Raw genomic sequence first — 105,433 nt, forward strand, 5'->3', positions numbered from 1 at the left:
CCCCAGAAAAGGCACATCTGGAAGATGCGCCTATTCTGGCACTTGGCCACTCTCTTCCCACTCCCTGTAGCCGTGGGATATGGGGTAATGAAGGGTTAATGCCACCTTGCTATTGGAAGGTGACATTAAGCCAGATTAATGATGGAGAGGCGTCAATTATGACACCTATCCATTATTAATCCAATTGTAGGAAAGGGTTAAAAAACACACACACATGATTGAAAAGTATTTTAATGAAATAAACACAGCGGTTGTTGTAATAATTTATTGTTCTCTCAAATCCATTTACAGTCCCTCGCTTGGCAACATAATAAACGCACAAGATACATACCTTCTGATGTACTGTCAGGTCCAACGATGTAATCCATCTGAAGGGGTTAACTAATATTACAGGCAGGAGCCCTGCTATAATGCAGCTGTGCTCCGTGCTTGTAATTCCCCTGCGAATGAATGAAATGTAGGTCATTGACCTACATTTCATTCATTCGCGGTGAGGCGCCCTCTGGTGGATGTTCTCATGAACTGCAGCCTGGGAACTTTTTCCCACGCTCCAGGTCATATGAGGACATCCACCAGGGGGCGCATCACCGCGAATGAATGAAATGTAGGTCAATGACCTACATTTCATTCATTCGCAGGGGAATTACAAGCACGAGCACAGCTGCATTATAGCAGGGCTCCTGCCTGTAATATTAGTTAACCCCTTCAGATGGATTACATCGTTGGACCTGACAGTACATCAGAAGGTATGTATCTTGTGCGTTTGTTATGTTGCCAAGCGAGGGACTGCAAATGGATTTGAGAGAACAATAAATTATTACAACAACCGCTGTGTTTATTTCATTAAAATACTTTTCAATCATGTGTGTGTGTGTTTTTTAACCCTTTCCTACAATTGGATTAATAATGGATAGGTGTCATAATTGATGCCTCTCCATTATTAATCTGGCTTAATGTCACCTTCCAATAGCAAGGTGGCATTAACCCTTCATTACCCCATATCCCACCGCTACAGGGAGTGGGAAGAGAGTGGCCAAGTGCCAGAATAGGCGCATCTTCCAGATGTGCCTTTTCTGGGGTGGCTGGGGGCAGATGTTTTTAGCCACGGGGGGGCCAATAACCATGGACCCTCTCCTGGCTATTAATATCTGCCCTCAGTCACTGGCTTTACCGCTCTGGCGGAGAAAATTGCGCGGGAGCCCACGCCAATTTTTTCCGCCATTTAACCCTTTATTTTAGCAGCTACAGCGCTGAAATTTTGCACATACACACTACTAACATTAGTAGTGTGGAATATGCAAAAAAAGGGGGATATGAGATGGTTTACTGTATGTAAACCATGTCTCATATCCTGTCGGGTTTGTGCAGGAGAAATGAAAAGCCGGCAATTGAATTACCGACTTTTCACTAACACCGCTGCGTATTTCTCGCAAGTCACACTGCTGGTCCGTGTGGAATCCGTATTTTTCTCGCCCCCATAGACTTTCATTGGCGATTTTTTTGCGCAGTACGCTGACAAACGCAGCATGCTGCGATTTTGTACGGCCGTAGAAAGCCGTATAATACTGAACCGTAATATACGGCTAATAGGAGCAGCCCCATTGAGAATAATTGTGCCGTATGTTATGCGAGTTTTACTGACGTAGTTTCTGCGCTCTTACGTCCGTAAAACTCGCCAGTGTGACGCCGGCCTAAGCCAAACCTCCGACTCCTCAATTTCCATGACTCCGACTCCACCAAAATGGACTCTGACTCCACAGCGCTGCATGATGGACACTACTTTAATCGGTGTAATGGGTCAGTTGGGTTTGCATTAAGATGTCTGTCATATTTTTTTTTTTTTTTCTCTCCCCAAAAAGTGCAGCATGCTTCATGATGACATCCGGGTCACCAGAGATAGCAAAGTTGCGTGATCATGCTCTGAGCATAATAAGAAACTGTCAGTGCTGTGCTGGCCATTTACATAGCATAGGGATACTACTGCATCCCCATGCTATACAAGCGATCAGCCTGTAAAAAATGATAGTCCCATAGTGGAACAAAGTATAAAAGTTAAATAAAAAAAAAGTTTGTCTTTTTTAAAATAATTTTTAAAAATCCAACTATATTGTACTTATAAATATTTTTATGAAAAAAATGATTACCGTACTTTTATTTAATCTATGAAACTGTCCCACTAGTTAACCTCTTTAGTGAACACTATAAAAAAAAAAAAAAAAAAATGAACAAAGGAAAAAAAAAATGCTTTGTCATCATACCGCTGAACAAAACGTGGAGTAAAACTTGATCAAAAAGACGAATAGAAATAAACCTAGTACCTCAGAAAAAGGCATCTTGTCCCATACAAAATAAGCCATGATACAGCTCCATCAGCGGAAAAATTAAAAAGGTTATAGTTTCTCAGAATAAAGTGATGCAAAAATAATCTTTTTTTTTCTATAAAATTGTTTTTGTGTAAAAACGCCAAAACACAACAAAATATAACACTGGTATCGCTGTAATCGTACTGACCCAAATAATAAGGAAGTTTTATCCATTTTTACCTGGTTTTTGTTCATTCTGCCTCCCAAAATTGGAATAGAAAGTGATTACAAAACATCATGTGTCTGCAAATGGTTCTAATAGAACGTCAACTCGTCCCGCAAAACACAAGCCCTCACATGATTCTGTGGGCTGACATATTGGAAAAATTATAGCTCTCAAAATATGATGCAAAAACTAGTCGGCAGCCAAACAAAACATTTAGTGTGTGACGGCAGCCAAACATAAAAACCCAATATAAATCTGGTGTCGCTGTAATCGCACCGACCCCAAGAATAAAGTCGCCTAATCACTTATACTGCAGGAGGAATGGTGTAAAAATAAATAAAAAAACAATTCTTCACATGTTGCTTTGTTCATTCTGCCTCCCAAAAATCACAGTAAAGCTTGGCACACATTTATACTGCTCTCTGTGCTGAGTGCTTACACCAGGGTTTCTGTGTAAATCTCTGAAATGTGTGATTCAGACGGAAACCCCAGCGGAAAATTCCCTGTAATGAGGCAGATGGAGGCACTGTGGATGCTGAATGACCTGTGATCCGGCGCTGTCCGTCTTTTTAGGCATGCATAAAAGTGCAGTTTGACACAGTTTTGTGCTCCTCTGAAAAGAAAGACATCACTGAACAGAGACCAGATGGAGTCCAGAGTAACTCTGCTGCCTCATTATAGTGAATGGATCCCTCGGAGGTTTCATATGAATTGTCATTCAGAGATTTAGCTGGAAACCCCAAAGTAAGTGGTCAGCGTAGAGCGCCAGATAAATGTGATCCCAAACGTTATGTAAAATGTTACCAATAAAAGCTTTTTTTTTGTGGATTGAGTTGAAGCAAGTCCCCATTCAGGTCTGTCATCTGTTAATGGAAATATAGGGGGCTTGCACCTTACTGGTAGCACAAAGTCTCTGGAAAAGCAAAATGGCTCCTCACCCCTCAAAAGAATTTCAGCAAATTCTGCCTTCCAAATGCCTCCCTCATTTCTGAACCCCACAGTGTACCTAAACCACATTTAGCGTCCACATGTTTAGCATTTCTGAAGCGATGAGAGCCCACCTAACTTAGGGAGCATGCCTCCAGAAGCATGAGCTGGGCAAAACGTACTAGTGATTGCAACGTACTGGTCACTACAACGGCAGTTTGCAATTTTCAATCTGCAATATTCATTGCTGCTTGTTTCTGGAAAGCACCCATGGAATCAAAATTGTCACTACACCTGTAGATTAATTCCCAAAGGGATATAATTTTCAAAATGGGGTGACTTGAGGGGAGATTTTGCTCCTCTAGCAATTAGGGACTCTGTATATGGAGTCCGCAAACTCGTCTAGGAACATATGTTCTCCAAGAGGCAAATAGCGCTCCGTTCCTCCCGAGTCTCCATACGGCTAAGCAGTACTGTACAGGCACATATGGGGTATAGCCACATTCAGCAGAAATTGTGGGACAAATTATGGTGCCATATTTATCCACTTCTTGTGTGAAAATGTAAAATCTGGGGCCAAAACGAAATTTTGGTGTTTAAAAAATTCAATTATTTTTTCTTCACTGCGCAATGGTATAAAATTCTGTGACACAATATGGTGTCAATATGATCATTGTACCCCTAGATGAATTTATAGAGGGGTGTAGTTTGTAAAATAGGGTCACTTATGGGGGGATCTGCTGTTCTGGCAACTCGGGCTGATACTGCACGGGTCCCGGTGGCGCCATCTTACTAGAGGAAAAAAAAAGCCTCCAAGATGGCGGCGTCTACGCGGTATCATATGTGAGCGATTGCCAATAGATGCTACTGCGCAGGCGGCGCCATTTTGGAGGAGGCAACATTTTTTTTTCTACAGCAAGATGGCATCGCCTGCGCAGTAGCAGCTATTGTATCGCCGATAGCTTCTACTGTGCAGGCGTGGCCGGTGCCATTTTGAGACTTTTTATTAATTCATTTATAGCATGAAATAAAAGAATGAACTGCACATTACACATGCGATCATACTGCAGCGGTGGGGGCGGGATTGTGTGTGGTAATGTGGTCGGGGGGCGGGATTGTGTGTGGTAATGTGGTCGGGGGGCGGGATTGTGTGTGGTAATGTGGTCGGGGGGCGGGATTGTGTGTGGTAATGTGGTCGGGGGGCGGGATTGTGTGTGGTAATGTGGTCGGGGGGTGGGATTGTGTGTGGTAATGTGGTCGGGGGGCGGGATTGTGTGTGGTAATGTGGGGGGCGGAGCTACTGTGCAGGGGGCGGGATTAGCGAGTAATCATGATGATATATATATATATATATATACCAGGACTCCTACAGGACTTAATGTGAGGCAGGACTTGATACTGCAGTATACATAAGACAAGTGTGACATAAGTGCTCTATGTGTTATATGCTCGCTGTTTTTGGTTGTCTCTCATTTGCTTCCTCACAGGTGCTCTAATTACTTCACCAAGGCCATTGGTTCATGACTTTCTGAGGCAGCCAGCTTTTATATATTAGGATGGTTCTAACAATTGTGTTATAACCATGAGTAAGGCGATCTAGCCGAAATGTGTTGGTTTCAGCACCATCCAAAGGCCCAGTTTTCTGTTTTTATATGCTTCAATAAGGCTACGTTCACATTTGCGGTGTGCGCCGCCGCAGCGTCGCCGCATGCGTCATGCGCCCCTATATTTAACATGGGGGCGCATGGACATGCGTCACACTTGCGTTTTGCGCCGCATGCGTCCCTGCGGCGCCCGCAGCAAGTTGCATTTTTGCTGCGTCAAAAATCAATGAAAAAAAGGACGCATGCGGCGCAAAACGCAGCGTTGTGCATGCGTTTTGCTGCGTTTTTGTTTGCGTTGTGCGTTGCGGCGCCGACGCAGCGGCGCACAACGCAAATGTGAACGTAGCCTAACATTTTTTTTTTATGGTACTTCACCTGCCACCTCGCTGGACATTTTTTTTCCCCTGCTTAGGATAGCTTTGTAATCCCATGGATAGGAAGGCAGAAAGTACCGAAGAAGTTCTTGGAATCTGGGAACCCCTTCACGCCAAAGCCTGTTTTCACCTTCCTGACCAGATTTTTAAATTCTGACCAGTGTCGCTTCGTGTGGTAATAGCTCTAGAAAGCTTCAATTTACCCAGGCAAAGTACCAGTGAGATTGTGTATTTATTTTTTTGTAAATAAAGATTTATTAAATAGGAAGAAACTCCCCTCCCGTGCTTGCGCCGTTCCAACGGTGTCGACACGTCACGCCGGCGCCGAATCAGACAGTGTCACTGTCTCTGCCTTCGGGCAAATCGAACATGAAGAGGAAGTCCGGGCTGAAGCTGATCTTGGATTTCCTCTTCCTGCTCAAATTGACAGAGCCGTAATGCCAGCACTGATTGGGTGCCGGTGTCACAACACTACTGGAACTGTGCCAGCAGGGGAGGCGAGTATAGGCTTTAGGCCGGGGTCACACTTGCGAGTGCAATGCGAGAAACTCGCATCAATACCCGACACTACCGCCGGTACTTGGGACCGGAGCATTCAGCTGCATAGGAATACATACAGCCGCACACTCCGGTCCCGAGTGCTGGGTATTGAGGCAAGAGACTCGCGTGAGTTTCTCATATTGCACTCGCAAGTGTGACCCCTTATTATTTTATCAGGGCCAAGCCAGGGGTATGACAAGTTGTCCAACAAGGAAATCCAATTTTTTATTTTTTTTTTGCTAGTCTGTGGTGTATTGCAATGTGAAACACCCTTATTTTTTTGGGGGGGGGTACTTTTCGTTCCTCTGAAATGTCACTTGTTAGCCTGCATCCAGTTTGCATGCTTTGTTCTTGGTTAGGCTTTTTTTGCAACCAAACCTGTGATGCTTTTGACTATCCAGTGGTAACACCGCTTTTGAAGTTATAATTGGTGATGCGTGCAATACTTGAGTAAATATTTCAATCCACACAAAGAAATCGCACCATAGATGTTCATAAATTAAGTTGTGTGTAATTGTGTCATTAAGTTTTGAACACGTGAAGAAAGAGGTGCAAAAATCCACAGAAAGTCATAATGCCAGCTGAAATCTATCAGTAATTAAAAGGTAATCCTGCCTCTTAGCTATGTTCACATGTTGTGTTTTTGCAGTGTTTTTTTAAACAAAGTTTAAGCTGCATACAAAAAGCAGGTTTTGCTGCGTTTTTGTCAGGGTACAAATATGTGTCTTTTGTGCAATGTGAAAGTTTAGTACGTAAAAAAACAAAAAATTCAACTTGATCAGATTTTGTCACCAAAAACACAGCAAAACTTGATACCTGTGGGTTTTTTTTGCAGCGTTTTCGCATTACCTGTTGCAATGGGTGAAAACCGATGAAAAGTGACATTTTGCAAAAAAAAAAAAAAAATCTGATTACTTGAGGTTTCTGACATCTCAGATTTTGCTGGTACTGTGAAACGTAGCTGAAAATTTGCATAACAATGCAACATGTGAACATAGCCTTAGTGTAAAGTAATATAAGCTGGTTCAATTTCTGGCTTATTCAAAGGTATCTTATAACCTAGGTGCCACACAAGCAATGTTTCATGATGGGTAACAAGTGAGCTGTCTCAAGACCTTCGCAACCTTGTTGCAAAACTTGATGGCATTGGTTACAGAAGACTTTCTAAACTATTGAAGGTTGAGCACCATAGGGCTATAATTGGAAGTGGAAAGTACATTATGTCACCATAAACCAGCCAGTGGAAGTCTGCAAGTTACTGGTGACTTTTTAATCACATCTGACTGCCTTACTGAAGCAGTGAACTTATATTCTCCCTGCAGCTGCTCTTCCAGCTGTCAGTGCTTGCTACACAATAAGCATGCTGTGATATAACCTTGTAGTCTCCTGCAGTCACTTACGCTGCCAGACACTGCTGAAAAGTAACGTACTGGTAGATTATCGCTATATCTGCAGGTAAATAGTGTTTTTTTGTAGCAGACAGGTTCCTTTTAAAACAAGGGACTTTGTCAACTCAAAATAAACCTGTTTAAAAAATACAGGCGCTGGTTGCATCATGGTGGGGCCAAGCATTTAACCCCTTCACCCCCAAGGGTGGTTTGCACGTTAATGACCGGGCCAATTTTTACAATTCTGACCACTGTCCCTTTATGAGGCTATAACTCTGGAACGCTTTGACGGATCTTGGCGATTCTGACATTGTTTTCTCGTGACATATTGTACTTCATGTTAGTGGTAAAATTTATTCGATATAACTTGCGTTTATTTGTGAAAAAAATGGAAATTTGGCGAAAATTTTGAAAATTTTGCAATTTTCCAACTTTGAATTTTTATGCCCTTAAATCACAGACATATGTCACGCAAAATACTTAATAAGTAACATTTCCCACATGTCTACTTTACATCAGTACAATTTTGGAACCAAAATTTTTTTTTGTGACGGAGTTATAAGGGTTAAAAGTTGACCAGCAATTTCTCATTTTTACAACACCATTTTTTTTTAGGGACCACATCTCATTTGAAGTCATTTTGAGGGGTCTATATGATAGAAAATACCCAAGTGTGACACCATTCTAAAAACTGCACCCCTCAAGGTGCTCAAAACCACATTCAAGAAGTTTATTAACCCTTCAGGTGTTTCACAGGAATTTTTGGAATGTTTAAATAAAAATGAACATTTAACTTTTTTTCACACAAAATTTATTTCAGCTCCAATTTGTTTTATTTTACCAAGGGTAACAGGAGAAAATGGACCCCCAAAGTTGTTGTACAATTTGTCCTGAGTACGCTGATACCCCATATGTGGGGGTAAACCACTGTTTGGGCGTATGGCAGAGCTCGGAAGGAAAGGAGCGCCATTTGACTTTTCAATGCAAAATTGACTGGAATTGAGATGGGACGCCATGTTGCGTTTGGAGAGCCCCTGATGTGCCTAAACACTGAAACCCCCTACAAGTGACATCATTTTGGAAAGTAGACCCCCTAAGGAACTTATCTTGATGTGTGGTGAGCACTTTGACCCACCAAGTGCTTCACAGAAGTTTATAATGCAGAGCCGTAAAAATAAAAAATCATATTGTTTCACAAAAATGATCTTTTCGCCCCCAATTTTTTATTTTCCCAAGGGTAAGAGAAGAAATTGGACCCCAAAAAATGTTGTGCAATTTGTCCTGAGTACGATGATACCCCATATGTGGGTGTAAACCATTGTTTGGGCGCATGGCAGAGCTTGGAAGGGAAGGAGCGCCATTTGACTTTTCAATGCAAAATTGACTGGAATTGAGATGGGACGCCATGTTGCGTTTGGAGAGCCCCTGATGTGCCTAAACATTGAAACTCCCTACAAGTGACACCATTTTGGAAAGTAGACCCCCTAAGGAACTTATCTAGATGTGTGGTGAGCACTTTGACCCACCAAGTGCTTCACAGAAGTTTATAATGCAGAGCCGTAAAAATAAAAAATCATATTTTTTCACAAAAATGATCTTTTCGCCCCCAATTTTTTATTTTCCCAAGGGTAAGAGAAGAAATTGGACCCCAAAAAATGTTGGCCAATTTGTCCTGAGTACGATGATACCCCATATGTGGGTGTAAACCATTGTTTGGGCGCATGGCAGAGCTTGGAAGGGAAGGAGCGCCATTTGACTTTTCAATGCAAAATTGACTGGAATTGAGATGGGATGCCATGTTGCGTTTGGAGAGCCCCTGATGTGCCTAAACATTGAAACTCCCTACAAGTGACACCATTTTGGAAAGTAGACCCCCTAAGGAACTTATCTAGATGTGTGGTGAGCACTTTGACCCACCAAGTGCTTCACAGAAGTTTATAATGCAGAGCCGTAAAAATAAAAAATCATATTTTTTCACAAAAATGATCTTTTCGCCCCCAATTTTTTATTTTCCCAAGGGTAAGAGAAGAAATTGGACCCCAAAAAATGTTGTGCAATTTGTCCTGAGTACGATGATACCCCATATGTGGGTGTAAACCATTGTTTGGGCGCATGGCAGAGCTTGGAAGGGAAGGAGCGCCATTTGACTTTTCAATGCAAAATTGACTGGAATTGAGATGGGACGCCATGTTGCGTTTGGAGAGCCCCTGATGTGCCTAAACATTGAAACTCCCTACAAGTGACACCATTTTGGAAAGTAGACCCCCTAAGGAACTTATCTAGATGTGTGGTGAGCACTTTGACCCACCAAGTGCTTCACAGAAGTTTATAATGCAGAGCCGTAAAAATAAAAAATCATATTTTTTCACAAAAATGATCTTTTCGCCCCCAATTTTTTATTTTCCCAAGGGTAAGAGAAGAAATTGGACCCCAAAAAATGTTGGCCAATTTGTCCTGAGTACGCTGATACCCCATATGTGGGTGTAAACCATTGTTTGGGCGCATGGCAGAGCTTGGAAGGGAAGGAGCGCCATTTGACTTTTCAATGCAAAATTGACTGGAATTGAGATGGGACGCCATGTTGCGTTTGGAGAGCCCCTGATGTGCCTAAACATTGAAACTCCCTACAAGTGACACCATTTTGGAAAGTAGACCCCCTAAGGATCTTATCTAGATGTGTTTTGAGAGCTTTGAACCCCCAAGTGTTTCACTACAGATTATAACGCAGAGCCGTGAAAATAATTTTTATTTTTTTTCTCAAAAATGATTTTTTTAGCACCCAGCTTTGTATTTTTACAAGGGTAACAGAATAAATTGGACCCCAAAATTTGTTTTCCAATTTGTCCTGAGTACGCTGATACCCCATATGTGGGGGGGAACCACTGTTTGGGCGCATGACAGAGCTCGGAAGGGAAGGAGCGCCATTTGGAATGCAGACTTAAATGGATTGGTCAGCAGCCGTCACGTTGCATTTGCAGAGCCCCTGATGTACCCAAACAGTACAAACCCCCCACAAGTGACCCCATATTGGAAACTAGACCTCCCAAGGAACTTATCTAGATGTGTTTTGAGAACTTTGAACCCCCAAGTGTTTCACTAAAGTTTATAGCGCAAAGCCGTGAAAATAAAAATTCTTTTTTTTTTTCACAAAAATGATTTTTTAGCCCCCAGTTTTGTATTTTTACAAGGGTAACAGGATAAATTAGACCCCAAAAGTTGTTGTCCAATTTGTCCTGAGTACGCTGATACCCCATATGTGGGGGGGAACCACTGTTTGGGTGCATGACAGAGCTCGGAAGGGAAGGAGCGCCATTTGGAATGCAGCCTTAAATAGATTGGTCTGCAGGCGTCACGTTGCATTTGCAGAGCCCCTGATGTACCCAAACAGTACAAACCCCCCACAAGTGACCCCATATTGGAAACTAGACCTCCCAAGGAACTTATCTAGATGTGTTGTGAGAACTTTGAACCCCCAAGTGTTTCACTACAGTTTATAACGCAGAGCCGTGAAAATAAAACATCTTTTTTTTCCCACAAAAATGATTTTTAGCCCCCCAAATTTTTATTTTCCTAAGGATAACAAGAGAACTTGGACCCCAGAAGTTGTTGTTCAATTTGTCCCGAGTACGCTGATAACACATATGTTGGGGTAAACCCCTTTTTGGGCGCACGGGAGAGCTCGGAAGGGAAGGAGCACTGTTTTACTTTTTCAACGCAGAATTGGCTGGAATTGAGATTGGACGCCATGTCGCGCTTGGAGAGCCCCTGATGTGCCTGGACAGTGGAAACTCCCCAATTCTACCTGAAACCCTAACCCAAACACACCCCTAACCCTAATCCCAACGGTAACCCTAACCACACCCCTAGCCCTGACACACCCATAATTCTAATCCCAACCCTAATCCAAACGTAAATGTAATCCTAACCCTAACTTTACCTCCAACCCTAGCCCTAACCCTAACCCTACCCCTCACCCTAACCCTAAACGTGACTGAAATACGTGTCACTAAAATACGTGTCACTAAAATACGTGGCACTGAAATACGTGGCACTGAAATACGTGGCACTGAAATACGTGGCACTGAAATACGTGGCACTGAAATACGTGGCACTGAAATACGTGATACGTGGCACTTAAATACGTGGCACTGAAACACGTGGCACTGAAATACGTGATACGTGGCACTGAAATACGTGGCACTGAAATACGTGGCACTGAAATACGTGGCACTGAAATACGTGGCACTGAAATACGTGGCACTGAAACACGTGGCACTGAAACACGTGGCACTGAAACACGTGGCACTGAAACACGTGGCACTGAAATACGTGGCACTAAAATACGTGGCACTGAAATACGTGGCACTGAAATATGTGGCACTGAAATACGTGGCACTGAAATACGTGGCACTGAAACACGTGGCACTGAAATACGTGATACGTGGCACTGAAATATGTGGCACTGAAATACGTGGCACTTAAATACGTGGCACTGAAATATGTGATACGTGGCACTGAAATACGTGGCACTGAAATACGTGGCACTGAAATACGTGGCACTGAAATACGTGGCACTGAAATACGTGGCACTGAAATATGTGATACGTGGCACTTAAATACGTGGCACTGAAACACGTGGCACTGAAACACGTGGCACTGAAATACGTGGCACTGAAATACGTGGCACTGAAATACGTGGCACTGAAATACGTGGCACTGAAATACGTGGCACTGAAATACGTGGTACTAAAATATGTGGCACTGAAATACGTGATACGTGGCACTGAAATACGTGGCACTGAAACACGTGGCACTGAAATACGTGGCACAGAAATACGTGGCACTGAAATACGTGGCACTGAAATACGTGGCACTGAAATACGTGGCACTATGACTGTCAGAAAATGTTCATTAAACGGTTAGGGGTGAGGTTAGGGGTAGAGTTAGGGTTAGGGTTTGGATCCCTTTATCACCTTGATGGTGGTGGGTGGCTTTTCAGTGTGTTTTCTGTTTTTTTTCGATAAAAATGCATGCGTTTTTAACGCAAACAAACGCATGTGCTTAAAAACGCAAGAAAATACTGCAGGTTGTATTTCTGAAAATGAACGCATGCAGAAAAAAACCGCATGCGTTTGAAAACGCGACCAAACGCGTACAAAAAAACCGCATGCGTTTTCAATGTCAAATATAGGGAAAAAACGCATGCGGTTTTTTGTGCAAAAAACGCTGCAGACAAAAACGCAAGTGTGAAACCAGCGACGCTTTTTATAGCAAAAAAGTTTTTGCGTCTCCACATTTTGAGACCTATAATTTTTCCACATTTTGCTCCACAGAGTCATGTGAGGTCTTGTTTTTTGCGGGACGAGTTGACGTTTTTATTGGTAACATTTTCGGACACGTGACCATTTTTGATCGCTTTTTATTCCGATTTTTGTGAGGCAGAATGACCAAAAACCTGCTATTCATGAATTTCTTTTGGGAGAGGCGTTTATACCGTTCCGCGTTTGGTAAAATTGATAAAGCAGTTTTATTCGTCGGGTCAGTACGATTACAGCGATATCTCATTTATATCATTTTTTTATGTTTTGGCGCTTTTATACGATAAAAACTAAAATATAGAAAAAATAATTATTTTGGTATCGCTTTATTCTCAGGACTATAACTTTTTTATTTTTTTGCTGATGATGCTGTATGGCGGCTTTTTTTTTGCGGGACAAGATGACGTTTTCAGCGGTACCATGGATATTTATATCAGTCTTTTTGATCGTGTGTTATTCCACTTTTTGTTCGGCGGTATGGTAATAAAGCGTTGTTTTTTGCCTCGTTTTTTTTTTTTTTTTCTTACGGTGTTTACTGAAGGGGTTAACTAGTGGGGCAGTTTTATAGGTTGGGTCGTTACGGACGCGGCGATACTAAATATGTGTACTTTTATTGTTTTGTTTTTTTTATTTAGATAAAGAAATGTATTTATGGGAATAATATATTTTTTTTTATTATTTATTTAGGAATTTATTTTTTATTTTTTTTTACACATGTGGAAAAATTTTTTTTTTACTTTTTTACTTTGTCCCAGGGGGGGACATCACAGATCATTGATCTGGCAGTGTGCACAGCACTCTGCCAGATCGACGATCTGCTGTGCAGGGCTGCAGGCTTTCCAAGTGTCTGCTCTGAGCAGACACTCGGTAAGCCACCTCCCTCCCTGCAGGACCCGGATGCCGCGGCCATCTTGGATCCGGGACCTGCGGCGAGGAGGGAGGTAGGAGACCCTCAGAGCAACGCGATCACATCGCGTTGCTCCGGGGGTCTCAGGGAAGCCCGCAGGGAGCCCCCTCCCTGCGCGATGCTTCCCTATACCGCCGGTACACTGCGATCATGTTTGATCGCGGTGTGCCGGGGGTTAATGTGCCGGGGGCGGTCCGTGACCGCTCCTGGCACATAGTGCCGGATGTCAGCTGCGATATGCAGCTGACACCCGGCCGCGATCGGCCGCGCTCCCCCCGTGAGCGCCGCTGATCGATGATGACGTACTATCCCGTCGGCGGTCATACGGGCCCACCCCACCTCGACGGGATAGTACGTCAAATGTCGGGAAGGGGTTAAAGGGACTCTGTCACCTGAATTTGGAGGGAACAATTTTCAGCCATAGAGGCGGGGTTTTCGGCTGTTTGATTCACCCTTTCCTTACCCGCTGGCTGCATGCTGGCTGCAATATTGGATTGAAGTTCATTCTCTGTCCTCCGTAGTACACGCCTGCGCAAGGCAAGATTGGTACACCACATTAGAAGTGACGCAGCTGAAAGTACCTGGTATCTTGTAGTCCTGATGTGAATTGGGGATCTTTATCTTGTCCGTGGTCATTATAAATGGACAGGTTTTACATTTTTTCTGGTTGCAAGGAAAGGTTCCTGCAGCTGTTGGAGAGGACAGGGAGCTCTTGACAATGATGCTTCTTAGATTTGGGGGCTGCCTAAAACACAGTAGTGGGGGGTCTGGAAACATGGATTGTAAGCGGGCATCTTTTTGCAGTAAAGGTTGTAATTTCCGTGCAGCTCCCCTTAGCACCTCCAGATTTGGATTGTAGGTAACTACTAGAGGCACCCGGTTATTTTCTTCTTTAGCTTTGTTATGTAGCAGGTGATTCCTTGATATTCTGGTGGCTCTTGTGATCTGATTTTCAATTGTTCTTGGATGGTAGCCCTGATTCAAAAAGGTCTTTCTGAGGCGACCAAGGTGTTCATCTCTATCCATTGGGTTGGAACATATACGATTGTATCTGATGGCTTGGCTGTAGACGAGTTTTTTATGTGTTTTGGATGGAAACTGTCCCATTTAAGGTATGTTGGACGGTCGATTGGCTTCTGATACAGGGATGTCTCTATTTTATTGTTCTGCAGCTTAATGATGGTGTCCAAAAAGTTAATTTCAGTGCAGGAGTAGTTGAGTGTCAAGTTGATGGTGGGATGAAATTGATTAAACTGTTCATGGAACGTCTTTAGCTGTGGTTCAGACTCCGTCCAGATGATTAAAATGTCATCAATGTAGCGGTAGTACGCCAGAGGCCTGATGGGACATGAGGACAAAAAGTCGCTTTCAAGCTTGGCCATGAAAAGATTTGCATACTGTGGGGCCATTTTACTTCCCATTGCTGTGCCAGTCTTCTGTAGATATATCTTCTTGTCAAACTCAAAGTAATTGTGGGTGAGGATGAATTTTATAAGTTTCACCACAGAATTTGCATCAGTCCCTGTGTTTTCCAGGAAGAATTTGCAGGCATTTAATCCATCCTGGTGTGGGATATTGGAGTACAAAGATTCCACATCCATGGTGGCCAGGATGGTTCCTTCTGGTAGAGGACCTATTGCTGATAGTTTATTCAATAGGTCAGTTGTGTCCTGAATGAAGCTGGGTGTATCTTTTACCAGGGGTTTAAGAATACCCTCTACCCATCCAGATACCTGCTCAGTAAGGGTACCCACACATGAAATAATTGGTCTTCCTGGGTTTCCAGATTTGTGGATTTTGGGAAGCATGTAGAATGTCCCTGTTCTTGGACTTTCTGGTATCAGGTCATTGGCTCTTATGGATACGTCGGGCAGACAAGATACCAACTTGTTTAGTTCCTTGTAATAGTCCTGTGTAGGATCCGACTCCAATTTTTTGTAGTAGCGTGTGTCCATAAGTTGTCTGTTTGCTTCCCTCATATAGTCTGATGTGTTCATCATGACTATTGCACCACCCTTGTCAGCAGGTTTGATGATGATTTCTTTGTTGGTTTTCAGAGACTGTATGGCCTTTCTCTCCTGGGCACTGATGTTGGATACTAGTCTCCTGTTAGTATCTATGATGGTGGATTTTATCAAATGTCTGAAGGAGTCTATATAGTTATCCAAATGAGGGTTGCATCCCGGTGGAGGTGTCCAGTCTGACCTCTTCTTTGTTGTTAGGATCCCTTTTCCTTCAGTCCAGGTGGGTTCTGAATCTTCTGTATCATTGAAATATTCCCTCAGACGCAGTCTCCTGAAAAAATGTTCCATATCACTGCAGAGTTCAGTTTTATCCAGGGCCTTAGTAGGACAAAATGAGAGTCCTCTGGAAAGCACGGCCAGCTCCACTTTGTTGGGTTTATAATCTGAGAGATTAATGACACAGTTATTTGTGCCTGGAATGGTTGTCCAAGTTGTCAGGTTTAGGCTTTGTTTTGTATCTGTTTGCATAGAGTCCTGAATTGAGGCACAATCTGTGCAGTTTCTTTTCCTTGTTATGAATTAGATGGGTCCGTAGTTTGTTGTAATATTGTTGTAATTTTTGCTCTGTGTCTTCTGTAAGTGTTTTCCTCAGGGTTTCAAATTGCCCTTGGACTTTACTCTTTATGCTGTAGCAGACATGCAAAAGATGATTCCTTAAAGGGCCACTGTCACCCCCTCCAGCCGTTATAAACTAAAAGAGCCACCTTGTGCAGCAGTAATGGTGCAGTCTAACAAGGTGGCTCTTTTAGTTTTTGATTCATTTATTACCTCAATAAAGCGTTTTAAAAATTGGCCACACATACCAGATATTGTACCAGGAGGCGGTCCGAAGCGTCCTGTATGAATCCCCCAACTGCCGTCACTCTTCTCTTCAGGGCCGATGGTACCCGCCCCCTTCGCGTTGTTGCTTCTTAAATCCGGCGCCTGCGCTGTGCGTGCCTGCCTGGGGCCTGCGCAGTGTTCTTTGTCAGTCACATCTCAGATGCCGGGTGCCTGACTGCGCCTGTGCGGGCAGTGCGGCCGCCCTGTTACTGAATCCCCGCCCCGCACTGTTATTCATTATGCACAGTGCGGGGCTGGCATTCCTGGGCATGCGCACTGCGCTGTGCAGACGCTCCCCCATCTCGGACGCTCTCCCATCTCTGACGCTCCCCCGCCTTCCCAGAAACCCCAGCCCCGCACTGTGCATAATGAATAACACAGTGCGGGGCGGGGATTCAGTAACAGGGCGCAGTCAGGCACCCGGCATCTGAGATGTGACTGACAAAGAACACTGCGCAGGCCCCAGGCAGGCACGCACAGCGCAGGCGCCGGATTTAAGAAGCAACAACGCGAAGGGGGCGGGTACCATCGGCCCTGAAGAGAAGAGTGACGGCAGTTGGGGGATTCATACAGGACGCTTCAGACCGCCTCCTGGTACAATATCTGGTATGTGTGGCCAATTTTTAAAACGCTTTATTGAGGTAATAAATAAATCAAAAACTAAAAGAGCCACCTTGTTAGACTGCAGCATTACCGCTGCACAAGGTGGCTCTTTTAGTTTATAACGGCTGGAGGGGGTGACAGTGGCCCTTTAATCTCTCAGAAGTCCTGTGACACAGGTTCTGTGCATAATGGGTGTTGTAGGTATGAAGAATTGGGTTTGTAAGCCAGAGTCCTTTGGGAATTAGATTCTCCTTTTTCTCTTCGCCACGACAGCACCCACTGAGAGAGGGGATCCGCCCCTAGGAACAGGAAACCCTACGGAGAGATAAAAGGGGCGGTCCCCCTCGCTCCCACAGTTTGGTTTCCTGTTCCTATGGGAATCCACGGAGAAGAGGATGCCTAGCCTGGATGCCGCTTGCGCAGTTTACCTGAGAGGACGGCAAGGGCTCCAGAGCTGGATGCAGCGTCGGGGGTTCCTTTTTCAGCTTCCCCCCTCTGCTGGCAGGCGCCGTGAGGCCAGAACTATGGGAGTTACTGGCTCATGGAGGTCCACCCGGAGAACGTCTGCGGGACCAAGCGCGACATATGAGGACCGCTGGGTAAGCTCTGGCAGCGTGGAGGTCCATTGTTTCCCCGGGAGGATTGCGGTATCCTCCGGGGTGAGGGAGGAGACAGACGGCACCTGCGCTGATTCCGGTGGCAGCGCAGGCGCATAATGCAGGGCCGCGACCCGGAAGTGGTTAGCACTTCCGGGTTCAACCGGAAGAAGATGGCGGCCCCCATATGAAAAGGACGCCGGCGCATTGCCCCGGCGTCCACAATGGATTCATCGCAGATCCCTGCGATGCTTTCTGTAGAAGACACCGCCGCATCTACCCCACGTACACGTGGCAGCAGCAGTCGCTCTAAGCAGAGCGGATCCTCAAGGAAAAAGTCGGACCAGGCTGGTCCTCCGCCCCGGTCTCCCCCTCGTCAATCGGTACTGTTAAAGCTTCACTGGGGTAAGTGTGCATCTACCCGCATAGGCTGACTATTGTTCCCTTTTCCTTCTACACACCTTAGGGAAAGAAAACTGAAAAAACGAAACACAAACAGTGTGCGTTATGTCTCCAGCCCCTCCCGGATAGTTACAAAAAGAGGCTTTGTAAGTTATGTATTGATTCCACCTTGCGGGAGGAAACCTCAGTTAAATCAGAGGACATCAGACTTTTAATCAGACAAGAGTTACAAGCCTTACATAGTTTAGATAAAGAACCGCGTGCCAAGGGTAAAAGAGGATACGAATCCCCTATATCTGATCCATCCTCTGACGTGGAGAAAGCAGACTCTGATATTTCCCACGAATATGTATCCTCTGATGAAGACCAGGATACATGCTTTCCCACCGACAGTATTGACAATCTTGTCAGGTCCGTGTGTAATACGATGGGCATCGAGGATTCTAAAGTCCCCAGAACACAGCAGGATATTATGTTTGCCGGCTTATCGGAAAAGAAAAGGCCTTCTTTTCCGGTGATAGCAGCAATAAAAACTTTAGTTAAAAAAGAGTGGGAAAGCCAGGGCCAAAGAGGATTACCTCCGTCCTCAAAAAGACGGTATCCCTTCAATGATGAAGAGTTTTCGACATGGACAAAAGCACCAAAAGTGGACGCTGCGGTAGCATCCACATCCAAAAAATCCTTGCTACCTGTGGAGGATTCAGGCTCATTACAAGACCCGTTAGACCGTAAAGCCGACTCACTATTAAAAAGAGCCTGGGAGTCGTGTACGGGAGCCTTCAGGCCATCTATCTCCGCTACTTGCACCGCCAGGTCCATGTTGGTCTGGCTGAGTGACTTGGAGGAAGGACTTAAAAATGGTCTTTCTAGAGACAAACTGTTGTCCTCTATACCCTTAATTAGAGGGGCTACAGCTTTCCTGGCGGATTCATCTGCCGACTCTATACGCCTGGCGGCCAAATCGGCAGGTCTCACAAATGCGGCACGTAGAGCCCTATGGCTTAAGGGCTGGAAAGGCGATCCCCAAACGAAGTCCAAATTATGTGGCCTCCCATGTCAGGGTGAGTACCTGTTTGGTACCAAACTGGACGAAATCTTAACTAAGGCGGGAGAAAGAAAGAAGGGCTTCCCTAATAATAATAATTACCTTCCATTCTATAGGAAAGCATTCCGGAAGCCCATATTTAATAAAAGAAAAGATTTTAAAAACCAAGATCGCTGGACCCCTAGAGACACCAAACAGAGGGGTGCATTCTTTGGGAAGCGCCCTTTTAAAACTGAAGACAAGCCCCGTTAGGGCAGATCTACCTGTGGGGGGTAGATTATCCTCCTTCTCAAACTAATGGAGAAGAATAACATCGAACGTTTGGGCAAATAGTCTCGTCACCTCTGGCTTAAAGTTAAAATTTGCCCGAGTCCCTTCGGACTCATTTCTATTGACTTCTTTAAAGTCACAGTCTCAACAGGAGGCATTACAGCAAGAAGTAATGAATCTTCTATCCAAAGGAGTTTTGGTGGAGGTTCCATTTCTTCAGCAGGGGAAAGGGTTCTATTCCCCGCTATTTCTAATTACAAAACCTGATGGATCATTCAGAACCATCATAAATCTCAAAAAACTGAACACCTTCTTAGAAAATCAAACCTTTAAAATGGAATCTATTCGATCCACCGTAAAACTCCTGTTTCCCCATTGCTTTATGGCGGTTCTGGACTTGAAAGATGCGTATTACCATCTGCCAATCTTTAAAGAACATCAACAGTTTCTCCGCGTAGCGGTTGTGTTGAATGGATGTATCCGGCACTTTCAGTATACGGCAATGCCCTTTGGACTATCAATTGCTCCAAGGGTGTTCACTAAACTAATGTCAGAGGTCATGTCATATCTAAGATTAAAAGACACCCTCATAATCCCATACCTAGACGACCTTCTAGTAGTGGGAAAATCCCCCTCACAATGTCAGCAAAGATTATGTCATATGATTTCATCCTTGCAGGACTTAGGATGGTTAATAAATTGGGAAAAATCTAGGCTGATCCCGACTACTTGGCAGGTATTTTTGGGAATTATATTAGATTCTGTAAGTCAAAAATGTTTTCTCCCGGAAACTAAACAAATAACAGTTAGGAATAAAGTTCAGTCTATACTAGATAAACCTATAATTTCCCTCCGGGAAGGCATGTCCTTACTTGGCTCCTTCACGTCATGTATCCCAGCGGTTCTATGGGCCCAGTTCCACTCGAGGTGCTTACAGTATACAATTTTACATGAGGAGATAAAATTACAAGGGCGATTAGACGGTAAAATTTCCCTTTCTAATGACGTAATCCAATCCCTAACCTGGTGGCTACAATCAGATCATCTAGTTAGCGGGGTTCCCTGGGAGGTTAAACCCTCAAACATAATATTTACGGATGCCAGCCCTCATGGTTGGGGGGCACACTTGGGGGACCAGGTTGTCCAAGGGCTGTGGTCGGTTACGGAATTAGACGACTCATCTAATAAAAAGGAACTAAAAGCCATCTATCATGCCCTATGTGAATTCCTCCCACAGTTGCACGGAACACATACCAGGGTACTCTCAGACAACATGACATCAGTGGCTTACGTCAACCATCAAGGCGGAACGAGATCAGGCACTCTCATGTCTATAACAGAAAATATCTTGACTATGGCCGAAAATCATCTTCTGTCCTTATCAGCACTTCATGTCCGAGGGATAGACAACACAAAAGCAGACTTTCTCAGTCGTCATACCCTCCATCAGGGGGAGTGGGTGTTAAATCGTCGGATATTCAAAATGATAACTATAAAATGGGGTATGCCCGACATAGATCTCTTCGCTACAAGAGACAACAGGCAAGTAAAAACATTCGCCTCAATGTTCCGAACCGACAACCCCGATATTCTCGACGCCCTCCAGATTCCGTGGACGTTTCAGAAAGCATATGCCTTTCCCCCGATGGTTCTTCTTCCAACGGTAATCAGGAAGATAAGAGAGGACAGAGCGAATATAATCTTAATTGCCCCGTTCTGGCCAAAGAGACCATGGTTTTCCCTGCTCAGAGCCATGTCCATCTCGGATCCATGGATTCTCCCACAGAATCAAGATCTGCTTTTCCAGGGGCCCTTCAACCACCCTCATGTGAAGGGTCTACGGTTGACAGCCTGGGATTTGAGAGGCAGCTATTAAAGCTAAGGGGCTTCTCTGATAAAGTAATTGATACCCTATTGCTGAGTAGGAAAAGATCCACTACATCAATCTATGTAAAAGTATGGAAGAAATTTTTAAGCCTCTATCCCTCAGCCCTGTCAAAGGAAATTCCAGTCTCTATTATTCTTGAATTTCTTCAAAGAGGACGTGATTTAGGCCTTTCAGTTAATACCTTAAGAGTGCAAATTTCTGCGTTAGGGGCTTTGTATAGTCACAACGTTGCAGGAGATAGGTGGATATCCAGATTCATTTCAGCCTGCCAGAGGGCAGAACCAGTCCATATTCCCCACTCACCTCCTTGGGATGTTAATCTGGTCCTTGAAGCCTTAACAGATCACCCATTTGAGCCTCTACATTCTGCTCACATTAAACATGTCTCCCTCAAGACTGCTCTTCTTGTAGCCTTAGTGTCGGCAAGAAGGGTAAGTGACATACAGGCACTATCAGTAGATCCTCCATTTATGTCAATATTGCCAGATAGGATTGTCCTGAAAACAGACCCTTCCTACTTACCTAAAATGTGTACTAAATTCCATAGATCTCAAGAAATTCTTCTTCCTACCTTCTATAATAATCCTACAAATCAGGAAGAAGAAAAGTACCATACTTTAGATGTGAGAAGGGCTGTGATAACCTATCTAGACAGGACTAGTCCCTGGAGGAAGAGCAGGGCTCTCTTTGTTTCCTTCCAGGGTCAAAGGAAAGGAGCTGGTGTTACAAAAGGCACATTATCCCGATGGATTCGGGAGGCGATATACCTGGCCTATTCGTCTAAAGGGGAAGATCCACCTAAGACTGTAAAGGCACACTCCACCCGGGCGATAGCATCATCCTGGGCAGAGCGAGGGGAGGTTCCAATAGAACTCATATGTAAGGCCGCAACCTGGTCGTCTCCTACTACCTTCTATAGTCACTATAGACTAGATTTATCTGCCTCCACTGACTTGTGTTTCGGTAGATCAGTTCTTAACACGATAATCCCCCCCCAAATAACTATCTCTGAAAGTCTCTCAGTGGGTGCTGTCGTGGCGAAGAGAAAACACCGGATTACGTACCGGTAATGCTCTTTTATAGAGCCACGACAGCACCCCTTCACTTCCCTCCTTTATATATTAGTTTGCATATGAGCACTATTAAGGGTGATTTGGTTCTTGTAAATATACGTAATTTAGTTAAGATGAAATGTTAATATAGAATGACATACTAAAACTGGTGGGCGGTTCCTCGCAATCTCTGTAACCCAAACTGTGGGAGCGAGGGGGACCGCCCCTTTTATCTCTCCGTAGGGTTTCCTGTTCCTAGGGGCGGATCCCCTCTCTCAGTGGGTGCTGTCGTGGCTCTATAAAAGAGCATTACCGGTACGTAATCCGGTGTTTTGCATGTAGATAGGAAAAAAATTTCGCTGTCCATTTGTGCACGTTTCTTCAGTCTATCGGTAAGTAACTCTGCTTTTGTCAGTCCCCCATGACGGCACCACGGAGAGAATTACAGAGATTTCTAACTTAGGGAAGGACCACAGCCTGAAGAACCCTTCTGTTTGTTTTAAGTTTCTTTTTATTAGTTTTACACAAATAACAGATAGGTACATGGTAACATGCGGATTTGAGATACATCAGTATGACATTTAACCCAACCTCGGGAAGGCTAGTTCAATAATAACATGTAACATTAGTGATGAACATGTAGATAAACATGTGGATAAACATAAGATTACAGTAAGATGCAATCATTAAGAAAGTACAGACTTGAAGTCTTGTGACTTCCCGAAGGCTAGATCAGAAACCAAAAACAACTCCACATTAAAGCGACATTTAACCAATACACACATACTGTAAATAGAAAGAAAGAAAGAAGAGGAGAAAGGGGGTAGGGGATAGATTCACTAGAAGGGGAGGGTTCGGCTTATCGTAAAATAGGTGCAAGGGATTTAGAGAGGGGACATCGACACGTTCCCTTCTGGATTAGGAAGAGATCCAAACCTCTAAAGAGATTTCTAATTGTTAATGAGAGCCAAATACTCATCACTAGATCTGAAAGATTTCCAGGGGGCCCATGTTGTGTAGAATTTCTCTTGTGAGAAAAAAGTGAAAGCAGAAATTTCTTCTATATAGTATAACTGGTCCACTTTGTTGACCCAATCCGAAATGCTCGGGCAGTTTTTAGTCAACCAGTGGACTGGGACAAGAAGCTTAGCTGCTGATAGAAGGAAAGCCAACAGGGATTTATTTTTATATTTCGAGTTGTCCCCCTTCCAGTTTAAAAAAAATGAGTGTCAGGGAGGGTGGATGTAGTAATTTGCATATTTTAGTTATATGTTTTAATACTTCTTTCCAAAAAGTTTGTAGTATTTCACAAGACCACCACATATGCAAAAAAGTACCAACGTCTTTAGTACATCTCCAACAGGTTGGTGAGGAATTAGGATACCAAAGATGAGATAGAGTTGGGGTAGTGTACCATCTAGTGACTATTTTATACGAATTTTCCTGTACTCTTATACAACTAGATGGGCTATGCAAATTTTTGTAAATTTGATCTACCTCCCAGTCCTGAAATTCAATATCAAGGTCTTTTTCCCAGTTATGTATGTAAGCTCGTTTAAGTGGGGTCTGAAGAACCCTTCTTCCGAAGGTTAAGGGTATGTGTCCACGTTCAGGATTGCTTCAGGATTTGGTCAGGATTTTATGCAGGTAAAATCCTGACCAAATCTGCACCTGAGGTCACTGGCAGGTCACCTGCGTTGTCCTTGAGTTTTTTCTGCAATGTAAATACATGCTGCGTTCTTAAAAGACGCGCCGCATGTGAGTTTTCTCGGGTGTGCCGCATGCGTCTTTTACTGCATAGTGGAGACAGGATTTCATGAAATCCCCTCCACTATGCTGTAACATCTTGACACTGCGTTTTTTATGCATGCTGCTCAACGCTGCGTCAAAAACGCAGTGTTTCCTGAAAGTGGACACATACCCTAAGACAGACGAAGAGTCTAGGTCTAGGCAATAGTGCCTGAAAAAGGTAGAAGGTGATGACCAGGTGGCTGCCTTACAGATTTGTTCTATTGATACCTCCGACCTTTCAGCCCAGGAGGTCGCCATAGCCCTTGTGGAATGACCTTTCAGCCCCTCTGGAATGATATTTCCACTGGATGAGTAGGCCAAGGCTATCGCATTTGTTATCCATCTCGCTTTAGTACCCTTCCTTCCTACACCTCTGGGTGGACTCTAGGTACTGAACCAGACATCTCCTTACATCTAATGTGTGAAATTTTTCTTCTTCCCAATTAGGATTTGAGCAAAAGAAAGGAAGGAATATCTCTTGGGACCTATGGAATCGAGATGCTACCTTTGGTAGGTAGGCTTGGTCAGGTTTTAGGATAACCCTATCATCCAGAATTTTTGTGAAGGGAGGACCTGCAGACAAGGCTTGGAGATCACTTACCATCCAGGCTGACATTAGGGCTATCAGGAGGGCAGTTTTAAGGGATACGATTTTAAGAGGGATTGACTCTCTAGGCTCAAATGGAGGATCTGTTAAGAGCTGATAGAACTAGATTTAAATCCCAAGGTGGTAGTTTTTGAATAGCTAGTGGTTTAGACCTGGCGGCGGCCCTGATAAATCATGCTACCCAAGGGTTGCTCGCTATATTTTCATAATAAAATGCTCCTAGGGCTGCTGCCTGTACCTTTTAAGGTACTTACTGCCAGGCCAAGTTCTAGTCCCTTCTGTAGAAACTCCATGATCTCAGTAATTGAGACCCCATCCTGTACTCTTACTCCTGAAGTGGACAGGAATTTTCTCCAGGTTTTGCCATAGATTTTTGTGGTGACTGTTTTCCTACTCTTCATTAGCATAGAGACTAATTTATCTGAAAACCCTCTTTCCTTCAACAGCGCCCCTTCAAATTCCATGCTGTTAAAGGGAACCTGTCACCCCCAAAACCGAAGAAGAGCTAAGCCCACCGGCATCAGGGGCTTACCTACAGCATTCTCTTTCCCCTCGGCAACAATCCATTTTGCTGCTCAATGCACTTCCAAAAAGCTTTGGTATCATGTCCTAGGGTCACATAGATGTACTATTGTACATGGATGGGGGTGTTATTGTTGTTTTTATTCAAGTTTGTGCTTTGGTGATAATAAAGTGGTTTTTGATATTTTCTGTACCTCGGGTGTGCACTTTCTACATACGCATTAGTCTTTCCTCCAGTTATAGCTCCCACTTTCGTCATCTGAGGAAGAGGGAGAAGAGTCTGGTATCTCTGAATCCCTACCCCGAGCTAGAGGAATCGGACTGGGAATATATGGTACTACAGTTTCCTTCCTCTTGACCTTATCCTTTTCTCTGAGGGACCTAAACGCACTCTCGACCTCCGACTTGATTGCGGATCTCCGCTCAGAGGCGAATTCTGGGATTTCCTCGCAAAGAACTTGTCCTATACAGGAGTTGCAAAGTTTCTTATTCCAGGACTCTGGCAAGAGTTTTTCACACATGGTGCAGGACCTGTGCTTTGTTTTTCCCGAAGTTTTCCTTCCCTAATAAAAAGGAAGAGAGGGGACCCCAATTACAGCAGTGAACTTTCACAAAGATCACTCATCAATCGGCTGAAGCCGCAGGTACCAGTTCCGGAGGAGGGGTAGGATCCTGCAAAGGGCATTTCGGAGACGGCGATTGGTTCACCACACTGGAATTTTTGTTGCGTTGTGTGGAATGGCTACAGGATCGACCACTCCGATTGTCTGTAGAAGAGCGCTTCCTCTGCATATCAGTTTTCTGTCACTGGTGGTGGCGCTGGTGCAGTTGTTGCTGGAGCTGCTGGTCACTGTCCTCCATGGTTATACACCGGGGACTGCATGAAGCAAGGAGCTCCACTACTCACCACCCTTTTAAACTTGCTGCAGACTTATTTCTGGCCCCTCCCCCTCCTGCAGCCACATCGCTGGGGGAGTGTTTTCCCTGCGCATCTGGAAGTGCCGCTTGTAGTTCTGGAGCGGCAACCATCTTGGTCCTTCAGGGCGCACACACCGCACAAGCGCCCGCCCCGAAACCGGAAGTCCTTTGTAATTTCTGTCATGGCGGCCATCTTGGTACACATCAGGGCACACGCTGTCCACGTGCACCTGCCAGGCCCCGGAAGCCCCTGCATCCTCTCCGGAGCAGCAGCCACGCTTCCCCCCCGCTCACCCTGCAGGACCCTCGGTCCCAGTGGTGGCAGCCTCGGGTACCGCACCAGCCGTGGCCTCCCCGCTGCCAGAACCCAGATTGGCCGGCCCCGGGAATCGTTATTCAGATGGCGTCTTCTTCTAGGTACCGACACTGAAGGGATCCCTGTCAGGGTCAGGAAACCAACTGATGTGGGGGAGAGGTACCGCCCTTTTCTTCTGTAGGTTCCCTGTCCCCGAAGGGCAGATCCCCTCTCTTTGCGGTGCTGTCATGGGGAACTGAGAAATAGAGGACACCCGAATTTGGAAACTACACCCCTCACGAACTTTATCCAGGGGTATAGTGAGCACTTTGAACCCCCAGGTACTACACAGAATTGTACAGTAGGTATTCCTATTGAGAAAAATACCCCCCCCCCCCTCAAATTTTTCACTTTTGCAATAGGAAACATGAAAAGTGTTACCCACTTTGTTCTGAGGATGGTTGATCCACCACATGTAGTTCTGTTCGTACAGCGACAATAGCTATAAATTTGGCAATAATGGATTGCAGACACTACGTCCCATTTGCAGAAACTCCCCCCCCCCCCCCCCCCCCGGAGAACCAAAATGGCAGAAACCCCCCCACAAGTGATCCCAGTTTGGAATCTAGACCCATCAAGGAATTCATCTAGAGCTGTGTTGAACCTATAGGTTCTTCACAAAACTTTTTAAAGTTTAGATGTGAAATACTCAAGCTACTTACCAGGTAGCGGTGTTTTTCAGGAGTCCATGACAGCACTAACGAGAGAGGGGATCCGCCCTTCAGGGACAGGAAACCTACAGAGATAAAAGGGCGGCACCTCTCTCCCGCATCAGTTGGATTACAGAGCATGAGAGGACCTCCATTGATTAGTAACACATAAATATCTTAACACATTTCACCTTGTGACTAACAATTTTCAGAAAATTAACCTACATGAGAATATACTTATCGTGATGAAACCCATACCAGTAGAAAGGGAGGGAATATAGGAGTGCTGTCATGGACTCCTGAAAAACACCGCTACCTGGTAAGTAGCTTGAGTATTTATTCAGTCGTCATGACAGCACTAACGAGAGAATTACAGAGAAAAGAGTATTAGGGTGGGATTACTGCTTCCAGCACCCTTCTACCAAATGTGAGATCGTTGGAGCTACCAAGATCTAATCTATAATGATTCAAGAAAGTAGACGGAGATGACCATGTGGCCGCCTTACATATGTCCTCAATTGACACCTCCGATCTCTCTGCCCAGGAAGATGCCATGGCACGAGTGGAATGAGCCTTCACGCCTTCCGGGACTTCTAGGCCACCTGCTGAATAAGCCAGAGAAATTGCCTCCCTAATCCATCTACTTAAGGTGTTTTTGGATACTCTAAACCCTTTCTTGACTCCCTGATAGGATATAAACAGGGAATTATCTTTTTTCCAGGGATCTGTTAAAGAAATATATTTAAGAAGGCATCTTTTGACATCCAATGTATGGAGTTTGAGTTCCTTTGGGTTTTTAGGATTAGGACAAAAGGTGGGGAGATTTATCTCCTGGAGTCTGTGGAACTTAGACGCTACTTTTGGGAGATAGAGGGGATCAGTTCTTAATACTACTCTATCTTCTCTAATCTGCATATATGGAGTCAGTCTAGAGAGGGCCTGTAAATCACTAACTCTTCTAGCCGACGTAAGAGCAATCAAAAGAGCTGTTTTTAAGGACAGGATCTTTATAGATGCAGATTCTAAAGGTTCAAAGGGGGGTTCCGTTAACGCTGAGAGGACTAAGTTTAAGTCCCACGGGGCTAGTTTTTTCTTAAAGGGAACCTGTCACCACGTTTTTGGAAGATGGGATAAAAATAGCGTTAAATAGTGGCAGAGGTGGGCGTTACATTAGTGTGTGTGTTATGCGTTTATTACCCACCTAAGTTGCCGAAATAACTTTGCAAAGTCTCCGTTTTCGCCTGTCAATCAGGCTGGTCAGGTCGCATGGGCGTTGTCTTCCCCCAGATTTGGCGTAGTTTTCCGTTGGTGGCGTAGTGGTGTGCGCATGCCCAAAGTCCGGAATCCTCTTCCAGGGGATTTAAAATAGCGCGGTGTTCGTTATTGCATTGGTGATCGGTGGGCGCGGCCATCTTCCTTTGGCCGCGCGTGCGCAGAAGCGGCGCTCTGCTGGCCGCGGCTTCAGGAAAATGGCCGCCGCGATATCCATCTGCGCACGCGCGGCATCCCGCGGCCATTTTCCTGAAGCCGCGGCCAGCAGAGCGCCGCTTCTGCGCACGCGCGGCCAAAGGAAGATGGCCGCGCCCACCGATCACCAATGCAATAACGAACACCGCGCTATTTTAAATCCCCTGGAAGAGGATTCCGGACTTTGGGCATGCGCACACCACTACGCCACCAACGGAAAACTACGCCAAATCTGGGTGAAGACACCACGCCCATGTGACCTGACCAGCCTGATTGACAGGCGAAAACGGAGACTTTGCAAAGTTATTTCGGCAACTTAGGTGGGTAATAAACGCATAACACACACACTAATGTAACGCCCACCTCTGCCCCTATTTAACGCTATTTTTATCCCATCTTCCAAAAACGTGGTGACAGGTTCCCTTTAACGATGGGTCTTGATCTAGCCGCCGCTTTAATAAAACGAGCAATCCAATAATTTTTAGCTAACCCACAATTATACAGCGCCCCCAAGGCTGAAACCTGGACTCTAAGGGTGCTTGTAGCTAGCCCCATCTCGAGACCTTTCTGCAGGAACTCCAAGATCTTTGGAATATTAGCTTTCTGACTGATAACCGCTCCTGAGACCGAAAGGAATTTTCTCCAGATTCTTACATAAATATTTGTTGTGGAGTTTTTTCTGCTTTTTAATAGGGTATTAATAAGTCCCTCTGAAAAACCCTTTTTCCTTAGTAATGACCCTTCAAATCCCACGCCGTCAGATGTAAACTGGCCACTCGTGGATGGAAGATCGGACCCTGTGAGAGGAGGTCTGGGAGTTCTGGGAGAATCCACGGTTGAGAAATGGACATTTTCCTCAGCCAAGGAAACCACGGCCTCTTGGGCCAGAACGGCGCTATCAAAATTACATGGGCTTTGTCCTCCCGAATCTTCCTGAGGACTATCGGGATCAAGTTCAACAGGGGAAAGGCGTAGGCTATTTCGAAGTGCCAAGGAATCAGGAGAGCATCCACCGCCACCGGATTGTCTCTGGGGTTTAGGGAACAAAATCGACGACATTTTTTGTTTTCTTTGTTGGCGAAGAGGTCTATCTGTGGGTATCCCCAACGATGGGTGATCTGATCGAAGATGACCTGATTGAGCACCCAATCTCCTTGCCCGAGCTTTCTGCGACTTAGAAAGTCGGCTACAACGTTGTGTTTCCCTTTTATGTGCAGTGATGTGAGTGACCGCAGATGATTCTCGGCTATCTGTAAGATACGACCCGATACCTCCATTAAGGACCTGGATCGGGTTCCCCCTTGGTGGTTAATGTAAGCTACTGTTACCTGATTGTCTGAGAATAGTCTGACGTGATGGTCCTGTAAGGATATAAGGAAATGTCTCAGAGCTCGTTCTACGGCTAACAACTCTTTGAGGTTAGATGACAAGTTCTGTTCGGAGGGTGACCAAACCCCCTGGACCCACATCTCGCCCATATGTGCCCCCCAACCCGTGGGACTAGCATCTGTGGTTAATACTCGCGATATGTGGTTTATCCAGGGAACCCCCTTACGCAGGTTTGGAGCGTGTAACCACCAACGTAAGGACTGAATAGTGGAATCCGACAAGGAAAGAGAACTATCCAAGTGACCCTCTAACAGACGAGTGTTGTACAGAACCTCCCACTGTAGGACCCTGGTGTGGTACTGGGCCCAACGTACTGCCGGGATACACGACGTGAGTGAGCCTAACAGTGACATTGCTCCCCTCAATGTTATTACCGGATTAGCAATCACTAAGAATCTGTCGTTGGATTTTTTCCAACTTAACGTCCGGTAGACGGCATTCTTGTAACCTCGAGTCCAATATGAGACCCAGGAATTCTTGAACCTCTAGAGGCTCCAACCGCGATTTTTTGAAATTGATTATCCACCCCAACCTTTGCAAGGCTGCAATTACTTTGTGTAGTTGGGACGTGCAGTGTGATTCAGAGTTTCCTATTATTAATAGGTCATCGAGATATGGAACTATGAGAATATCCTGCTCATGGAGATGCGCCATAACCTCCACCATTATTTTAGTGAACACCCGAGGGGCCACCGCGACACCAAAGGGGAGTGCCTTGTATTGGAAGTGTCTTATCGATTCCCCTAAGAGGACTGCAACTCTTAAATAACACTGGTGGTCTACGTGTATGGGGACGTGATAATATGCGTCTTTCAGATCTAAGACGACCATAAAACACCCGCCAAACAATAACTTTATTGCAGACTTGACCGACTCCATTTTAAATGACGGGATCCACAAAAACCTATTTAGGCCCTTAAGGTTTATAATTGTGCGAAAGGTATTATCTGGTTTCTTAATCAAGAAGAGGGGAGAATAGAATCCTTTACCCCTTTGTACTTCAGGAACCTCCACCAAAACGCCTTTCTGTTGGAGTTCCTGGACCTCAGTCTCTAATGCCAGCTGTTCTGTGGAGGAAGAACGCATTGGTGTTACTAGAAACCTGTCGACAGGAGTGAATTGAAAGTCAAACTTTAGTCCAGACTCAACAATGTTCAGGACCCACGGGCTATTGGAAATAATACGCCATGACGGATAGAAGGCTAGAAGCCTGCCTCCTACCCGGTCCGCCAGTCATTGTGGCTTCCTGTTGTCTCTAAAGGAATTAAACATGTAGCCTCTACCTTTCTTTTTATTGGCGTCATATCTGGATCTTTCTCTATTTGGTCTTGTTCGATCAAACCACCTCCTATTAGTGCCTCTTCTGTAAGTGGGCCTACCCAGGTAGGGAAACCGTTTCTTACTGTCTCCCGCTTTCTCTAATAATTCGTCCAGGACCGGACCGAATAAGTGCTCTCCCACGCACGGAATGTTGCATAATTTGGATCTGGCCTGCATGTCTCCTTGCCAACATTTCAGCCAGATTGCTCTACGGGCTGAATTAGAGAGCGCGGCCGACCTAGCCGCCAATTTAACTGAGTCCGCTGAAGCATCAGCAAGGTAAGCCGCAGCCCCCTGAATCATAGAGAGGGAGGATAATATTTCATCTCTCGGGGTTTTATTCTTCAGCTGACCCTCCAGGCTATCCAACCACACCATCATAGAGCGTGCCGTGCAGGTGGCAGCAATTGATGGTCTGAGAGCCCCTGCTGAAGTTTCCCAGGCTCCCTTGAGAAACACATCTGCTCTCCTGTCCAGTGGGTCCTTTAAAGTCCCCAGATCCTCAAACGGTAGAGAGGATTTTTTAGAAGCCTTGGCTACAGCAGCATCAAGCTTCGGGGCTTTATCCCACGTGGCCGATGCGGACTCTTCGAACGGATACTTCCGTTTAAAGGATGGAGGAAGAGAACCTTTTCTTTCCGGTTTTTTCCATTCTCTGGAAATTAGGGCGCTAACTTTCTCCACCACCGGAAAGCATCGGCGGGATTTACGGTCCAGACCTCTGAACATGACATCCTGCATGGATTTCTCTGGCGGCGTCTGCTCAATTCCAATTGTATTATTTACCGCTTTAACGAGGCGGTCTATGCGGTCAAAAGAAAAACAAGAATGTTCGTATTCAGAGCCCGAGGAGGATCCTGATGAGAGAGAGGCTTCCGACTTCAGATCTCCTAAGTCACTCTCGTGTGAACTTGGGGATCCAGGGTCTGTTATTTTAGACCCCCTATTATGAGATTGAGATCTTGTAGAGCTTCTAATCTCTTGTCTAACAATCTGTCTTAGACTAGAAGCGAAATCTGGTGTCTCTTCCGCTATTAGACGCTGGATACACGGACCACATAGTCTTTTAACGTACTCGTCAGGGAGAGGAATACCACATTCTGCACATTCCTTGTGTTTGGATTTAGAGGACCGCTTTTTTCCCTGATGTAAAAAAGGGAATAAGGAGGGACACCAATCACTAAGTGAACTTTCACGATGATCACTTACCCCTACAGTGTCCAAGTGGTACCGAAGATTGCGGGGGGACCCTCTCCACCGAAGCAATATCCATCCGGCTTGAGGACTTTCCGGCTTTAGCAGATTGATCAGCTCTACCTCCAGGACGACTACTGCCACTAGAACGTCGCTGGGTGTTCGCTGCAAGGGGCTTCTCCAGGGTTTGAGACTGTTGCTCAGAAGGCAACGGATCCTGCTCCTGAGACTCCATTGTAACAATGGATATGAAGCATGGAGCACCCATCACTGAATCCTTAAGTAGCCGGCCCCCTAAAGGTACCTCCCCCTAATGGGGGACAGCCGGCCAATCCCGGTGAACTGCCTGGTACAACAGAGCATGTGGGAGGCCCCTCCCCCCCCGGGACCCCCGCCAATGACACTCACATTGTCAGCCAGGAGGCCACGCCGTAACCACTAAACGAAAAAACGCCCCCCCCCCCCGCACTCTATCCAGGGAACCCGATGGGTGCCGCCATGTTTTTTACCGGTGCTACGCACTGCGCATGCGCCGGGTGTCATTACATGCTGCCGTACAAAGCCCCGCCCCCGCGTCACTTCTGGTGCGCCGCTTCCGGGACGCCGAACGCGGCGCTCGTGCCGCATAGAACGCTGGCGCCCGTGCCGCATAGAATGCTGGCGCCCGTGCCGCATAGAATGCTGGCGCCATCTACACCGCCGCAGCCACGCACTAGAGGGGAAGCGCTAGCGCTGCCGAATATCGGAGCCTGCAGCAAGGGCACCGCTTTATCCCGTGTCGCCGATGCGACATGCCGGCCAGGGGGACCACCACCAGAGGGAGCATCTAATCGGCGATCGTGGATCAGGAGGGCCTCCCACACAATACTTACCCGTACCAGGCGATGGGACACCACTCGAGACAGCGCTCCCCCTGAAGGCTGCTCCTGCCGTGCTGCTGCCTGCCCCCACAGCCCTCTGTGGTGCGGCACATCCAGCATCGCGAACTACACCGGGGAAGGGGCCATCCCGCCTCCAGGATCGGTGAGTCGGACCTGGGTCACTTTTTTCTTCACCTTCTTCCAAAGGCCTCTGCAAGGTCCCCTGTCAGGGACAGGAAACCAACTGATGCGGGAGAGAGGTGCCGCCCTTTTATCTCTGTAGGTTTCCTGTCCCTGAAGGGCGGATCCCCTCTCTCGTTAGTGCTGTCATGACGACTGAATAAAACAAGTGTTACATTTCTGCTAAAATGTTCCGTTTACGCCAAATTTGTAATTTTTGCAGTGGGAGAACATGTACCCTGTAAATTGGTAACGATATTTCTCCCACACAATATACTTTTCCCCATATATGGTCAAAACTGCTGTTTTGGCACATGACAGGGATCAGAAAGGCAAGAGCACCATCTGATTTTTTTTTTTTTTTTGAGCGCAAGTTTGTCTGGAATAGATTACAGATACTATGCTACGTTTGCAGAGCAATACATACAAGGCTTTTTTTTCCTGGAGAAGTGCAAATATGCAAGTTTAGTGCCCCATGTATTGTGCTTCTGGCAACATACACCCTGTAAATTGTTATTTGGGCTCTCCCCACTACAGTAATGCCAAACGTGGCTGCTTACTGCAGTTTAGGCACAGTGGGGCATTGGATTTACGAGTGCAGATTGCACTGGATTGCATTTGGGGTGTGGGAGACATGTTGCTTTTCCAGAGTCTTTGTTCTACCAGTAGCCCCTGTATTTCCATTGACAGATGTGAGTGGGGAATGTTTTGTGCAGGATAAATTTGTTTTTATTGGTTACAGTTGGGGTACATATTTTTTGATTGCTTCCTGAATATGGCCGTGATCACAGTGTTCTATGCTGAGCACTTATGTAAGTCAGGGTTTCCATGTAAATACGATTCAGACACCATCCCTCCCAATGGAACCACCCATCATAATGGCGCAGATGGAATCACAGTAGCATATGGCATCCACTGGGATATGGTAGCGAGACTTGGCTCCAGCTCCAATCCTATCGCAGCGCAGGTGCCTATGAGACAATGTAATTTCTCCATCTCCATTGCCTGTATGCCAATATATTGGGCCGCACTGGTATGACATCCGAGTCCTATGTTTCACATTTGTCTGGGAACTTCAACAAAATGTTCATTATGCAAATCCACTTTAAAGGTTGTTACCTGATGAATTTTTGGTAAGTGTATTTTTTGGTGTGTCAAGAAGTTAAAAATCTCTATAAATTCCATCCACTTTGCTGGAACTAAAAGCAACTTTTCAATATAAACAGTGTAAAGTGACCTGTGGCGAGTTTGAAATCCAGAATATGTCAATTTCTCTTGCAGGTACACCAAATAGTGTGTTGACTTCTTACAAATGACATTAGATGTGGAAAAGGCTCCCTCCCCCCCCCCACAAAAACTATGTTCCCATGACCATGGTGAGCAAGGGTGTGTAGACAGGGAGACCTCAGGCCTAGTTATGAGCACACGTGCCCACCACTTGATCAAGCAGGGGGTGCATGTTATACTCGATAAAGTAAGACCTGATAACGCAATGTGGCCGGCCAGTCACAGTAGTGCCTGTAGCCAACATGGCTACAGCATTACTGTGTATGGCCGATAATCACCACACGTTCATTGGCGGTCTAACATCCCAAGCAAGCAGGGTAGGGATTCTAGAATGGCGCTTCAGCGCCCATGAACCTCAATCGAAAATTGAGCATGCTTGCTTATCACTGCTCATGTCACCTGTCCCACTCACCTTAATGATCAGGACTAACCCTTTACTACACATGTTCCAGGGACTAACTGCAGTGAACAGGAGAGGTTAAGATAAGAGCTCATTCATACTTCTGCAAGCTGTATACGGAGTCAATTTTTCACCATGGACTGGTGTGCAGACGTTTGCTGCATACTACAATGAATGATCTCAACATACAGCAGATTTCCCATGCAATACAGTAGTATATTCTGCAGCAAACTCTGGTCAGCGAGTGAAAGGCTCAATGACAAGTGTAAAGATTGCAGAAAGCTGACATTTCTGCATAAAGATCCCATTTTATGAAGTCAGGACCTGTAGCAGGCCACATTACAGATCTGTCATGTGTTACTGCAGTGTAACGTGAGCACAAAATAGGCAAAAAGTTAGTTTTATTTAAAAAAAGCAGGCAGAAAACATTAGAAAAATTTAGGCTCTAGCACTACAAATTAGTCATCTGTTTAGAAACAAGTAAGGATATAAACTTCTGTAACAAATTAAATATTTAAATACATTAAGAAAAAAAAATACAAAAAAAAGGCTGTGATATTCACATCTGTAACTGTGTATGGTGCAAAAATAAGACCAAAACCTAAATGAGGATAAGCGTGGTATGATGTGTTAAAGCACCCCAAAAATATAAATAAAATACAACACTCCATTGTTTTAGTCCTTTCGGGAGGGAAAAAAAAAAAAAAAAAAAATTATATGCAGTGCGGAAAGAAGTTATACCATATAAATAGGGAATTCATTGAGTCCATTACTTCTGGTGAACACTGGAAGCAGATCACATTAAGTACTCCTGCTTTTCTTCCTCCGGGTCATTGTTCGTTTGTAAGGGCTTTTCTGCCTCCTCTTCCTCGGCTGGCTCGTTGGTCTGGTAGCTGCCCTTGTGTTTGTACAGGTAGAATGCAACCAGCGCCAGCACGATCAGCAGTGTCAGGACCACCGCGCAAATTACTCCTAGAAGGAAAACCGAGAGCAGCAGTGAATTTAGAGGGCCCCGCTTGTTAAAGGCTAGGTGTTCATTACTACAGAGTGGGGAAGAAAAAGCAAATACCATAGTTCTTATTTCATTTTTAACTGTCAGGCTACTTAGGACTTGTGTAAATTTAGTGCTTTAGAAATAGGACAGCAAGCTTCCAAGTTCCACTTGTATTAGGTGAGGGCCATAGTAATACATGCACATTTTTGATCCTATATAATTTAGGGTTCCTTAAGGGGGAATCTGTTAGATTTTAGCCACGTTATCCAAGAGCAGTATGATGTAGTGATAGATTGCCATTGTCAGGGTCTCGTACTATTCTGTAAACTGTCATTTTGACCATTACTTTTCTGCTGCAGATCTAGCAGTGTTTTGAATGCTGTGCCCTGTGTAACTCCAACACCGATTGGCAGCTGTCTGCACTGCATAGGCAGAAAGCCATCCGTGTTATACAAAGGGGAGGACTATATGGCACAAAAGACCTAGTGATACAAATCCGTTTTATCAGCAGATTTGAATACAGCCCATTAAGTGACACCTTTCTGGAGTCAGCCTCTACATCATGCTGCCCTCAGATTAAATAGCAAAAACTAAGGCTATGTGCACATGTTGCGGATTTGGTTGAGGATCTGCAGCGGATTTGGCCCTGCGGATCCGCAGCAGTTTTCCACGAGGTGTACAGTACCATGTAAACCTATGGAAAACCAAATCCGCAGTGCACATGCTGCGGAAAATACCACACAGAAACGGTTTAATTTTCTGCAGCATGTCAATTCTTTGAGCGGATTCCACAGTGTTTTACACCTATTCCATTATAGGAATCTGCAGGTGTAAAACCGCAGGTAAAACGCAGGGTGTTTTACCTGTGGATTCTGCAGAATCCACAACGTGTGCACATACCCTTAAAGGGAAAAACAAAAAAACAAACTTGCTGACAGTCTCTTTAAAGGCTGTGCACAGCTACATCGTAATGACTGAGTAAAGATATTGCCATGGGTTGAATAACCACTAGGGATGAGCGAATAGCTTCGGAAAACTCCTTGTCTGAATAGCTGCCTCGGGAACCCGGATGCCTGGAGCACTTCTGATAATCAGCTGTTCGGCTCCGCAGCTGCATGTGACAGTCAACACATGCATGGACAGCCTGTGTGTTGGGTTCTCCATGCAAGTGTTATGACTGACACACCTGTGACACATGGGAGACGCCGAAGGGCTGATCGGGAGCACTCCAGGTATCTGGGTTCCCAATGCAACTATTCGGATAAGGAGTTATCCAAAGCTATTCGCTCATCCCTAGTAACCACCCTTTTGGAGATTGAGTAAGCGACTCATCTCAGCGTGCTGGCATATAGCTAGGTTCTCTAAAGGCTGAGTCACACATAACGATATCGTTGCAACGTCACGCTTTTGGTGACGTAGCAACGATCCCGCTAACGATCTTGTTATGTGTGATAGCGACCAACGATCAGGCCCCTGCTGGGAGATCGTTGGGGAATGATCAGGAACATTTTTTGGTCGCTGATCACCCGCTGTCATCGCTGATCGGCGTGTGTGACGCCGATCCAGCGATGTGTTCACTTGTAACCAGGGTAAATATCGGGTTACTAAGCGCAGGTCTGCGCTTAGTAACCCGATATTTACCCTGGTTACCATTGTAAAAGTAAAAAAAAAAACAAAAAAAACATAAAACAGTACATACTCACATTCTGATGTCTGTCACGTCCCCTGCCGGCATCCACAGGGTTAAAACTGCTTTCAGCAGGAGCGCTGCTAATGCACGCGCTGCTGCCGAGAGCTTCCCTGCACTGAGTGTCAGCGCCGGCCGTAAAGCAGAGCACAGCGGTTCATTCAGTGCAGGGAAGCTCTCGGCAGCAGCGCGTGCATTAGTAGCGCTCTTGGCGAAAGCAGTTTTAACCCTGTGGATGCCGGCAGGGGACGTGACACATCAGAATGTGAGTATGTACTGTTTTTTTTTTTTTTTTTACTTTTACAATGGTAACCAGGGTAAATATCGGGTTACTAAGCGCGGCCCTGCACTTAGTAACCCGATGTTTACCCTGGTTACCCGGGTGCTGCAGGGGGACTTCGGCATCGTTGAAGACAGTTTCAACGATGCCGGAGTCGTTCCCCTGATCGTTGGTCGCTGGAGAGAGCTGTCTGTGTGACAGCTCCCCAGCGACCACACAACGACTTACCAACGATCACGGCCAGGTCGTATCGCTGGTAAGTCGTTTAGTGTGAATCCAGCTTAAGCCATCCATTGATCCTGATAATGAAGGTATACAGAGATACAGTCCCTTTAGTTCTCTTCACAGGGTCAAGGGAGGATTTTTTTTTTTTTTTTTTTTTTTTTTAAACCCTACATTGTCATCTCCTGTCCAGTGGAGGAAGCATATGGGCTTACAAACAGGACAGCATGGAATCACAGGTGACTGAGGTAAAGACATTTCCACCACAAATTGTAAACCAGTTTAACCTCACAGAAGGGATCAGCTGCAATCCCATCCTCAGGTCCTCCCTCCCAGGAGCTGTGGTATGATCAGACAGCACACATTTATAAGATTCTCAGCACAAGAATTTTGATTTTTGAACACATTTAATGTGGAATTTCCTTTTCTTTCAAAAGCTATTGTTTTAAGATGAATTTTGTTTGTGGGAAAATACAAATATAACTACCGGTAGGTCCATCTTATTCTAGTAGTGGAAAACAAAGTATCACATTACCTGCAATCACAGCTTTATCAGCCTTGTCTGTGTCAGCCGGAGAGCTTGTGGTATCATTTATGAATGGAAAAGTTTGTGCTAAGTAGAAACAAAAATAATAAAATAAAAGTTAAGTTAGAAAACTAGGTTACACATAAGAAGCAGATCAGCTACATTACAAAGATCAGAAACTTTCTTGTGGGTTTGTGTTTGTCAATACTCAAGGCAAACAAAAACACAAGTTGTACGTAATGAATCATTTGTTCGAGCCTCCCAACATGTACAATATTTAGCACCAAGGTACCAATGGACCTGCCAACATCAAACACTTGTGGGCAATCTGCATGTGTAAAAGGTCTCCAATTCTCCACCTTTGGTGATTTGCATAAATGCATACAATCCCCACAATAATCCCAGGGTTGTATCACTGTCTGCATGGTGTCATTTTGATTAATGCTGCAAAAAAAAACCAAAAAAAAAAACCACCACAATACATTCAAGGACAATCTGGTCTGTAGTCATGCCTCCTCCAGTCGAAGGTGTAGTTTGTATTGAGGATATCTTACAGATTTATATTTTTCAAAAAATGAATTTACTGTAACTTACTTTCAGAAGTCACTGTGGTTAGAAGCCCCATAATTAGATGTACTAGACTTCCTCCAATAGTTATATACGGTAGTTAATCCTAAAATGAGGAAAAAATAAAAAATAAATAAATAAAATAAATCATCAACTGTAAAATTCAAGATTGTTTCACTTTGGATTTTTACAACACAATGTGCAAATGCTAAAGTCACAGGAGGTGAACGAGTTGATTTCAGGACTGGAGGCAGAGTTTACAGTCATCTTACAGATTCCCTGTCTCCTGGCATTTAGAAGGCGCACCAATCATCTACATCCAAGTTAATCAGCACCAATCCTGACGTTTACATAGAACTTTTCAACCTCACCTTATTAAGGTTAATGGGTGGGGTTTACAAAAAAAATCTGGGCCATCAATGTTGATTTCCAGTTAGGAGTTTGCTCAGACATTAGTTATTGGCATAACTCACTGGTCAAGATCACATTAATGATCTGTGAATTGACGACAGTCAAATTTGTGCCCATATAGTCATGCTTAGCTGACGGTCAGTCGGACATCGATAGAAAAAAGCATTCCTGCAGGTAGCTGCTCATCATTTGTGTTTATGAAGACAGAATGAGTGAGAATGTAGCAGTATTCAGTAGGGGGCATAACGGTTTACAAGGTGATTAAACATTAGATCAATACTAGCCAAACCCAGTTTGTTACATGAGTTTTTTTTTTTTTTTATTTAACTTGGTCCATGAAGTTCAAGCTTTCTTCACTAATCATTAATTTCTCAAAGCAGAAATGTCAGATGTCGCAATACAAACTGCATAAGTTACAGAAGGAAGTCCCCAAAACTCAACTTAAGCTACTTGCACAGTAAGGGTGTGTGTCCACGGTCAGTAAACGCTGCTTGTTTGACGCTGCGCAGAGCTGCAGCGTCAAACACGCAGCATCCAGATGTTCCAGCATAGTGGAGGGGATTTTATGAAATCCCGTGTCCACTATGCATGGAAACACGCACGCGGCGGCCCTGCGACTACGGACATGCTGCGCGTCTTTTCAGATCGCAGCATGTCCGTACACCTTGCGGGGACGCAGCGTCCCCACAAGGCATAACACAGGGCCCTATGGGAGGGGGGCGATGATCCCGGATGTGTACAGTTAACACATCCGGCATCATCGCGTCCCAGAAGGGGGCGGGGCTTCGCCGCTCCGGCGATACCGCCGGCCATCCTGAACGTGGACACGCAGCCTTAAACTTGTCAGAAAGGTTTAACACAAAAAAAAACCTAATTTTCCCTTCATTGACAGCCATCACTATTGAAGAGCAGGCGGTGCCCAGATTAACCCCCTTGCTCTACATGTGTGCTGACTACAGGAGCGCACCCCTTCCTTGCCTATAGAAGTGTAGCAAGCCGCTGTCCCAGAGGAATTTTCCAAGTGTGCACTCCAGCCCCCTGATTAATACCAGAACACTTCCCCCTGAAAAACTAAGCTAGTGATAACATTACAGTGAGGATTTTAAGGGTATGTGTCCACGTTCAGGATTGCATCAGGATTTGGTCAGGAGTTTACATCAGTATTTGTAAGCCAAAACCAGGAGTGGGTGATAAATGCAGAAGTGGTGCACTGCATATGTTTCTGTTATACTTTTCCTCTAATTGTTACACTCCTGGTTTTGGCTTACAAATACTGATGGAAAATCCTGACCAAATCCTGATGCAATCCTGAAAGTGGACACATACCCTTAGAGGGGCCAAGTTCCCTAGATGACTTTGCAAGAATTTTCAGGGAGGGATGACAGACTCCCTTAAATATATTCTGATCATTTACAAATCCAGACTGGTTGCTCAATCTTAAGAAGAACTGTAGCTAGGATCCAAGGGGTAAAGTTTTTCCTTGCTGAGAGTGACAAGCCAAGCCTGGCATGCCAATGTGAGGAGACTTCTAGCAAGAACTCCATTCATAAGACCCTCTTAATATCAGGCTGGTGACCTTTCAAGACAGACAGGGGCTGTCAATTTACACCAGCTTTAAGTTCTATGAAGTGTACATCTCCCTTTCACTTGATGTTGCCAGATTTCACAGTAAAAGATAGATCAGACCATGCAGCTTAATATGAAGACCCTCAATTATGGCTGGACCGTACATAACAAGCACATTCCACCTTTTGTGTCTCCCTACTTCCTTGGAGTATGTTCCCTCAATACAAAGCACTGCTATTCCTGACTTATCGTACAATACAAGCACAGTGGATGGGATTTATAGAAATCCCATGACCACGGTGTTCTATTTGACGCCGTATAAACTCACCTGCGGCGTGGGTTTACAAGCTGCAGCATGTCCATTTCTGTGGTGCATAAAGCTACTCTCTGCAACAGAAGTTTCCACAGTATACAATATTGATGTGGTAAATCCACATTGTTCTGGGAACACACGTGGATTTACCTGTGTGATTCGAAAGCAGCGAAAATATACAACGCCCAGAGCACTGCTATGTCCTGATCATGGGAACATAGCCTTACAGATTGTAAGCAGGGCCATCACTCCTCTTGTAACTGTTGCATGAATCATCATCATGTCCTCAGGCAAAGGGGCACAAGATGCTGACAGACACCACCTTTAATCTATGTGTGCATGATACATGTCCCATATTACATGAAATGTTGAAATGCAAGTCACTTGGTACTGAACTTACAGTATGACTTGACCAATTGTATACCTATACAGTGGCATATTGTAGGAGGTATATAGTGGGGGAAGTAGTGAAGAGTCTCCTCTGCTCACTTTCATACAACCTATTGGCTCCTTATAGGACACTCAGACAGTGCAGATACCCAGAGTCAGTAAGCAGGTGTACTATTCAAGCCAAACCATAGTAAAAAGCTTGCACTCATCTTCAGTGTTCGTAAAAGACTTCAAATTTCTTATTACTTCATTGAATGTTTATATTCAGTAGATAATGCAAACCATAGTATATCCACAATATCAACGCATTTCACCCCTATGTATATAGCACGTTTTTAGTCGTGGAATGAACAACTTTAATATGAGAAATCCTCGAGGTGTTATCCAATTATGGGTGGATCGTAACCGGTTTTCACAAGAGCCAGAACAATCTCACTTGTATGACACGTATTCAATATTATGCCAACACTTCTTATCAAATGAAACATGATTGTTTTGAAGCAGATACCAGTTTTACGGCATTGTTAGTACTGTGTATTGATTAGACAAAAGAAAAAAAAATATGTATAACTAGTGTATTTTTCCCCAGGATGATGCAGCTGTGGCGGGCTGTGCTCCAGGGCAGTGGCTCTATGCTCCGTGGGGGCTCAGCCGGCATTTCTTCAAAGGTCGGAGACCCCCGTTCATCCGTTAATGCCATGTTGCGGTGGCCTCCGGGAACATGGCTGCCAGATACTCAGATTCAAATCTCGGCAACCAGATCTTGTTGCCGAGATCTGAATCTGAGCATGTGCTGACCCCGGCCCAGCGTCCATGTTCCCGGAGGCCACCACAACATGGCAGGGGCCTACGGGCTTTGCCGAAATGGTAAATCAATGGGGTTAAAAAATAGCTGTGCAGAAAAAGCAGTGCGGAATTGCTGTGGATTTGACAGTAGTGCATGTCACTTCTTTTGTGCGCATCTGCAGCGTTTCCTCACCCCTCCATGTTAAAAATCCGCATCAATTCTGCATAAAAACCGTGGCTGCGGATTCTGCCAGGAGATGCGGATTTTGTGCAGAAAATTCTGCACCTCTTTTCTTACGTGTGCACATACCCTCACACGGTCTCTGAAGGATCCACCATTACCTCATCCCCTGTAATGGAGCAGGTAACTGCCCAGGAGATGTGGTATGCTCCTTACATGGTCAGACACAATTTTTAAAATGAACTTTTGTTTGTGGGAAAACCCCTTCCCGACATGTGACGGTATAGTACGTCACATGTCGGGACCCCCGCTTTGATGTGCGCTCCGGCGGTGAGCGCACATCAAAGTCGCGACATGTCAGCTGTTTTTTACAGCTAACATGTGCGCGCAATAGCGGCGGGTGAAATCGCGATCACCCGCCGCTATTAACTAGTTAAATGCCGCTGTCAAACGCAGACAGCGGCATTTAACTACCGCATCCGGCCGTGCGGCCGGATATGAGCGCATCGCCGACCCCCGTCACATGATCGGGGGTCGGCGATGCTTGTACATTGTAACCATAGAGGTCCTGGAGACCTCTATGGTTACTGATCGCCGGTGGCTGTGAGCGCCACCCTGTGGTCGGCGCTCACAGCACACCTGCATTTTAGCTACATAACAGCGATCTGATGATCGCTGCTATGTAGCAGAGCCGATCGGGCTGTGCCTGCTTCTAGCCTCCCATGGAGGCTATAGAAGCATGGTAAAAGTTAAAAAAAAAAAAAAGTAAAAAAAAAATGTGAAAAAAATAAAAAAAAATATAAAAGTTTAAATCACCCCCCTTTCGCCCCAATCAAAATAAATCAATAAAAAAAAACCCCAACCTACACATATTTGGTATCGCCGCGTTCAGAATCGCCCGATCTATCAATAAAAAAAAAAGCATTAACCTGATTGCTAAACGGCGTAATGAGAAAAAAAAAATCGAAACGCCAGATTTACGTTTTTTTGGTCGCCACGACATTGCATTAAAATGCAATAACGGGCGATCAAAAGAACGTATCTGCACCAAAATGCTATCATTAAAAATGACAGCTCGGCACGCAAAAAATAAGCCCTCACCTGACCCCAGATCACGAAAAATGGCGCAATTTTGTTTTGTTTTTTGCAAAGTTTGGAATTTTTTTTCACCACTTAGGTGAAAAATAACCTAGTCATGTTAGGCGTCTATGAACTCGTACTGACCTGGAGAATCATAATGGCAGGTTAGTTTTAGCATTTAGTGAACCTAGCAAAATAGGCAAGCAAAAAACAAGTGTGGGATTGCACTTTTTTTGCAATTTCACTGCACTTGGAATTTTTTTCCCGTTTTCTAGTACACGACATGGTAAAACCAATGATGTCGTTCAAAAGTACAACTCGTCCCGCAAAAAATAAGCCCTCACATGGCCAAATTGATGGAAAAATAAGAAAGTTATGGCTCTGGGAAGGAGGGGAGCGAAAAACGAAAACAGCTCCGGGGGTGAAGGGGTTAATGTGACCGGCTTCCTCTGCCTGTAGACATGTCACATCTGCCACCGGGATCAGCCGAATGATTCACTGCACGGAATTTGCGCAGGCGCAGTAAATCAGACCGCCGCCATCATTGTGCAGATAGCGGCGGTCACATTAAAACTGCGCATGCGCTCCACCTGTACAAAGATGGCTGAAGTCAGTGAATCATTCGACTGATCCCGGTGGCAGTGTGTTCACGACAGTGTTCAGCTGGTGGTACCGCGCAAGAGGCTGCATACGGCGTATAGTGTGGTGCATACGGCGTATACAGCGTGTGTTGCAACGGTGTTCCACTGGTGGTCCGCGCAAGAGGCTGGTACCACCAGCAGTTCCCATATTAAGACACCCATCACTTGGGTGTCCCAATATGGTGGTCGGTGAACTTCCACCGCTTGGAATTCTGGGATCCAGACGGAACAGGATGAGATAGAGATAGTATAGATATAGATAGAGATAGATATAGATATAGATATAGATATAAAGCTACACCTACCGATTTAGCACTACTATAATGCAGCAGTTTTCTAGGTAATTTCCTAGAATGCAGGATTGTATAACTCACCCCAGTAAATGAGCGCACAGCACTATGGGAATGGGCTCTGGGGAGCAGAGTCTAGTTATAAGCACAAGTCATGTGACCCTGAAGGTGCGCATCCCACCTAAGACCACCTTACAGAGGCAGTGCCTGCCTAAGCGACCAATCAGATCACAGTTCTCATAGAACTAAAGAAAAACCGACTATAAGAGTAGCACTAGCATTGGCTGCAGTGCATAGTCCCAGAAAGAGCCCCCGTAGTATTTTGCCCCACGCAGGCCTATGTAGAGATTGGTGGCTCTTGCCCACGGTCCTGCAGTCCCGGATATATGTACATTATACATACAGATACACTGCGCCACCTTCACTCAGGATCCTACGAGCGTCTGTCACCTCCGAGCAGCCGGTCCGCCGCCCACCTGGTCAGGAGCAGAAGAAAGCGATGCGGAAGCTTCCCGCCACTACTCACCTGTAATGTCCACCCCGGCTCCCGGCACCGAGCAGCTGCTAATGAGGACAGGTGCAGAGCTGCGCTATATCCCGCCACACCCAGCGCCGCCCAGTAACCCTTCATTGTCTGCGCCTGCCGGTCCATTACATCACCCGTAGTGTCCCGCAGGGAGTGCGCTGAGCCCGGTGCACGGGGAAACACTGACGTGTATACAGATAATATACTACCGATACACACGGAGCTCGGCTGTGTTCACACGTTGCTTTTTTGCTGCGCTTGCAGGCAAGAGCGCCACTTTTTCTGCCCTTTTTTATTTTTGTAATACTGGACAAAGGCCTGTACTGTACATTATGGCATACGTGTCACCCGTGCCATGCCCACTGGACGAAAGCCTGTACATTATGGCATACGTGTCACCCGTGTCATGCCCACTGGACGAAAGCCTGTACATTATGGCATACGTGTCACCCGTGTCATGCCCACTGGACGAAAGCCTGTACATTATGGCATACGTGTCACCCGTGCCATGCCCACTGGACAAAAGCCTGTACATTATGGCATACGTGTCACCCGTGCCATGCCCACTGGACGAAGGCCTGTACATTATGGCATACGTGTGGCGCATGCCACAGCTTGCAGCGTTTTTATGCCAGTCTGTGGCGTAAATGCATTAATATGTCAGTTAACAGTGTTTTATCAGCAAGAAGCAATCGAATCTATGGATCTGTAAAAATGATGTTGGCAGCACAATGAAATGGCATCAGGGTGCAGTCCGTGATTAGCATGGTAATGGCGACGGGTACATGTCCACTTTCAGGATGGCCGGCGGTTTGGACGGAGCGGCAAACTTGCTCCGCCCAATGCTCTGCCCCCTTCTGGAGACGCGATGATGCCTGATGTGTTCATTGCTCACATCCGGCATCATCGCACCCCGCACATAGGGTCCTGTGATTTACCTTGCGGCGGCGCAGCGTCGCCGCAAGGTAAACGGACACGCTGCGATCTTAAAAGACGAGCCACATGTCCGGAATCGCAGGGCCGCCGGGTGCATGTTACCACGCATAGTGGAGACGGGATTTCATAAAATCCCCTCCACTATGCTGTAACATCTGGACGCTGCGTGTTTGACGCTGCGGCACTGCGCAGCGTCAAACACGCAGCGTTTCCTGAACGTGGAAACATACCCTAAGAAGAGCTTTACAATTTGTTTTTTCATACATGAAAATCACTGATGCTAAAAACTGACATGTTTCCACGGTCAGGAAACGCTGCGTGTTTGACGTTACTTACAGCCACAGCGTCCAGATGTTCCTGCATAGTGGAGGGGATTTCATGAAATCCCGTCTCCACTATACACTAAAAGACGCAGGCGGCAGACCCACTTAAACGGACATCGTCTTTCCAGAATGTCTGTTTCCAGCATGTCTGTTTACAGTGCGACGACGCTCCGTCGCCGCACCTTAAAATTCCCATAGATAATCATGGCCACACAAGGCCCATTCATACAAATAAATAGACACTACAAATAATATGTGGGAAAAATGGCCGTGTCTTTTATTTTTGAGTTACTCAAAATTCCATCACAAACATATTGATCTTAAAATTTAACTCATATAATAACCATAAGTTTAAACCTTTATAAAACCAATCCACCCGTAAGGGCGATTTTCCTCACAAAATAAAGATGACACGACAAGGGGAGGAGGTGCCGAATAAAGGGAGGGAGGGTGGGATCTTCAGTTTCTTCACTTTCACCGACGTCTGAGGTGAAAATTCAAACTCCAGGGCTTTTATATTGTTGGAAAAAAACCGCCAAAGCCCAGATTGACCAATAGGAAGCTCTTATTTGAGCGCCTGAATTTCATTAAAAACCAGATTAAACCGCTTCTGGCGAGAAAACACCAAAGCTTACCTCAAATACCACAGTAACCAACCATAACATTAAAACTGACTCCCAATTTTCCTTCAGGGCCTGTGAGGCCATGAGACCCCCCCTATAATTTTGCTATTATTGACGGGGGAGGGCTAACATGGCCACACAAGGCCCATTCATACAAATAAATAGACACTACAAATAATATGTGGGAAAAATGGCCGTGTCTTTTATTTTTGAGTTACTCAAAATTCCATCACAAACATATTGATCTTAAAATTTAACTCATATAATAACCATAAGTTTAAACCTTTATAAAACCAATCCACCCGTAAGGGCGATTTTCCACATGCCAGGGTTCAAGGAAACCTGGCCCTTCCACTAGCACACAGCCATTTCTCCACCATTGTTTGAAGGTTTAAGTTGAAAATATCTAAACCTATTTCTGACAAATGAACTAAATCACGCCTGTAAAGGCCCGGCAAAAAACCTTCCAAGTCCTCATGCCTAAAAGAGAAGCTATTAATCATGGGAAGGAATTTTGACATTGTTCGGTTAACCCTTTTCCGAATCTTCTCTATAAACGAAAGTTCAACACTGTTCCATAGCAACCTCGGAATGATCTCCGAAAAAACAAAAGTAGAACAAGGAGAAAACTGTTTGAAAAATATGAAATCTGATCTAAACAAAGCTAATAAATCCAACGTTTTGCTTTTCCCGAGATCATTTCCTCCTAAATGGAAGATTACCAGGTCCGGGGAAGGAAACCTAGAAAAACATTTTTTAAACTCCACTGGAAGATCGTACTAGGACATCCCTCTTAAGCTGTGCCAAAAAATTTGAACAAAATCATGACTAAAAGAAAGATTCTCAGAATAAAAACGTAGTCTAGCTCTCTTCTGAGCCCAAAAAACATATGAGTCTCCAAGGATCCATACAGTCTTGTAACCTGAAAGTAAAATCAAATTTAGTTATCATATAAATCATGTCTCACATATAATTTGAATCTACCCGATTCCCATCTTCCCAGCCGCATAATCTGAGAGTCTTGTAGGCCAGCTCTAGCCGCCTCTGTTGCCGCTCCTATGCGAAAAGAGTGAGAAGTAAATCTTAAATGATCTTTTTTTAATATTTGCAAGCATTTTTTAAAAACTGCATTAAACTGGAAAACGGTTGCGGGGCTTCCGTCCGAATGAACAAACAATGGTCCTGCCATAATAGGCCTAACACTCAACCATTTTTTAATACTCATCACTGGACAAAATTCTTTACCCGGTAAGGCATCAATTTTCAACCTAACACCCCTGCCGGATTGGTCTGTCTTGGATCTTCTTACAAAAAGAAATAGGTGAGAATCCAAAACAGAAACATCAGAAACCATTAAACCCGATAAATTATCTTTCTTAACTGATACCAGTTCCCCGACTCTTAAAGCTCCAAAAAACGCTAAAGAAAATGCTGCTGAAAACAACGATGCCTCAAAGGAATTAATACAAACGCTCTGAAGGGATACACAAAGATCCCCTAAGAGCGGAAGGGAAATCGGGCGTCTAGTATCTGGTTTAAAATTGGTTCGTCTAAACCCCTTCAAAAACTGTTTAATAGGGAACGTACCTGTTAGCGGAGTTTTACCAAACAATTTAAAAAAGAAAGATACCCCAGCCAAGGATTTTGCAACTGCAGAATAAGATAACCCTTTTTTGCAAAGAAATTCAGCAAATCGCAAACCGGAAATGGGACTGGAGAGGCTATAATCAAAATTATTCGAATTGCAAAAATTAATCCATTGCTGCCATGCGGCTGAATAGTCAGCCCATGATCTTGATGATAACGAATTTTCAATAAAATGCGGAATTAACTCAAAACCATGTCCCAAAGCTCCTGTGGGCAAGGCGTCGGGTCCATATCTGCTGTGGGTACCTGTTGGTAAAAAATTTCCCACTGTTGATGGCACAGAGAATCCGATATTGATTCTAAACTATTCTTACCCAATTTGGCTTTCAACCATATATTTAAATTAAGACATAACAGCACTAACTGCCTCAGAATTTTCATGGCCCAGGGGTTTTTTGAAGTAAGTGTATTAATCCCGAATAAAACGCCTTTGTTGTTTGACAAAATTATGATCCTATTATCTCTCATTAAATGACCCCACAAATAGAGACCTGAAAAAATAGAAAATAGTTCCAAAACCATAGTATTACCAGTCAAATTGCTATGAATCCAAGAATCTGGCCATCTGTGAGACACCCAATGAGAAGAAAAAAGGATACCAAAACCCGTATCAGGATCGCAAGAAAAAGCAAAATTGAGAGTATCAGCCAAAACAAAATCCGATTGCCAACAAGATTTACCGTTGTAATTCGACAAAAATGCACGCCAAATTTTGGCATCTTCTCTCAAATCTGACGTGACTCTGATATGCGAATTAGGAGAAGAAATTCCTATAGTAGAGTTATAAAGACGCCTAGAGAAAACTCTTCCCATCGGGATCACACGAAGAGCAAAGTTTAGCAGGCCCAGCAATGATTGCATGTCTTTCAAAATTACCTTTTCTTTGGTCAAAAATTTGTCCAAAGAATTCATCAATTTGATAATCTTATCCTCAGGAAGTCTACATTCCATCTCAACTGAATCGAGTGTAATACCCAAAAAATCGATCACATTTGTAGGTAAGCAGGTCTTGTCGATCGCTAATGGAACCCCAAACTTTTTACACATGGCTATGAAGCAATTCAATGCATCCAGACAAGCATTCGATGAAGCAGGACCGATAAACAAGAAATCATCCAGGTAGTGTAGAATTCCAGCGTCCTGCAAGCTGTATTCAACTACCCAGTGGAGAAAAGAAGAAAAACTCTCAAAATAATAGCAGGAAAGGGAAAAACCCATGGGTAAACACATATCGAAGAAAAATTGGTTATCGAATTGAAAACCCAGGGAATTGAACCCTAATGGATGCACAGGGAGCAACCGAAATGCAGACTTAATGTCGGATTTTGCCATCAGTGACAACCTGCCAAATTTTTTAAGAAGATCTACTGCCGAGTCGAAAGAAGAATAAGAAACAGAACATAGGGATTTATCCACTTCATCATTCAGTGATGAACCAGGAGGATAAGATAAATGATGAATCATGTGAAAACTCCCCGATTCTTTCTTTGGTACAATCCCTAAGGGAGAAATCCGAAAATTCTCAAATGGGGGGGAAGAAAAGGGGCCCGCTATTCTACCCAAACCCAATTCCTCCAAAATCTTTTTTCTAGCAACTTCGTGTTGCGAATAGAGAGATGCCAGATTTTTTACCAACACGCAACCCGGGCCTTTAAATTGAGGGACCTCAAAGCCGTAACAGAAACCATTAAATAATAAATTACTGATCGTTTTGTTTGGGTAAATGTTTAGCCACCATAGCATTTCTGATAGTCTCACCGGGGTCTGCGCCTTTTGACATTGTATCCCTAGAAGCTGTTTGGGGAATTTGTTTCCGGAAACACTTGGAACCAGGGTGTTGGTTCCCACAAAAGGAGCACTCGTGCCGAAACCTGCACGAGTTGCCCCATTTGCATGTGGAATCATTGAATGCAAAACAGACCCCTTTTTTTGGAAAACTAGCATTTGGTTGTTTATTAGGGTATTGTCTTTGTGGAAGCATCAGGTTAATCCACAAACCTACGTCCTTTACACCCCAAGAAATATTGGGGTGTACTGCTAATTTTTGTCTGAACGCTTCATCATAATGGAACCAGGCAAGGCCTCCAAAATTGCGGAAGGCCTCCAAAATGATGTCTATGTGCTGAAAGAGCTTGCTACATAAATTGGGATACTTCTCCCCTAAAACCGCTGCGTAAATACAAAACGCCTGAAGCCAGTTATTGAAGGACTTCAATGGGCCACGTTTAGTATCATCTTCAGTTTTTAAGTCCTTATCGGACCTAAATGAATGCTCTTTCCGAGGGAGTAAAGAAAATAAATCAACATAGCTGTTATTCCAAATGAGCTCTTTAACCGCAGAGCTCAAATGGAATCCAAGGGGGGTAATTTCACATGTCAGAGCCTCCTTGTATGGGTTCTGATGTATAGGGATAACCTCATGGTTAATGGGTGGCAAAGTACTAGCAGAATTACTAAAAGAATCCCCTAAAGACTCTGCCAGCACACTCTTAATTAAATCCCTAAGCTGGTTAGGATGCACAGACAGGGGCATAACATTCATCTCACCCCTTCTGGACGATCCTCCTCTCTGCAACCGGTCCTCTGAACAGCCTGCGCTCAAGCCTTGTACAGAAGGCGAACGCAGCTGGGATTCATCTGGAGCTGTGGATGCTGGTTCTTCTTCCGGATCTTCTGTTTGAATGCAGGTCGACGTCGCAGCCTGTTTCAAAGAAGGAGGAGAGGCTGGCAGCGCCGCTGACACCCTATAAGATGAAGCCGCTGCAGCGCTTTTACGGCTGTTAGCGGGAGGGCGTCTCCTGGCGTTTTGCTGTGATGGCGCCGCCTTCTCCTGGCGCTGTGAATCCCGAACCGGACTCCGGGATTTGCTAGCAGCTGGGCGGCGTGACCTCTTACGAATATCCGGTGCGCTGTCACTGTGACATGGAGACGGAAGGGGCGGCGATAAGGTCCTCTGCGGCGTCTTCCTTCTGGAGCGGTTAGCTGAAATCACCGCTGGGCTCATTTCAATTACCGGAGGCTGTAACTGAGAGCTCGGTAACGGGGAACTTGCGCTGACACTCTGAGGAGCAGGTAAGGGATTGAAAGCTAAACAGCTTTTCAGCCATTCAGCTCCGTCTTCTCTGTTGGCTCGTGACAGAAGCTGTTGTAAAAGATCCTCCATGCTGTATCTTCAGTTTCTTCACTTTCACCGACGTCTGAGGTGAAAATTCAAACTCCAGGGCTTTTATATTGTTGGAAAAAAACCGCCAAAGCCCAGATTGACCAATAGGAAGCTCTTATTTGAGCGCCTGAATTTCATTAAAAACCAGATTAAACCGCTTCTGGCGAGAAAACACCAAAGCTTACCTCAAATACCACAGTAACCAACCATAACATTAAAACTGACTCCCAATTTTCCTTCAGGGCCTGTGAGGCCATGAGACCCCCCCTATAATTTTGCTATTATTGACGGGGGAGGGCTAACATTAGATGCGGTAAACCCATATCTAATGATTAGTCACATGCGTAGTAACTGTGTAAACGCAGCTTACTACGCATGTCTACTAATTTAAGGTCATACCTGTCACCGCTGGAAGTCCGCATCCACTGCAGTTCTCGCGATAACAGCATACCGCGAGAACTGCCGTGCACATGACCAGGGGTTATCTCCGGTCACCCTAGGTTGGTTCTCACGGTCAGCTGACCGCGAGAGCTAGAGTAGGTGATCGCCAGAGAGTTATCTCCGGTGGTCATCTACAAGCTCGGCTATGTCTCGATGTCAGGCATCCAGATGTAGCAGAGCTGGACTCGTCGTGGGACACTCGTGTTATTAAGGACTGCGTTGGACCAGAGAGTATACTGTTGTTTTATTTTTTTTTCAGAAGATTGATGGCTTCGCTTGAATTACCAGTGTAATAAAGATGGCAAAACTGTGTGGTGTTTTATTTCATTAAAATTCTTTATTCTGCATGCGTGTGTTTTATTAACCCTTTACCAACTATAGGATAAGTAATAGTAGGAGTCTTATTGACGCCTCTCCATTACTAAGCCGGCTTAATGTCACCTTACAAAGGTGATATTAAGCCATTATTACCCCATATGCCACCACTACAGGACAGTGGGAAGAATCATAGAATGGCAGAGTGGGAAGGAACCTCCTGCTCAAAGCAGGATTCACTAAATCATCCCAGACATGTCTGACCTGACTCTGAAGACTTCCATTGAAAGAGAACTCACCACCTCTTGTGGCAGCTTGTTCCACTCATTGATCACCCTAACTGTCATTAAGTTTTTTCTAATATCTAGTCTGTATCTTCTCACATTCTTTTTCATCCCATTTCTTCTAGTCTTTCCTTGTGCAAATGAAAAAAAAGATGATCCTTCTACAATGTGACAGCCCTTGAGATATTTGTAGACAGCTATTAACTCTCCTCTCAGTCTTCTTTTTTGCAAGCTAAACATTCCCAAATCCTGTAAACGTTCCTCATAAGACATGGTTTGCAGACCGGTCACCATTCTGGTCGCTCTTCTCTGAACTTGCTCCAGTTTGTTGATGTCTTTTTTAAAATGTGGTGCCCAAAACTGGACACTATTCCAGGTGAGGTCTGACCAAAGAGAAGTAGAAGGCAATAATGACTTTCTGTGATCTAGGCTGTATGCTTCTGTTAATACATCCCAGAACTGTATTTGCCTTTTTTGCTGCTGCATCACACTGTTGACTCATGTTCAGTCTGTGATCTATTACTATACCCGTCTTTTTCACATGTGCTGTTGCTTAGCCCTATTCCTCCCATTCTATATATGCTTTATTCATTTTTATTGCCCAGATGTAGTACTTTGCATTTTTCCCTGTTAAAAATCATTCTGTTAGTTGCTGCCCACTGCTCCAGTTTATTTATATCTTTTTGAATCCTCTCTCGCTGTTCTCTAATATTAGCTATCCCTTCTAGCTTTGTGTCATCAGCAAATTTAATCAGTTTACCTGCAATTCCTTCATCTAAATCATTGATAAAGATGTTGAACAATACAGGGCCCAGGACAGAACCCTGTGGTACCCCGCTTGAGACATTCTTCCAACTGGATGTGCAGCCATTTACAACCAAACTTTGGGTCCGATCACTAAGCCAGTTATGAATCCACCTAACAGTTGCCTTGTCCATTCCATACTTAGTCATTTTTTCAATAAGGATTGTGTGAGATACTTTGTCAAATGCTTTGCTGAAGTCAAGATATACTATATCTACAGCATCTACAGCATTTCCCTGATTCACTCAGTCAGTGATTCTGTCATAGAAGGAAATTAAGTTAGTCTGACATGACATATTAGTTACAAACCCATGCTGACTCTGTTTAATCACTTCATTCTTACCCAGGTACTTACATACATGTTGTTTAATAATTTGTTCAAAGATCTTTCCTGGTATAGACGTCAGACTCACCGGCCTATAGTTCCCTGGGTCTACCTTCTTCCCCTTTTTGAAGATAGGAACAACATTTGCTCTTCTCCAGTCTACTGGGACTTCTGTTCTCCAAGAATTTTCAAAGATTATGGAGAGTGGTTCAAAATTATCTTCTATCTCCTTCAGTACTCATCTGGACCTGGAGACTTGAATTCATTTTATAGATATCTGTTTATAGATATCCTGGATTCTTCTATTCCCTTAATAGGACAGTGAAAATCAGTTGATGTTACATGCAAAATAGGAATTTAAAAGTTCGGCCTTCTCAACATCCTTTTTTCCTATTTCATCATTTCCATCCTGTAAAAATCCTATAGCATCTTTGACTTTTCTTTTACTTTTGACATATTCCCAAAATCCTTTTTTATTCCTTTTGATTTCTCTTGCACTACATACTCACCTTCGCGTCCCCCGCCGTCCGCTTCCTGCACTGACTGAGCGCCGGCCCTAACAGCAGAGCGGTGACGTCACCGCTGTGCTGTGCTTTCACTTTACGGCCGGCGCTCAGTCAGTGCAGGAAGCGGACGGCGGGGGACGCGAAGGTGAGTATGCACTGTTTGTTTTTTTACATTTTACACTGGTAACCAGGGTAAACATCGGGTTACTAAGCGCGGCCCTGCACTTAGTAACCCGATATTTACCCTGGTTACCATTGTAAAACATCGCTGGCATCGTTGCTTTTGGTGTCAAACACAACGATACACGGCGATCTGACGACCAAATAAAGTTCTGAACTTTAATCAACGACCAGCGATATCACAGCAGGATCCTGATCGCTGCTGCGTGTCAAACACAACGATATCGCTATCCAGGACGCTGCAACGTCACGGATCGCTAGCAATATCGTTTAGTGTGACGGTACCTTTACCCAAACAGTTTCCACAGAACACCCAGTCTCTGAAGCTTCAATCTCTGTGCAGATATACGCTGAGGCTAAGTGCCAGAATTGGAGCATCGTCAGGGCCGGCGTTAGGGGCAGGCAGACTAGGCAGCTGCCTAGGGCCCCCGCTGCCCTAGGGGCCCCCAGCCAGTGGTGGACATACTGCTGATGGCACTGCTCCGGGGCCCAGAGGTGGAGGGGGGCCCCTGCAGGCAGGCCCGGTATCATGCAGGATCGGGTCCCTCTCACTCCCTCCTGTAATCATGGAACACCGAGTGCCGTGGAGAGAGTGGGGCGCGAAGTGCAGGAGATCAAAAAGGGGGCGTGTCATGCAGTGAGAGACGCTGGCCAATGAACGCTTTCCTCACTAGACTGAGGAGAGCGCTCACTGGCTGCCGTCTGTCCCCCTGCATGGAGCGTCCCAATGGTGAGTGCTCACCTACAGTCAGGGGCCCCGGCTGCACAGCACATAGAGACATCAGTGGAGGCAGAGCAGGACTTACAGGGGATCTTCTGCTCCCTCCACTGTTCTAATCAGAACAGGCTGCAGCGTCTCCTCACAGAGAAGAGATGGGGGAGAAGGCTCACTGTACGGGACAACACGGCAGCACCAGGGGGCTGATATTAGTCCTGCCTGCTCTGTGCCCCATCCCCCACAGTAGTGGGTTCTGCAGCCCTCTCCAGCTGAACTATGTGACCTCATCCAGGGCTCCTCTGATCACCTGTGAGCTGATATCACAGATTAGTATGTGTGTATGTATATGCTTGTATGTGTATGTATGTGTGCATCTGTGTATGTCTGTGTATCTATGTGTATGTTTCTATCTGTGTGTGTATCTGTATATATGTACGGTATATGTGTGTATGTATGGTATATTTGTATGGCTGTGTGTATGCATGTACAGTATGTGTATGTACAGTATATGTATGTGTATCTGTATGTGCAATAAATTTGTATGTATATAGCATATATGTATGTTTATGTGCATGTACATACAGTATGTGTATGTATATGTGTGTGCGGTATGTTTATACTATATGTGTATATACTGTGTGTATGTACGGTACATGTATGTTTATCTGTATGTACGGTATATGTGTGTATGCACGGTATATCTATGTACGGTATGTGTATGTATGTCCGGTATACTGTATTTATGTGTATTTGTGTGTATGTATGGTATATGTATGTACGGTATGTGTATACAATATGTGTATATAACTATGTGTGTATGTACAGTATGTGTGTATGTACATTACGTGTATATGTATGTACGGTATATGTATGTGTATCTGTGTGTATGTACGGTATGTGTGTGAATGTACGGTATATGCATGTGTGTATGTACGGTATGTGTATGTATGACGGTATATGTGTATCTGTGTATGTATGGTATATGTATGTGTTTGCATATACTGTATTTATATGTGTATCTGTATGTACGGTATATGTGTGTATGTTTGTACAGTATATGTAGAGCAGATACCAGACATATCGTGGTTATGTAATCTACTAGATGGTGGCCCGATTCTAACGCATCGGATATTCTAGAATATGTATGTATGTGTGTATATATCAGCCACATAGTATATAGCAGACACGCAGTATATAACACAGGCCACGCAGTATATAACACAGCCCACGCAGTATATAACACAACCCACGCAGTATATAACACAGCCTACGCAGTATATTACACAGCCCACGCAGTATATAACACAGCCCACGCAGTATATAACACAGCCCACGCAGTATATAATACAGGCCACGCAGTATATAACAGTGGCCACGCAGTGTATAACACAGCCCACGCAGTATATAACACTGTTCACGTAGTATATAACACTGCCCTCGTAGTATACAGCAGCCACGCAGTATATAACACAGCCCACGTAATATATAGCACAGCCCACGTAGTGTATAACAGCCCACGCAGTATATAACACTGGCCACGTAGTATATAGCAGCCACACAGTATATAACACAGCCCACGTAGTATATAGCAGTGTGGGCACCATATCCATGTTAAAAAAATAATTAAAATAAAAAATAGTTATATACTCACCTCCGGCGTCCAGCGAAGCTGTCCCAATGCACGCGCTGCTGCCGCCAGCTTCCTTCCCAGAGATGCATTGCAAAATTACGACTTGCGAGACCGCAAGTCTTCTGGGTAATTTCGCAATGCATCTCTGGGAACGGAAGCTGGCGGCAGCTGCTCGCGCATTGGTGGATGACGAAAGGTGAGAATAGCAGGTTTTTTGTTTTTTTATTATTCTTAACATTAGATCTTTTTACTATTTCTGTGTGATGTGCAATATGTAGGAATTTGGGGCCCCATTTTAAACTTTTGCCTAGGGCCCCACTTTGCCTAAAACCGGCCCTGCGCATTGTACAGATGCGCCCATTCTGGGGCGGCTGGGGGCTGGTATTTTTGGCCCCGGGAGGGGGCATTATCCATGGCCCCTTTCTAGGCTATGAATCTCAGCCTTTCTGGCTATTAATTATAGGGGGACCCCACATAATTTTTTTGGGGGGTCCCCCTATTTTAGTAGCCAGTAAAGGCTAAATATACAGCTGTGGTATGAGACTGGGACAAGGGGAATAGCGCAATGGCAGATAATAAACTTTTCAATTCCTCTGGTCTTACAACATAATGAGTTTCTACTATCTGCAGAAGTCCCATTGGGTCAGACAATGAATAGAGTAGTGATGCACATGCTCAACCTATTCTCTTCCTAGATAAAGCTCTATAAAACCCCACCCATTCTCAGGATTGTGGGGATCCCAGAAGTTGAACTCCTAGTAATTTATCACTACATCTATGGATTGGTAATACCTTAACGATTTGGTTCAAACTCGTTAAAGTTCATGTTTTGAAATAAGTTTCAGTTGTCAGTAGATGAAACAACAACTGAAGTGGTTTGTTTGCAGGGGTTAAAGAAAAATACATAGAGTGCAATTCAAATGCATAACATTTATACTGTAGATTGTGGTGGATCTATAGGGCTCGTTTCAATGAGCATATTATATGTATGTATGCGTTCTGTGTTAAATCACATAGCACATGGACCAACGTTATTTAATAGGGTTGTTCAAGTGACAGCTGTTCACAAGCACCGAGTGTTTGTGTGAAAAAAAATCTTTAAAGAAAAGAAAAATAAACCAGCTCACCCGTGATGCATTAGTTGAGCTTCGGGAGCACGGACCCGCTGTGTCCAAACGTGTAAAGTCCAAAAGAAGAAAAAAAGAAAAGATTAAGGGAACTCAGTCTCCAGAAACGCGTTGAGATTCACACCCACATGGTTTGTGCTGAAGTTTGTATCCTCTATGTTACAAGTTTGTGAATAAAGAAATTTTATCTTCGGTGGAGCTGGACATTTTTCTTCTTGTAAAAAAAAAATCGCAGCATGCAATATTCTCTTCTGTATTTTGGATGAGACTTGCCCATTCAAGTCTATGGGTGCACAAATAAAATTGGATCCTATACTGATCATCAGCATAGCGTTTGCTTTTTACTGATAATTTCAATTCTTAACATAATTTACGGATGAAAAGCGAACGATTTTTCAAGTGCTCATCTGAGCTCGGCCTTAGGCATCTATAACACCAAAGTTTCCAGGCAGCAAATTGTTTTATTTCTTGTAGGTCTGTAATACCACATTTGATTTAATAGAAAATTAGTGGCTGTGAACATTACAGTTGTTAATGTAACATACATTTTAGAGATCACTTGAGCATCTTATCACAATATAAATATGAAAAACGCATGAAATAAAATACAAGGGCCCATGCATGATGGTTTGGATTTTCAAACTAGGTAGTGCGACTGCATTTTACAGTATATTTTGGTTTATTGTGTTTTAGGTTATAGTTTGATATGAGACTCAATGCTTATTGGTTTACAACCACTTTATGCTGTAGTTTATTACACTGTTTTTGACACATGAACACTTCGAAAGATATACAGTGGGTGCGGAAAGTATTCAGATCCCTTTACATTTTTCACTCTTTCATTGCAGCCATTTGGTAAATTGAAAAAAGTTAATTTTTTTCTCATTAATGTACACTCTGCACCCCATCTTGACTGAAAAAAAACAGAAATGTAGTAATTTTTGAAAATTTAATAAAAAAGAAAAACTGAAATATCACTTGGTCGTAAGTATTCAGAACCTTTGCTCAGTATTGAGTAGAAGCACCTTTTGAGCTAGTACAGCCATGAGTCTTCTTGGGAATGATGCAACAAGTTTTTCACACCTGGATTTGGGGATCCTCTGCCATTCTTCCTTGCAGATCCTCTCCAGTTCCATCAGGTTGGATGGCGAACATTGGTGGACAGCCATTTTCAGGTCTCTCCAGAGATGCTCAATTGGGTTTAGGTCAGGGCTCTGGCTGGGCCAGTCAAGAATGGTCACAGAGTTGTTCTGAAGCCACTCCTTTGTTATTTTAGCTGTGTGCTTAGGATCATTGTCTTTTTGGAACGTGAACCTTCGGCCAAGTCTGAGATCCAGAGCACTCTGGAAGAGGTTTTCATCCAGGATATCTCTGTACTTGGATGCATTCATGTTTCCTTCAATGACAACCAGTGATCCTGTCCTTGCAGCTGAAAAACACCCACAAAGCATGATGCTGCCACCACCATGTTTCACTATTGGGATTGTATTGGGCATATGATGAGCAGTGCCCGGTTTTCTCCACACATACCACTTAGAATTATCACCTGTCACGGGGAGACTAGGTGAGCGAGAGCTAAAACCCCGGGCCCCTGCAGTTTCCCTCAGACTAGGGAAATCCTGACTGACCCTCTACCTGGAGTTTACACTGATGGTGTGCATGTCCAGGCCTCGAACCTCACCCTGACTCCTGTTTTAACCCTAGGCTGATACCTCCGCCCTCCACCCAGTGAAGAGGTAATATTCCAATACCCACAGTTAGCACAGACAAGGATAAAGGAAAATATACACCACGCCGCAGTCACTCAGGAATACACTATAAATGTGCAGGGCAAAATAAATACAAATATAGGAAGGAGTAAATAAGACAGAGGAAAATACACCACCAGCAACGAATCTCCAACAACCAGCTCTCCACTCCAGACTGAGATAACAACACACAAGACAGAAGCTATAATCGGCGACGCCCAATGAACAGGAGAACTATTTAAAGGCCATGGGAATGGCCCAGCTTCCAATCTGAGGATTAGGTAAATTAACCCCGGAACAGCTAGATAAAATCTAGCAGACGCCAATGAGCACATAGTGGTCAAAAGCAGAATTACCGCTGTCTGTCGAACGACCTGGTCTGAACAGCGTCCGACATGACATCACCAAAGAGGTCTATTCATCTCATCAGACCAGAGAATCTTATTTATCACAGTCTGGGAGTCCTTTATGTGTTTTTTAGCCAACTCTATACAGGCTTTCATATGTCTTGCACTGAGGAGAAGCTTCCGTTGGGCCACTCTGCCATAAAGGCCCAACTGGTGGAGGGCTGCAGTGATAGTTGACTTTGTGGAACATTCTACCATCTCCCTTCTTCATCTCTGGAGCTCAGCCACAGTGATCTTGGGGTTCTTTACCTCTCACCAAGGCTCTTCCATGATTGCTCAGTTTGGCTGGATGGCCAAGTCTAGGAGGACTTCTGGTGGTCCCAAACCTCTTCCATTTAAGGATTATCGAGGCCACTGTGCTCTTAGGAACCTTGAGTACTGCAGAAATTCTGTTGTAACTAGTGATGAGCGAGTGTACTCTTTGATCGGGTTTTCCAGAGCACACTCGGGTGGTCTCCGAGGATTTATGACTGCTCAGAGATTAAGTTTAAATCGCCTCAGCAGCATGATTTACAGCTATTAGCCAGCTTGATTACATGTGGGGATTACCTAGCAACCAGGCAACCCCCACATGTACTCAGCCTGGCTAATAGCTGTAAATTATTCAGCTGCCGTGATGAAAACTAAATCTCCGAACACTAACAAATACTTGGAGGTCACCCGAGATGCATTTAGACTTGATTACACACAGGTGGATTATATTTATCATCATTAGGCATTTAGAAGAACATTGGATCATTCAGAGATCCACAATGAACTTCTGGAGTGAGTTTGCTGCACTGAAAGTAAAGGGGCTGAATTGTTGCTGATTCTTCACCAAAAATTTACATTTGGTATCTTTATGTTTGAAGCATGATATGTGGGAAAAAGTTGAAAAGTTCCAGGGGGCCGAATACTTTCGCAGGGCACTGTATATTGTCATCTTTTACATTTTCAATATTACAAAAAATAAAATGGCCCAATGCAAATGTGCACCCTTCATGATTAGTACCTAGTATTGGAAAATTCTTCTAATTCTGTGAGATTCCTGAGTCATCTTGCATGCACTGCTATTTTGAGGTTCTAGCCACAGATTTTCAATGATGTTCAGATCCGAGGACTATGAGGGCCATTGTTAGGGGTCGAGTTCTCTCCTCTGCACAGGGGGAATCTCGGGCCATCTTCGCTGTGGTCTCCCATTCTTCTGCCGCAGTGGAGCTGCTCAGCGGAGACATTGGTCCCAGCGTCTCGCTCAGTCTGACTCTGTGCTAAGAGATACTGCTGCCTTTCCTGCTCCTGCCATTGAAGTCGGTGCTGGGCAGCGGCGAGCAGATGCTTCTGGGTCTAAGTCCTGCTTTGCTCGTTCTGAGCATGCCCAGAGTAAGATCTCTCAGTGGAGATCGAGGGTCACATGATCTGATACTGCAGCTAAGGTCATTGGCTCCTTCAGGAAGGTCCTGTAGGTGCTCACGCTCTGGTGTAGCTTCTCATTGGTCCTTCTAGGAAGGTCCTGTATGTGCTGCAGCTATTTAAGGTTCGCATGACCACACGGCCATGCGCTAGTATTGTTCTTTGTTAAGTGCTTTGCGCCAGTGTGGTCACAAGAGTATGTGTTCAGGGACCCGGCTGAAATAAGCCCCTAGAATGCTGGCACCTCCGGCGAGGAGTTTTGTGTGCATGCATGACCACTGACTGCTCTCTGTGTGGGCAGTTAGCCTGTGCCTCTGTGAAGCCTAACAGGGCACAGTGCTTTTCTTTCACGACTACTCGGTGAAGTAACTGAGTTAGTCCATACCGCCATATCGTGCCGCCGTTGCTAGCAGCAGGTACTCCTGCACGGTGGACCCTGGGCTGCGAACGCACCAATATCAATAAAAACATCTCTATTTATTCGGTGCGTTCCGCTAGCCGTAACAGCCATTGTAAAACTTTCAGCTTGTGCCTTTTGAGGTAGTCTGTTGTGGATTCTGGTGTGTGTTTAGGATCATTATCCATTTGTACAAGCCATCCTCTTTTCAACTTCAGGTTTTTTTTTTTACAGATGGTATTATGTTTTGCATCAAGAATTTGTTGAAATTTTATTGAATCCATTCATCCCTCTACTCATAAAATGTTCCTTGTGCCATTGGCTGTAATACAGCCCCAAAGCATGATTTACTCACCCCCCATGCTTAATGGTTGGAGAGATGTTGGAGACTTAATTCATTATATACAGAACAAAGGAAGAATCTTATTAATTTAACAATCAACCCAGTTTATTGCTATAAAAATTTGTGAATGAGGATAATATATTTGCATTTAGCTGAAGTTAATGTTACTGGTGGGCCCTCGGGACCCCAGTCCAACACTGGTCACACCTTTTAAATTACTTTATTACAGTTTTCAGCATAAATGAGCACACCACCTTTGAAAAGTAAGATTTTAATCAATATCTCATTGAACACAAGAACAATTTCCAAAATTTTGAAAAGGCAAGAGTTTCTTAGAACTTTTTCTACCAATATCATAAAAGTATGGTTAATGATAAAACTTTCATTAAAAATCTTCTGTTTTACTCAAATGAAAACTAAAATGAATACACACCACATTAAAAACTACTTAATCTAATATTTTGCATGATTCCCCCCATGGGTTTTAATTACAGCATCAAGTCTTCTAGGCATGTAATGAGCAAGTTGCGACATATTGCAAAATCTATCTTTTCCATTCTTTATGACCTCTTTTTGAGGCTGGATGAAGTGTGATGCTCAACTTGTCTCTTCTGAATTCCCTTTATGAATTTGATTGGGTTAGGATCATGAAATATACAGTACGCTCCACCCTGATGTTAACTTTGGTGGACGGCCTGGATTTCTCTGTGAGATGGTTGCATTTCCATCTTTGTTACATTTTTGTATCACTTTTCTTACAGTATTCTGATAGTAAATATCAGAATAAATAATAATTCTTCCCAGACTCCAAAAATGACTGACAAAGACTAGGACCACAAATGTACACAAATAATAGGGCTAAACAATATGTGAATAACAGGACAATACACAGTGGTAATACCAAGACTAAACAAATAATGTTCAGACAACAGTATGAAATGACAAATAATAGTGTGTAAACTACTGTAGTAACTAATGTTCAAATATACAGGTAAAAATAGTAATGTCATACAGTGTACAAATAAACGAGACATACCAACACATGTTAACCTACAGTGGGGGTAATAAGTATTTGACCCCTTGCTGATTTTGTAAGTTTGCCCACTGACAAAGACATGAACAGTCTATAATTTTAAGGGTAGGTTAATTTTAACAAGGAGAAATAGAATATCAAAAATAAAATCCAGAAAATCACATTGTATAAATTATATAAATTTATTTGCATTTTTCAGTGAGAAATAAGTATTTGATCCCTCGGGCAAACTAGAGTTAATACTTGGGGGCAAAACCCTTGTTGGCAAGCACAGCAGTCAGACTTTTTTGTAGCTGATGATGAGGTTTGTGCACATGTCAGAAGGAATTTTGGTTCACTCCTCTTTGCACATCATCTCTAAATCATTAAGATTTTGAGGCTGTCGCTTGGCAACTCGGAGCAAGGGATCAAATACTTATTTCCCCCACTGTATGTCACAATGGCAAAAAAAGAGTGATCCTAGAGATCATTATGTTTGTAGATGCCAGATTGTGTGGTGTTTTAGAATTATTTTTCCTATTTTCTCTTTTGGGATTAATAATCTCCCCATTTAGCTTGTGATATTATCAACATATGTATGGTCTATTTTTCTGTAACTTTCTATGGACATGACATTATATATTGAGTAGGATGTACATTATGTATATGTCATGGAGTTTCCGCAACAGAACAGTGCCAGAAGACCGCAGCGTCTGATGGCTCCTGCTTCGCTGCTGAGAAGAAGCACTTCTCCGGGGTATTAAATGTGTTTGTTTTCTTTCAGCAGTACAGAGGTTAATTGGCCATGTGGAAATCCCTGCATTCAGCTGTGCTTGGTTAGCCACTCCTCTCTATAAAAGCTAGGCCTTCTGGCCAGGTCCTTGTCTGAGTTAGCACTTGCTACATAGATCTGGAGAGTGAGGAGCTGGTGTTTGGAGAGCTGGAGAAGTTTATTGTGCCACTGTTGCCTGTTACCTATTTTACAAAAAGAGGTAGTGATGGTTGGCGTCTATATGCTCCAATCTTGAAAGAGAGGTTGCTGACGCTCAGGGTGACGCCCCTACTACCTGTCCACTTGGTAAACTGTTTGTACCGGTCAATCTCCATCTTAGAATCCTTAGCGAACATCATGATACGGTGCTGGCTGGACATCTGGGGAATAAGGCCAACGCGGCTCTACTTAGTGTTTTTGGTGGCCAGTTGCTTATAAAGATGTTCGGGAGTATGTGGCCACCTGCAATATCTGTGCGCAATCTAAGACCTCACATACTCATCCATCAGGGGCTCTCCAACCATTGGAGATTCCCAGCAGACCTTGGACTCATTTGTAGGTCGATTTTATTACGGATCTACCTGTGTCTGCAGGGAACACTTTAATCCTGGTAGTGGTGGACAGGTTCAGTAAAATGTCTCATTTTATTGCTTTGCCAGCTTTGCCTAATGCCAAAACTCTGGCGCAAATCTTCATCAGGGAAATAATCAGACTGCATGGGATTCCTACCGATATTGTTTCGGATGGGGGGTGCAGTTTATCTCCAAATTCTGGAGGGCGTTTTGCACCCGTCTGGGGATCCATTTGTCTTTTTCTTCAGATTTTCACCCACAATCTAACGGGCAGACTGAATGGGTTAATCAGAATTTAGAGACATATCTTAGATGTTTTGTGTCTGAGAATCAGGAGGACTAGGTGACCTACTTACAGTTGGCTGAATTTGCAGGGCATATGTGTTCCATCCGCAGTTTAGTTTGTTCAATGCTGATCGCCCTTCTGGTTTACCAGAGGAGGAACGGTTTTCTTCTATTTCTCCTATATGGCAGGGGGTGATTAATAATTTGCAAAAGATGGGTTCCAAACTTAAGAGTGTGGCTGATCGGACACTTTGGTGGGTCCGGACCTGTGTGTTGGTGACTTGGTATGGCTGTCCTCAAGGATCATTAAGATGAAGGTTCCGTCTTGGAAATTGGGTCCCAGGTTTGTTGGTCCTTATAAGATCTTAGCCATCGTCAATCCGGTAGCATTCCGCCTTGCCCTGCCACCTACTTTTAAAATCCATAATGTTTTTCATGATTCACTTCTTAAGAAGTATGTGGCATCTGCAGGACCTTCACCTCTGCCACCTTCTCCTGTCGTTATCGATGGTAATCTGGAGTTCCAGAGAGCAAAGGTCTTAGACTCTCGTCTTGTCCGTCGGTCACTTCAATACATGGTACATTGGAAGGAGAACGGTCCTGAGGAGATGATGTGGGTTCCTGCTTCTGACGTCCATGCGGCCAGATTGGTCAGGGTCTTTCGTGTGGCACACCCAGATAAACCAGGCCCTGAGGTTCCGGAGGTCCCTCGTAGAAGGGGGGGTACTGTCACGGCGTTTCCATGACAGAGCAGTGCCAGAAGACTTCAGTGTCTGATGGCTCCTGCTTCGCAGCTGAGAAAAAGCACTTCTCTGGTTAATTAAATGTGTTTTTTTTCTTTCAGCAGGACAGGGGTTAATCGGCCATGTGAAAATACCTGCATTCAGCCGTGCTCGGTTAGCCACTTCTCTCTCCTATCTCTCCTAGGCCTTCTGGCCAGGTCCTTGTCTGAGTTAGCACTTGCTGCATAGATCTAGAGAGTGAGGAACTGGTGTTTGGAGAGCTGGAGGAGTTTATTGTGCGACAGTTGCTTGGTTTGTACGCTTGGAAATTCCTCATCCTTACCTGCCTTCCTCAGGCTTACCACCCGAGCCTTACACTATGGCTGGTCCAAACAATGAAAGCAATTGTTACCATCCACCTCTCGTGTCTGCCCTTTTTCCTCATAGATTGTAAGCTTGCGAGCAGAGCCCTCACTCCTCTTGGTATCTATTTTGAACTGTGATTTTTGTTATGCTGCAATGTCTATTGTCTGTAAAAATCCCCTTTATATTTTGTAAAGCGCTGAGGAATATGTTGGCGCTATATAAATAAAATTATTATTATTATTAGGGTTGGGATTAGGGTTAGGGGTGTGGTGGGGTTAGGGTTGTGATTAGGGTTATGGTTATGGTTGTCATTAGTGTTAGGGATGTGTTGGGGTTAGGGTTGGAGTTAGAATTGGGGGGTTTCCACTGTTTAGGTACATCAGGGGATCTCCAAACGCGACATGGCGCCACCATTGATCCAGCCAATTTTGCGTTCATAAAGTCAAATGGTGCTCTCTCCCTTCTGAGCTCTGCCGTGCGCCCAAGCAGTCGTTTACCCCCACATATGGGGAATCAGCGTACTCAGGACAAATTGGACAACTTTTGTGGTCCAATTTCTCCTGTTACCCTTGAGAAAATAAAAAATTGGGGGTTAAAAAATCATTGTTGTGGGAAAAAAAATGATTTTTTATTTTCACAGCTCTGCGTTATAAACTTCTGGGAAGCACTTGGGCATTCAAAGTGCTCACCACACATCTAGATAAGCTCCTTGGGGGGTCTAGTTTCCAAAATGGGGTCACTTGTGGGGGGTTTCTACTGTTTAGGCACATCAAGGGCTCTGCAAATGCAACATGACGCCCGCAGACCATTCCATCAAAGTCTGTATTCCAAAATATCACTACTTCCCTTCCAAGCCTCGACATGTGCCTAAACAGTAGTTTTCTGACACATATTGGGTATCAGCGTACTCAGGACAGATTGGACAACTTTTGGGGTCCAATTTCTCCTGTTACCCTTGGGAAAATAAAAAATTTCGGGCTAAATAATCATTTTTGTGGAAAAAAAATATTTTTTATTTTCATGGCTCTGCGTTATGAACTTTAGTGATACACTTGAGGGTTCAAAGTTCACACAACACATCTAGATAAGTTCCTTTGGAGGTCTAGTTTCCAAAATGGGGTCACTTGTGGGGGGTTTCTACTGTTTAGGCATATCAGGAGCTGTGCAACGCAAAATGACGCCTGCAGACCATTTTATCAAAGTCTGCATTCCAAAACTGCGCTCCTTCCCTTCCGAGCTCTGCCATGCACCCAAACAGTGGTACCCCCACATTACGGGTATCAGAGTACTCAGGACGAATTGCAGAATAACTTTTATGGTCCAATTTCTCCTGTTACCCTTGTGAAAGTAAACATTTTGGGGTGAAAAATCATTTTTGTGGAAAAAATATAATTTTTTATTTTCACGGCTCTACGTTAAAAACTTCTGTGAAGCACATGGGAGTTCATAGTGCTCACCACACATCTAGATAAGCTCCTGGGGGGGGTCTAGTTTCCAAAATGGGGGCAATTGTGGGGGTTTCTAGTGTTTTGGTACATCAGGGGCCCTGCAAACGCAACATGACGCCCGCAGACCATTCCATCAAAGTCTGCATTTTAAAATATCACTACTTCCCTTCCGAGCCCAGTGGTCCCCCTCATATGGAGGGACAAACTGGACAACAACTTTTGGGGTCTAATTTCTCTTATTACCCTTGTGAAAATAAAAATTTGGGAGTGAAAAGATCATTTTGGTGGAAAAAATGCAATTTTTTATGTTTATGGCTCTACTTTATAAACTTCTGTGAAGCACTTGGGGATTCAAAGTGCTCACCACACATCTAGATAAGTTCCTTAAGGGGTCTAATTTCCAAAATGGTGTCACTTGTGGGGGTTTCCACTGTTTAGGCATATCAGGGGCTCTCCAAACGCGACATGGCGTCCGATCTCAATTCCAGCCAATTCTGCATTGAAAAAGTCAAACGGTGCTCCTTCCCTTCCAAGCTTTGCCGTGCACACAAACAGTGGTTTACCCCCACATATGGGGTATCGGCGTATTCAGAAGAAATTGCACAACAAATTTTGTGGTTTATTTTCTCTTTTACACTTGTGAAATTAAAAAAAATGGTTCTGAAGTAAAATGTTTGTAAAAAAAAGTTAAATGTTAATTTTTTCCTTCCACATTGCTTCAGTTCCTGTAAAGCACGTAAAGGGTTAATAAACTTCTTGAATGTGGTTTTGAGCACCTTGATGGGTGCAGTTTTTAGAATGGTTTCACTTTTGGGTATTTTCTGTCATGTACATCCCTCAAAGATACTTTAAATGTGATGTGGTCCTAAAAAAAAATGGTTTTGTAAATTTTGTTTTAAAAAGGAGAAATCGCAGGTCAACTTTTAACCCTTATAACTCCCTAACAAAAAAAAAAATTTGTTTCCAAAATTGTGCTGATGTAAAGTAGACATGTGGGAAATGTGATTTATTAACTATTTTGTGTGACATATCTCTCTGATTTAAGGGCATAAAAATTCAAAGTTTGAAAATTGCAAAATTTAAAATTTTTTCGCTATATTTCCATTTTTTTCATAAATAAACACAAGTAATATCAAATATATTTTACCATGATCATGAAGTACAATATGTCACGAAAAAACATTCTCAGAATAAGCGGGATCCGTTAACGCGTTCCAGAGTTATAACCTCATAAAGTGTCAGTGGTCAGAATTGTAAAAATTGGCCTGGTCATTAACCCCTTCGCGACATGCGCCGTACTAGTACTGCGCTGCCGGCACTGCATTAGTGCCAGCCGCAGTACTAGTACGGCGCTCCGATCACCGCGGTCTCGCGCTGAGCACCGCGGTGATCGGGTGCGGGTGTCAGCTGTATATGACAGCTGACACCCCGCAGCAATGCCCACGATCGGCGCTGTCGCCGATTGCGGGCATTTAACCCCTCTGATGCCGCTGTCAATAGTGACAGCGGCATAGAGGGGGATCGCGCAGGGACGGGGGCTCCCTGCGCTCTCCCACCGGAGCAACGCGATGAGATCGCGCTGCTCCGGTGACCTGGAAGGAGTCCCCGGATCCAAGATGGCCGCGGGACTCCTTCCGGGTCATGAGATGACCCTGCTTGCCGGCGTCTGCTGAGAATTCCTCATAGCAGGCGCCGGCAAGCCTCTGCAATGTGCCTGTCACATCGGTGATCTGACAGAGTGCTGTGCACACTGTCAGATCACCGATCTGTGATGTCCCCCCCTGGGACAAAGTAAAAAAGTAAAAAAAAATTTTTTCCACATGTGTAAAAAAAAAATACTAAATAAAGAAAAAAAAAAAAAAAAATTCCCATAAATACTTTTCTTTATCTAAATTAAAAAAAATCACACAATAAAAGTACACATATTTAGTATCGCCGCGTCCGTAACTACCCCACCTATAAAACTATATCACTAGTTAACCCCTTCAGTGAACATCGTAAAAAAAAAAAAAAAAAACGAGGCAAAAAACAACGCTTTATTCTCATACCGCCAAACAAAAAGTGGAATAACACGCGATCAAAAAGACGGATATAAATAACCATGGTACCGCTGAAAACGTCATCTTGTCCCGCAAAAAAGAAGCCGCCATACAGCATCATTAGCAGAAAAATAAAAAAGTTATAGTCCTCAGAATAAAGCGATGCAAAAACAATTATTTTTTTATATAAAATAGTTTTTATTGTGTAAAAGCGCCAAAACATAAAAAAATTACATAAATGAGGTATCGCTGTAATCGTACTGACCCGAAGCATAAAACTGCTTTATCCTTTTTACCAAACGTGGAACGGTATAAACGCCCCCCCTAAAAGAATTTCAGGAATTGCTGGTTTTTGTTCATTCCGCCTCCCAAAAATCAGAATAAAAAGCGATCAAAAAATGTCATGTACCCAAAAATGGTACCAATAAAAACGTCAACTCGTCCTGCAAAAAACAAGACCTCACATGACTCTGTGGACCAAAATATGGAAAAATTATAGCTCTCAAAATGTGGTGATGCAAAAACTATTTTTTGCAATAAAAAGCGTCTTTTAGTGTGTGACAGCTGCCAACCATAAAAATCCGCCCAAAAAACGCTATAAAAGTAAATCAAACCCTCCTTCATCACCCCCTTCGTTAGGGAAAAATAATAAAATTTAAAAAAATATATTTATTTCCATTTTTCCGTTAGGCTACTTTCACACTAGCGTCGGTACGGGGCTGTCGCGCTGCGTCGGCCCGACATACCGACGCATACTGTGCAAGCGCCGCACAACGGGGGCAGCGGATGCTGTTTTTCCACGCATCCGCTGCCCCATTGTGAGGTGCGGGGAGATGGGAGCGGAGTTCCAGCCGCGCATGCGCGGTCGGAAATGGTGGACCGTCGGCACAAAAAAAGTTACATGTAACATTTTTTGCTGCCGGCGGTCCGCCACAACACGACGCAACCGTCGCACGACGCTTGCGACGTGTGTCAATACGTCGCTAATGTTAGTCTATGGGGAAAAAACGCATCCTGCAGATTACTTTGCAGGATGCGTTTTTTCGCCAAAATGACGCATTGCGATGTATGCAAAAAAATGCTAGTGTGAAAGTAGCGCTAGGATTAGGACTAGGGTTAGGGCTAGGGTTAGGGCTGGGGTTAGGGTTGGGGTTAAGGTTTCAGTTAGAATTGGGGAGTTTTCACTGTTTAGGCACATCAGGGGCTCTCCAAACGCGACATGGCGTCCGATCTCAACGCGTTTGTTTGCGTTAAAAACGCATGCGTTTTTATAGAAAAAAACCAGAACACACACTGAAAAGTCACCCACCACCATCAAGGTGATAAAGGGATCCAAACCCTAACCCTACCCCTAAACTCACCCCTAACCGTTTAATGAACATTTTCTGACAGTCATAGTGCCACGTATTTCAGTGCCACGTATTTCAGTGCCACGTATTTCAGTGCCACGTATTTCAGTGCCACGTCTTTCAGTGCCACGATATTTCAGTGCCACGTATTTCAGTGCCATGCATTTAAGTGCCACGATATTTCAGTGAAATACGTGGCACTGAAATATCGTGGCATTTACGTGAAATACGTGGCACTTATATACGTGGCACTTATATACGTGGCACTTATATACGTGGCACTTATATACGTGGCCACTGAAATATCGTGGCACTTATATACGTATATACGTATATAAACGTATTTCAGTGCCACGTATTTCAGTGCCACGTATTTCAGGTTAGGGTTAGGGGTAGGGTTATTTGGTTTTTTCTTGTTTTCTTGTGTTTTTCTATAAAAACGCATGCGTCTAAAAAACGCATGCGTTTTACCGGGTTTACATGCGTTTTTTCACACATGCGTTTTTTTAAAAAACGCATGCAGATAAAAACGCAAGTGTGAAACCAGCCTTTCCCTTGGGAAAATAAAAACATGGGGGCTAAAATATAATTTTCGTGGAAAAAAATATATTTTTTATTTTCGCGGCTCTGCGTTATAAACTGTAGTGAAGCACTTGGGGGTTCAAAGTTCTCACAACACATCTAGATAAGTTCCGTGGGGGGTCTAGTTTCCAATATGGGGTCACTTGTGGGGGGTTTCTACTGTTTAGGTACATCAGGGGCTCTGCAAATGCAACATGACACCTGCAGACCAATCCATCTAAGTCTGCATTTCAAACGGCGCTCCTTCCCTTCCGAGCTCTGCCGTGCGCACAAACAGTGGTTCCCCCCCATATATGGGGTATCAGCGTACTCAGGACAAATTGGACAATAACTTTTGTGGTCCAATTTCTCCTGTTACCCTTGGGAAAATAAAAACGTGGGGGCTAAAATATAATTTTCGTGGAAAAAAAAATATTTTTTATTTTCACGGCTCTGCGTGATAAACTGTAGTGAAACACTTGTTGGTTCAAAGTTCTCACAACACATCTAGATAAGTTCTGTGGGGGGTCTAGTTTCCAATATGGGGTCACTTGTGGGGGGTTTCTACTGTTTAGGTACATCAGGGGCTCTGCAAATGCAACATGACACCTGCAGACCAATCCATCTAAGTCTGCATTTCAAACGGCGCTCCTTCCCTTCCGAGCTCTGCCGTGCGCCCAAACAGTGGTTCCCCCCAATGTATGGGGTATCAGCGTACTCAGGACAAATTGGACAATAACTTTTGTGGTCCAATTTCTCCTGTTACCCTTGGGGAAAAAAAAATTGCGGGCTAAAACATCATTTTGTGGAAAGAAAAAATGATTTTTTAATTTTCACAGCGTTACATTCTAAACTTTAGTGAAACAACTGGGGGTTAAAAGTGCTCACCACACATCTAGATAAGTTCCTTAGGGGGTCTTCTTTCCAAAATGGTGTCACTTGTGGGGGGTTTCCACTGTTTAGGCACGTCAGGGGCTCTCCAAACACGACATGGGTTCCGATCTCAATTCCAGCCAATTTTGCATTGAAAAGTCAAATGGTGCTCCTTCCCTTCCGAGCTCTGCCATGTGCCCAAACAGTGGTTTATCCCCACATATGAAGTATCAGCGTACTCAGGACAAATTGCACAACAACTTTTGGGGTCCAATTTATCCTGCTACCCTTGGGAAAATAAAAAATTTGGGTCAAAAAGATCATTTTTTGAGAAAATTAATATTAATTTTTTTTTACGGCTCTACATTATAAACTTCTGTGAAGCACTTGGAGGTTCAAAGTGCTCACCACACATCTAGATTAGTTCCTTAGAGGGTCTACTTTCCAAAATGGTGTCACTTGTGGGGGTTTCCACTGTTTAGGCACGTCAGGGGCTCTCCAAACACGACATGGGTTCCGATCTCAATTCCAGCCAATTTTGCATTGAAAAGTCAAATGGTGCTCCTTCCCTTCCGAGCTCTGCCATGCGCCCAAACAGTGGTTTATCCCCATATATGAAGTATCAGCGTACTCAGGACAAATTGCACAACAACTTTTGGGGTCCAATTTATCCTGCTACCCTTGGGAAAATAAAAAATTTGGGTCAAAAAGATCATTTTTTGTGAAAATTAATATTAATTTTTTTTTACGGCTCTACATTATAAACTTCTGTGAAGCACTTGGAGGTTCAAAGTGCTCACCACACATCTAGATTAGTTCCTTAGAGGGTCTACTTTCCAAAATGGTGTCACTTGTGGGGGTTTCCACTGTTTAGGCACGTCAGGGGCTCTCCAAACACGACATGGTTTCTGATCTCAATTCCAGCCAATTTTGCATTGAAAAGTCAAATGGCGCTCCTTCCCTTCCGAGCTCTGCCATGTGCCCAATCAATGGTTTACCCCAACATGTGGGGTATCGGCGTACTCAGGACAAATTGTACAACAACTTTTTTGGTCCAATTTCTCCTGTTACCCTTGGTAAAATAAAACAAATTGGATCTGAAGTAAAAATTTTGTGAAAAAAAAGTTAAATGTTCAATTTTTTTTAAACATTCCAAAAATTCCTGTGAAGCACCTGAAGGGTTAATAAACTTTTTGAATGTGGTTTTGAGTACCTTGAGGGGTGCAGTTTTTGGAATGGTGTCACTTTTGGGCATTTTCTGTCATATAGACCCCTCAAAGTCACTTCAAGTGTGAGGTGGTCCGTAAAAAAAATGGTTTAGCAAATTTTGTTGCAAAAATGAGAAATCGCTGGTCAACTTTTAACCCTTATAACTCCCTAAGAAAAAAAAATATGTTTCCAAAATTGTGCTGATGTAAAGCAGACATGTGGGAAATGTTGTTTATTAACTATATTATGTGATATAACTCTCTAATTTAAGGGCATAAAAACGAAAAATTTGAAAATTGCTAAATTTTCATAATTTTCGACAAATTTCTGTTTTTTTCACAAATAAATGCAAGTCATATCGAAGAAGTTTTACCACTGTCATAAAGTACAATATGTCACGAGAAAACAATCTCAGAATCACCAGGATCCGTTGAAGCGTTTCAGAGTTATGACCTCATAAAGTGACAGTGGTCAGAATTGTAAAAATTGGCCGTGTCACTTAGGTGAAAACAGGCTTTGGGGTGAAGGGGTTAAACTGCAAATTGGCTCCGCCACTAAGGGGTTAAACAGTAGATATAAAAAGTCTACACACCCCTGTTAAAATGCCAGGTTTTGACAGGTAAAAAAATCACACCAAGAATAATAATTTCAGAACTTTTTCTACCTTAAAGGGAACCTATCACCCCGTTTTTTTCGGTATGACATAAAAATACTGTTAAATAGGGCCTGAGCTGTGCATTACAATAGTGTAGTTTGTGGACCCCGATTCCCCACCTATGCTGCCGAAATACGTTACCAAAGTAGTCGTTTTCGCCTGTCAATCAGGCTGGTCAGGTCAGATGGGCGTGGTGTCTTCCCCCAGATATTGCGTAGTTTTCCGTTGGTGGCGTAGTGGTGTGCGCATGTCCAAGGTCCCGAATCCTGCACAGGGGTGTGAAAATAGCAGCGATGTCCGTTATTCCATTGGTGGTCGGTGGGCGCGGCCATCTTGCTTTGACCGCGCGTGCGCAGAAGCGGCGCTCTGCTGGCCGCGGCTTCAGGAAAATGGCCGCGGGCATCCGCGCGTGCGCAGATGGCTATCGCGGCGTCCATTTTCCTGAAGCCGCGGCCAGCAGAGCGCCGCTTCTGCGCACGCGCGGTCAAAGCAAGATGGCCGCGCCCACCGACCACCAATGGAATAACGGACATCGCTGCTATTTTCACACCCCTGTGCAGGATTCGGGACCTTGGACATGCGCACACCACTACGCCACCAACGGAAAACTACGCAATATCTGGGGGAAGACACCACGCCCATCTGACCTGACCAGCCTGATTGACAGGCGAAAACGACTACTTTGGTAACGTATTTCGGCAGCATAGGTGGGGAATCGGGGTCCACAAACTACACTATTGTAATGCACAGCTCAGGCCCTATTTAACAGTATTTTTATCTCATACCGAAAAAAACGGGGTGATAGGTTCCCTTTAAGTCTCACCCATAATCTGTACAAATCCATTGAGAAACAATATTTTGCCACGTAACCTATGCCACAGCCAAAGTAGCTGTTTAGTTCTTGCCATATCCAGACATCATGAGTCAGCCATACCTTCACTACTCTAGACATTTAGGTTTAGGTCAAATTCACACATTCACAAGTCAGTTAGCATACTTCATAGGTTGACTTCATAGGCCCAATTTGGAAAGTCCATATATGAGACGCGTTTTTCAGACTAGTGTTATGGAAATATTAGGGTTGGATAAATATATCCCTGTGTGTGCTGTGGCCGCTCCCAATTAGACTGAGTATTTTGAGCGCTCATCAAGAATGGACTGTACACAACTGTGACAGAACAACATTCCATCAATACTAAATTTTATTGTACATACATAGTTTTATATTTTCACATAGAAAGGAGTGGTTAGGGGTTGTCAGGGGTGGTCAGTTAATTATCATATTGTCTAGCTCCTCTGTCATTGGTTATCTAAACATATATGGAATATTGTGATTAATGCTCATATGACTGCTGATCAAGCAACTAAACTCGAGTTCTCTGTCTAGGACGAAGATGACATTTGATCAGCAGTCACCAAACATCTGACACTCTTCTGCTTTTAGGGGTGGAAAACCCCATATGATCTGTCTGGGTTATATTAGTTCAGTTTGTGTCAGCCATTTTAAACCATTTAGTATAATGTATATATTAGCTGTGAGCATATAAGTATATATTTGATTATAGAGGAGTATACATGCAAGTGAGATCTACATGATATATATATTTCTATCACAAGCCCCCCTTAGATATCACTTGCCCTAATCCTAGCCTCCTGTCCCAAAGCGCTGCAACTCTTTTGTGCTGTTGGCGAACTGACACAAGCCTAACGCCTGTGCCCCACTCCATACAGACTTTTCGCAAATGGGCGGTCAGGAGATCTGTCCCTAACGGGGGTTCGTTGCAATCAGTCTCTTAGTCAATAGCATGTGTAGTGAGCGATGTGTAGTCTTTATCAGGTAGGTCATCTGTTCAGTCAGGCAGGGCATCCACGACATCATTCTGGCTTGGGTGTCATCTTCTGGTAGGGGAGCTTTCTTGCCATGCGATGAGTGGATCCAAGTGGGTCTTCCATCCAGTTTCACAGAGTTTGGTGTCATCAGCAGCACTTGAGCAGGATCATCAAATCTGGGATCGAGTGGTGTTCTCCTTACAAGCTTTTTCACCAACACCCAGTCTCCTGGCTTCTAGGAGTGCATACCGGACACTGAATCTGGATCTGGCAATGAAGAAAAAAACTCGAGAATGGATGTTAGCAAGTTTCTTGGAGATTTCAATTACATAAGCAGACAAAGTATCACATTACATAGTCAGCTGCTGAGGGAAAAGATACCCCTAACCTGGGACTAGACACAAACAAAATTTCATATGGTGACAGCTTTTCTGGGCCTCTGGGAGTGTGCCTAACACTGAGTAGTGTGATTGGGAGTGTGTAGGCCCAAGTCTGACCCTACTGCTGACTAGATCTCTCATGTGAGGTTTGCTGTGAATGCGGGTCCCTGGTCACTCTCTATCACTTCTGGGACCCCTGTCATGATCTCTGCAGGCAGAGATCATAGCAAGCCTATAGAGGGACAAGCTCTCGGAAGATGGAACTATACTGACCATGAACTAAGCCTGCCGCGCAACTAGAAATAGCCAGGTAGCATTTCCTATTTATCGCTAGATGCCCAGCTCTGGCCTAAGACCTAAATAGCTAGCAGAGGGAAATATAAGACCTGGCTCACCTCTAGAGAAATATTCCAAAGAAGACAGTAGCCCCCCACATATAATGACGGTGAGTTCAGATGAAACAACAAACGCAGCAGGAAAATAGTCTTAGCAAATTTGAGGTCCGCTTACTAGATAGCAGAAGACAGATAGTATACTTTCATGGTCAGCAGAAAAACACTAACAAAACACCATCCAGAGATTACCTTAAACTCTGGCATTAACTCATAACGCCAGAGTAGCAATCCCTGATCAACGAGAGCTTTCCAGACACAGTAACAAAACTTCAGCTGTGAACTGGAACAAATAGGCAAAACAAAACATGGACAAAAGTCCAACTTATCTAGTAGTAGTCTAGAAGCAGGAACAAGCACTGAGAGGCATCAGATAACATTGTTGACCGGCAAGAAACCACCAGAGAAATGAGCTTAAATAGCGACACCCACTACTGATGGAACCAGGTGAAACAGGAAAGAGGATGACAAGTCCAATTCCACAAGCGGCCACCGGGGGAGCCCAGAATCCAAATTCACAACAGTACCCCCCCCTCAAGGAGGGGGCACCGAACCCTCACCAGATCCACCAGGGCGACCAGGATGAGCCCTATGGAAGGCACGAACAAGATCAGAAGCATGAACATCAGATGCATTGACCCAAGAATTATCCTCCTGGCCGTAACCCTTCCAGTTGACCAGATACTGGAGTCTCCGTCTGGAAACACGAGAGTCCAAAATTTTCTCCACAACGTACTCCAACTCACCCTCAACCAACACCGGAGCAGGAGGCTCAACTGAAGGTACCACAGGTACCTCATACCTGCGCAATAACGACCGATGAAAAACGTTATGAATGGAAAAGGACGCAGGGAGGTCCAAACGGAAAGAAACAGGATTAAGAATCTCCAATATTCTATAAGGGCCGATGAACCGAGGTTTAAACTTAGGAGAAGAGACCCTCATAGGGACAAAACGAGAAGACAACCACACCAAATCTCCAACACAAAGCCGAGAACCAACACGACGATGACGGTTGGCAAAACGCTGAGTCTTCTCCTGGGACAACTTCAAATTGTCCATAACCTGCCCCCAGATGTGATGCAATCTCTCCACCACCGCATCCACTCCAGGACAATCCGAGGATTCCACCTGACCGGAGGAAAATCGAGGGTGAAACCCCGAATTACAGAAAAACGGGGACACCAAGGTGGAAGAGCTGGCCCGATTATTGAGGGCGAACTCTGCCAATGGCAAAAAAGCAACCCAATCATCCTGGTCAGCAGAGACAAAACACCTCAGATATGTCTCCAGGGTCAGATTAGTCCGCTCGGTCTGGCCATTAGTCTGAGGGTGAAAAGCAGATGAAAAAGACAAATCTATGCCCATCCTAGCACAGAATGCCCGCCAAAATCTAGACACAAATTGGGTACCTCTGTCAGAAACAATATTCTCAGGAATACCGTGCAATCGGACAACATTCTGAAAAAACAGAGGAACCAACTCAGAAGAAGAAGGCAACTTGGGCAGAGGAACCAAATGGACCATTTTAGAGAAACGGTCACAGACCACCCAGATGACAGACATCTTCTGGGAAACAGGCAGATCTGAAATAAAATCCATCGAGATGTGTGTCCAAGGCCTCTTAGGAATAGGCAAGGGCAACAGCAGTCCGCTAGCCCGAGAACTACAAGACTTGGCCCGAGCACAAACGTCACATGACTGCACAAAGACTCGCACATCTCGTGACAGGGAAGGCCACCAGAAGGATCTTGCCACCAAATCCCTGGTACCAAAAATTCCGGGATGACCTGCCAATGCAGAAGAATGTACCTCAGAGATGACTCTGCTGGTCCAATCATCCGGAACAAACAGTCTATCAGGCGGACAACGATCCGGTCTATCCGCCTGAAACTCTTGCAAGGACCGCCGCAGATCAGGAGAAACGGCCGACAAAATTACTCCCTCCCTAAGGATACCTGTGGGTTCAGAATTACCAGGAGAGTCCGGGTCAAAACTCCTAGAAAGGGCATCTGCCTTAACATTCTTAGAACCCGGTAGGTATGACACCACAAAATTAAAGCGAGAAAAAAATAAAGACCAGCGCGCCTGTCTAGGATTCAGGCGTCTGGCAGTCTCAAGATAAATCAAATTTTTGTGGTCAGTCAATACCACCACCTGATGCCTAGCCCCCTCGAGCCAATGGCGCCACTCCTCAAACGCCCACTTCATGGCCAAAAGCTCCCGATTCCCAACATCATAATTCCGCTCTGCGGGCGAAAATTTGCGAGAAAAGAAGGCACAAGGCCTAATGACGGAGCAGTCGGAACCTTTCTGCGACAACACTGCCCCAGCTCCGATCTCCGAAGCGTCAACCTCAACCTGAAAAGGCAGATTCACATCAGGCTGACGCAACACAGGGGCAGAGGCAAAACGGCGCTTAAGCTCCTGAAAGGCCTCTACAGCATGAGGGGACCAATTAGCAACATCAGCGCCTTGTCTGGTCAAATCAGTCAGTGGTTTAACGACATCCGAAAAACCAGCAATAAATCGGCGGTAAAAGTTGGCAAAGCCCAAAAATCTCTGAAGACCCTTAAGAGAGGAGGGCTGAGTCCAGTCACAAATAGCTTGCACCTTGACGGGATCCATCTCAATGGAAGAGGGAGAAAAAATATACCCCAAAAAGGAAATTTTCTGGACCCCAAAAACGCACTTAGACCCCTTCACACATAAAGAATTAGACCGCAGAACCTGAAAAACTCTCCTGACCTGCTGGACATGAGAGTCCCAGTCATCAGAAAAAATCAGAATATCATCCAGATATATTATCATAAATTTATCCAGAAAATCGCGGAAAATATCATGCATAAAAGACTGGAAAACTGAAGGGGCATTAGAAAGACTAAAAGGCATGACCAAATACTCAAAGTGGCCCTCGGGCGTATTAAATGCGGTCTTCCACTCATCCCCCTGCCTGATCCGCACCAAATTATACGCCCCACGAAGATCAATTTTAGAGAACCACTTAGCACCCTCTATACGAGCAAACAAATCAGTAAGCAATGGCAATGGGTATTGATACTTAACAGTGATCTTATTCAGAAGCCGATAATCAATACATGGTCTCAAAGAGCCGTCTTTTTTTGAGACAAAGAAAAACCCAGCTCCCAAGGGAGAAGAAGATGGACGAATATGTCCCTTTTCCAAAGACTCCTTTATATATTCCCGCATAGCAGCATGTTCCGGCACAGACAGATTAAACAAACGACCCTTGGGATATTTACAACCCGGTATCAAATCTATGGCACAATCGCACTCACGGTGCGGAGGTAACGACCCAAGCTTGGGTTCGTCAAAGACATCTTGATAATCAGAGAGGAACTCAGGGACTTCAGAGGGAATGGACGACGAAATAGAAACCAAAGGTAAGTCCCCATGAATACCCTTACATCCCCAGCTCAACACAGACATTGCTCTCCAGTCCAAGACTGGGTTGTGAGACTGCAACCATGGCAATCCCAGTACCAAATCGTCATGTAAATTATACAGCACCAGGAAACGAATAATCTCCTGGTGATCCGGATTGATACGCATGGTTACTTGTGTCCAGTATTGTGGTTTATTATTAGCCAATGGGGTGGAGTCAATCCCCTTCAGAGGAATAAGAGTCTCCAAAGGCTCTAAATCAAAACCACAACGATTGGCAAAGGACCAATCCATAAGACTCAGAGCGGCGCCAGAGTCAACATAGGCGTCCGTGGCAATGGATGACAAAGAGCAAATCAGGGTTACAGACAAAATAAACTTAGACTGAATGGTGCCAATGGAAACAGACTTATCAAGCTTCTTTGTACGCCTAGAGCATGCTGATATAACATGAGTAGAATCCCCACAATAGAAACACAATCCATTCTTCCGTCTAAAATTCTGTCGCTCGCTCCTGGACAGAATTCTATCACACTGTATACTTTCTGGCGTCTTTTCCATAGACACCGCCAGATGGTGCACCGGTTTGCGCTCCCGCAGACGCCTATCAATCTGAATAGCCATTGTCATGGACTCATTCAGACCTGCAGGCACAGGGAACCCCACCATAACATCCTTAACGGCATCAGAGAGACCTTCTCTGAAAGTTGCCGCCAAGGCGCACTCATTCCACTGAGTAAGCACAGACCATTTACGGAATTTTTGGCAGAAAACTTCAGCTTCGTCTTGCCCCTGAGATAGTGCCATCAAAGTTTTTTCTGCCTGAAGTTCCAAATGAGGTTCCTCATAAAGCAAGCCCAAGGCCAGAAAAAACGCATCCACATCGCGTAACGCAGGATCCCCTGCTGGCAATGAGAAGGCCCAATCTTGAGGGTCACCCCTGAGCAAGGAAATCACAATCCTAACCTGCTGAGCAGGGTCTCCAGCTGAACGAGACTTCAGGGACAAATAAAGCTTACAATTATTTCGGAAATTCTGGAAGCTAGCTCTATTCCCTGTGAAGAACTCCGGCAAAGGAATTCTCGGCTCAGATACCGGAGCATGTACCACAAAATCTTGTAAATTTTGTACTTTCGTGATGAGATTATTCAAACCCGCAGTTACACTCTGGAGATCCATTATTGTCAGGTGCACACAGAGCCATACAGAGATTAGGAGGAGAGAGAGAAAAAAGACTGCAGCAAGGCAGACTGGAGGGAAAAAAAAAAAAAAAATTCCAGCAGACTTCTTATAACTCTCCTTTCTCAACCTGGGTCTTTAACACTTTATTGGCCGGTCAAACTATCATGATCTCTGCAGGCAGAGATCATAGCAAGCCTATAGAGGGACAAGCTCTCGGAAGATGGAACTATACTGACCATGAACTAAGCCTGCCGCGCAACTAGAAATAGCCAGGTAGCATTTCCTATTTATCGCTAGATGCCCAGCTCTGGCCTAAGACCTAAATAGCTAGCAGAGGGAAATATAAGACCTGGCTCACCTCTAGAGAAATATTCCAAAGAAGACAGTAGCCCCCCACATATAATGACGGTGAGTTCAGATGAAACAACAAACGCAGCAGGAAAATAGTCTTAGCAAATTTGAGGTCCGCTTACTAGATAGCAGAAGACAGATAGTATACTTTCATGGTCAGCAGAAAAACACTAACAAAACACCATCCAGAGATTACCTTAAACTCTGGCATTAACTCATAACGCCAGAGTAGCAATCCCTGATCAACGAGAGCTTTCCAGACACAGTAACAAAACTTCAGCTGTGAACTGGAACAAATAGGCAAAACAAAACATGGACAAAAGTCCAACTTATCTAGTAGTAGTCTAGAAGCAGGAACAAGCACTGAGAGGCATCAGATAACATTGTTGACCGGCAAGAAACCACCAGAGAAATGAGCTTAAATAGCGACACCCACTACTGATGGAACCAGGTGAAACAGGAAAGAGGATGACAAGTCCAATTCCACAAGCGGCCACCGGGGGAGCCCAGAATCCAAATTCACAACAGACCCCATAGCTGCATATCTCGTCTCTGAGAGTAGCTTCTTTGCTGACTGGTTCTTCGCTGGGAAAGCTTCTGGCTGTCATCTTGAGAACATGTCCACGGCCACAAGGGCATATTCGAATTCTCCACTTGGCGGCATCTGGATGTGGTCTATCTGGATCCTTTGGAAGGGGGTACAGTGGTCTGGCAAGTTGATGTGTGGGAACTTTCTTCATTCTTCCAGGGTTGCATTTGCCACAGGTCAGACAGCTGTTTATGAACTTGGCTGTTAGGGTGGAGATTTCTGGAGCGAACCAGTAAGCACCAATCGGATCATTCATCTGTGTCTTTAATCTGTGCGTGGGCCCATGTGCCCACTGGACCACCATAGGGTACATGCTTCGGGGTAAACAGGGTTTGTAGTCCATTTAGTATACCCTTCCTTCTTCATGTGTTGCTCACTTCTGCATCCAGCATTCCTTCTTGTCCTTTGGGGCTTGCTCTTGCAACTTTTTTGAGCAGATCCCAGGATGTCATCTTGTCAGGTTTCCTGTCTTCAGCCGTCCTGTAGTAGCCGTCCGGCTCTACGACCTCTTCCACTTGTCCATATTGTCTTTCCTTGACTGTTTCTTTGGCTGCCATATCTGCCATGTTGTTGCCTCGTGCCCCTACTGTGTTCAGTTTTCCATGCGCTTTGACTTTTAGCATTGTCACCACTTTTGGAAGTTGAAGTGTGTTCAGCAGGTCCTTAATGGCTCCATTGATGCTTCACGGTTGTTCCGCTTGCTGTGAGGAAGTCCCTTGCAGCCCAGATGGGTCCGAAGTCGTGTGCTATGCCATGCAAGTACCTTGAATCGGTAAACATTTTCTCAGTCTTGTCTTCTGCCATCTGGTAGGCCTTCATCAGCGCTATCAGTTCTGCTTCCTGGGCTGACAGACTGGGCGGCAGACTTCTGGACCACAGGATCTCTTGATTGCTGGTCGCTGCACCTCCCGTGTGGAATCTTCCTTCATCATCTGCAAATCTGGAGCCATCCACATAGAGGATCAACTCTGGGTTGGTCAGTGGCTCTTCTGCCACCTTGGGTAGTCCTGCTGTTTCCTGTTGCATGATGCTGAAGCAATCATGGACATCCGTCCGGAGCAAATTCAGATCCCTGCAGAAGGTATCATGCAGATTTTGATCAGACTTTTTATCTGAGGATCCGTATCTGTATCCCCCCTTGGGAGTGGGAGTAGAGTGGGCGGATTGAGGACTGTGCATTTGGAGATGGTGACATTGTTGGGCAGGAGTAGAGAGCACTGGAGGCGAAGATGCCTGGCGGTGGAGAGATGTTTTAGCTGGGTTTGGTTGAGGATTGCTGAGATGTCATGCAGAGCCAGGATTTCCAATGGTTTTTCCACTGATGTCAGTAGTCCTGTCCAGGAGGGCGTGTGCTGCAACTGCTGCTCTCATGCGGGAGGAAGAGGCTTCCCTTGCAACTGGATCCAGGCAAGCTGAAAAGTAGTCCGAAAGTCTCTGCTTTCCCCCCTGAGGCTGTGTCAGGACTCCAGTAGCAAGGCCTTCTCTTCTCATCAAGTAGAGACGGAATGGCTTCTTGTAGTCAGATAGGCCTAGTGCTGGCGCTGAGACTACAGAGCCTTTTAACTTCTTGAACGAACTGAAGGCCACATCTGTCTGGAGGAACGGGGTCACACTGACGTATTCACACAGAGGCTGCATTAGGACGGAAGCATCAGGGGTCCAGGCTCTGCAATATGAAACTAGACCAAGGAGGGCCTGTAGCACCTTTGGAGTTGTCGGAGGGACCATCTTCTCCACTGTGGTCTTCCGGTCATCTGTCAGGTGTTTCGCCTGGTGAGCAATACAGTGTCTCTGGAACGTAACTTGCTTCAGACACCACTGGACTTTGTTCTTTGAGATCTTGCAATGCTGCTCCGCCAGGTAGAGTAGGAGATACAAGGAATGGGCTTTACACGTGTCAAAGTCAACTGCACAAAGGAGTAGATTGTCCATGTATTGTAGCAGGGTTACTTCTGCTTGTTCTGTGACTCAGTTGGTGAGAACTGTGGACATTGCTTTGGTGAACTGTGAAGGGCTGTTCTGGGCCCACTGTGGCATCACTGTCCATGTGTGGTGTCCCCCCTGGTGCATTATGGCAAACAGGAACTGGTCTTCCGGATGAGGGGGAACACTGAAGAAAACATTAGCCAGGTTGTTCACTGTGAACACTTTTGCTGTGGCAGGCACATTCGAGAGCAGAGTGTGCGGATTCGGCATAATTGCAGTTTCAAACACTGTGGTGTCATTCACAGCTCTCAGGTTATATACCATTCTGAACTTGGCTGGCTCTCCTTTTACAGTCTTTTTCTTGACGGGGAAAAGCGGGGTATTGCAAGGCGATTTGCGAGGAACAATGATTCCTATTTCCAGGTAGACCTTCAGTTGGTCAGAGGAAGCTTGACTCTAGGCCTGGCCTGGGCCTTACGAGGGTACGGGGTACATGGCTTGAGTGACACCCGTACTGGGGCAACTTGAGGTTTTCTCACGTGCTGGGGTCCCTTAGACCATAGACTTTCTGGTACTATGTCCAGTACCTCCTTGAGTAGGCCTCATTGGTTGGTTAATGTTCTTGTAGGGCCGCCAGCATGACTCTTCTTGGGTCAGGGATGAAGAAAGTGTCACTGTCCCATCTTCCTGGAACACTGTGGTTGCCTTCAGCTTCTGCAGTAGGTTCGCTCCCAGCAGGTTGAGTGGCAGGTCCTTTACACCACAAACTGGGACAGGATAGAGTGTCCTGGCTGAGTGCACACGCTCAGTGGCTTTGTAAGCTGAGAATGTCTGACTTGACCATCAATGCCCATGCGAGACACAGAGGATTCTGATAGGCAGGTGGGATGAGCGAGTTCCACAGGTGTCATCACACTTCTGGCTGCACCACTTTGGATCTGACAACGCCATCCACTTTTAAAGGTAATTTGAGGTACTGGTCTTGCAGATGAAGTTTTACATGTCAGGAGCGTAGTGTCTTGCGGACCTGGCTTGCTTGCCTCTGTCCTATGGACGGGGTACTTCACTGCTTTCTGCACTTCCTCCTTGACCTGTTTCTCTGGACCAACTCTTGGGTTGCATGGGTCCAGTCTCTTCGGGGGCGTGAGTGCTTTGCACTGGTTCTGGAAATGGCCAAACTTGCCACAGATGTAACCCTTGACACTTCTTCTGTCTTTGTAGGGTGGTTGGGCTTCCAGGTCAGTGGTCACCATGAGAGGGGCTGTCTTCTGCACCCCTGGTTGTGACTCAATCCCTTGATGGGTACTGCAGCGGCAGCGGGGTCCGGCCTGCTGATTGATGCTGCGGTGGTAAGATGGGGCCTGCAGGTGCATTCGTGACGAGGCCCGGGGGTGCCATGAGACCGGCGGCTGCATCCAACCCAAGGTCTTGGGGCATTACAGGGGCTGTGGCTGCATCTGCCATCACTTCTTCCCCCTGCTCCGACATAGCTTCTCCCCTTTGCTAACCTTATTGAGGTCGGTGTCTCCTCTCTGGAGTCTGCAGCGGTTCTTCCGGTGTGTCGATCGGCACTTTGTAGCGTCTTCACCTCTGGCTTCCCTTCTGTTGTTCTCAGCAGCATGTCACCCTTTTCCTTCTTTGTGCTCTTTTGTGGTGCTATAACGGCAGCTTTGGTGACAATTGGCATTGAACAGTCTCCTAGGCGCACATAAAACATTTTGCTGGGTCAGTCCACTGCTATTGACCTGTTCCTAGGCCTAGCCACTATCAGTGGTTTCCTGATTGGCTGTCTCAGTCCATGCACAAAGGCCTGTGTATCTGGTCATGAATGGTGAAGCCCAAGTCTTGGAATACTTGCATTACTCTGCAATGAAACTTCTTTACAGACTCTGTCTTATCTTGGCTCATGTCATGGCTTGTCCTGCCAATCTGCCTTTGGCCCACTCTCTGAGCTGTTCAATTAGCTGTGGCCCTGACTCCCAAGCGTGTATGTCTGATTCTGCTGGAAGTTTGAATTGTTCCTTCATGATTGGCCAGAGTGCATCACCTGCTTCTATTTTCATTCATGGCCCAGAGATCATTCCAGCTGGCTGCATATGTTTGCTGCTTCTGCTACTTTCTTCGGTAAAATGGCATCCCTGGGTCTGGACTATTGTCACCTGACTTGAAGTGCAGTGCACATAGTGTAATGGTGGTGCCTCTATCTGCCCTTGCATTCTTGGTGCCTGTGGGTTTCTTTTCTAGTACTAGACAGCATGTATGATGTTCCCTCTTCATCTTCATCAGAGGAATAGTTGTGATAGCTTGTACCGGGGTCATACACTGGCTGATTTTGGACTTAGAAGTTGCTTTTTTGTGTGAGGATGTCTCCCCCCTTGCTGAAGCTATGATGGATTAGGATTATAGTTTCATGTTGGTGTGAATGTGGATGTAGGCAGCTCTGACCGGTGCTGAAGCTGTACATTATCAATACATGGTGATATCAAAGTTCATGTAAAACCTTAAGGGTTACAATATTGTTGACTGTGAAATGAGGTAACGGAGGATCTGTCAGTGAGCTCGTTCTGATATCACTCCTCCCCCCTCTGCACCCAGGGCTGAGCTGCCTGCTGCCTGATGTCTCTGGGGCTGCCCACTGTAGGGGGGGCTTTCACCTTCTCTCCCCGATATCACAACTGGCAATGGCTGGACTGTGCTAGGGACACCTTGTGCTGTAAGCACCATACTGTTTGAATTGGGCGTTGGCCCAGCCGGCAACACGGAGGAAAAAAGAGGAAGAAGAAGGAGGAGGGGGTGATGAGTGAGACAAAGGAATAGTAGGAGGGGAGAGAGAATGTGGAGAGAGAGAGAGAGGGAGGAGAAGAGAGGAGTGGAGAAGGAGGGGAAGAGAGAGAGAGAGAGGATAAGAGAGGAGTGGAGAAAGAGGGGAAGAGAGAGAGAGAAAAAATGTGGAGGAAGAGGAAAGGAGAGAGAGAGAGAGAGAGAGAGTGCGGAGAGAAAAGACTGACAGAGGAAAAAGAGGATAGATGAGAACAACAAGAATAATAGAGGAGCAATTATGCCTTCTCCCTGTAGGGAGAGACGGGGCGCACCACATACTGTGCAAAAATAACTACCTATACCATGGATTCTGCTAAAAGCAGACTGCGCAGATTCTCCCGTCTCATACCCACAAAAATCACTTCCTGATTTGCTCACATAACTTTCTGTTCCACCTAAACGATGTAAGCTCTGCTGCCACTTCATACCATGTATTAGTTTTCAGCAATCTAACATCAGCTAACTTCCCCTATTTTCCTTTCTACGTCATGCCACTCCGCAGCTTGAAGTCTGCCATTCTAATGAATTTCACGTACTTTATACCTTCCAAAAATCTTCACATACTTAACACCTTCGTATTCTGTCACTATCTAGGGGCTGTTTTCTCATCAGGAAGTAAAAAGACTTTCCTGTTGCTCGGCCACTCTATTCCCCATAGCAAAAGCAAAAAATGAAAAAACACACAAAAATGAAAAAAAAAAAAAACAGTACTAAGAAAAAGAAAAAACTTCTAAAAATGAGTATATAAAACTCTAAAAAAAAAAAAAAAAAACGATAAGAAAAACCGTCAAAAACTTAGTTCACAACCAAAAACTCAAAACTTTGATACAAGAGGAAAAAAATTTTTTTTCAAAAATAAAATAAATAAAAAAAAAAAAAGGTAAAGAGATTGAAGATTGAGGAAAACTTAATTAAAAACTTTAAAATGCCGCAAAAAGAAAGACCCTTTAAGAGAGTAAAAAAAAAAAAAAAATTAATAATTAAAACGGCTTTTCTCTTTTTTTTTTTTTTCCTTTATAATCTCTGCGCTCAAATGCAGTCAGAGACACACTTCCTCTTTTTAATCCGTCGCTGTATGCCATTGCCATAATATCAAATGTCACTAAAATCACATTTCTGAAAACACTTAGGTCACATCAAAAAAGGATGGATACAATTTAACTTCTTCACAAAAAGCTACACATAGCCAGCATTGCAAAAGAAAAAGGAAAAAAAAAAAAACAGATATGACAGTGTGATTTACAATGCATATCTCTCCTCTCAGCTGAAAAAGAGGAAGTTCATGAAAGAAGGAAAAAAAAACCCAAAACTTTCTTTTCACTATTTCATGCTTCTTAAAGCGGCAATAGTACATGACACAAACAGACACAGATAGACAATCCGAGAGACACCCTTTTAAATTCTGTGACACATGCAGGTTGCGCTGGGAACAGACTACTGCCAATCGCACTGGACGCACCTGCGCCCGGGTTCTACCACCCCGGTCCGGACGTCCTGACTGGATCGCCGGCACTACGGGAATCTGCAGTAGCCCCTCTAAGTTATCACTACCCGTGCCTGGATCATGGGACCACCTGCCCCGGAACTCTGCGTGTTCCTCCTATGCACGGGAATCCTGCAATAACTTATCGAGCGATTTGAACTCCTGCGGTCTGTTTCTCAGCAACCACAAACAAAAGTCACTTTTTCCTTCCTCTCTCGGATTTTACACAAACACATACACGGTCCACAGCAGACACCTCCCAGGGTGGATTCGTGGCTACGGATTTTTTTACACTACCTGGGAATTTGTGACCACATCTTACCGGCAAGAAGCATAGACAAGGACTGGGCACAGGGGACTTTCAGGTAAGATGATAACATTTTCTTACCTTACTTATGGAGCTGCGCAGTCTCCTGCCCCTGTGCCAGGCCACGCTACAACTTCCGTATCTCCGGTAAGAAGGATCACGTGCTTTTCATCCGGGCCTCGCTGTTGGGCGCCATTCTGTTATGGAAATATTAGGGTTGGATAAATATATCCCTGTGTGTGCTGTGGCCGCTCCCAATTAGACTGAGTATTTTGAGCGCTCATCAAGAATGGACTGTACACAACTGTGACAGAACAACATTCCATCAATACTAAATTTTATTGTACATACATAGTTTTATATTTTCACATAGAAAGGAGTGGTTAGGGGTTGTCAGGGGTGGTCAGTTAATTATCATATTGTCTAGCTCCTCTGTCATTGGTTATCTAAACATATATGGAATATTGTGATTAATGCTCATATGACTGCTGATCAAGCAACTAAACTCGAGTTCTCTGTCTAGGACGAAGATGACATTTGATCAGCAGTCACCAAACATCTGACACTCTTCTGCTTTTAGGGGTGGAAAACCCCATATGATCTGTCTGGGTTATATTAGTTCAGTTTGTGTCAGCCATTTTAAACCATTTAGTATAATGTATATATTAGCTGTGAGCATATAAGTATATATTTGATTATAGAGGAGTATACATGCAAGTGAGATCTACATGATATATATATTTCTATCACACTAGCTGTAGGTTTCCTGATCCGCACTAACAGCCTCGAATACATGTATAATACCTGGTAGTTCATGTCAGGAAACCCGCAACCTAAGGCTGCTTGCCATGATCAGGAATATCAGCATTTTGGACGCAGCACATTTGCTCTGCATCCAAAACGCTGCATTCTACAGGGTGGGCCATGTATATGGATACACCTAAATAAAATGGGAACGGTTGGTGATATTTCAATGCAAGACACCCTACAGTACGCAAGAAAACTGTCACCATTCCCATGTTATTTAGGTGTATCCATATAAATGGCCCACCCAAAAAAGTTTGCCCCATCACTGAACATCATGTTCTGTGTAAACTGAGGGTCCTGTTCCAATTTTTATTTTGCCTATTCTGAAAATTCAGCGCGCCAATCTGGGTCATCCTCGTTGAGATGCTGCAGCAGCTGGATTTTGTAAGAGTGTCATTTGTGAGTAGCTAATATCTGCCGAATGGATGTTCGACTGATGCCAGATCGGCGCTCTGAATTTGCAGAATGGGCAAAACAAAAATTGGAACAGGACCCTCACTTTACACAGAACTTTATGTTCAGTGATGAGACAAACTTTTTTGGGTGGGGCATTTATATGGATACACCTAAATAACGTGGGAATGGTGACAGTTTTCTTGCGTAGAGTGTCTTGCATTGAAATCTGATGCAATGACCCGGGTACTGCATTCACCAGACAGCAACACAATTTCTATCCGCTCCTCACATGTTAACCTCTGTGACATGTCAATGGCGATAAACAGAGAAACTTGTAAATAACTTATGAAAGAATAAAGTTACGTTAATACCAAGCACACCATTGTTTTTCTTGTGAAATTCTCAATAAGTTTGATGTGTCACATGACCCTCTTCCCATTAGAAAAAATAAAGTTAGATCCAAAATGCTCGACTTCAAAATGGCCACCGTGGTCCCACCCATCTTGATAAGTTTTCCGCCTCCCATATACTAATGTGCCACAAACAGGAAGTTGATATCGCCAACCATTCCCATTTTATTTAGGTATATCCATATACATTGCCCACCCTGTATATTAGAAGCACATTGGATGGGATTTATAGAAATCCCAAGCTCATTGTGCTTCTATTTACCGCTGCGTAAACTCACCCACACTACGGGTATGCGAGCAACAGCATGTCAATTCCTGTAGTGGAGATGCTGCGGATTTTGACCAGTTGAATGTCATTACATGCGGTGAACCTGCATGTACTGACAAACAAGTGCAGCAATTAGAACACAGTGTTTTGGACGCAGCTAAAATATGCTGCTTCCAAAATTCTGCTATTCCTGATCGTGGGAACGTAGCCTAAGAAGTACCTTATATACTCATGTATAAGCCGAGATTTTCAGCACTTTTTTTGGGCTGAAAACGCCCCCTCGGCTTATACACGAGTCATTGTCCAGAAAGCCGGCGGGGGAGTGGTGGAGCAGCATCAGGAGCCGGCTAAATGAAGACATCATACTCATCCTCCTCGCGCCGTCGCTGCATTTCTGTCCCTGCATCTCCGTCCCGGCACCAGCAGCTTTTCCTGTGCTCAGCGGTCACATGGTACCACTCATTAAGGTAATGAATATGCATGTGTCTCCACTCCCATAGGCATGGAGCGCATATTCATTATCTTAATGAGCGGTACCATGTGATTGCTCAGCACAGGAAGCGCTGCCGCGCTGGGACAATGGAGATGCAGCAACGGTGCAAGCTGTTTCAGTAGGGGGAGGTGTGAGCCATGCATACAATGATGGGACGGGGGTGAGCCATGCATACAACAGGAGGAGCCACATATGCCAGGACAGGACGGGGATGAGCCACACATAGCAGGACAGGACGGGGATCAACACATTCCAGGACAGGATGGGGGAGCCACACATACCAGGACAGGATGGGGGAGCCACACATACCAGGACAGGACGGGGGAGCCACACATAGCAGGACAGGACGGGGGAGCCACATACCAGGACAGGACGGGGAGCCATACATATCATGACAGGATGGGGGGAGCCACATAGCAGGACAGGATGGGGGGAGCCACATACCAGGACAGGATGGGGGAGCCATACATAGCAGGACAGGATGGGGGGAGCCACATACCAGGACAGGATGGGGGGAGCCACATACCAGGACGGGACGGGGGAGCCATACATAGCAGGACAGGACGGGGGGACCCATACATACCAGGACAGGATGGGGAGCCATGCATACCAGGACAAAACTGGGGAGCCACATACCAGGATAACGACAGGGGAAGCCACGCATACCAGGACAGCGACGGAGGGAGCCACGCATAGCAGGACAGGGATGAGGGGACAATGCATACCCGGCTTATACTCGAGTCAATAAGCTTACCCAGTTTTCTGTGGCAAAATGAGGTGCCTCGGCTCATACTCGAGTATATACGGTACATTATGCTACATTACATATGTGCATACATTCAAGGTCAGGTGTATGCTCACTGTTCTGGACATCACAGGTTAAGTGATACTTTTTAAATCATTGTGAGCCCCAGCACATCAGTAACGTGATAGGAAGCAGGGTGCACTCAAGCCGTATATAGAATTTAATTTAGGGCGTGCAGAGCCAAGTCCAATAATGTATAACTGGAGAAAGGAAGGAAGAAATGGACTACAAAAAGGCTCGCACAACCATGTATATTACGAAAATACAAAAAATATATTTATTCAAAACACCACAACACAACAAATAAAAACATTAAAAACACGCAATATCTTGTATACATCACCCACATACAATTATATAAATCAAAGTAGGTGAAAGAAAGCCCCCAAGTATCTGTATCACAAATATCATGTCACGGACTCAATCAAACATTAGGTACAATATCTCAAAATGTCATAACGGCTGAAGAGCCCCCATAAATATAATCATACCTAGTAGCAAAACCACCCCTAAGTAGGATCTGGATGAATAGATGAACCATAATAGGGTATGAACCTATAGAGATTTACAGGGTGATGCAGCGCCAAATAGTCAATCTATGTGGCTGAATAGCAGAACGAACAAAGTCGTCACCCAAACCTAAATCAACCATAAGGTCTTACATGAGAGTCCAAGTCAGCTGTCCGGCATGTGAATACAGAAAAATCGGGTGATGGACAGACACCCCACGCGTATCGCCGCCGCAGCGGCTTCCCCTGACGAAGCCGCTGCGGCGGCGATACGCGTGGGGTGTCTGTCCATCACCCGATTTTTCTGTATCCACATGCCGGACAGCTGACTTGGACTCTCATGTAAGACCTTATGGTTGATTTAGGTTTGGGTGACGACTTTGTTCGTTCTGCTATTCAGCCACATAGATTGACTATTTGGCGCTGCATCACCCTGTAAATCTCTATAGATTCATACCCTATTATGGTTCATCTATTCATCCAGATCCTACTTAGGGGTGGTTTTGCTACTAGGTATGATTATATTTATGGGGGCTCTTCAGCCGTTATGACATTTTGAGATATTGTACCTAATGTTTGATTGAGTCCGTGACATGATATTTGTGATACAGATACTTGGGGGCTTTCTTTCTCCTACTTTGATTTATATAATTGTATGTGGGTGATGTATACAAGATATTGCGTGTTTTTAATGTTTTTATTTGTTGTGTTGTGGTGTTTTGAATAAATATATTTTTTGTATTTTCGCAATATACATGGTTGTGCGAGCCTTTTTGTAGTCCATTTCTTCCTTCCTTTCCCCAGCACATCAGCTGACATGTGCCCCTAGCAGTCACGGGTGGAATCGTGATCCACCTGCGGCTGTTAACATGTTAAATGCCACTGTCAATCTCTGAGCGCGTCACAAACCATCGGCGCATATGTCACATGTTCATGGGTTGCCGATGGGTTGGCATTGATGGCTAGCTATGAGCGCCGCCTAGTGGCCGGCGCTCATAGTTGATGAGGATTTAGCTGCAGCCCTGCTATGTGTAGTACAGACGATCGGAAGATCACAGCTTCTATTCTCCCATGTAGACTATTGAAGCCAGTAAAAAAAAAAAGCTTTTAAAAGTATTTAATTTTTTTTAAATATAAATATATAAATGTAAAGATTATATCTACACTAGAATGGTATCAATAAAAATGTCAGCGCAGCACGCAAAAAAATAAGCTCTCAACCAGCCCTTAACAAAAAGTTAAGCAGTATTTAAGAGACAAGCTGTAAGAATAGAAGATCAGAATATGGAGAACGTGTGCAGCGTTTATCCTCTAAAACAAATATTCTTTCTAAGTAATGTGAGAAACAAACTAAACTGTGTCTTCTTTACACAATAAATATCACTTCAATAAACCACAGTGCCAAATAATATATGAAATAACATAGGTTTTTAGGGTGTGTTTCTGATACCTGGCTGTGTACTCAACACACATCATCTGCCTTTAACCAACAAGTTTACTTCTATAAAATTGGATTTAGCATATTAAAAATCACTTTAGAAACATTTTAAAGGCCCCTAAACAAGACCAAGTGCAATTTGTCCTCTATCTAATATGTAGATATTTGTTCTCACAGTTGTGCAGAGAATGGTAGTTCTCTGTGGAAACCTTAATCTAACCCTTGTCCCAACTCTGGATAACTCCACAGAGAAAGACTCACTATCTTTCTTTCAACAATCTTTTTATTGAGGGAAAATATAACAGATGAACAGAAAAGAAAAAAACATTATATCCAGTAGACATGAAGGGAGAAAACATTAAGAGGAGTCACACATAATTGGTTATTGGGAACAAACTCTAAAACGGAACCTCAACAGGGAACCCTTAGTAAGGCCAAATACAATAAACAAGAGGCGTGTTAGGTGACTCGGATATGATCATTAGGTCAAGATGTATGGAAGAAATGAGAATAGATAGATGAAAAGAGAGAGATGGGAGGAGAAAGTAGAGAAGGGAAAACAAGAGGTGGAGAGAAGAGAGAGAATCTGGTAAGAGGAGGGATCCGATGAAGAGCCATCCGGGAAAAGAGTGATTATTGGATAGGTCTATTAATTAGACGCCACCAGTGTCTAAAATTTCATGTGGGAACCCAGGGCTGGATCGGAATTGGATCCATGGTTCCCATATATTACGAAAGGAATTGAGTGATTCTTGTGTGCTGGCTACCAATTCTGCTATATGATATAGCAAGTCAGTTTTCTCAAGAACTTGTTTTTTTAGTGGAGGTGAAAGACTCACTATTATACTCAGCAATTAAGATGGTGACACGTACCTTTCTTCAGCTTCAATTATGTGATCCATGGCACCTTTCGCATTCATCTGCTAGAGACTACTCCTTTTTTTTCTTATTCTCACAACACATGTAGTCGAATCGATTATATGTTGGTGCAGCATCATGCATTATCATAGCAACCAGAAACAGATATTGTCAGCATCCTTTGATCGGATCATGCCCCTGTGTTTTGTTCTCTTTCTATCTCATCACTCTCCAAACCAATCTGGTCTTGGAAGTTAAACTTTTTTTTATTAGACCCAATATGCACTCAAAATATAATAAACATTGTCAAAAATTTCACGCAAAATCACAACACAGATGTCACATCACAAACAATAAAATGGGAAGACCTAAAATTTACACTTAGAGAATGTTTTATTAGACAAGGTTCATGCTTTTGGGAAACTAAACATACTGAAAAGGAACGTGTTTCAATAACCGTTTATTTCTGTTACATTCTGTCCTTTCTTTTCTGTAAATTCGTATGGGAAAACATCTAAGCTCAGAGACCCTAATTAGAACCAACCTAGGTCTTCGAGACTGTAGGAAACAATTTATAGCAGTGTTACATACTCGAGTCTTAGACTTTTTCCATAACTCCCTGAAGTCCCACGCCATCACACCCACCACTTCTCCATTTGCAAAAAAACACTTAATTTTATTACCTTGGCTTATCTTTAGGAGGCATCATCCCATCTTTCCCATCCACAAATGTCCTGCTGTAACATATCTTAAAGGGAACCTGTCACCCCCCCCCAGTCGTTTCAAACTAAAAGAGCCACCTTGTGCAGCAGTAATGCTGCATTCTGACAAGGTGGCTCTTTTAGTTCTGGGTGCTGTAACTAGGGAAATAATCAGTTTTATAATTTGTCCGAAGTACCTGGTCCTCAGTCAAGTGGGCCGGCGTTTCCCCCCTGCTTCAGACAGCACACAGCTGTCACTCACATCTTCTTGGCGCCGGGCGCCTTCTCCTCCTCACCGCTGTTTTCAAAAGTAGCCGGCGCCTGCGCTCTTTTCCCCTGCCTGATGCAGGCGCAGTGAGCGCTGCCCGTCTTTCCTCATATGCAGTCCAGCTGACTGCGCCTGCGCGACCGCCCTGCTTGTGAATCCCAGCCCCGCAATGTGAATAAATCATAAGTCACTGCGGGGCTGGGAATCACAAGCAGGGCGGCCGCGCAGGCGCAGTCAGCTGGACTGCATATGAGGAAAGACGGGCTCACTGCGCCTGCACCAGGCAGGGGATAAGAGCGCAGGCGCCGGCTACTTTTGAAAACAGCGGTGAGGAGGAGGCGGCGCCCGGCGCCAAGAAGATGTGAGCGACAGCTGTGTGCTGTCTGAAGCAGGGGGGAAACGCCGGCCTACATGACTGAGGACCAGGTATTTCGGACAAATTATAAAACTGATTATTTCTCTAGTTACAGCACCCAGAACTAAAAGAGCCACCTTGTCAGAATGCAGCATTACTGCTCCTCTTCCTTGCTGCTGTCACGGCTCCTGCGCAGGCGTAATTCTCTGCCCTGTTGAGGGCAGAACAAAGTACTGCAGTGCGCAGGTGTCGGGAAAGCTCAGAGAGGTCCGGCTCCTGCGCAGTGCAGTACTTTACGCTGCCCTCAACAGGGCAAATCAGTACACCTGCACAGAAGCCTCAACAGAAGCAAGGAGGATGACGACATCATATGAACATGGGAGGCGCCGGACCCGGACCTGTGACGCCCATTGGACCGGACCGCACCGGACCGCCCCTGGGTGAGTATAATCTAACTTGGTTTTCTTATCTTTCAGGTTACATCAGAGGCTTATCTACAGCATTACAGAATGCTGTAGATAAGCCCCTAATGACGGTGGCCGCAGTTTATAGGGCCAAAATTAGGTGACAGATTCCCTTTAACACTCTTAGTTCAGTCATTCATTTGTAATCCTGCCTGATGAAGGAGCCACTGTACTCTGAAAACTTGCACATATATTTTTTTCTGGTTAGCCAATAAAGGTATCCCTCCTAGACTACTTTTGTCTGCTATGAGCATAACAGTATTTACATCGATTTTTCTGGCTAACACCATACCACAATTTTATTCTTATTGTACATCATAAATCTCTGAAAAAAACTCTGGGATCAGATGTCTCAATATATGTGATTAAGGGCCCTCACCATTCTACCCTCGTCCTCCAGGATCCATGACTTTTCTCTCAGAACTACATGTACCTAATTTACAACATATCAAACCATTTTCGCCGGGTGATTCAGCAATTTATTAAGCTGTAATAAATATGAACCCATTAATGTCACGCATTTCCTGTTGAAGAAATCTCTGTTTCCTTTAGACAGATTATTTAATAGCAACTTAACACCACCAAGAGCAGTATTTGATCATATGCACTTTTAACACTTTTTTTTCTCTGTTAAGAAAGACATACATTTACAAGGAGACCTTTCAGATTTTGAAAGCCAATGAGTGTTGTCCTCCCCTCCCACACACTCCATACTCTTGCTTTTTGGATATCTCATCAATCAAGCATCAACAGGATATCCTCCCGCTTCACCTGGGAAAATGAACTTGACAAATCACTTGACGAATCACAATGGTATAAGCGATTTACGCTTCTCCATAAAGCCTCAATTGCGAACAAAGCCCAAGAGACATCTTTATTACATCGTTGGTATCCCAATGTTGGAAGCGTATGAGAACAGAAGGGCAGATGACTCATATACGGTGGTGCTGCCCACCAGCACAGCAATTTTGGGCTTAAAGGGGTTGTCCGGTCCAAATCGATAAAAAATAGCAGGGAGGCTTCCGGCATATTGTTGATTGGTATCTATGTCATCCTTTGGGCAAGTGTAAGGACTTAAAGGGGTTGTCCAGTCCAAATCAATAAGTTTAAAGTCACTCTGTGTGACTCCAGACTTATGAATCCCCCCAGTGCATGCATTGTGTGCTGCGGGGGGTTCGCCTGTTTCTGACTCGGGACTGGAGGGTATTTGTGTGTTATATATTCTCTCGGCCAGTGGGTGCAGCCTCCCTTCCATTCACTTGTACAAGTGTATAGACCAAGACCACACCCACTAGACGGGCCTTGCCCAGGAATATGTATAACTATATAGCAGTCAACAATATGCCGGAAGCCTTACTGCTATTTTTCATTCAGTTAAGCATTCCCAAATATAAAAAATCACTTGAGAGTTGCTTGATTCAGGCAGCAAAAAACATAATTCCCCATCACTGGAAAAGTAGTAATTCTCCCACCCATGAAGGATGCTTTTCCAAAATGTCCCCTCTTAGTAGAATGGAGGAACTTATAGCCTCCACCCAAGTCACTAAAGAGAGATGTTATAAAATATAGAGGATAGAATTTCAAAAAACAGACTCATATCACCTTTCAACTTCAACTTTTCAACTTCTCATTTCACCTTTCACTTAATGCTTTTTTGCTGCATTTTTCCCTTTTTTTTTTTAAAGCGTTTTTGGTGTGCCTTTTTTTTGTGAAGAAATGCAGGGATTCCACACTAAAAAATACAATTATGTTTTTTACTTGTGTTTTGTTACGGACTCCACATTGAAGCCTGTAGGTAAAACCTGCTCCGTATTGCAGTTACTATAAGTGCACAGTAGGTATCAGTTTTCATAAAATCACATTCACTTTGCTTGAACAATACGCGGGACTGTAGCCTAACACACAAGTTTTAAGTTACTGAAACAAAGTGCATCAAAAGTGAAATAATGTTCCATCATATTGTTACATTTGATTGACATAACTGGACAGCCTCCAAGAAATACCACTTACAAGCGATGCAATATATGGCCTAATTAAATGAGAATAATGTTTTATACTCTCCATTCTGCCTTTCAGCTCTTTTCAGGTAAATGGAGCAAAGCAGTGATACCACTCACTGTCTATTGAGAGGAGTGTCACAGAGGAGCCACTTGCTTTCTGTTTTAGCAATGTTGGCAGGAGGCAGAGTTTGCTAGATGATGCCACACAGTCCAACTTCCCTCTGTCCATCTGCTTTATATTATATGGCTCACTGGTGGACACAGACAGGAGAGGAACAAAATATGGGCTCTTTGCAGTCCAATAGTTCATCATGTACAATTCCACCTACGTTGGAGGTTGAAATGGGCTCCCTTACCCAATGGGCTCCTGATATGGCTAGTTTTGAGGAAGAGGAATAGCAATGTACTGTCTGTACTGGCCGTCTTATTGCAGTCTGTGTCATACAAAGCCTGAGCCAGCAGTCTTCAAGTAATCAAGAACTAGTTCATAGAATCAGAGAATGTTAGAGTTGGAAGGGACCTCGAGGGTCATCGTGTCCAACCCCCTGCTCAACGCAGGATTCACTAACCCATCTCAGACAGATGTCTGTCCAGCCTCTGTTTGAAGACTTCCATTGATAGTGATACTTAGTGATACTTAGATCTGGTATGGCTGTGGATCTCCATGGAAGAGTCCTTCTCTCAATCCTATGTGGTGAAGTCACTGATCCATCACAAGATTTCATATCTGTTCACTATTTCCTCTCAGTGTAAGAATTCTAGATTGCTTATTTTGCCTGTTGTAACTTTTTATAACTGTTTCTAAAATTACAATAATTTCTTTTTGCTGTGCACATCAAAGAGCAGAATCTTGTAATCAGAACGCAATCTTACTGTAGTACGTACCTTAGGAGCTGTTCAAGAGCAGGATAAGTCTTGCCTTAATTGTTCCGGGATTTCTGAGAATTTTCAATAGCGAGGTTAATGCTTACATAGCTTAAGGCGTTTCCTTACTCTTGACTTTCCAGTTTAACTACATGTGCAATTTGGAGCACTCCATGATTGAGGTTAGTCATTTCATTCATTAGAATAATAATCCATAAAATGCAATAAAAATGAGTCATGTACTTAACAGAGCTGGACTGGAACTGAAAATCAGCCCTGACATTGGAGAACACACAGGTCCAACAGCTTTGCAATGAATGTGAAAAAGATTTGTGCATTTCTGGATTTCCATTGAACCAAGTATATACATCCCATTTATAGAATACTAACTGCGGTAAAGTAGAGTGACACTCTGCTAAATGTAAATGGTTGCATTGCGGTTATATTGATAACCTATCCTTTAGATAGATAAGCAATATCAGATCGGTGAGGATTTCACGCCCGGCAGTGCCACCAATCAACAATACTCAGTGTCAGTGGTGGCCAGATACTGGCAGATGTTGAGATGAAAAGCACAGCTCCATCAGCCGTGTAGTGGTCACTGCCGGGTGCTGCACATCTTGCCCTATTCGAATACATAGTGGTGGATCTGCAGTGGCCAACAATGGCCACTACACAGTTGATGGAGCTCTGCTTTTCAGCTCGTCAACTGCTAACATACAGCCGCTGTCACAACCGAGAACAGCTGATCCATGGGCTGGTCAGAAGTCAGACTGCCACCAATTTGATATATTTCTATTAAGGCAATCAATATAATAGAGGAACAACCTTTTAATTGCACAATTTAGATTGTTCCTAATGGGAAGCAGGACCATATTTGTAAGGCTGTGTTCACATGTTGCTGCCTACTATGTTTATTCATACTTGTTTTTTTAGCAGTAAGCTGAGCCATACCATCAGATAGACCAATAGAACACTCTTTCTGCCACTGTCTTCATCCCACTAAAATCAAGCACTTGTTGATTAAAAAAATGGCTCTTAGAATATGAAAAAATATTTATATATATATATATACGGTAAATGTTTTTTGAAAAATAGAATTCTATCATAAAAAGTTTTGAAAGTGTCCAAAAAGACCAAATCTAACACTGACCCCCCTCCCAAGATGGACTTACTGTTTTTTTTTAGATACTTTGACTCTTGAAGAATGGAATAAAATGCAATCATGTACCCCAAAATAGTAATAATAATAAAACTATGACTTGTCTTGGGAGAAGAATCAATATAACAAAAACTCAGTATTACAATAGAATTTTTTTTTTAAATAATAAAAATGTGTATTCTATTACAAAAAGGTATTTTAATTTAATTGTTTATATAGTCATTTATTTTGAGCTGGTTATATTGATATCATTAGTTGAATTCAGTGTCAGTCTTTACTGCTATTAATGGAATTATATTCCTTATTTCATATATGTATAATTTAATTAGCAATTTGCAGTTCCATGTAAAATGACTGTTTCAGTACATTGACAAATATTATACTATGGAGTGGGAGGTCACTAGACTTTGATTGTTTGTTTATATATTACCCTTTTCTGATTCTGTTTGGTCTCTTACTCGCGTAGCAGTAAATATAATATCTCTATAGGATAGATTGGTGCCCCCCTACTAGGCACTCTGTTATAGCTTATATGTTAAAGTAATGTTAGTCCGAATTAATATGAATAACATCGACTTAAAGTGCATTAACCCTATATACAGACACCATTTGATAATTGATCTCAAATAATGTAGCAAAAACCTGGTGCCAGATTCCCTTTAACTTCTTTTTTTATTTTCCATTTTTGCACTTAATTTTTCTATCCTCTTCTTCCAAGGGGAAGAACTTTGAGTTGTACTTGATGCAATTCTGTCATTGTTTTTTTTCATTAATTTTATTTACAGCTTCATTATATGGTAACAATGCCCTTGCATTGTGATTCTACAGGTCAGTACGATTACATTGACACCAAACATACAGGGTTTTTTTTGTTTAAGTTGTGAAAAAAATTAGAAATTTTATTTTTTGCCCATGTCCCAATATTCTGAGAGCCATAATATTTTCAGTTTTCGGTTGATGGGGCTGTGTGAGGGATGTTTTATTGATACCAATTTGGGATAGATACGATGTTTTGATCGTATTGAATTCCTTTAAAAAGCACAAGGGTCTACAGCAGACCTCTGTGTATCGTGGCAATCCATCGGCGCCTCGCTGCCACATCGGAGGTGTGCCGATGGGTGGTTAGAAAAGCGCTCTCCCATGAGGTGTGCTGTAAATGCTCTCGTCACAGATTGTCTGTGGCATTTAACAAGATAACAGCCGCAGGTGGAGCTCTGCTCCATGCATGTCTATTAGGGGCAGATGATTGCTGAGTAATACAGTCATCATTTGCCAGCAAAGATACAAGCTCAGTCCCTGTGCCCACATCAATGTAATTAAGCCAGCATATGACACGTCTGTACGTCGTATGTCGGTAAGGGGTTAAAGTGAAGCGGTTTCATGCCTTTAGTTTTACCTGCAGTCCTATGGTAGTAGCTGTGCCATATGACAAAATCTGCTCTGTAACAGCTGTATACTGATCAAAAAAGGCTCCAAATACATGTACGTATTAGGCTTCTTTCACACTTGCGTCGGTACATGGCCGTCGCTAAGCGTCGGTGCAACGTAATGACGCACGTTGTGAAAATTTTGCAGTCCGGGGAGGTGGGGGCGGAGTTCCAGCCACGCATACGCGGTAGGAAATGGCGGACGCGACGTACGAAAAAACGTTCCCTTGAACGTTTTTTCATGCCGACGGTCCGCCAAAAGACGACGGATCCAGTGCACGACAGACGCGACTTATGGCCATGCGTCGCGATCCGTCGGCAATACAAGTCTATGGGCAAAAGACACATCCTGCGGGCACATTTGCAGGATTCGTTTTTTTCCCCAAAACGACGCATTGCGACAGATTCCAAACGACGCAAGTGTGAAAGTAGCCTCAAGGTGAATGTGTAAATGCATCTGTCCCTTGGGAAGTCTACATTATTCACGTGATATATTGTACGTTATAAGGTGCACTGAAGGGATAGCAATATCAGGAGAAAGGAAACATATACCCCAACCAGCCGGTCCTCTATTTCTTCTACATGCCAACATTTTTGTCCAGACTTGATGGTCTGTGAATTATTTGTGCCGCTCCTGTACATTTAAAAGGTTTATGTCCGCACCCTGTAATAAATTGTGAAGGTGGATTTATGGTGAAAAGGCTGAAAATAATGGCACATCTGCTTTCCTGTTATTTGCTTCCTCTGTTGGATGTGCTGTAGTTTATTCTCGCTCAGCTCACAAAACAAGTTCATTAACTAAGAATTTGTACAGAAATTTACACCTAAAGCACCAGACACGTACGTACCAAACTTCAGGCACCTGATCACAAGCATTCAAGTGCAGAGTTAATTGCCTGCTACTGTAGGTGATGAATTGCCAAAATGAAAAATTTGGCTTTAACCCCTTAGTGACCGAACCAATTTTGACCTTAATGACCAAGCCAAATTTTGCAATTCTGACCACTTTCACTTTATGAAGTTATAGCTCTGGAACTCTTCAACGAATCCCACTGTCCCAATGTTTTTTTGTGACATATTGTACTTCATGTTTGTGGTAAAATTTCTTCGATATGACTTTCATTTATTTATGAAAAAAATGGAAATTTGGCAAAAATTTAGAAAATGTTGCAATTTTTTGAAACATTTAATTTTGTGCCTTTAAATCAGAGAGTCATATTACACAGGATAGTTAATACATAACATTTCCTACATGTCAACTTTACATCAGCACAATTTTGGAAGCATAATTTTTTTTTGTTAGGATGCCATAAGGGTTAAAAGTTGGCCAGCGATTGCTCATTTACAAAATCTAGAATTTTACAATTTACAAAATCTATTTTTAGGTACAACATCACATTTTAAGTGACTTTGAGGGGCCTATATGAAAGAAAATACACCAAAGTGACATCATTCTAAAAACTGCACCCCTCAAGGTGCTCAAAATCACATTCAAGAAGTTTATTAACCCTCCAGGTGCTTCACAAGAACTAAAGCAATATGGAAGGAAAAAATGAACATTTTACTTTTTTCACAAAAAATTACTTCAGATCCAAACTTTTTTATTTTTACAAGGGTATCAGGAGAAAATAGACCACAAAATTTGTTGTGCAATTTCTACTGAGTACGCTGATACCCCGTATGTGGGGGAAAGCCACTGTTTGGGCATATGGCAGGGCTCAGAAGGGAGGGAGCGCCATGTCACCTAAACAGTGGGAACACCCTAATTCTTTCTCCAACCTTAACACAGCTCTTACCCCAACCCTAACACCAACACACCCATAACCCTAATCTCAACCCGAACCACAAGCATAACCCTAACCACAACCATAACCCTAACCACCACCCTAACCCCAACCTAACCTCAACTGTATCACCAACACAACCCTAACCCTAGCCCCAACCCTAACCCAAACCTCAACCCTAACCCTAGCTCTAGCCTCAACCCTATCCCTAGCCCCAACCCTGACCCTAACGCAAAGAATGGAAAGAATAATTTTATTTTATTATTTTTACCTAAGGGGGTGATAAAGGGGGGTTGATTTACTATTTTTTTATTTTGTCACTGTGATAGACTCTATCACAGTGATCAAAATGAACCAATAGGAAAAATCTCCTATTGTTGCCGGGTACCGGTCGGCAGATCTCGGCGGGCGCACTGCACATGCGCCAGCCGTTTACTTCCAGGAAGAAGATGCTGAGGGTCGGGGTACCGACCCGGAGGGTCTGGGGATGGCAGATGTACCTGGGGGACTCGGGATACCCAATATCTCTCTCCTCTGTTATGCTAGATCATATTAGAGGAGAGAGAAATGAATGAGAAATCAGTGTTTTAAATTTTTTTATTTTATTCTGTGAATAATGGCGATCACGTGACTGGGGATGGTAAAACCGACCTGAATCATGTTGTCTGGGGTCTCAGCTACCCCCGGCAGCTGAGTCGCCAGAGACTTTCTGACACTAAGAGGTGCTATACCCTTATATCTCAGTGCCATTAAAAAGGGGTGCTGAGGAATAAGGCCCCTTAACTGCCACCGTTAAAAGGCGTATCGTCGTTAAGAGGTTAATGCTTCATTCAGACGTCTGTTTTTCAGGTACGAGTTCTTGCGGTAATTTTCATGGCTAGAACCCATGATAGTTTATTTG

General features: G+C 44.2%; 1 protein-coding gene across 4 annotated transcripts; it reads right to left on the minus strand.

Moving 5' to 3' along the window:
• Nucleotides 1-35,613: 35,613 nt before the first annotated feature.
• On the minus strand, nucleotides 35,614-100,219 carry SMAGP (small cell adhesion glycoprotein). Of its 4 annotated transcripts, none has more exons than XM_077297822.1 (4): nucleotides 100,181-100,219; nucleotides 39,533-39,611; nucleotides 38,948-39,025; nucleotides 35,614-36,201 (listed from the first exon to the last, which is right to left on the minus strand). In XM_077297822.1, the coding sequence occupies exons 2-4, from the start codon at nucleotides 39,561-39,563 to the stop codon at nucleotides 36,026-36,028; spliced, it is 285 nt and encodes a 94-aa protein (XP_077153937.1). In that variant the 5' UTR covers nucleotides 39,564-39,611; nucleotides 100,181-100,219; the 3' UTR covers nucleotides 35,614-36,025. The 4 variants fall into 4 exon arrangements, with proteins under 4 accessions (XP_077153937.1, XP_077153938.1, XP_077153935.1 ...); XM_077297823.1 differs by lacking the exon at nucleotides 100,181-100,219 and adding an exon at nucleotides 45,690-45,724; XM_077297820.1 differs by lacking the exon at nucleotides 100,181-100,219 and adding an exon at nucleotides 45,567-45,682.
• Nucleotides 100,220-105,433: the final 5,214 nt, after the last annotated feature.

This window comes from Ranitomeya variabilis, chromosome 3 (assembly GCF_051348905.1).
Source record: "Ranitomeya variabilis isolate aRanVar5 chromosome 3, aRanVar5.hap1, whole genome shotgun sequence".
NCBI classification, from domain to species: Eukaryota; Metazoa; Chordata; class Amphibia; order Anura; family Dendrobatidae; genus Ranitomeya; species Ranitomeya variabilis.

Coding starts and splice junctions, on each gene's coding strand:
- SMAGP (XM_077297822.1), bottom strand. CDS start 39,563: ATGGGGCTTCTAACCACAGTGACTTCTGAAA. Junction 39,026..39,532: donor AACCACAGTGACTTCTGAAA/GTAAGTTACAGT, acceptor GTTTCTACTTAG/CACAAACTTTTCCATTCATA. Junction 36,202..38,947: donor TGATAAAGCTGTGATTGCAG/GTAATGTGATAC, acceptor TTTTCCTTCTAG/GAGTAATTTGCGCGGTGGTC.